The 140,477-nt window shown below is 50.6% G+C and overlaps 5 protein-coding genes across 8 annotated transcripts in view; 2 read left to right on the plus strand and 3 right to left on the minus strand.

The window, feature by feature from the left end:
• The window catches only part of Tchp (trichoplein keratin filament binding), a 12,487-nt gene extending 7,849 nt beyond the window's left edge, over window positions 1-4,638 (plus strand). Inside the window, exons 9-13 of the mRNA XM_051161716.1 lie at window positions 1-86; window positions 1,150-1,231; window positions 2,514-2,699; window positions 3,380-3,523; window positions 4,514-4,638. The exon at window positions 1-86 is cut by the window's left edge and continues 87 nt beyond it. Of these exons, the coding sequence (XP_051017673.1) occupies window positions 1-86; window positions 1,150-1,231; window positions 2,514-2,699; window positions 3,380-3,523; window positions 4,514-4,546 (531 nt within the window). The 3' untranslated portion in view covers window positions 4,547-4,638. The remainder of the gene's footprint in view (window positions 87-1,149; window positions 1,232-2,513; window positions 2,700-3,379; window positions 3,524-4,513) is intronic.
• Window positions 4,639-12,539: 7,901 nt separating this feature from the next.
• On the minus strand, window positions 12,540-61,000 carry Git2 (GIT ArfGAP 2). 4 transcript variants are annotated; one of them, XM_051161717.1, is made up of 20 exons: window positions 60,836-61,000; window positions 57,533-57,666; window positions 55,417-55,529; window positions 54,816-54,921; window positions 53,049-53,135; window positions 52,813-52,943; window positions 49,969-50,063; window positions 38,140-38,185; window positions 37,117-37,168; window positions 34,105-34,177; window positions 33,783-33,880; window positions 32,629-32,744; window positions 27,950-28,088; window positions 26,156-26,305; window positions 21,549-21,797; window positions 19,643-19,732; window positions 16,242-16,324; window positions 15,552-15,740; window positions 13,782-13,845; window positions 12,540-13,113 (listed from the first exon to the last, which is right to left on the minus strand). In XM_051161717.1, the coding sequence occupies exons 1-20, from the start codon at window positions 60,885-60,887 to the stop codon at window positions 12,901-12,903; spliced, it is 2,280 nt and encodes a 759-aa protein (XP_051017674.1). In that variant the 5' UTR covers window positions 60,888-61,000; the 3' UTR covers window positions 12,540-12,900. The 4 variants fall into 4 exon arrangements, with proteins under 4 accessions (XP_051017674.1, XP_051017676.1, XP_051017675.1 ...); XM_051161719.1 differs by lacking the exon at window positions 26,156-26,305 and having other exon boundaries at window positions 37,117-37,165; XM_051161718.1 differs by lacking the exon at window positions 19,643-19,732.
• A 1,740-nt stretch (window positions 61,001-62,740) lies between these two features.
• Ankrd13a (ankyrin repeat domain 13A) lies at window positions 62,741-94,130 on the plus strand. The gene is made up of 15 exons (XM_051161721.1): window positions 62,741-63,006; window positions 73,723-73,855; window positions 74,898-75,022; window positions 77,544-77,589; window positions 79,422-79,565; window positions 80,401-80,590; window positions 84,455-84,521; window positions 85,609-85,690; window positions 87,229-87,290; window positions 88,006-88,136; window positions 88,523-88,680; window positions 89,821-89,928; window positions 91,160-91,320; window positions 92,766-92,833; window positions 93,407-94,130. The coding sequence occupies exons 1-15, from the start codon at window positions 62,911-62,913 to the stop codon at window positions 93,600-93,602; spliced, it is 1,767 nt and encodes a 588-aa protein (XP_051017678.1). The 5' UTR covers window positions 62,741-62,910; the 3' UTR covers window positions 93,603-94,130.
• A 4,266-nt stretch (window positions 94,131-98,396) lies between these two features.
• Window positions 98,397-100,398, minus strand: C19H12orf76 (chromosome 19 C12orf76 homolog). Its single transcript, XM_051162159.1, has 2 exons — window positions 100,266-100,398; window positions 98,397-98,771 (listed from the first exon to the last, which is right to left on the minus strand). Exons 1-2 carry the CDS (start codon window positions 100,396-100,398, stop codon window positions 98,686-98,688), a joined length of 219 nt encoding a protein of 72 aa, XP_051018116.1. The 3' UTR covers window positions 98,397-98,685.
• Window positions 100,399-107,670: 7,272 nt separating this feature from the next.
• LOC127203169 (NADH dehydrogenase [ubiquinone] 1 alpha subcomplex subunit 6-like) lies at window positions 107,671-108,133 on the minus strand. Its single transcript, XM_051161968.1, has one exon. The coding sequence runs from the start codon at window positions 108,116-108,118 to the stop codon at window positions 107,735-107,737; it is 384 nt and encodes a 127-aa protein (XP_051017925.1). The 5' UTR covers window positions 108,119-108,133; the 3' UTR covers window positions 107,671-107,734.
• Between the last annotated feature and the right edge of the window lie 32,344 nt (window positions 108,134-140,477).

Raw genomic sequence — 140,477 nt, forward strand, 5'->3', positions numbered from 1 at the left:
GCTGACGCAGCCTGGATGAAGCAGGTCATCGAGCAGCAGCTGCAGCTGGAAAAGGCTCGGGAGGCTGAGCTGCAGCTGCTCCTGAGGTGAGGGCACAGCTGCTGGGCAGGAGGCTCCTGGTCTCTCCTCCAGGTCCTTGAGATGCCCTCAGGTCTGGGTGGAATGTCCGTTGTCATCACTTGCTTGGGGCAGTGACCAAATGTTAGTCAAGGCGGGAATCATGGGCCAGAGTAATGATGTGGTCATGGAGAGTCTTGAAACTGTGCAAGTGTTTAATGCTGCTCGGCTCTGGATTTAACACATGCCTGAAGACAGTGCCGCCATGTTGCCTTGGCTGGTCTCTACTTCCCCAGTGATCTCTTGAATGCCCAGGGCTGGGACTGCTGGCCTGTGTGCCCAGCTTTGGGGCCTAAAACTCCAGCCCGTAGATAGAAATAGTCAAAAGATAGGCAGTGTGCACTGACGTCCAGACTCCATGACTGGACCGTGACGTTCAGCCAGGTGGAGGTGCATGGCTCATGGAGACCCTTCAGGTGAGCCAGTAGCCATCCTGGGAGCTTGGCGATTGGACTTGGGCGTAGGTAGTGTCCTCCCATCTCTGGTCCTGATGGTTTTATTACCTCGGTGCTAAATGGATGCAGTGTTTTATTTATTTTTCTTCTTCAAGGCAGGGTTCTCTGTGTACTCCTGGCTGTCCTGGACTCACTTTGTAGACCAGGCTGGCCTCAGACTCACAGAGATCCACCTGCCTCTGCCTCCCAAGTGCTGGGATTAAAGGTGTGTGCCACCAAGCCTGGCTTTTTTTTTTAAAGGAGATGCAGGGTTTTTTGTTTTTTTGTTTTTGTTTTTTTTTCCTGAGACAGGGTCTCTCTGTGTAGCCTTGGCTGTCCTGGACTCACTTCGTAGACCAGGCTGGCCTCAGACTCACAGAGATCCGCCTGCCTCTGCCTCCTGAGTGCTGGGATTAAAGGTGTGCGCCACCACGCCCGGCCGGAGATGTAGTATTAAATAATGACCTAAAATGCCACAGAAGTGCTGTCTTACCTGTCGTCTCTGCAACGCTGGTGTGGACGCTTGTGCCTAAAGCTTGGCAGCTGTGTGTGCCTCTGCTGGCTTAGAGCCTCTGTCGTCCCCTTTGTGTTTGTCCAGGGAGGAGGCCAAGGAGGTGTGGGAAAAGAGAGAAGCCGAGTGGGCTCGAGAGCAGAGTGCGCGCGACAGACTGATGAGTGAGGTAATCCCAGCCGCCAGGGCCTTGGACAGCAGCCGTTGGTCCCACGGGGATGTGGGCAGCCCCAGCACCTGCTCTGAGAATACCTCTGCTCTGGTTTTCTTAAGTAGCATTTAAGTCACTATGTAAGTACCGCAAGCTTACTAGAAAGGACATTCAGATGTATAGAAAGGACGAGAAGGCGGTCTCCAGAGCCTTCGCGTCCACCGCCTCTTGCATTTGTCTCGTGCAGCTCAGTGCATGGCTTCTCAACTGCATGTGTTTTCCTCCACTGTGCTGTTTGGTTCCGAGTGTTTTCTCAGCACCGCATCAGCAGCATTGCAGGACTGCAGTGTGAGGGTGCAGGAGACCTAGCTGGCAAGCGTGTGTTGCCCTCACACTGAGCTGTGCAGAAGTGGGCTGGTCTGACGAGCTCTGCATCTACACATCGGCTTCGGTCGGCTGGTTGGCTGGTTGGCGCTCACTTTTGTAAATCATACCCTCGGCTTTCCATCCTCCACACTTCAGTTCCCCCTGCATGTGTTCCCCTCCTTACAGCGCAGGTGTTGGCATGTCTGGTTGGCTTCTTGGGTCCTGGGCTGGGGTTGGGACATCACGTGGCTCTGGGTCAAGGTTCAGGTTCCAAACAACAGCAGGTGCCTGCTCCTTGCCGCAGTAGAGGATGCGTGACTGCACCCCACTAACTGCGGGGCTGGCCATGCTGGGCTGAGCCTACCGCGTTTCTCTGAAGCTCCTCTGCACCTGTGTCCAGGGCTCCCCAGTGTTTTGGTAGGGGTCTCCATTACTGTGATAAAACACACGAGCTAAAGCAACACAAGAAGAAGGGGCTTGTTTCAGCTTACAACTCTGAGGTCACAGGCTGTTACTGAGGGAAGTCAGGGCAGAAACGGAAGCAGAAGCTGCTTACTGGCTTCTTCCTGTGACTGGCTTAGCTTGCTTTCTTATACAGCGTAGGGCCACCTGCCTGCCCAAGGGTGGTGGTGCCCTGGTGTGCTGGGCCCGTCCATAGTAACCATTAACCAAGAAAAGTCACTAGTGACTTGCCTGCAGGCCAACCTTAGGGAGGCATTTTCTCAACTGAGAGTCCTCTTCCCAGATGACTGTACTATGTGGAGAGGTAGGACAGACAACAATCACAACACCAGGAGCCAGACAGTGGGCATGGGTGGCCTGCCTGTGTATTGTGACCGGATGGGCTGGGCGGGGACAGATGCGCTGCAGCCAGTGTGAGGCTTAGAGCACGAGTCTTAGACTGAATGCAAACCTTCTTTCTCCCTTTGGCCAGGTCCTGTCAGGGAGGCAGCAGCAGATACAAGCGAAGATTGAGCAGAACCGGCGGGCACAAGAGGAGACCCTGAAACGCAGGGAAAAGCTCATCCAGAGTCTGGAGGAGGCGAGGCAGTCAGCTCAGCGTGCAAAGGAGGAGAGCGAGGAGCTCAAGGCAGCCAGGAGGCAGGAGCTGGCAGCCCAGGTGGGGGCCGAGGGCAAGCGCAGCCTCTGTAGGACAGGCCCCCGGCACCTTAGAAGACTATGTACACGCATGTGTGTGTGAATGTGGGCTCCTGTACTTGCATGCAGTGCCCGAGAAGGCCAGTGGGAGGCACTGGATCTCCTGGAGCTAAGCACAGGCAGGGGAAAATAGCTCACCTACTGCTGCTGGGAACTGAACTTGGCTTCTCTGGAAGAGCAGTTTGTCTTTCTTTCCTTCTTTCTCTCTTTTCTTTTTTTCTTTTTTTGGTTTTTGGAGACAGGGTTTCTGTGTAGCCTTAGCTATCCTAGACTCAAGTTGTAGACCAGGCTGGCCTCAAACTCAAGAGCGATCCGCCTGCATCTGCCTCCCGAGAGCTGGCGTTAAAGGCATGTGTCACCATGCCTGGCTCAGTTTGTCTTTCTAACCACTGAGTCAGGGCTCTGGTTTCTTAGTCTCTGTGGGGACCAGGCTAATGTTACTTTTCTTCTTTCTATCCCATGTTCTCCAAACACATGGCTGTAATCGGAGCTTTCACGAAATCCACAGCACCACCTGCGTGGCCTTTTCTGGTCCTCAGGGTCCCATCCTGGCGGCTGGCACCTGCCATCAGCCTCCCTGCTTGGAGGGCAGGGCTGTGCCCTATGGGCCTTGTCTCTGGTGACTTTGTTCTTGGCATTCAGGTTGCAGAACGCCAGCTCCAGGCATGGGAGGCTGCACGGCAGGTAGAGGAGGAGGCGGCGGCGGCCAAGCAGGCAGAACAGCTCTCAGACGCTCTGCTGCAGCAGGAGGCGAAGACCATGGCTGAGGAGGGCTACCGGCCCAAGGTAGGCACCTGCCAGGGGACAGGGCGCCACGGCCCCATGCTGAGCTCCTCCTCGTCTCCTCCCTGTGTGTGTGTCTGTATGTCCTGACCGGCTACAGCCTCAGTGCAAAGGCTGCGTCCTTGACTGGACCTCAGATGGTCCAGTGTAGTTCTGTTCCGGTTCCTGCTCCTTCATCTTTGCACGGCCCATGAGTTTGACTATCGATCGTGTACCTGTCTGCCCTGTTGGGGACAAAGTGCAATCTGGAGGAGCTATGGCCATAGCTGGTGACAGACAGCGGGGTCAGGCCCAACTGCCCAGTGAAGTCAGGTGACCACGAGCCTGCTTACCTGTTTCCCTTTTCCTCTGCTCCTCACCTCTCTCTGTGCATCTTTCTGTAGTACGTAGGTCCCTGTTGTGAGGGACCTGCTGACTAGGCTCTCTCTCTGGAGCTAGGGCCACCTGGGCCCCAGCATTCTGAGGGTGCGTGTGGCAGAGAAAGAGTGGACTGTTCCACTGTCAGAGAAGTAGGTCCCCGGGTGGGACAAGACAGAGCGGGTCTTCCATCTGCTGTGGACCTTCAAAGCCCTGCAAGTCAGAGGGCTCTAAACACAAGGAGCAGCGTTTCCTTTCTTTCTTTCTTTGGTGTTTTGAGACAAGGGTTCTCTGTGTAGCTGTGGCTGCCCTAGACTCACTTTGTAGACCAGGCTGGCCTCGAACTTACAGCGATCTGCCTGCTTCTGCTTTCTGAATGCCAGGATTAAGGGCATGTGCCACCACGCCCGGTAGGAGCAGCATTTTCAAAGTCACCTGGGTGTGCATCAGTGTGTCAGGATTAGGGCCTGACGGAGCACACATGAGTGTCTCAGGCCAGTCATAAAGGGCCTTGTTTGTGGCTCAGGGCAAGGTTCTCTCAGCTCTAAGTGAAAACTCACTTGTATGTGCCTAACAAAAGGGAAGGTCAGTGCCCCAGAATGCTCACCTGATATGTGGTATGCTTTCTTTTCTCAGCCTTATGGACACCCCAAAATTGCCTGGGACTGACACTGAGTGCAGAGAAGCAAGCTGACTTGATACAACTCCAGACAATTGTACAATGATCGTCCTGGCCAAGACTTGGCACTGCTGGGTAGCTCAGCCATGCCTGTGCAGGCACATCATGGTCCCGCTCCTGTCATGATGTCATGGGTTTGCGGAGCCTGGCGAGAGCCTTCCCTGCTCTCCCAGAGGGCGCACAGCACTTCAGAAGTAGAGTTTAGAGATGCACTAAGAACAAGTCACAGTCTGACAGGATATGAAGGTTCCTCTCGTCTCACTGTAGTTTTCAGCTCTAGGGAGGATCAGCCAGAGAGAGGAGGGGACCTTTCAGAAGCTACTCTGTTGGAGACGACTCGTAGGTCTTGGTGTAGTTATTTCAGGCTATTAGCTAAGGAGCCTCAAGGACCACATGGTGTGTATTCTGGAAAGATAGTGACAAAGGAGCATTCTGCAAATATTGTGAGAACCCCTCCCATAGGTGCTGGGGTGGTGCTCAGTTTAGGGTGCTTACTGTGTGGTCCTCGTCCAGTTAATACCACCTAGAAGGTTCCACAGGACATGTGAGCCCACCCATACCACCCCTCAAGGTCCTGGAGGGTCCTCAAGGTCACTTGGCTGGCTGGCCTGATAGAGGCAGGGGCTAGGGGCACGACTAGGGACCTCCTGAGTCTGGGGGAGGCCTGTGTGCAGCCCTGTGTGAATTAAGTGCCCAGAGAACCATGTGACCCTGGAGAAATGGAATGAGACTTGGAGTCACAGGTGAGCCCATGTCTCCACTGTTTACCCATCTGACCCAGCTCCTGCTAAGCAGCTAAGGTTCCTGTAGCCACAACTGTAGTTTTACGGCTTGTGTTTTTCCACATGCCTCCTCTGGGGCTTGTTTCCATCGTTGTATTCAAGATTCCATACCTCAGCGAACTCTAGCTGGTTCCAAGGCATCTTCTCTGGTTATAGGAAGCCATAGTTAAAAATGCCTGGGCTGCATCACGTCCCTTGTCCCTTCCACATGGAGCCTGTCCTGTCTGTTCATTTTACCCGTGGTTCTGTGGCCCCTGAGCTGTGTTCATCATGCACTTGTACTTACTTGCCCTTTTCAAATGCTCAGTAATTGTGAAGTAAAAACTCTATTTCATGTCACCTTAGCTGACACTGCTGCTTGGTATTGCTGCGGGTAGGCGCTGGGTAGGCTGCTGGGTAGTGTGCTGGGCAGGGCGCTGGGTAGGTTGCTGGGCGCTGGGTAGGCTGCTGGGCGTTGGGCTGGGCGCTGGGCAGGGCGCTGGGCGCTGGGTAGGAGTTGGACACTAGACTCAGGCATGGATGCACAAACTTCATGGCACAAGACTGAGACCACAGTGTAACAGGAACTCAACAGCCCTGTTTCCTTATGGACAGCGTCTTCCTGCTATCTGGGCTTTAGGGAGTGGTCTGTGCGTGAACTCAGCCATCACTCTCAGGACTGTTGTGATGCTTTTGAAAAACATGGAGCAGTTCTTCATGACCTGGGTTCAGCCGTGTGGAGTCAACACCTCATCTTTGAGCAAGGGCACCTTTATGCTCACCAGGACACAGTCACGTGCTTCCTTGACCACTTCGGTGCCTCTGCTGTCCCTCCATGCAGTGACTGTACACGCTCGTTCCTTTACTCACTTCTCTCTGGCTCCACCTTCTTCTGTTGAGACTGGCATCTCTAAAGCTCTCTGCGTGACTCCAGATGATGTCCACATCTGCCGCCTTCAGAGTGCGGGAGGGCACAAGGCTGCCTGCGCACCACCGCCCCACGGCGCTCATCTTTAGACTAGCACACCTCGCCTGCAGCTCCCTGTGCGTGCTTCTAAATGCCCGGCCCTGTTTCCCCATCACTGTAGGCAAGGCATCTGTGAGAGTCCCCACGCTGGGCCACGCTGTCACTGATGCCACCTGACTTGTGTTGTGACTCCCAAGACCTCACCGAGCACCTGGACCTAACTGGCCACACCACTGTTTTGGCTTCCAGCTCACATTTCTGAACCTCTTTGGGCTGTTGGTAGAAATCAGGGGCCAGTATGATGGCATAGTGGTTAGAGGCATTGGTTGCTAAGTCTGGTGAGTTCAATCTTTGGTAGAAGGAGAGAACACACACACACACACACACACACGTGTGCCCCCCCCCCCCACATGCACACACACTCAGATGCAGAAGTGAGCATCTCTGAGGACTGCACTGACACTGCCCTCTTCCAGTTGTCACCTCAGGAGTGCAGCCTGAGGCTCAGGCCTTGACACCTCCCAGGTCTTTAGGGTGACGTGAGGCAGGCCTCTGGCTTTCAGTAGCTTCCACCTTGGTACTGCAGCCTGGCTCCTGCTTCCACCCCTGACCACGGAGCCTGGGTCCCATGCTCAGCAGATGACACTATCAGACACCAACCCGGAGTCCCCGGGCCTCTCCCACCCATCACTATTGTCCAGGTGTTGTGGACTTCCTTTCCTCATGCTGTAGTCAGGCCTGTTAACAGACTCAAGCCTGCAGAGCAAGTCACCAGCCCACAGTTGCCCCCCCAGAAACCCCCCCTGGAACACCATCCGGCATCCTGGCCCAGCCTGGGACAAGGACATAGCTCCCAGTGAATGCCCACTCACTACGGTGCCCAGCACAGGGGCTGTGCCATACTTGCTCAGACAGCACAAAGCTTCCAAACCAAGTTCCAGAGAAACAGTGCTGCCTGGATAGGCTAAAAAGCTTCTTGAAAGCAGCAATTACGGAATTGCAGTGTTAAGGGAACAATCCGCCGGAAGGTGATTTCTAACAGAGTGAATGGTGTTTTTCATTCTGGCATGCGCCAGCCAGCCTGGTTTACATGGGCACCGGGGATGGACCCAGCCAGGGCTTCATAAGGTGTGGCAACACTCTACCAACTGAGCCATGTCCTCACCCAGGCCTTTTCATTCTGGGGATTTTTCTATACTTTTTCACACAGAGAGAACAGCAGTAGCCTTTGAGATGAAAGGAAATGTAATTTTAAAAATAAAACAGGGCTGATGAGATGGCTTAGCATCTCATGGAGCTTGTGGTGTAGTGTGACTGCCGAGTTCAATCTCTGGGACCCACAGAACTGATTCCTGCAAATTGTCTTCTTGGCTCCACATGCCTTACCCCCCGCCCCCCAATGCATAGACATTAAATTAAAATGTAAAGAAGGCCAATGCTAGAGATAGCTAAAGTCACAAGGTAAGTAGGAACCAAACCCTAGGTCCTACCGCCTGTCCTGCACGAGTGTGGGAGTCTCCTGTCCCTGTCTCTGAGCAGCAGGATGAGACTCCATGGGATAGCCATGATGACACTCGTCTCCGAAGGTCTCGTCACATGTTCACAGTGAAGACAGAAGTACAGGAGATGCACACAGGCTTTGTTCAGCTGCCCTGAAGTTAGGGGACAGAGGCCCGCAGAGCTCTGTAGAGCAAAGACTGCTTGGGTCCCTCACCTGGTGGCAGGCTCACAAGTGGCCACTCTATAATGGCCACTTCGTTCAGTGAGGGAAAGTACACAGCTCTCCTCGACTCAGTTTCCGGTTCCAGTCAGTGCCTACCACATGGCGGCCAGATGTCTCCTCGTGGGTCCATGTCTTCTGTCTGTGAAATGGGGATGGAAATCTAGGCTGCGGAAAACAGAGCTTGTGCCACGGACCGTCTCAGCCAGGTATAGGTCCTTGGGAACGGGAGTTCTCGAAGCGTCGGTGTACAGGGATTTTGGATCTGAGTGTCAGTTGCCGAATCCTTGTACATGGACGGTTCAAGAACTCCCGTGTCCAAGGATCTATACCCGACTGAGACGGTCCATGGCAGGGGGTGCCCCACATTGAGCCACAGAGACCTTTTGCAAGGTGGGTGTGAGGGGACTGCAGACCCAGGAGAGCATGGCGTAGTACCAGAGTGAGGTTCCAGGAAGGGGCATGAGGAAGAGAGAACAGAGAAAGGTAGGAAGATGGCTGCATACGGACAGGTACGCACTTCAAGAGGAAGGTCAGTTCTGAAATGTGCCTGTCTCTTAGGTGTTCTGGGAACAAGATGGAGCTTACAGATGAGGCTCAGAGAGAAGCCAAGGTTCAGTGAGTGTCGGTATGGGCTTTTGGAGGAGAGGCTGGCCAAGGTGGGCCTGAGAGATGGCAAGAGGGGAAGATGAATCCCAGGGGGAGGGTGCTGCGAAGAGGGCTTCCTGTAGGAAGAGCTCTGGAGTCCCAGGAAAGATATCTCATGTGGGAGACAAATTAGACTAAGTTCTGAGGGGTGGGAACAGTTTGGGGACTTGGGAAGAGACGGAACTGTGGTGGGTGTGGGATGGGAGCAAGAGCCAGATGTGCACAGGGGCTTTGGATGTGGGGAGCTGAGTTGATGTCATACTCACTGCCTGGTGACCTGCTTCCTGACTCTGCCTGTAGGTGGAAACAGGTGCAAGGACTTGTAGTCGGGCTGAAGGGAAGAGCTGTGTCAGAGGACTTGCTCCTGGCCTGCTGGGTCCCTCTGTGAGATGGTCTATGCTTAGCCTCTGATGGAGGACATGTTCGCACAGGGCTGAGCCAGTGGGCAAAGCTCAGCAGTCCTTTCTCTTGGCCTCATTGGACACCAGATAGTCCAGGGCCTGATGAGCTCAGCAGAGACCCTGTGGGGAAGCCACAGGCTTTAGCGCACCAGCGGATAGCTAAGAGCCATTTGTTTAAGCAGTCTTAATGGCACTCTCGCAGTGGCCTTGAGGCTTCCAGAAGTGTTGTCACTGGCTCCTCTACCACATCCTCAGTTACAGGAACAGTCAGATTCCTCACCTTCCCCAGGCTGGGTTGAGTCCTCGTGTGCTGGCTTCTTCTCCTGTCAAATGGAAACAACCCTTCCTCTGTGGGTTCCCGTGAAGATCGGAGCGGTCATTCATTTGGTGTATGTCTGCGGGTGTACGCATGCATGCCACAGTGCGTTTGCGGGTTAGAGAACAGTTCACAGAAGCGATTTTCTCTAACCATGTGGGCTCTGGCCATCAAACTCAGGCTATCAGGCCTGTAGGCAGGTGCTTTGCTGGCTACTCTGTATCACCAGCACTCTCTGAAGAGGTCACCCATGGACAGAGCTGAGCAGCGCACAGCAGTCAGTAGCAGCTGGAATTACGATGTTATGATGGGCTCAGCGGCTCTAGAGGGCTTCTTGGGAACCTGGCCCAGGAAGCATTCTGGGTGGGCGTGAGCTGTTCAGTCTGACCTGGGTCCTCTTTTGATAAGCTGGGCCACACAGTGTGTAACATTGTACTGTCTTCAGACTTCATTTGGAGAGGCCTGGAAATGGTCATTTTTGTCCCCTCCTCCTTCCATCTGCAAGTACCAAATCACTTTTTAAGACATGCTGGTGGGATGGGAGATGGCCCTCACAAGCCCTCTGCACACCTGTACAGTGGGCCTCCTTCTGAAAGAAAAACAGACTGCGGCCTTCAGCATGAACTAATTCTATTACCTGACTGCCTGTCTGGAGGGGAGAGGGCAATGCGTTGGGCTGGCTCAGGCTGACCTAAAAATGAAGGGCGAGTGTGCCAGGGTGAGATGGGTACAGGAGTGGGCATGACGGCACACGCCCAAAACTCCAGCTTCCAGGAAGCTGAGGCAGGAGGATGACAGCTCAAGGCATGCCTGAGCTGCATGGCACAGTGCCACAAGTACAAAACAGGCTGTGTACTAAACACGGGAAGGGAAGACTAAGGTGGGTGTCCCAAGAGATTGAGCCGGAAAACACCCCTCCCGAGAGACCCGCCCCACCAGCTGGAGGGAGGCACGTGATCGCAGACACTTAAAGAGACTATTTATTGCATAACTGCCAGGCACAAATTTCAGAACCATTTTAAATGAGGGGACAATAACTTCAGGAACAGGATGTTTAGTGACAATGACAAACAAGTACAGGAGAACAGTGACTGGGTTAATGACTGGTATGAAATGCATCTCATTTAGTCTATGCAGCATTTTGTTTTGTAAGAGCATGGGCTATATTCAACTAGGACAAGAAGGAAAGGAAAGTGGACTATAAAAGGCTCATGGGAGCAGCGGAGGACACGAGTGTGCTACTGTCCACCAGGGTTCTGCGATGAAGGTCACTGGAGTCAGGGTAGAACCCTACATTGTGCAATTATAGTCCCAATTGGGTGCAACACTGGACTTAAGTCTTTGGCAAGTTAGAACCACTGTGCTGAAGCCATGGTGCCTTCTGCTATTGGAACTTTGGACAAGGCCTGCTCATCAATTGTACCTTCATCTTCTTGGTCTCAGGAAGCAGGGTACACAGGCAGGAAGGGACAGAGCAGCCCGAATGGATGCAGAGCTGACATGTGTGAGGCAAGGGGACCCGCATGGAAGAACGGCCAAGACAAGCACTGAGACAAGATGCATCTGCTGTCAGCTCCTGCTGTCTCCTCGGCCTCCACCTGGGAGCTTCGGCGTGAGGGCGACACTGGACTGACTGGACTCGGTGTTCTTGAGCGCGTCTGGAAACGCTGCACTGGCCCTGCCCCTTGATTTTCTAGATAGACAGTATGCTCTGTGGCAGGTCCTTGGCCTTTTCGCTGAAAAGACACTCTTCCACATCTAATGAACAATTAATTGTCTTCTTAGAAGCTCCTAACCGAGGCCTGTTTTCCCTGGGGAACAGCTCAGGACTGGAACCAGTGCCCGCCAGGGAGGGTAGTTAAGTCCTTGAAGCAGGCAAAAAAGCTTGTGAAAAACAGTACCTGAGCTCAAAGTAGCAGGCTCCTTTCTAAAATGCACTCCGGGGCATCCTGCAGGTTGTGGCTTCTGGAGTGCGGATCCCACTTGACTGTGTGCTGCTGTTTCTAGGACAGAATGTGGCCAAGCTGCAACGGTGATGAGTCAGGCTCAGCGCACAGTGAGGTGACCTGTACTTTGATCACTCTCACATAACATAGGGGAAGAGGCTGATGGGGACTACACAGCGGCTGATCGCTGCCCTCCCTGGTTGGCTCAGAGGCTGCTTCTGGTGGCCAGCAACGCCAGCCTTCATGTTGAGGTTTAACGATCCCAGCAGAGGCTGAGGCAGCCAGAGGCCTCAGTGCACTTCCCATTTGTTTGGTGGGCATGTATGGATTTACTGCCCACATTTCTAACTAGAAAAAAATGGCATAAAATAACCCAAATTTCTTATATCTTGAAAAACCAAATGTCTAGCAACCTCAGGTCTACTTTTCCACAGCAACATGAGAGGGGCACGTGAGAGAGGAGCTGCTGTCCTTGCAGAAAGGGCGGACTCCCCAGCTGCCCTCTGTGCTCTGCTGTGTACCTGGCTGGCTGCATAGCCATACAATGCCTGCTCTCTCAGGTCAGGGCCTGAGCCCTACCCAGAACAAAACCAATGCAGAACGCTGGGACAGGGATGGACCAGAAAGAGCCGTGAGGGCTGTGAACACCAGTGCTGCCGTGGCCTGGCTGTCAGCCTCTGCCCTTGCAGAGCTTTGCAGAGCTGCAGCCAGCTGGAGCACAGTGGGAGCGTCTGCATTGCCATAGGGTCTGATCCTAAGTACCAGTGATGTGAGGGGAGAAACTGAGGCCACTTTGTCTTACCTGGGAAGACATCCATCCTTCCGGCAGGGATGTCAGCGCCCTGTGAGAGGTGTGCTTCTGAGCTCTGAGTGAACTGTCTGGTTTGGGGGAAGCGGGTCCCTGACACTGAAGACGATGTAGAGGGCGAATTCCTAACTGCTCTTTTGGACACTATGGAGACTTCAGCATGATGGCAAAGGCTTTATAGATAGAAAATCAAGATAAAAAATATTAAATAACACAACACTTAACATAATACAAAAGTTAGAAATGGATCATTTCCTTGTCCCTCCCAAGAGATGAGCTCTCTTTAGGAAGCAGCCAGGACCCTGCTCTCCACACACAGCTGGCGATACTGCAAACTCCAGGAGTGTGTGGCAGGGTGGAGAGCTAGCTAACTGCAGGATGTCTGGAGGGAACAAGCACTGCTGATTTTCTTTTTTTTTTTAAACCCAACTCTCTTATCTCTTAAGAAAATGTTTTACTAAAAATATCAATTATTGTTTTAGCCATGGATAAAGAGTTTTAAAGGATGGAAAAGTTTTAACAAAGTCTGAACAATTACTTTTAAACATATAGAATCATGACCTAAGCACTTGGTGACAACACAACAGAACAGAACTAAGCTGCAAACAGGCACAGATAAGGCAATGGTTAAATACAGTCAAAAATCTGTTAGAAAACATGCAAAAATAATACTGAGTTTTCTTTAAAAAGTTTTGAATCATTAAACATTTCTGTAGAAATCTGAAGAGTCCATGTGTGAACTGCAGCCTAGAAGGCAGGAGGACAGAGGCCTGCAGCTCAGTTGCTGTTCTCCTTGGTGGTGACCGTGACCAGCTGTTTGGCAGCCTTGGCGATGTCATAGGCGCACTGGATGACCTGCTGTGTGACAAGCTGCACGTCCGTGGGCAAGCTCGAGTCTCCTGGGAGGGCCTTTCTGCACTCTGACTGGAGCCGGTAGGCACTGGACGTCAGTAACCGGAGGGAAGACCTCACCGTGTCAGACTTGGGTTTCTAAAATAAAAAGTACAGCTGTTTGCTGTGGGCTGCAGGGTGGTCATCCAGCAGCAAGGAAGAAGCCTCCTCCTGAGAGCAGACCGAGGAGTTTCATAAAATCTGACTGTTTTCAGTTGGGTAATTTACGTATTTATTTTTATGTTTTTTTGAGACAGGGTTTCTCTTTCTGTATCCCTGGCTACCTTGGAATTCACTATGTAGACCAGGCTGGCCTTGAACTCAGAGCTCTGCCTGCCTCTGCCCTCCAAGTGCTGGGATTAAAGGCGTGCACCACCACACCCAGCCAGTTGGATATTTATACATTACAAGCTTTGTGACCTGAGGCCTAAGAGCACATGCTCTGTATTTGAGAGATTCCAGTAGTATACGCCATTTCTAGGTACTTTAATCATGCAGGTGATATACTGTAAACTTTACTGCTTTGCCTTGCAGCACCTGACTTAAATATCTATGTCTTATTAACACCGACACTCATGCACAGTGAAACATCTCAAAGACCTAAAAGACAACATACTTACAAACAGCATGCTACAGAACCATAAGGAAAGTTATAGGCTGGCTGTAAAGCTCAACAGTATGTCTGCCTAGTGCGCACAGGGCTCTGGCTTTACCCTAGTGTCCGCTCCTCACCTAGGATCAGAAAGCAATGCGTAGAAACCACTTACTTTGGGGAACAGGGCGGCCATCTCGGTCACGGCGGCATGTGTCCTCTCTGAGCAGGGGATGTAGCTGTGAGATAATGGGGAGGTCAGTAAAACAGCTCAGATGCCTTGGAGGGACAGACTCCTCAGAGGCCGGTCAGGTTCCATTTATATCCCACTAACGAAGGGCTAAGGCTGTGTCCCGCCCCATGTGCACACCTGACAGCACGCACATGGCTACAAAGCCGCTCCCCATCCTTTCACAAACGCCTTCACCCTGAGATCTGCAGACTAAGACCTGACGACAGAGATGAGGACAGCCACAGCGCATTAACGCCTCATTTCTACCTCCCAGATGTCTAAAAAGAGGAGCCAAGGCCCATAAAGATGAATCACGGACCCGAAAAAAAAAAAATCCCTGAAATTCCAGTTGGCACCATCAGGCACCGCTTGGCCGAGGAGCCCACACAGCTCCGTTCATCCAGATGCCCAAGAGCAACGGGGAGACTGTTCACATGCGTCTTTACAGCCTCTTTCCATGCAGGCATGACAGCTGACTTGTGACAAGAAAGGGAAGAGCCAAGACCCTGGCTTTATGCAGAATTCTTATTTTTAGCACCCGGACAGAGCAGCAGAAGGGGTGACTCACTGCAGCGTGCTGTGCCAGGTCTGCAGCCTGAGGACTGCCTGCTACAGGTTGTGTGCAAGGCTGCCCCTCTGCCTGGAGGGCATGGGCAAGGAAAGCATACTTGGAGGTACGTACTTTCTGCAATGAAGCACTGTCAAGTCGGCTGTAGGTTTGGCTGACAAAACTGTTTCTAAACATCGCAGACTCACAGCCTCAAGTTAACATTCGTTCCTTTTTTTTTTTAAACCATAAAACTGACTTCTGAATAAAGTCTATTTCTAATTTTATATCACTGTGGGGTGTGAGGGGGAGGATGGGGGAGGGTGGCCCGAGGCAAGACCATGAGCAAGTCAGGCTGTGGGAGTGCTGGGGACAGTGGGGACTTGCTGCCCTCAGGTAACTCCAAGGAAGCAGAAGGGGGGAGGCTGCTGCAGCGCCACATCCTACCTCCAAGTACAGAACACCAAACACTTAGTGACAGGCAAAGCCCCTGGGCCAACTCTACTTCCAAATCAGAAGCATAAGCCAATGGTTTTGAAACCTCATTTTCTCTTGGTCTCCAAAGAAAGGAGATCAAACCAGAAAAGGCACTGAATGGGTTTCTACATAAAAACAAAAAAACTTCCCAAACTGAAGCAAATCCACACTGCAATTTTGAAAGCCTGAACTGGCCGCAGGCACAGGTTTGTATTTCTGACACCCATCGATCTGCGTCAGCTGGAAGCTGCAGCAGCACTGAAGCGCTCGGAGCGGCCGGCAGACTGGAGCAGAGGCTCCTGCTTAGGACTTCCTCATCGCTCGCTCAGTGCTGAGGAAGTGTCGGGCACTCTGCTCTACGCCACATTTGCAGCTGTGTGTGCACAGGAGAGCCAGGCAGCTCTACAGAGGCCTCCCCCCAGGACACCTGTCTGGAGACCCTGTCCTGGAGAATCCTGGGAACCCAGTGGGCAGAAGATTCACCTGCCAGCTGTGAGGTGGCTGCTTGACCTGACCCCAGGGAAGCTGCTGTCTCCAGGACTCTGCAGTTTTATTTCTATATGCATTTATCTTCAGAATACTTTGTAACATGACGAAAGCAATAAAAACACCACAAAACCCCTAGCTCAAGGACACACGAGTGGTGCCTGCTGGCACAGGCAAATCCAAAACACAGCTACAGCCCACACCTGTCATGCTTGCTCTCCTGGGCTGCTCTTAGGAGCTCCTGGATGTTTTTGGTGATCTGTTCGGTCTTCCGGATGACATCTTCTGTGCTGGGGAGGGCGGGGCTGGGAACCAAGTGGGGTTCTGCTGTGTCTGGCAATGAGCCATCACCTGGCCACAGCATACTCCTGTGCCGTCCTTTCTGGTTTGACCTGTGGACAGTTAAGAATGGCAAGCACTCATTAGCTGTTTCTGCTTCTAGGACTCACATCTCTGGCCCTCGAGCAGGCTGCTTCTGTGGTTCCTTTTCTCCTGTTTAGCAGGGGGACTCACGAGCTCTACTCGGCAGGTGGTACCTACAGCCACACGAAGACCTTTTCATTTTGTCCTGGGCTGGAGGTTAGGGCTGCTGTAGACTGGGTGAAGAGGAGACAAGGAAATACAGGAGAAGGTGTGCTATCAGCAGCCATCCCCTGCAGGCTGACTGCTGGGGAAACAAGCTTGCACCATGGCTGATGTCGACCTGGCACAGCAGGTACCGCACAGGGCCAACAGCTCTGAGGCATAATGTGAGTGCAGAGGACACACAGTGTGTGACGCCAGACAGGTGAAACAGCTCAAGCCCTTCACGGTCTTTAGATACAGGGTGAGGGTGATGAGGCCTGCCCCGTCTGCACTAACAGCCAGCTCCCCACGCTCTCTGGTGCACATACACCATGTCATCTGGCTCGGTGTCACAGGCAGTATTGTCATAATCGCTCTCCGGTGTGCTGTTCTGCTTCTCCAGCCTGGAGGCCTAAAAAAGAGAAGAGCCATTAGTTACAAGCATCGTGGCCTTCCTCGGTCGTCCCGGGAGGCGCTCCTGCCAGGCTATGTCACCTTCATACACAGAGCTCACTTGGGACAGGAACCAGCCCTTTACCAGAGATCTAGTAAAAGATGAGTGGATAGTGGGTCCAAAGTGGCTCTTCCACTTTTGCAGCATTTCTTCTTAGTTCAACAGCAAGTTTTAAACAGACCTTGGCGCAAGCTAAGTCTGATACAGACACCACGCAGGCACACACGCACAGCCATCTCATGTAGTTATGAGAGGAAGACAGGTTTACAACGGAATGAGATGCAGTTAGTAGCACACTCTCCAGGACTTATCTGAATACAGACCTTCAGAGCTGGAAGCTAATTCAAATGATCTGGTTTAACAGCAGATGAGAAGGACCAAATAAGCTAGCGGCCCACCTCAGCAGAGGCCGCGGGAGGGGAGGAGGGTGTGCTCTCAAGCCCTCTGCAGATCCTGCACACTACACACGTGCGAAGCCTGGATGGCTCCTGCTAAGAACTCCTCGCTGGGATGGTTTTCATGTGTCCTCAAGAAAGCCAGCCATGTGCTGCCTATTAGCCAAATGGATTAGCCCAATACTTGTTTCCTAAAATATTTACCCCAGAAAATAGAGATTTGGTATAACCAGGCAGCTTAAACTAAGCTGTATCTTCAAAGTAGGAATCCCTAAAAACATCTCAGGGGAATGACAGCACCACTAAAGGGAGGGCCTGTCAGTGTGACAAGATGTGGCGAGGATGACGCCCTCTGGGAGAGGCCAGATTGGAGCATGTAAAGAAAACCGTTTCTCAGTGCTTAGCTTACTGTGTGGGACAATCCATCTAGACAGCAGCCTAATCCAATGCAAAATCTGATTACTAACTAGCTATTTTCCAGCTGTGTACCCTGCACTTAAGCCATGTTTTATCAACGCACACAGCCAGGTGACTGAACTGATGCAGGAGACTATAGCACAGGCTGGGACTACAAAGGCCCCCCTTAAGCACACTAGATGTGTAGGGTTATCCAGAAAAATGGCTGCTAGAGGAAGTTGGTTGGGGAAGTCTGTACGAGGCCCATCGCTTGGCCAGCTCTGAGGTAGGGTGCTTCTGTCTGTCTGCTGAGGCCCTTCACATTCCCTCCTGGACTTCCTCTTCCCCCACAATGGAAGGCAGTGGGGCTGGCCTCCTAAGATCTACTATGAGCCTTTTCTCCCACACCACTCATCTGGAAAAGGATGAAGTGTTGGCGTGGAGCCTTAGGAGGTCACCATGCTCAGTTCTTAAGTTCTTACTGACACTACGGCCCCACATTCAGTGCAGGGCAGTGAAAGCAGGGCCTGTGGGCCTGATCTCAGAACCTGCCCCTCCCGAGGACCTCTCTTACCATTTACAGAGAATGTTTGGCTAATCTTTACTTTAAAAATGTGTTTCAAACATAAATACACACACAAACTATGTCCTGAACTCACTTTGTAGACCAGGCTGGCCTAGAACTCACAGTGATCCTCCTGCCTCTGCCTCCCGAGTGCTGGGATTACAGGTGTGCGCCACCATGCCCAGTTTACAAGCTACATTTTAACCATGTTGGACAGTTCACTCAGAGCTGCCCCCATGTGGGGAATATCCAGAAGACAGTACTAATATTGTCCACATCTTATATTTTGGATTTTGAGACAGTCTTGCTATAGCCTGCCTTAAATTTGCAATCCTTCAGTCTCTTTGAATACCTTATCTCTGTAAGAGATGATTTTTGCTTTCCTGATGCCAAGATGATAGAATTGATTACATTACTCACAGTGATTGAAAAGGCAAGCTCTGTTTCAAAATCTCAGAACAGTGAGACAGACCCATTAACAGAGCTCAGGAAACACTGTTCAAGTGCGGGAGTCAACCCCCAAGGACAATTACTTACGTACTAAGTCCTCCTCCGTCGTCAAAAAAGCATACAGGATTTCAATGTAGCCAGCATTTAAGCTTATGAAAATTACCGTGAGCATGCAGAGCCAGGATTGTTAAAGTGCTGCTCTCAAGCTGTTAATAGAAAAGTTACCTTATAGCTGGTGTTGGTTCAGTTACATAACAACGTGCTGTTTCTCTGTACAAACCACAGAAACCTAAACTCACGGCAAAGCTGCCAGGGCCTCAGACGATCCTGGGTGACTTCACTGTGCACAAAACCATTCCATTTCAGCAAGTGGTCCTTTTCAAAACTACCAAAACACTACAATTCTAAAAATTACGGAATCTCATAGTGGATAAGAAGGGCCTTATTTGGCTCTCGTCAGCACAGTGTGGGGGGTTCACTGTTCCTTGACTAGAGCCCTGGGACAGAGCTCTGCGGCACACTCTCAGGACTGCTCACAAGTCCTGTGACTTCATTACTTCAAAAGGGCTGAAAGGAAACTCGGGCCTGGCTAGACAGGTGACCCTGGCAGTGGACAGGGCCCACAGCACACTGAGGGGGTGGGGTGGATACACAAAGGCTTGCTGGGGATGGTGGTCTCTAGCCCACCGTTCCCTTCCCTCTTGTCACCCTTGCTACTGACAGACTGCACTGGAATCGGAAGGGCAGGTGTCCAGCACCAGGCCCAACCCACAGGTTTCCTCAAGAGGAAACCATCATGCTCTTGGTGCACACAAAAGCATTTTCTTTTTACACGATGGTCCTTTCAGAACAGGGACCATGCCACCTAAGCCCTTTGCACCCTTCAGCGGCCTTTCTCTGGAGGGCCCGTCTGATCATGCTCTGCTCTCCAGAGAGGCTCACACAGCAGCAGAAGGGCTTGGCCAACCACTCCAAGTGGACACCTCACCTCTGCACTGCACCCGAGAGCAGCGCTTGTCAGATGTGCTGTGCTAACATAAAGTCACGGTTAAAAAAAGCTACGATACTTTTGTGCTAACCTAAATATAACACTTTTAACTTAATAACTGTAGCTAAATAAACAAAACAAAATACCCCACCCTGGAGGGATTTGCCCTGTTATATTTAACCAGCAGCCAGCTAAGTTTTCTGTTTGTCTAACAAGACAGTGTGCTTGAAATAAATGCGATAGGCTGATTGGTGAGCGTGGTTAAACAGGTGAGAAGAACAGTGGAGTTACACAGGACGGAGGCCAATCTCTCTCGGTGTGTCAGTGCATGTGCCTGCTGCTGCGAGGAACCGGGAGCAAAGTGCCACTGCATGCAGGACAGAGGGCAGTTAGCAAGGGCAAGGGCAGAAGGGCCAGCGCCCAAGCAAGAGTCCAGGAGCACTGCCCCTCCTGCAGGGCAGAGCATTCAGAGTGTACTTAACCCTTCGGGTGCTTTCGTCCCTGGACCAGGAAAGTGTGGAGGGGAAGGAAGGCAGAGACGAAGAGGAGGCCACAAGTGCACTCCTCCCAATCTGGAAGGGGAGAGAGAAACAAGCTTGGGAAAACACAAAACAAACAAATCCCACCTCCCACCTACAGCTGGCCACACAGCAGTTGCAAGAGTGAGCTTAGTGGCAGCTGTAACACAGCTCCTGGGCGGTCTGATCCCTGAGGAAGCAAGTGCCTGCTGGAGGCCACTCTGCACTGAAGAGGCCACTTCTCAGTAAGGGACAAGATACCACAGCTGTCACACTATGCTGGGCAGAGCTCTGTCAGAGCGGGCAGCACCTGCTGCACAGCCTGTAGCGTGGCTTGTTCTCCAGGTGAGCGGGACAGCTCGGCATCAGCGCTGCGGGTGAGTCTAAGTTGGTGCCCATGATCACCCTGGACTTCAGTACAGACACGGGGCAGCACAACAACCTCACCCCATTTCCTCTAAAACTAAGGACACTGTGTAAGCTACCAAGGTGAGGGTGCCCAAGTTTTGTTTTCAGTTATATAAAAACTAGACTCATTTTCACTTAGTTCAATGGCAAATATGGCCAATGGTCTTCAAGCATTCCGCCCAATGAAGGGAAGCTAAGACAAGGGGCTCCTGGTTACGTTCAATACTGCAGTTTTACCATCTTAAAGTCTGACAAAGTTAAAATTGGTTTAATTTATTAGATCTTATCATTTCACATTACTCTAAGAATTTTATTGGAATTCTTTATGTGCTTTGAAGAAATAATTTGGACACTCAAAAGGATAAATATTACACTCTGAAGAAAGACCTGCATAAGGCAGTTTATGCTTGCAGCATTCGGTGAAAAGACACCTGCATAATAAATCATCCAGAAGACAGCATGTTCAGTGTCTTAAGAGCTTGGCACCCCGGTGCGCGCACTATCGCAGTGACAACTTGCCCAGTGAACCTGCCACAGAGCACCACTTGGAACTGACACTGTTTGAGGGGAGATACAGTTTCTATTATTTATGGATTTCCTTCTTTCTTCTTAAAAGTTTTTTTTTTTTTTTTTTTTGAAGATAAGTTCTTATACAGTCCAGGCAATCCTCCTGCTTCAGCTTCCTGAGTGCTGCTATCATTGATGCTTATGCTGCATCTTTACAAGGGGACCAAGCCATGCTGACAGCCGACGCTGAGGTCAGTAGGCAGGATGCAGAAGCCTAGAGCTGCTCCGCTCTATGCATCATGTCCCAGGGCCCAAATGAACACCTTGGGTCCTAAGGGCTCCAGCTTACAGAGGGACATGCCTCTGCTTACTTCGTTGTGCTTTTTAAAAAAATTGTTCTGCCTGAAGGTGTATGTGTGCAATATAGATCCAGTGCCCTGGGAGGCCAGAGGTGTCAAATCCTCTAAAACTGGAGTTATAGTTGGTTGAGAGTGGGTCATGTGCCATGTGGGTGCTGGGAACTGAACCCATGTCCTCTGCAAAAGCAGCCAGTGTGTTTGACCACTGAGCCATGCCTCCAGCCTCAACCTCTGCCTACTTTGAAGACAAAGACGTTTCTGTCAGTCACCTTTACAACTGGCTTTTGTTTGTGGACCTCAGGAAAGAGGCTTTACATGAAGAACGCCAGCAGAGGCTGCCTGGGAAATACAGCCTGGAGAGAGAGGAGCAGAGGAAGAGCCAGAAGGCCCAACTAGCCAAAACCTTCCAGTCCACACGCCTGTGTGTTCCTGGTCACACTGGGAGCATTTGCAGACGTGTTCACTCAGCAAACACAAGGGGACCTCTCAGGGCCCAGTTTTGCAGAACAGAAGAAGCCCAGAGATCTACAGGGTCAGAAGAAGGGACGCATAGTCAGACTGCACGGTGGGGACAGGACGGACAGAGGGCTACTTACATGAGCAGGGAAGGGCTGAAGTCTTGTCTTGCTTTCTTCAGGGTGGCTGGCCTCTCCCATTGGGAGGTATGGTTTCTGACCTGATCCAGTCTCATACATGGACATAGGCCTACTGCCTCGGGCAGACGGTCGGCGCTTTAAGGAAGAGTGGCTGGAAGTGGCTGTGTGGTCAGAACCAGTCTGCACCTGATAGGCACTGGCTGTGGCCTGTTTCCTGAGGCTTGAATTCTCACTCTGCAGGGTCTGAAGCTGAAAGAAATGTTTGGCAGTGGGCCTGTGTTTTTGCACACTGAGCAGACAAAGCACATTCAAGGGCACCAACACAACATGACCTAGTGAGAGCATAAGGCTAGCTGGGCTGCGAGGGAAAGCCATGACAACTCCTCTGTGTGCAGTGACTCACTTTTTCCATCACACAGCCTCATGGGAAACTCAAGTCTAACTACCTAAGATGCTGTCGTGGGGTCAGAAACATTTGAGGACAAGCTACACTCTGGACCAGGCTAAGGCAGTTCAAAGAAGAGGTTCAGAGCATCAACCACAGTTCCTCCCACATGGGCCCTGAGCAGTTTGCAAATGGGAAAAGTAACAGGAGACACCGTGGAAGCAGCACAAAGATGGCCAGACTGCTGCGCAGAGCAAGAAAAAAATCAAGTTCAGCCCAGGAAGAATTTCAGTGCTGATTGCTCTCCCAAAAGCCAGCAAGAAAAATTAGGATAAAATATTTTTATTGCATAACACTCTTAATATTCCAAACAATTCAAGCATGTCTTTAAAAAAATAAGTGAGCCAAGCCATTGTAAGCTTGCTAACTTAGCATATGGCAAAAAGCTACTGGGCTGTCAGTACCTCCACATGAAGGGCTGCCACGCGGCACACTTGCTTCCCCTTCTCCCAGGGCTGGTGTATCTGGGCTTCTCTCATTTGGCTTTGCCACTCAAAAACCATGCAGTCGGTGATGGTGGCTTTAAATGGGCTAGGCTGCCTGGTGCCCCTCACTTTGGTCAGACACTGTCACCTGGAGGCTCTGAGCACGCCTTCCAGTTTTCCCATGTGAGCTACTTTACGGTTAAGAGACCAACAAGGAATTGTGGGGCTGGCAACTTAAATACAAGTAACTGTATCCACACTGCATCGGGTCCTTTGCCTCTGTGTGGCACCTTCCATGTATAAGTGGGTGTGCTGCCCACTCTTCGAAAGAACATACGTTCTGACTTCACTGCCCTCCAGCGCCAAGGCTAAGGTCAGTAAGCAACCATGTCTGCACCAGGGGGTCCTGACTTTCTGATAGCAAGCTCCTGCAGCGCTGGGAGTCAACTTCCAGTGCTTCTGTATAAAGCACCGATCTGTGGAAAGACGCCAGCAGTGGCAGGTCTTCCTCATTACTTAGCATCATTTCCAAGCAACTGTTAATGTGAAAGATCAGATATAAATCACACTACTTAGCCAACTCTCTTAACAACTTTATCTAGCTTTGAAATTAAATCAATACACTCGTTGCTATGTAAACAAAGCCCCCATCTCTGTATCAGCAGGGCCCACTTCTGCAGAAGCATGGCTTCCTTGCCTGTGTTTGCAGCCTCCTCTGCAAAGAGAGAGCCTCTAGAAATCCCTGCATTCCAGGACAGGCAAGAGTGCATGGCCTGTCAGGGTTATGAATGGGGAACTGGGTGGCCTCAGTGAAATGGCCATGGTCCAGAGGGTGCGGTGTGTAAGCCATGACATCCCTAAGTGCAGTGCTCATGTGTCTGCCTACGCTAAAAGCCCGCAGTGGCATTCAGAGTAGGCTGGGAAGTAAGACACTCCCTGAACACTGCTGCTGCCTCTGAAACATCCAGCCAGAATTTTGCCCAACTGCCTTCTGAGAGGAGCTCAAGTTCCTGGTTTCAATCGCTCCAGCCCCTCACACAGGGACCGTAGGTAATCTGGGGCCTCAGGCACAGAGGCACACGGGGCACCACAGCCTCACCCCTGGCACACCATGCCCCAGAACTGAAGCGGAGTCCAAATTATTCAGGTTGCTCCCAACTAGTTCTTAGTCCAAGAAGGCTTGGAACTTGTCAATCTTCTGTCTCGGTCTCCAAAGGGGCTGGGATTATAGGGGCTGTGTCAAACTAAAAGAAAATAATTACTCTGCATTTACAAAGAACTTGCCTTAAGATAAACTTTAATGATGTTTAAAGAACCAGGCTATACTCTATTTGAAAAAAGTATGGCAGAAAACAAAAGGTTACAGATGATTCAGTAGTTTCAGAAATCCAAAGCGTTTGTAAGAATTGAAGAGATAACCAGTGAACAATGGCCCCACTCCATGGTTACTTGTGTGCACATGTATGTGCCTGAGTGTGTGCACAGCACAGCACGTGTGTGGAGGCTGGAGGGGGCGGGGCGGGGTGGGGGTTGGTTACTTGTATGCATGTGTATGTGCCTGAGTGCGTGCACAGCACAGGACAGCACGTGTGTGGAGGCTGGAGGGGGCGGGGGGGGGGGGGGAGGGGGTTGGTTACTTGTGTGCATGTGTATGTGCCAGAGTGTGTGCAAAGCACAGCACAGCACAGCACGTGTGGAGGTCGGGAGTTGGTTACTTGTATGCACCTGTATGTGCCTGAGTGCGTGCACAGCACAGGACAGCACGTGTGTGGGGCCAGGGGGTTGGTTCTCTCCTACCCCTGGCTTTGGGGAACTGACCTCAGATCATCAGGCGCAAATGTCTAACCCACTAAGCCGTCTCCCCAGTCTTTGCTCTACGTTTCTCAGAGATAGTCAAAACACCTACTTTCAGAGATATGAGTTGTCTCTAGCAATTAAAACAAAAACAGAAACTTACTATGTGTGCATGTACTTGGTGCCTGAGTGTAGTGGTCAGGACAGTTGTGTGGCGTCTCCTGCCTTCACGTGGGTGCCGGGACTTGAACCCAGGCTGTCAGGCTCTACAGCAAATTCCTCTACCTGCTGAGCATCTCACCAGCCAACTTTTAGTTTTCTTTACTACTTCTTTGCACATGTGTGTGCACGTGTGAGTGCAGCACTGGGCATCTTGGCAGTCACGCTTTCCCTTCTGTACTGACGCGAGGTGTCTTGCTGAGCCCGGGGCTCACTATTCTGGCTAGTCTGGCTAATGGCTCGCTCTGGAAACTCCATTTCTGCTTCTGGTGCTTGGGTACTGAGGGTGGACCACTGTGCCCAACCAACCTGGTTTTGTACATGGGTTCTGGGGTCTGAACTTCAATCTTCTCACAGATCGCCTCTATGAACACTAAAAGGAGAGCTATGGATAAAAAAAGGCAATGCCTGGCAGACCAATTTACAAAGGCAGATTTCAGAAAAAAAAAAACCACCCAAGAAACTGCTAATTGTGGTGACCATATTGACTACCATGTCTGTGAGACCCTTCTCAGGAAAAGCGGAGGAAACCCAAGTCCTCTGCTATAGCGAAAAGCTCTTGGCCTCTTGGTCGCAGCTGCACGGCAGTGCTGAATCATCGGCAGGTGCTCTCACCCTCTGCAGTGCGCTATGGGAGCTGCTGACTTCAGAGGCCCTCAGCACCTCACTCTGAGCAGGCAGGAGCTCCAGTCTCTGGCATTCCTTTAGGAGATGCACCCTGTGACCAGGACTTACAATGGTTTCAGTTTAAATAGCACTCCTCAACAATAGCGTAAAAACACCAGCCCGTCTGCTGTGCTCCTCCTGGGACACATAAAGAGCTTGTCTCCCAAGAGAATCAGCGATGAGTGCTGCCTGCCCACTCCTGCAGGTGAGTCTCTGGAGCAGCAGCTCTCAACCTCCCTAGTGTGGCGGACCTGTTAGTACAGCTCATGTCCTGGTGACCCAACCACAACATCATTTCATAGCTGTGATTTGCTGCTGTTATGAGTCGTAATGTAAGTATCTGTGTCTCCCCACCCCCACCCCAAAGGCTGAGAAGCACTGCTCTAGGGCAATGGCTAGGACTGTGTCCAACATATGCTAGTACAGGCGGGGTGTGGGAGTCGGCTGAGGGCCAAGCCCTAGTGCAGTGAGCTGACGCTGCAGAGGGTTGCCAGGGAGGCAGTCAGAGTAAGCACCCACAGAGAGCACACTGCACGGTGCATGCTAGGACTGCGCGTGTGCTGGCAAGCGTGCGCTGCCTGCCCTGTATGCAGGTGCGGCTGGGAGGAGGGAGAAAGGAGGAGGGAAGATCTCATTCATGCCTTCCAGACCCCAGAAAGCTCGGGATGGGGAAAAGCTGCCTCACACAAATACTCGGCTGTTAGGTCTGTCCTGGGGGAGAATGCACTTTTACACACAAACCCAAGGCCTTGCGCTCATAGAGCACACACTGACTATATCCCCAGCCAAACACAAGGCCTGAGCTCAGGACCTTACGCATGCTAGGCAGATGCACTACCACTGAGCTGCAGTCCCTAACCCTGCTCTGGACGTGTTTCTGATCAGAGCATGTCATTCCAACACCCCCCACACTGCTTTCATGACAGCTCGGCCCCGGGGTTTCTAGGTCTGTTACAGTACATGTCTCCCTTCCCTCTGACCACAAGCATGGTGACTGGGACTCTCCTTCTGCTGTGGGATCAATTAGTCAGCCACCCTGGCATTTATTAACATGTTACCTTTTTCTGCATAATTCTCAGCTCGTCACTCAAGTTGTTATTCACCTTCATTAGCTGGTGTATCTTGGCCTCAGAAGCCACTAGGGCGCTTTTGACCTCCATAAATTCCTGCACAGTGACTGGTCCATCTGACAAATCTGAATCTAGGCTCTAAAAATAAACCGGGAAAATGTTCACAATCTGAGATGATGATGTCAAAGGCTAACAGCTAAAGAGTTTCCACGCCAGCTCAACTGAAAGTTAAACCACACGAAACGCAGGGCTGACAGCACTGCTGCAGCCTGCACCACACGGTCCTAAAGGAGCAGGCAGGGCTGCAGGCTGTACGCGCACTGGCTGTCTAAGGTCTGTCCTGACTTGCGTATATTTTCCTCGCTAACTTAAAAACCCTTCTTTTATGAATTCATTCATTCCACACTACTTATTGAGCATTAGGCAGTTTCCAGTGGGATGTATCAGAAGAGAGGACGGAGGCTGCCGCCATGGTGTTAACATCCCAGCAGCATGAGGGAGGAGCAGCTGCCACGTACACACAGCAGCACTGAAGGGGACGCTGTGGAAACAGGCCATGGAGCAGTGGGTGCAGAAGCCGGCCTGGCTGCATGTTAGGGGCGGGGTGAGCTCTGCGCAGTGCCTGAGGAGCCGAGGGCGTCCGTGAGAACGTGTCTGCAGGAGAAGGTTCCCAACAGCACCCGAGCCCAGCTGGAGGCTCCAAGGGGCAGGTGGGAGCCTTGTGAGTCAGTGCAAGGCCTATCCCTGAGGGTCTCACTGAGGGGACTGGCACCGGGCAGCCCGGGCAGGGTGTCCTCCTTCTGCCAATGTAAAGCAGCGAGTGCTGGCGCATGTGAGTCCTCTCCTGCTTCAATCTCCAGGCTTCCGAGTGGAGCTTCTTGTTTATCTCTCTAATGTCTGTGGAGCGACTCTCTGGGTCAGTCCTGGTGACTCAGCCCACGGTGGGGTGGAACCTTCCAGACCCCTTGGCCCTGTCATCTGTCACTGGGCCCCTCTGGCCCACGCCCTGAGGCAGCTGTGCACTGTCCTCAGGGCCTCAGTTCTCCTTTGTGGTGTCACGAACCTCTGGGCTGTGTGTTCTTACTTCTGACAGCCTTTTCCTGAGGCTGTTCCTTCTCTCTGCCCAGACTGTCCTGCTCCACCTCTGCACAGGCCTCAGGCCCACACACCCGAAGGCCCCGATTCAGAGCCTACTGCCCTGACACTCCAGAGTGTGATGCTCTCTCTTTGCACCTCCTAGCTCATCTGCACTTTACGGTGCACACCGCCTGTACAGTGTTTCCTGTCACCGCACCTCTTCCCCATCAGTGGCATCCTCAGGGAAGGAGCTAAGCCTCACTGGGGGGGATAACACGCAGAAAAGCTACTGTGCATAAGATTGAGTGCATAAAGCCTCTGGTCATGCCCCATAAACTGGGTCCTGACCCGACAGGGCTGAGCCTTCTTCACTTGTGCAGGGACCAAGGCCTTGTTTTAAGAGCGTTTACTTTATCTTTGCTTGGCCTGAGGTAGCAGGGAACCCACCTTCATCCCCTTTGCAGCACCTGCAAAGGGCTAAGCCTTGCAATTCTGCAGGAACATTTTATTTTTTTGCATGTGTGTGTGTGTGTGTGTGTGTGTGTGTGTGTATACGCACGTGCGCATGTGCGCTTTTCCTAGTGGTGCTGAGAACTGAACTCAGGGGCTTGTACATGTTTGGCAAACACTGCCATTCAGCTATGGCCCCGTGTGAGAACAAGTTTTAAATGCAACAGGTCTGTCCTGTGTGAGGTGCCTTCTCACCTTCTGCCGGCTTGCCTTGCTTGCTCTGGTCTCCACGTCTGTGTCTTCATCCGAGGCCACGCTGTCATAGTCTGGCTGGTCATTGTCCTGGCTCTCGGTACTGTGCTGGCTACTAACTGTTCTCAAAACGAGCTCCACACTGTCTGCTCACAGAAGAAGAAACAGACTATTTCACACTCAAAATACACCTTTTCCTTCTTAAAAAAACTAGGATGACCTTCTGGTTTAGCCACTTACAGGGCTGAAAGAAGACAGAAAGAGTGACGCTATTTCCACACCTGCAGAGGCTTACAGAAAACAGGCAGCCTGTCGGACAGCTGCACAGGAAGCCAAGTGTTCCTCACTCACCCGCCAAGCCTGCATAAGCTCCCAGAGCTGCCGACTGAGAAGGCAGGGGCCACGTTTGCACACATGGAGCACCCAGGTAAAGTGAGGCACTGGACTGTGACATGTTACAGGGGATGGCAAACTAAACAGAGAGCAGCTGCACAGTGACACTGGCCTTTAATCTCTACATTGGGGAGGAAGAAGCAGGCGGTTCCTAGAGTTTAGAGGCCAGCCTCATCAATATATTGAGCTCCAGGACAGCCAAGGCCACACAGAGACCATGCCTCAAAAACAAAACCCCAGAGAGGGCAGAGCCTAGAAACCAGGCGCAAAGAATATGAAGAGCAGGCCAGAAGACAGACAAGAGAAGACTGGGGGGCTGGAGAGATGCTCAGAGGTTAAGAGCACTGGCTGCTCTTCCAGAGGCCCAGAATTCAATTCCCAGCAACCATGTGGCACTCACAACCACCTATAATGTGATCTGGTGCCCTCTTCTGGCATGCAGGTGTACATGCAGGCAGAACACTGAATACAGTCTTAAAAAAAAAAAAAAAAAAAAGAGGAGACTGGAGCAAGCAGACACACACGTGTACATTATTGGTAGCCTCCATTCCACAGACGAGGAGCAGGGAGAGTTCACAAACCACCGAGGACTCAGTTTATTTGAGGCAACTCAAGTTATCTCCAATGTCCAATGCTGTTTTACCGATAGGTTCACCTGGACAGTAAATTCAGGTTTCTTAGGAAAGGTAGTGGAGCTGGGCATGGTGGCGCACGCCTTTAATCCCAGCACTGGGGAGGCAGAGGCAGGCGGATCACTGTGAGTTCGAGGCCAGCGTGGTCTACAGAGTCCAGGCCAGCCAGGGCTACACAGAGAAACCCTGTCTTGAATAACAAACAAACAAAGACACTGGACCTATTTTAACTTTTAAAACAAATCTTTAAAATACACCATCATGCCAATAGAGAGGTGACAAAGACTGCACACAGAGCCCGTAGACACTAATGAGGAATGGTGCAGACTATCCACCGCCTCTGTGACACGCTGGTCTGTTTCTCTCTGGTCATCTTTCTAAGCATACACGGTCTAGTTATTCTCAGAATACATTCCACAAACTTGTCACTGAGATTCTTGGAGGAGACAGAGGAGTTTAGTTCCTAAGAGCCACCGGTCATAGCATTTTCACAAACCAATCAACACGCAGCCTTGTTTTACGTGCTTCTGTTTAAGGACACCCTAAGTACTACAGGCCATGGACTCATGAGCACAACTTGAGGCCAGCGAGAGGACGCTCATCAAGCACGCACACCTTCCCCAGGAGCCGCTCCTCAGCCTCCTCGTGCTCAGGGACACTGCTCAGCGCCTTCCCCACTGTTCGTGAGCAGTGAAATCACCAACAGAACGTATGAGAACACGGACAGGCATGGCACGAAGCAGCCTATGAAAGGTCACTTACACAGCATGAAAACTGGACACAGTGCAGGGAGGTACCAGCCTCAACCTTGGCCAGGAGTGGGCTTTGTGCAAATACCCAGTCTGCTGGTGAGGAGCAGTTACACGTGCATATTCCTAAGTTGTCAGGTACGGTCTCCCATACATTATCTATATATATACACGTACCTTACAAACGGTAAGGCATACCAAACCTTTAAAGAATGTATTATTGGGCTGGAGAGATGGCTCAGAGGTTAAGAGCCCTGACTGCTCCTCCAGAGGTCCTGAGCTCAATTCCCAGCAACCACATGGTGGCTCACAGCCATCTATAGAGAAATCTAGCGCCCTCTTCTGGCCTGCAGGTGTACATGCAAGAAGAACACTGCATACATAATAAATAAATCTTTAAAAAACGTGCTGTTTTACTTTACACCACTGAGCACTTCTAGAAGCGAGCACCACTCATGTGACTGCCCCTCTAGAACTGACTGTTTTTGTACTTCTAGAAGCGAGCACCACTCATGTGACTGCCCCTCTAGAACTGACTGTTTTTGTACTTCTAGAAGCGAGCACCACTCATGTGACTGACTGCCCCTCTAGAACTGACTGTTTTTGTACTTCTAGAAGCGAGCACCACCCATGTGACTGCCCCTCTAGAACTGACTGTTTTTGTACTTCTAGAAGCGAGCACCACCCATGTGACTGCCCCTCTAGAACTGACTGTTTTTGTACTTCTAGAAGCGAGCACCACCCATGTGACTGCCCCTCTAGAACTGACTGTTTTTGTACTTCTAGAAGCGAGCACCACCCATGTGACTGCCCCTCTAGAACTGACTATTTTTGTACTTCTAGAAGCGAGCACCACCCATGTGACTGCCCCTCTAGAACTGACTGTTTTTGTACTTCTAGAAGCGAGCACCACCCATGTGACTGGCCCTCTAGAACTGACTGTTTTTGTACTTCTAGAAGCGAGCACCACCCATGTGACTGCCCCTCTAGAACTGACTGTTTTTGTACTTCTAGAAGCGAGCACCACCCATGTGACTGCCCCTCTAGAACTGACTGTTTTTGTACTTCTAGAAGCGAGCACCACCCATGTGACTGCCCCTCTAGAACTGACTGTTTTTGTACTTCTAGAAGCGAGCACCACCCATGTGACTGCCCCTCTAGAACTGACTGTTTTTGTACTTCTAGAAGCGAGCACCACCCATGTGACTGGCCCTCTAGAACTGACTGTTTTTGTACTTCTAGAAGCGAGCACCACCCATGTGACTGGCCCTCTAGAACTGACTGTTTTTGTACTTCTAGAAGCGAGCACCACCCATGTGACTGGCCCTCTAGAACTGACTGTTTTTGTACTTCTAGAAGCGAGCACCACCCATGTGACTGCCCCTCTAGAACTGACTGTTTAGTTCTTCCCAATGTTTCTGACATCATACACTAACGTGGAGCATCTGACAGTCTCTCTCTCAGGGCAGGAAGGTTTTGAGGTTCCAAAGTTATGCAAAGACAAGACTCTTTGGACTGCGCCTTCACAGACTGTCTTTTCTCTTGGTTGAATTAACAGAAGCAAATTCCTTAACTAGCAAGAGGAAACACAGAGTATTATAGGTTAATGATTCCTGCCTTTGAGGACTGTGATATTTATTGACCGGAACCTTAATTTTTTTCCTTCCTCTCTCCCCCAGCCCCCTTCCCCCTCACTCCTTCCCTCCCCCTTTCTCTAAGACACGGTTTCTCTCTGTAGCCTTGGCTGTCCTGGATGCATTTTGTAGACCCGCCTGCCTCTGCCCCTGAGTGCTGGGATTATGGGAGTGCACTGCCACGCCTGCTGGGGCCTTAATTTCTATGGTACAAATATCTTGTTCAAGTGCCTCACAGTAAAGGCATGGTTCCTGTATCTATAAAAAACAAGAACAAGGTTAGGGCCTGGCTATCTGGCCATGGAGGAAGTGGGCTCCTGTGTCTGGGACAGGGACTGTGTGAGCCTTCCCACAATGCTCAGTGTGCTTGTGGTCACCATGCTGCAGGCACTCGCGTTTACAGTGCTGAGTTCTAACCACTTAGAGGCCCAGGGGCCCTGGAAGTGAGGAGTGACAGCAGGAAGTACAACTGTAACCAGGGCCCTGGAAGTGAGGAGTGACAGCAGGAAGTACAACTGTAACCAGGGCCCTGGAAGTGAGGAGTGACAGCAGGAAGTACAACTGTAACCAGGGCCCTGGAAGTGAGGAGTGACAGCAGGAAGTACAACTGTAACCAGGGCCCTGGAAGTGAGGAGTGACAGCAGGAAGTACAACTGTAACCAGGGCCCTGGAAGTGAGGCGTGACAGCAAGAAGTACAACTGTAACCAGGGCCCTGGAAGTGAGGAGTGACAGCAGGAAGTACAACTGTAACCAGGGCCCTGGAAGTGAGGAGTGACAGCAGGAAGTACAACTGTAACCAGGGCCCTGGAAGTGAGGAGTGACAGCAGGAAGTACAACTGTAACCAGGGCCCTGGAAGTGAGGCGTGACAGCAGGAAGTACAACTGTAACCAGGGCCCTGGAAGTGAGGCGTGACAGCAGGAAGTACAACTGTAACCAGGGCCCTGGAAGTGAGGAGTGACAGCAGGAAGTACAACTGTAACCAGGGGCCTTCATTTCCTCATTTGTGTTCTCTGGAAACATAAGTCAGGCTTCTGGATTAATTTCAAGGTACCAATTTTATGGGGGAAAAGTCAGAAAGAGATAACCCTGAACAATACTTAGTATTTTTGAAGTACTCCTTATTCACCAGGGCTCCAATAGGTTCACTCCTGTCACCATGAATCAGCAATGAGACTCGGCAGGCATGGCTCTGTACGACTGCCCTGTCCCCTGAGGCTCTGCACTGAATTCCGTGACTCAGAAGGCCCCGGGTGCGCTCGCGCAGCTGGACACTTGCCTTTTGACCTGGAGAGAGGACTGCCCTGCTGTCTCCTCTTGGCGTCACTGAGGATGTCGATGACTAGCGTAGCAAACTCGTGGGCGTTAAACCGAGCTAATTTCTGTCTGCCCTAAGGGTGAGAAAATATGGGAAATATTCTCCAGTGTAAAGCTACAAGCATGCAGTGACAGCAGACGTATGCAAGGTCTCCCAGCTCACTCACATGAACTCACTCACCATCACTCTCTAGTTAACACTAATGTTTCCTGTGGCAGCAGCTTCAATCCACTTACGCCAGAGAACTTAACGTTTACATTTGCACAAGACACATTTGCTGCTATGAATGAAAATAAAATGATTCTGGCTGGATTGTAGCTCACTGCTGCAACGCTTGACAAGCAGGTGAGGCCCTGGGCTCAATCCTGATAGCAGCTGGATATAAAAACCCTGTTCCATTATCAATGATTTAATTCTGAAGTGAGTGAAAGTCAAACTGGAGAGAAATCTCCAAATTCAAAGATGAGGTTATAGGCTGGATGTGGCTCCTCTTACAGACTGCCATCAGTCAGACTTAGCCCTCTCCACATCCCCTCACTCCTGCCAGGCTGAGGCTCCTGAAATGTGCGAGCTCTACAGACAACATACTGGCCAGGATGACTTGCAGAGAGCCGCCTGCCGCTGCCTCCTGAGTGTGGGGTTAAAGGCGCACGCCGCCACCACCACACCCGGCTGCTGGAAACACCCTTAAACGAGGATGTACTTAAATTTGAGGTTTCTGATCATCGAGACAACAGGTCCCTCCCACTTCCTCCTCCCGACTTCCCTCACCCCATCTCTGTCATGGTCTTACTGTGCAGCCCAGGCTGGCTTCCAGCGTGAGGTCCTCCTGCCCCAGCTTCCTGAGCTCTGTGATCATTCAAGAAGCCAGCAAGCCGCCCACAACCTTGCCAGCAACATGAACCCGCCCTGCTCCCCTGCCAGCCTGGAGCGCCCTTTACCATCTTTTACTATTTCTTTTCACATCTGTATGCTGTCTGTACTTTTCTGTTCATATGTGCTTCTCTTGCCAATTCTCAAGCTGTCTGTTTATGGGTACACAGGATGCTAAGTACCATGCCACCAGTCACCCCCAAACACTAATAGTAACCTTCCACACCGAGCCACTTGCCTGGTTTCGTGTTGAGGAGTACTCAGGGTTGACTGGTAGGAAGGGGACGGCGGTTGTCTCGGTTACCAGGGTGCTGTGGTTTTGCGTGGCAAGCCAGACTAGCCGGAGGAAAAGAGCCAGAGACAAAATCTCACCACACCTGTGGGGCCACGGCTCCGCTGGGAGGCATGGCTCACACACTGCGAGGGACACCTGGGGAAGCACACTCAGAAGCCAAAATGTGCACAAGGACACGTCAACACATGGGTTACCAGGACAGTAGCCACTGGGCCACCGCCCACTGAGCGCAGAAGCTTAGTGGATAGGCTGCATGTTACGTCACCTGCATCAGTCTCTCGCCTGTCAACTTCATCGTACACGTCCATGGCAAGTTCTTCAAACAAATGATTACTTAGCTGAAAGGAAAAATATCAGGAACACAAGGACAGCAATTAACACTGGGAAGATGCCTGGGACTCATTCACCCTTTACCTCCACTGTCTCCCTCAAAGCTAGTGTCTACTGAGCACCCACCACTAGGCACTACAGCCAAGACCAATTCCCAGATGGTGCAGGCCCGCTAGGAGCAGCTGCCTCTCAGGCCTTGCTCTACAAGACAAGCTACTGCCACAGAGGAGCAAGAGGAACTCAGGAGAACCTGCTCAAAGACAAGTTTCCACTCTGCTCAAAGTCTGCTGTCCTGACAACTTTTATCTGCTCTACAAAAGGGAGGGATCCTAAATCCCTGGCAGGATAAAGAAGTGAAAATGCTCAGTGGGGCTGGCGATGAAGCTCAGTGGCAGAATGTCTGCCTGTGCTGGGCAAGGCTGAGAGTTAGACACCGTTGGGAGCACAGAAAAGCACTACCGTGCAAGCCTTCTCAGCAAGGTGCCTTTGCTGGCTTCCTATCAGGGGAAGCACCATGTGGCTCCTGACCGTACTGTGGGGTGCAGCTCACAGCACAATCACAATCACACAGACCAAGGCCCTGTCACAGCAGCGGGAACTAGGGGGACTATCAGGGTCTCTCCACTGAGACGAGCAGAAGCCCCAGCCAGGGGCTCTGGCTCTTCTGTCTCACGAGACTCATCCTGAAACTTCAGCAGCTGTGACTTCTTCCCTGACTGCCTTGAGCCCTGTGAGGACAGACGCTGAAGGTGTCACACTGCCCACTGCTCCTGACGTCCACACACAGAACATGGCATCTGGAGGGACATCCACTTGGCCGGACGAACCTGGAGGCCTTTATTCAGCAACTTAAAATACTGGCTACAGAGCCCTCAGATGAACACAAGAAACACTATGATACTGTGTGAAAAAAAGCAGGATATGAATTTCTGTTACTACAGTTTCCAGAAAGGGGGGGAAAATACAAATAGGAAATAAAAACTGAAGGAAATATGCCAACATGCTGATGTGAGCTCACAAAGAGCGAGGTGACAGAGAATGGTCCATCTCTGTTCTGTTTCTCTGGTGTTCTCACATTACATTTATTGTTTAAAATAAACCCTGCAAGCATGGTGCCAGGGAAGATGAGGTCTCGGAGCTCAAATAGGCTTGAGAACCATCCAGTTTCTACCTGCAAGGGTTTGGACTGCAAGCTGTTTTGCTGTCACTAAGGGCAACATGGCTACACTCCTGAGGGCTTGTAGACATGAAGTTGCTCTAGTCTCACCTCACAGGCAAGGAATTTGAGGCACAGATGTTATTAGCCTTAAGACCGTCAAAATGCTAACATTTAATAATTCAAGAATTATTAAATATTATTTATAACATAAATTTATTAACATATTAAACATAAAACATTGATTTTTGCTATATTTCTCTCAGTTTTTCACTAGGGAGGAAGAAGAAAGTATGAGACAGACACAGGAAGGGAGGAAAGAACAAAACGAAGAGGAAGCGAAGGATGAGGAGGAAGGAAGTGGAGATGAGTACTACACGGCCCTGGAAGATGAGCAGCCACCTGTGAGGAGTAAGATAATGAGAGACGAGTGCTGCACGGCCTGGCAGAGCAGCCACCTGTGAGGAGGACACCCTGAGGTGTTGACAGGGCAGAGACAGTGCCCTTTCCCCTAGCACTCCTTTTGGAGAGGAGGCTCTGTGCTTGCAGGGCTGAGGGTGACACACAGCCTAAAGACTTAAGATCATATTAAACTCTGCCCAAGGAATTTATTTAATGCTCACGCCATGTTAGGTATTACAGAAATAACCTCAGGTTTCATGTGGCATCCAGCCCAGCTGACATACAAAGGAGGAGTTTGTCTGTCTGTTATGTATAACAAAAGTTTGCTTACAGACTACCAGCAACTACAAGGAAAGCACACACTGTGGTGCTGCCTCGAAAGCTTGATGTCTTATCTGTCATACTGTATGGCCTCCTTAGTTTAAGAAAGCAGTAACACACACAAACACACAAACTGTATACAGAACACAGAGACACCAAATTGCATAAACACATTTATTTCACAGTACAGTTAAATGCTAGTGAAGATAAGCTCATTTTCTGTCCTACCCAGTGAGGGGCTCTGTGAAGAGGGCAGGAAGCTGAGGGACGGGAACGAGGCAAGACAGACATTCAGGCCAAAGTCCTGGAGCAGGGCTCGAAGGCAGTTACTTTTGGCTTCAGAGAGCTAATCTGCAGAGCCACCCCAGCAATGATGTACCCCTGACCAGAAGGGAAATAAGACGGTGCTGAAGGGTCCTTAAGGTGACGAAAAGAAGCAAAGGCTCTTGGCTCTGATCCAGGAGCACCAAGAACAGTGAGGAGTGAAATCTCACAAGGCAACCAAGAAGCTCCTGGGGAGGCTTCTGGGGAGGCTGACAGAGGGAAGACACTCTCCCAGGGCCTCGGGCAAGTACAGACAGATATTAATGAGAGCTTATGAGCCACAGGCCTGGGCAAACTCTCAACGCACATATGGGTCAGATCACCAGCTTTCAGAAGCATAAACCTAAAAGGCTTGCTGTGGAATGGTGCACCATGGCTCCAGCGGGTGAACACAGACTCCCTGCCCTGACAGCGCCAACTAGGAGCACTCCTCAGTATCCCATATGACTAATGTAAGGAACCCCAAGGAAGGGCACCCCATTCACTCCGGCACCCTGAGAGGTACGCAGAACTCTGGTGGAAAACAATCCTCTTCTATCACAGGCAAGGGCTGCGCTTCACTTAACACAACAGAGAAGAACGCGGGTTGTCTGAAATAGTCAGTGGGCTGGATATACGAAGGGGCTTTTGGTCTCTGTTGCTCCACAGAGCCAATGGCCTACTTCTAATCTAACAGTCATCTGATGCTGACCACAGGGACCGTCAGGGTTTCCACACTGGGGTGTACCAGAAACAGATACTCACAGATTGAAGTTTCTTCTTGGCAGCTTTTGCCAACTCAGACAAATCCAGGCTGCTAAGAAAATGCACAGACCATTAAGCAAGTAAATAGAAGCATTGTGTGAACTCTCTAGAAGATTGAGACACCCAAAGGATGAAATATTATGGTTTATGGACCCATTTGAGCCAAGCATTCTGTAGCTGAAGAGTCCTGGAAGAGACTGAAACAATTTGGCCAGCAACGCTGAGGAGAGAACACTGCCCCACAGCTGAGGCAGACAAGCTACCACTCTTCACCTCTAGGCCTGGGGTGTGGCTCAGTGGTGAAGTCTTTCGGCCACATCTTACACAAAGGAAAAAAGAAAAAGCAAGAAAAAGAAAGAAAGAAAGAAAGACAGACAGACAAACGGTAAGGGAAACTGAAAAGGCAGAAGACAGGGTCCCAGCTGGCAGTGGATTATATCACGGGCTCTAGCAGCGCTGGCCCAAGGACGCTTCGGGCGGTAGTCAGCTCTCCTTACAGGCCGCAGCAGCAGGCGAGGCCTTTCTGCTCAGCTCATGAACTAAGGATGGTTTGTATGTGTTTGAACGTTTTGGGTAGAGAAGACCTACAAGCTTGATTTCCCACACCCAGCCTGTTACTGTAAGAGCCGCTGACACCCTGAGCGGCTGGGACAGGCTCACAGCGCACAAACATTTCCTATCCAGACCGGGACAACAAAAAGTTTGCTAACCTATTTTAGGCAAAGAAAAAAAAAATCTCTTCCGACACAAAAATGCCGTGAATACGAGCTATAGGCACAAAATACCAGGACAAGGGCCAAAGTCCTGTCAGCACCACTGGCTGTAAGTCCTTATTGGTAGAGCTGCTATCTCTGCTCTTCCCAAGTCAAGTCCCACATGGTGGTTTACTTACAGCCGTCTGATTTCCAAAGTGTATAGCCATAAAAGAGAAAAATGTATGGGCTCTGTTACATACGAGACACAATACACGTAAACACTATAAACCAAGACAATACTGGGCACATAAACCAGAGTGGTCCTTACCTGTCTGCCATTTGAGGAATTATAAAGTGCTGTCCGTTTTTGTGATCTGAAACAGAAACCAAAGTTCTGTTTGTGTCAATATCGATACTGAGATATATAAAGGAGTGCAACCATTATTTTCTTAGTTTAGGTTTTCCAATTAGCCATTTTCTGTAATCACGTTTCACATGGGGAAGAGAAGATCTGAGACTGGCTACAAGGTCCCTGGAACCTGCTCACTACTGCTCACCCCAGGACAGCTGAGAGAAGACCGCTGAGGGAGCCAGGCTGGCTCACAGCAGCAGATGGTGAGCTTCACTGAGCCTGGGACAGGCATACAGCCAGGGCCAGAGCAGGTGTGCTTTGCGTGTAGCTCCAGAGGGACTCCACCTTGCCATCTGCCGAGTGACTCTGTCCTTAACGAGGCTCTAGAACACTGATTCACGTTCCAATGAACAACGCCTCCACAAGCACCTATGCAGGGTTTTGTGCAGACCCAGTTTCCCCTCCTAAGGCAGTGCCTGGGAGTGCAGCACACAGTGACCATGAGGCTCGCTTGGTAGGAAGCCGCTATGTCTTGAGTAGCTCTGCTGCTGTATATCCTGAACAAGTCGAGTGCGGTGGCCCACGCCTGCAGCCACAGCACAAGAAGCTAGAGCAGAAGGACTGAGTTACACAAGACCCTGTCTCCCCAAACAAACACTAAACCCACCCTCGTGTTCTCTGCACGGCAGTGTGTGAGTTGCAAAGCTGATCATGAGCTCCCCAAACTACACTCCTGGTTCTTGGGCGGCATCAAATGTGCTTTAATTTGCATCTCTGTAGTGGATAATGACGCTGAATGATGGGCTTGGGTTTTGTTGCTTTGTTTCTTGCCATTTATATGTTTTCTTCAGGTTTTTCTTTTTCTTTTTCATTTGCACTCCAGAGCACAGGAAGTGACCCCTAGCCTGGGAGATGGCTAAGCAGGAAAACCTGTCTGTGGAAGTCAGCTGTGGTAGCAACACCTGTACCCCAGCCCTTCTGCAGGGACATGGGAGGTGGAGACAGGAGACTGCCTGCCATGGGCCAGCTATGCTGCGGTACAGTGTAGGCGCAACACAGTGGAAAGAGAGAACTGACTTCAGAACATTGGCCCTGCCACACCAAACCCACACACGCCCTCACGCACGCCCTCACGCGCACACATGGGTATGGTACTGCATGCCTGCAATCCCAGCCCTCAGGAGGATGACCAAAGTTCAAGGTTGCCCTTGAACACAGCAAATTAGAGACCAGCCTAGGTTACATGAGATCCTGTTTCATCTCTTCCTTGAAAAAAATTTATGTGAATGCCTGTCTCCCCCGCATGTCTGTCTGCACAGCACATACCTGCCCTGTGCTCACAGAGGCCAAAAGAACAATGGCTCTCCTGGGACTGGAATTATACGCAGGCGGGAGCTAACACGTGGGTGCTGGGAACAGAACCTGGGTCCTCTCAACCGCTGAGCCATCCGTCCAGACGCCACCTTGTCTCAGACAGGGTTTCTCTGTGTAACCCTGGCTGTATGGGAACTCAAAGAGATCCTCCTCCCTCTGCTTCCCAAGTGCTGCGATTAAGGGCGTGTGCCACCACCTGATGAGAACCTGTTTTCAAATCTATGAAAAGGAAATGATCGCTCCTTAGCTCTGCACGGCTGCCCCTGCAGGCCTGTTGTACCCAGCACTGCCCAGGTGGAGGTGGAAAACATTCTCAATGCCCAGTCCGTATTTCCTTTTAAAGAATGTCCTGTGGCTTCTGAACACTCACTCGCTCCCAGCATCCGGCTTCTCATCATACTCTTGTTGTACTTCAGAGCCGAAACTTCGGCGTTTAAAGCTGGGCATGGTGGCGCACAGCTCTAGTCCAGGCCTGGAGGTGCTGAGCACGGAGGGCCGCATGGGTTGATGTCAGGTGAGTGTAAGACAGAGTGAGAGCAGCTCAAAAAGCCAGAGAGAGAAAAGGAGAGAGCCTGTGAGGACTTTAGTCTAAGACCACAAAAGCCCGTCCTTCGCTCACAGCTTAGGCTCTGTAACTACGTCTATGACCTAGGTTGCTTGGTAAGTTTTGGTGGACATCCGCTTCCCTGCATGTGGACTGCAGTTGTCCTGCACCCTCACGACTCACACTAAAGGAGATATGCCCTGGCTGTCCATTGTGTTCTGTAACCTTCCTATACTCATAGTTTTAGGAATTTTCTTGGAGGTTCCTTGGGGGTTTTCCGTATAGAAGTCATCTCATTAAGTGAAGGAAGTCTTACCTCTCCCTTACATCTGTTTGTTCTGCTGCCTCTGTGCCGAGAACTGGCACTGGCCTCGGGAGAGCAGCACACGCTGTCAGGACACGGCGCTTTTGGTTTCCTGGGGCAGCCGGTGTCCAGTTAAGCAAACTCCACCTGTTTGCTATTTTTTTTTCTCAATTTTGAATGGATGTTCTCTATCAGCTGAAAACTGTAATTTTTTGCCTTTTAGTTTATTAATGTCCTGAACTACATTAACTATTTTCTTTTTTAAAAAGATTTTTTATTTTATGTGTATGAGTGTTTTGCTTGAGAGTATATATGGGTACCATGTGTGTACTGGGTGCCCAAGGTCAGAAGATGGTGCCAGATCCCCTGAAACTGCAATTGCAGATGACTGTGAGCCAAACTGTGGGTGCTGGGAACTGAACCTGGGTTCTCTGAAAGGGCAGCAGGTATTCCTAACCACTGAGCCGTCTCTCCAGTCACATTAACTGACTGCCAGTTAGTTACATCCAGTGGCTATGCTGCATTTTCTTTTTATATACTGCTGGATTTATCATGTGCTGAGGATTTTATTTCTGCTCACTGACCCCCCCAGGCCTCCCTTCCTTCCTTTTGTTGGGTTTGAGAGCCCACTCGCCTGAATGGAGAAGTACTTCCTCTCTCCTACTTTCTCTCTGTAAGATATTTATTCTTAGTGCGTATGTGAGTCTTTTGCTTACACACACCTGTGAACCACTTACGTTCCTGGGGCCTGCGGAGGTCACAAGAGGAGGTAGACTCCTTTGAAATTTGAGTCACACAGGGTCGTGGACTGCCAGTGGGTGCTGGAGAGAACCCAGACCGTCCTGGAGAGCAGCCAGTGCTCGCCACCACCGAGCTGTCTCTCTAACCCCTCTTCCTATTTTTAAAAACAATTTATCTCATGTGCACTGATGTTTTGTGTGCATGTATGATCGTATGAGGGTGTTGTAGCCCCTAGAACTGGAGTTACAGACAGGTGTGAACTGCCATGTGGATGTTGGGAAGTGAACCCAGGTCCTTTGGAAGAGCAGCCAGTGTTTTTAACTGCCGAGCCATCTCTCCAGCCATGCTTCCTATTTTTTGAACCTGGCATTTTCTTTAATGAGATATGTTGAAGTACAAATTCAAATTCTTGAAAAACAGTTTTACAGTGCTGGGAACTCAGCACAGTGGTATAATGTTAGCCTCGCACACACGCAGCCTGGTGTCCAGGCTTGGTTCCCAGCACTGCTGAGGTGTTGGGGAGGGAATGTGTGTGAATATGAACACACACCTGGGACCACACACTTACAGCCTCATTTTCCTTGGGTAATTTTGGTAGTTTGTGGCTTTTAGAGAATTAGCACATTTTATCAAGCTGTCACATCCATGCGAGCAGCTGTGTTGTCTTCCCACTATCGTCTCTAGTGCCTGTGATCAAGCGAGAACCACGGCACCAAGTCACAGGCACAGCCCCTCCGGCTCACTAGCCATTAGCTGCCTGGCATCACCAAGATCCATCTTGTGTAGTTTTTCTTTACCAGCATGAATAGCCATCTTCATCGCCCACTTTCTTCATCTCAATGAGGAATCAGCCATGATAATATTAATTTCCCCAGCGTTTTGGTTTAACTGTCCGTGTGCTGGGCTTGCTGATTTACCCAGACTCTAGCCCTCAGTAGGGGAGACTGGTTTCAGAACCATTCTTTTCATAACCAAGTATTTAATGCTATAAAACTCCCTGTAAACTCTGTGCTAAGGACCCCACAACAGTCCCCTCCCCCCTGCTTTTGAGGCAGGGTCTCACTGTGTGGCTCTGGCTGCCTATGACACACTGTAGACTAGACTGGCTTTGAAGTCACAAGTAACCCAAGTGTGCTGCCAGGCCCAGCTAAGCCTGCACAGTTTCGTACTGTAGGCTCATTTTCACTTAGAGAAAATGCTTTTGAGCCAGGCATGGTAGTGCACACCTGTCATTCCAGCACTTGGGAGGCTGAGGAAGGGCTGTTCTGAGTTAGAGGTTAGCCTGGGCTACACCATGCTACTGTGTCAAAAACAGCTACTCAACTCCATATAGGAAATATATATATACTAATTTCCCTTGAGATTTTGAGACTCATGGATGACTTAAAAAATGTGTTGCTCAACTTTCAAGTGCTTGAATATTTTTTCTTTTTTTTTTTTTTTAAACCTTTATTATTTATACAGCATTTGGTCTGCATTTGAGCCAGCAGGCCAGAAAGATTTCATTACAGACGGTTATGAGGCACCATATGGTTGCTGGGAATTGAACTCAGGACTTTGGAAGAGGAAGCCAGAGCACTTAACCTCTGAGCCATCTCTCCAGCCCCAAATATTTTCATTTTTATAAGTTTCTAGCTTAATAATTCCATTATAGCCAGAGAATAAACTTTATAAGTTTAAATTCTTTTTTTTTGTCTTTGTTTTTTTTTTGTTTGGTTTTTTGTTGTTGTTGTTTGTTTTTTCCTTTTTTGAGACAGGGTTTCTCTGTGTAGCCTTGGCTGTCCTGGACTTTTGTAGGCCTCGAACTCACAGTGATCGCCTGCCTCTGCCTCCTGAGGGCTGGGATTAAAGGCGTGCGCCACCACGCCCAGCAGAAGTTTAACTTCTTTATAGAGTTGCTAAGGGTTTATCATCAGAATATGGCTTATCTTGCTAAAGGTGAACTTAGCAGTGTGTGCAGAGTGCAGTAAGAACCCGGGCTCTGACCTTCCTGTAAGTCCCACTGGCTCATTCACTTTGTCCATGTATGTATGTGGGTGCATGTGTGCCAAGTGCGCATCTGTAAGTCAGAGGGCAGCTTCAGGAGTCAGCTCTGTCCTTCCACCTGGAGCTCAGACTGTCAGGTGCCTCTGCTGGCCGGGCCATCCGCTTTCTGTGACCTGGAGTGCCCTTGACTGCGCACACACTTGGGCTCACAATCTTCTTGGCGTCACTGTTTCATGCCGCTCTGTCTTTGCTACTCTTTGTTCTAAGGTCCATGATCAATGCAGACAACATCTGGTTCACTCAAGGTTGGGGGACAGACACAGCCTGATGTCAGCACAGCCACACAGCCTCAGCATCTGCGTGGACACTCACTGGCACTGAAGCTGGTTTCTCGTACAGTGTGCAGTCAGCTTTTGTTCTCTAGCCCTTCCTGACAACACTTCTTTTAAACGGTCTGTTTTGATCATTAACAGTTAGTGCAAGTATGGTTGTGTTTGGATTTATGCCATTTTAAAACTTATTTTCTGTTTGAGCTTCATGCCTTCCCCCTTTTTTCTCTTTATATATCTTTTGGTTATTTGAGTACTGCTTAACACTTTGTTTTTGCTTTTTGTTTTATGAGACAGAGTTTCTCTGTGTAGCCTTGGCTGCCCTGGACTGGCTTTGTAGACCAGGCTGGCCTCGAACTCACAGCAATCCCACTGCCTCTGCCTCCTGAGTGCTGGGATTACAGGAACACACCAACCCATCCAGCCTCTTTTTTTTTTTTTTTTTTTTTTTAATTAATCTCTAGGCTTTTTTTTTTTTTTAAAGAGAGATGTATGCAGTGTCTGCCTGCATGTGTGCCTGCAGGCCGTAAGAGGGCACCGGATCTCATTATAAATGGTTGTGAGCTGCCATGTGGTTTCTGGGAATTGAACTCAAGATCTTTGAAAGAACAAATAGTGCTCTTAACCTCTGAGCCATCTCCCTAGCCGCAACCTCCAAGCTTTTCGACCATAAGCCTTTGCCTTTTCCTTCCAGTGGTTGTGCTAAGGGTTCCACTGCCCATGCTTCTCAATCCACTTAGCAGCGCTGCCTTCCCTCATCAAGCAGTGTGTCGGAATGCTGGCTTGTTTCATTAACTCTTTCCATTCCTGATGTGGCTTCCCTGTACAGAGTCTGTTGTACACCTGCACAACAGAGCCTTTGCTGTCAACTGCCATGGACATCTGCAGCCCAAGCTGCTCTGCTCCTGTGCACGTCTCACTGCTCTGCTCCCATGCACGTCTCACTGTTCTGCCCTGCTCTGCTCCCGTGCACGTCTCACTGCCCTGCTCTGCTCCCGTGCACGTCTCATTGCCCTGCTCTGCTCCCGTGCACGTCTCACTGTTCTGCTCTGCTCCCGTGCACGTCTCACTGTTCTGCTCTGCTCCCGTGCACGTCTCATTGCTCTGCTCTGCTCCCGTGCACATCTCACTGCTCTGCTCTGCTCTGCTCCCGTGCACGTCTCACTGCCCTGCTCTGCTCCCGTGCACGTCTCACTGTTCTGCTCTGCTCCCATGCACGTCTCATTGCCCTGCTCTGCTCCCGTGCATGTCTCACTGCTCTGCTCTGCTCCCGTGCACGTCTCATTGCTCTGCTCTGCTCCCGTGCACGTCTCATTGCCCTGCTCTGCTCCCGTGCACGTCTCACTGCTCTGCTCTGCTCCCGTGCACGTCTCATTGCTCTGCTCTGCTCCCGTGCACGTCTCACTGCCCTGCTCCTGTGCACGTCTCACTGCCCTGCTCCTGTGCACGTCTCACTGCTCTGCTCCCGTGCATGTCTCACTGCTCTGCTCCCGTGCATGTCTCACTGCTCTGCTCTGCTCCCGTGCACGTCTCACTGCCCTGCCCTGTTCCTGTGCATGTCTCACTGCTCTGCTCTGCTCCCATGCACATCTCACTGCCCTGCTCCTGTGCACGTCTCACTGCTCTGTTCTGCTCCCGTGCACGTCTCACTGCCCTGCCCTGCTCCCGTGCACATCTCACTGCTCTGCTCTGCTCCCGTGCACGTCTCACTGCCCTGCCTTGCTCTGCTCCTGTGCATGTCTCACTGCCCTGCTCCTGTGCACGTCTCACTGCCCTGCCCTGCTCTGCTCCTGTGCACATCTCACTGCTCTGCTCCCGTGCACATCTCACTGCTCTGCTCTGCTCCCATGCACGTCTCATTGCCCTGCTCTGCTCCCGTGCATGTCTCACTGCTCTGCTCTGCTCCCGTGCACGTCTCATTGCTCTGCTCTGCTCCCGTGCACGTCTCATTGCCCTGCTCTGCTCCCGTGCACGTCTCACTGCTCTGCTCTGCTCCCGTGCACGTCTCATTGCCCTGCTCCTGTGCACGTCTCATTGCCCTGCTCCTGTGCACGTCTCACTGCTCTGCTCTGCTCCCATGCACGTCTCATTGCCCTGCTCTGCTCCCGTGCATGTCTCACTGCTCTGCTCTGCTCCCGTGCACGTCTCATTGCTCTGCTCTGCTCCCGTGCACGTCTCATTGCCCTGCTCTGCTCCCGTGCACGTCTCATTGCTCTGCTCTGCTCCCGTGCACGTCTCACTGCTCTGCTCTGCTCCCGTGCACGTCTCACTGCCCTGCTCCTGTGCACGTCTCACTGCCCTGCTCCTGTGCACGTCTCACTGCCCTGCTCCTGTGCACGTCTCACTGCCCTGCTCCTGTGCACGTCTCACTGCTCTGCTCCCGTGCATGTCTCACTGCTCTGCTCTGCTCCCATGCACATCTCACTGCCCTGCTCCTGTGCACGTCTCACTGCTCTGTTCTGCTCCCGTGCACGTCTCACTGCCCTGCCCTGCTCCCGTGCACATCTCACTGCTCTGCTCTGCTCCCGTGCACGTCTCACTGCCCTGCCTTGCTCTGCTCCTGTGCATGTCTCACTGCCCTGCTCCTGTGCACGTCTCACTGCCCTGCCCTGCTCTGCTCCTGTGCACATCTCACTGCTCTGCTCCCGTGCACATCTCACTGCTCTGCTCTGCTCCTGTGCACGTCTCACTGCTCTGCTCTGCTCCCGTGCACGTCTCATTGCCCTGCTCCTGTGCACGTCTCATTGCCCTGCTCCTGTGCATGTCTCACTGCTCTGCTCTGCTCCAGTGCTCATCTCACAACCCTGCTCTCCAGCCCAACATTCTTTAACTCAGGCCCAGGCTGACCTGAAGAGCCGTTTCTAGGCCTGCTGTTAGAGCAATGAAGTCTCTTGTTTTTACTCATCTTGGCTTTAAGTTGCCCTCATGCTAAAGGCTTTATGAGAACCAGGCTTCATGAGCAGTCTTCTTTTGCTGTGTGGATGATAACATTTAACTTCCTCTCCTCTCAGTGACTTCTGAGGGGCACCAGGGTCCTTCAGATTTCTATATCAGAACTCTACAGCAAATATTCCAAAATATTTTTTAGTGAAAGTCTGAAACCTGTAATATTTCTAGTCCCGGGCATTTCAGGTAAAAGATATTCAAGTTTGATGTATAAGGTGCCGGCCTACATCCTTTTAAAATGCTCTCCCAATGTTAACCTTTTGTAATTTGATTTTGATGTGTCTCAAGTATACTTTTCTTTTGCATTCATTCTTTGGAGTTTCATAAATCTTCATGTCTTCTCACAAACCTAAGACGTTGGCAATATTTCCTTTGTGTGCGTGTTTAGGCCAGAAACTGACACAGTGTGCCTTCCCAAATCCCGAATCACTTTTCCTCCCTATCACTCTCATTTAAAAAAAAAAAAAAAAAAGCACCAATTTTGCCTGCTGCCTGCAGAGGGCAGAAGAGGCTTCGAATTCCTTAGACCGTGAGTTACAGGGGCTGTGAGCCACTCTGGGTGCTGAGAACCAAACCCAGAACCTCAGCAAGAACATCCAGTGCTGAGCCATCTCTCCAGCCCCTCCACCCTGACTAGCCTGGAACGAGCTCTGTAGACTAGGCTGTAGACTAGACTCAGAGATCTCAGCCCTCTGCTTCCAAGGGGTGAGATTTAAAGGCGTGAACCCCTTTAAAATATATTTATTTTTGAGATTATAATTACATTATTTCTCTTTTTTCCCCTCACAAGTGCTCTTATACATCCCTCTTTGCTTTCTCAAAATCATGGCCTCTTTTATCGCTGATTTTGTTATCGGCATCTGTGTATACCACCTATATAGTACTCTATTTTTTTGAGATGGGTCTCGTCTCTCACCAAAACCTGGGGCTTACTGACTGGTTAGACTAGTTGGCCAGCAAGCCCCAGTGACCCTAGTTTCTCTGCTTCCCCAGTGGGGGGACTTATAGGTATATGCCACATATCTGGTTTCTTACATGGGTACTAGAACCAAGCACAGGTCTTATGCTTGCAAAGAAAGTTCTTTATCAATGCAAAGCCCCACCTCTATCCTACTGGCATTTGCCCACAGGTCCCTGAGGAAAGCTGCTGTTGGCTCTTTCTCTTGTGCTGGAGTCTGAGCTCAGAGCTATCCACATGCCAGGTAACCACTCCACCGAGCTACATCAGTACCTAGCCATCTATTTTCAATGTACTTTTTAAGTATTTTTAGACCTATTAATTTAGATTTAAAATTTTTAGCTACTGTAATTTTTTCTCCCCCGCTCTGCCCTCGCCTCCCCCGCCCCTTTGGTTTTTTGCGATAAAGATTTTCTGTGTAGCCCTGGCTGTCCTAAAACTCACTTTTTAGACCACATTGGCCTCAAACTCACAGAGATTTGCCAGGTTCTACCTCCCAAGTGCCGGAACTAAAGGTGTGTGCCACCATTACCCTGCTATAATTTTCAATTCTATTATTTCTACTAGGTTCTTCTCTGTTTTATGTGTCTTTTGTCTTAAGAATGTCCACTGCTTTTCAGACTATTAGCTCGTTAAAATGTTTCTGACAACTCTAACAGGACCACTCCTGGGAGCTGGTTCTATTGCATGGGGTCACTGGGTCGTTCAGGTCTCTGGGTGGCTCATCCTCTTTACCAGCTGGTCCCATGTCAGCATCTGCTCCCTGCTTCCTCCTGCAGCCCTTGAGGGTCTAGTGGCTCTTCACACACTGAGTCACTGTGGATGGAATCCGGGATAGTCTAAACATTGTATCATGAGACTCTGGAAAGTGTTGTTGCTGTTTTTAGCAGGAAACAGAGCAGGTTGGGTACTAGAGAGAGAGCAGAAAAAGAAAAGCAATGCACATCCTTCCCTGTTAGTGGCCAGATGCTTAGGTACCTGCCATCATTGCTGCTGCCTGCCCATAACCTGGGATTAGAGAGAACAAAAAAATAAATTTTAAAAACTCAGGGAAACCATCTTCCTGTCTGTCTGCTTTAAGTCTTATTTCTTCCCATATCAGAAAGAAAAGGCTTCTTTGTACCTTCTCTGCAGCTCCAGATCACAGATGTCACCAGCTTCAAGTCTTGTTATTCTCAGCTAGCATTTACCTTTCAGAGCTGAGCATCTTGACTACAGATTTTAGTTCCATTCAGCAGAAGAGATGAGGTAGAGCATGCTTGCACTCCCTTGCCTCAGAACAGCTCTCAGTTCTGTTTGCACAACCGGGGTTAAGGAGCTATTGTGTGTGTGTGCATGTGGACACTGTGCATGAGATGGCTCAGCAGTAAAAGCACTTGCTAACACTTCTGACAACCTCAGTGTGATCCCCAGAAACCACATGGTATGACTCTGACACAGACACACACACACAGACACACACACACACACATGACCACAGTATAAAACATGTTTCTTTAAAGGGATTGGCACTCTCTTATGCACAGGGCTGAAGAGACAATGCTTTAGGCTTTATGCTCATCTGCTGTAATTATATAATTTATTCAGCTCTGCTGCTGCTCTGTGATAGCTGCCACACGCACAGCATCAGTGGGCATGGTACCTTTCAGTGAAATGCTATTTAATAAAACTGGTCACAGGCTGGACTGGGCTCAGACCATAGTTTCCTGACCCCTGTTCCAGATCACACACAAGCAGTTAAAGGCAGAAGTCACTCTGACCAACTGCCAGGAGTCAGACTATCAAGAGCTACTTTCAGTCCGTCTTTGTAGGTGGCGTAGTTCCTGAGTGACCATCTTTCCTTTATTACTATGGGATACTTAAGGATTTAAAAAAATATATTTACTTATTTATTAATTATGAATACAGGGCTCTGCCTGCATGTACACCTGCAGGCCAGAAGAGAGCATCAGATCACATTATAGATGGCTGTGAGCCACCATGTGGTTGCTGGGAATTGAACTCAGGGCCTTTGGAGGAGCAGCCAGTGCCCTTAACCTCTGAGCCATCTCTCCAGGCCCCTGCTTAAGGATTTTAAGACTTATGAGAGAGATAAAATTTAAATTTATTTAATGAGGTGAAAACAAAATGAATAAATGGCCAAAGCAAGAGGCTCCTCTACTAACTAAAGGTTGTCTTTACTCTTCTACTACAAGGTGGGTGATACACGGGAGGCTTGGAGGGAAGAAAGGAAAGGGGGAATGATGTAATTATATTATCTCAAAAACTAAAAACCACAAGTCATATAAAAACAGTTAAGAGTAGCTAAAGGCACAGCCAAGCCCGGGCCAGGCGGGGTGCACCGTGAGGGCCAGGCGGGGTGCACCGTGAGGGCCAGGCGGGGTGCACCGTGAGGGCCAGGCGGGGTGCACCGTGAGGGCCAGGCGGGGTGCACCGTGAGGCCAGATGTAAAGCACAGAACAAGGGCAGAACTACAAATCCCGCGGTGACGTCGTCCTTCTAAATATACATCCTTACTGACACCCTCTGGAGGATGTGCTGAAGCAGAGGAAGCCATAAAAATGCTGTCCTGACCTGTTTTTCCAGGTTAGAGGTGTAGCAAGGCTGCCGTCCTCTCACTCACCTGGTCTCCGGCCGCAGAGGTAGAAGGCCAGTCTGTCAGTCAGCTCATACTGTATTTCCACGAGGCGGTCGGCCAGCTCATGGTGGCCTCCTTGCCTACCAAGAGAACAAAGTACCATTGACACAGCTCGCAGGTCACGGCGGAGTCAGAAAGCACAAAGCTGTCCTCAGACACCTGAGCAGCTTATCCAACATGGCTGCCTGCAATCCCTGCACTGCTGACTGCCAGGATCACTCTCAGCCCAGCGCGCCCACCCAAAATACCCTCTTCTCTTTCCGAATGTGTAAGAGGGCATTTGGAGCACTTAAAGACTGATGAGAGGCATAAAGACTAACTTCATTTAACAAGGCAAGAAAATAAAATTAATAAATGGAAGAAGTTCTCAAAAGGTAACTAGAGTATTGCCAGGCACTACAGCCTCGGGAATCTAGGTCAGGAAGGACAGGGTGGCCCCAGGCGTCAACATTCTCAAGATGGCCTCTCTCCACACGCACACAGTCAGCGGCCTCGGGCCAGTCTAGAAATGAGAAATCACTTCAAGGCCTTCAAGGCAGCGCAGCCCAACGCAGGGCGCATCCCTGCAGCACGTAAGTGCGCTGTTACATGGAAAGACCACGGCCAGCAAAGTTCACTGCAGGTTCCAACGAGAAGGACAGAGTGCTGTGGACTCTGCTTATCTTCAAAGATCAAACCCAGCTTCGGCCAGTGTCTTTCTCCACGTAATACTCCCTGAACGACTAAACATATTTGACTCTTACAGACTCCCTGTTTTCTCAGTGGCAAACTGTGAGCTGATGGACACTGCGTTCCTCACACCACTCCCCGCCCTTGCTGTCTCCAGCCCCGTCTCCAGTGACGGGGACACTGTCCATCCCCACTTTCCACTCGTGATGATACGTTAGTTCCTCCCTCATAGGTCCATATCCGAGCCACTCCTCCATGACGACCTGAAGAAACCTCATGTTGAGCCACAATGAAGAAAGCTTACAGATGCCCGTTTTCTGTGTCAGTGTGTGTAGTTGTATATGAAGTGCATGTTTGCATGTATGTGGGCTCGTGTGTGTGTGTGTGTGTGTGTGTGTGTGTGTGTGTGTGTGTGTGTTGTGTGTAGACACACATGTAGATGGAGGTTCAAGGCTTACATCAGCAATCTTCCTTGACTGCTGATGAGGCAGGTCCTGACTACATGAGGACTTGATGGTACAGGTAGTCTTGCTAGTCAGCTGGCTACGGGGATCCTCCATCTCTGTCTTCTACATGGCATTATGTGAGTTCCGAGGATCTGAACTCTGACCTTCTTGCTTGCACAGCAAGTGCTCTAATCAGCAGGCCATCTCCACAGTCCATTACGTATGCTTTTTAAGATGCACTGTGTGTGTGGCAGTGAGTGAGTGTGTCTCATGTATGTGTGTGGCTCAGGAGACAACTTAGGGAGCAGGCTCTTGCCTTCCACCTTACTGAGGCAGGCCTCTGGTCTCTGCCATGCTGAGCACACAGGATAGCTGGCTCAGACACTGTGGCTCTCTCCTCTCATCTGGCTGTGGGTGCTGGGTTTACAGATGTGTGAACACCACACCTGGCTTTTCGTGTGGGCCTCTGGAAACCGCACTCAGGTGGTCAGGGCTGTGTAACAGGACTTTTACCAACTGAACCACAAGTGTCAGCAGTGCGTGGTGGTTCACACCTGTAATCATCAGCACAGGGGAGGGAGGGCAGCATAGACACAGAGACTGTGAACTCAAGGCCAGCCCTTTTCAGACCCTGCCTGAAAAAGGAAAACAAAAGAAAACCAAACACGGCTAACTGTCCATTTTGTCAACAATCGATACATAATCTTGCCTCAGTCCTTTCAGGCATTTGTTAATGATCTCATACAGAGAAGTAAATGCTAGGATCCTAAGACAGACATTTGTCACGTCCCGTTTCATGCTTGTGAAGCAGAGCATGATGCTTCCTAGCTATAAAATAACAGGAAAAAGAAGAGACGTCCGTCTTCTTCCTGCAGGCGTTAACAGGTTTATGGCGGCACTGAAGGCCTTCATGCTCCAGCATTTCAGCTGTAGGGGATGGCGGTGCGCCTGCAGCTCCATTACTCGGGCACACACAGGAAGAGGTTTGTGTGAATTCAGAAGCCCACGATCTGCCTGTCGTAGAACTACAGCAGGGAAAATGTAAAGACCCACTGAACACCTGAAGAGAGGGCTTTGTACCTCCTCCTCCTCAGGCCAGGCACTGGGCTTGTCCGTCAACGCGGGGCCAACTCTCCAGCACCCGTGCTGCTCCTACCCAGCTTCGTCCTCCGTATTATAGGCAGGCACACCACTCGGTGGCCACCTCCCCAGCCTTCTCTCTAATCCTTTTATTTAATTTTTAAGTTAATATTTATTTATTTTTATGTGTATAATGTTCTGCCTACATGTAAGTGCAGTGTGTGCGTGCCTGGTACCCTTAGAGGTCAGAAGAGGGTGTTGAATGCATGGAACTGGAGTTACAAATGAGGCGCCATGTGGTGCTAGGACCTGAGACATGAACCCCAGTTTTCTGCAAGAGCAGCTGGTGGCCTTGACCACTGAGTCAACTCTCTAGCCACCCAATTCTCAACATTTGATCCCCGACTAGTACGCTATGGCCTGCTGTTAAGACTGGATGTTAAGCACAGCAGTTTATGACTCTACAATCCCTGAGCTTGCCTGTGTCAGCTGCTATATACTTGAAACGTCTTTATCTACAAAATAATAGAACATAAATCCTTCAATGGGCCAAAGGCAAGCCGTACACAGTTTAGTCTCTTAGCAAGGGGTCATGGTCAGCACACAGAGCGCAGTAGGAACCTCAGCCCCTCACCTTGCATAGTCAACAGGTGTCTTCCCACTCGAGTCTTGCGTGCCTGGGTCAGCTCCATATACTGCTAACAATTCAGCCTGTAAAATCTGTCCTGCTTTGGAGGCGACATGGAGTGGAGTGCTTCCTTTCTCCTAAGAATTAATAATAAAAAGGAAAAAAGTGAAGTAAGTACACCCAGCCTATTCAGATACAGCTCAGTTTCACTCTAATATCTGAAGCAATTGACATTTCCGTACGGGATGAAAGAAGTTGGCTTGGGCTCCTAAAGACAACAGTCTCAGACAGGTCTCAAGATTCCCTGTTCTCACACTTGAATGGAGTTGCTGAAAAACAAACAGAAAAAGAGCAGTTGTAAAAGGTGTTAGGAGCAATGTATATGAAGCAGCTGGTAGCCGACTTCAATGCGCTCGCTCTACAGTGGTCACACATCTTCATTTGCCTCAGGAAGACGGAGGAGCCTCTGCTGTTACAACGGCTGCAGGCTGCAGGAGTCTGACACACTTTACGCACAAGGAGCTAGAACTGTGAGCTAGTCTGCCCAGTAAGAGGCACAACCATAACAGGAGCGAGAAGCACTTAAGGAGGAGGCTTTGCGGTTTGGTGGGTGGACTTCAAGGCCTACGGCTCTCTAGCTGTAAGATCTGAGAACTCTGTGCGCAGCAGAAGCTGGGCAGCACGGAGCCACACGCCAACAGGGTTACTGTGCGGATTCGATGATATAGGAAAGGACTCAACACTCAGATGCTGTTCACTAGTACTCGTTAGTTGCTGCCGAGCCTCGAGCCGCCCACCGTGTATGCTGTCCGCTGGCTTACACCACCCACTATCAATGTGCACTGATCACACCGTCACTAGGCTGCTATTGTGGGATCGAGGCCTGTGCTACACATTATCACAGAAAAGGTTCTAAACCCAACTGCTCTCAATCTGGAGCTGTCCTAATTGGCACCACAGGGTGCAGACCCACTGTGACCAGTCTTCTTAATTATATGTGTGTGTACACCTGTGCACACTGAGTACAGGAGCCCTCAGAGGCCAGATCCCCTGGAGCTGGAGTTACAGGTGGTTGTGAGTCTTGTGATATGGGTCATCTGCAGCAACAAAATCACTGATGCATCTCTCCAGTCCCAAGTCACTGTTGTCGCCTTCTTACTATTAACACACACACACACACACACACACACCCACACACACACACACACACACACACACACACAGTTTTACACAAGGATTCGCTATGCAGTCCTGGGGCCTGGAACTCACTATAGAGAGTTTTGAGTTCACAGTTGTCCGCCTGTCCCTGCCTCCTGAATGCCGGGGACTAAAGGTGTGCGCCACCGTACCTGGCTATATTTTTTATTTAGTAAAAGGAAAATTGTAATATATACACATACAAGTCTGTGTGTAGTTAGGACTCTGAACTGTGCGTATGCCCTGCTGAGTAAACATCTAGTTCAAAGCACTGCTCCAAAGCTCTAGCTGTGCCTCTTAAAACACCCACGGCCCACAGAGAAGAGCACTGCTCACAGCGCAGCTCCTGGTGTAATGGCTGCTGCTGTGCGCTGTACCTTCACTGGCACCCTCAAGGGCCTTCTCGCCTGCATGCAGAGCTGAAGCAGTTAGCCTCCACCCTCTGACACTCTTGTCTCGTGTAGAAACAAGCATCCTGAAAGCTCATTAGGTCCCCCAGAAACACTCCTTTGAAATTGCTGTTATTGCCAAGTGGAGAACTTATCAAAATATGTATGTGAAAACTGTACTGGAAAAGTACTCATTAATTAATTAAGTGAAAATAAGAGAAAAATATAGACATATATTTACCCCCTTCCTGTAACATGTTCAAGACGAGGAGTGAATGCCATTTAAGAGAAAAAGAGAAACTTTGATAAAAAGCTGTCAGTTATTTAAAGGTACTTAAGAGGTTGCTTCCTAGTACTATTTTCAAGGGAAGCAATCCACTGCATCTGCCAAGCTCCCCGAGGGACTATAAAACATGCACACACCTTACTGAGATCTTTGGCAGTCACACTGTCGTCATCACGGCAGGGCAATCGGTGGACAAATGCTAACATCTGATACTTGGCTCTGATGAATTCTGCTTTATTGGGGCTGGTTTGAAAACAAAAAAGACAGTTCACTTGCAGTTCTGACACAGTTCTCATTCTTTGTACTGTAAGATGAGAGAGTAAGATAACAAAGCTGGGGTACATTTCAGCAGTGCTGAAGGCCTGGTCTGAAAATACATCATGGAGCCCTACGCTGCAGCACTTTCTTCCTGTCAGGCACCTCGGGAGGAAGCAGCACAGTCCCGTGCTGTAGGTGACGCACTGCCAGGATGCTGCCGAGGCCAGACTGCGGGTCTGACTGCCACTAGTTTAGAGTGTCTTGGCTCCCATCTGATCACACCTAGTCACCAAGCCCTGACCTCTAACTGCAGAAATCAGGGACTTCAGATGGGTAACCAGCAAAGTGACAGCCCACCTGCCTCACTCTGCCTTTCTAGACAGCAAATGCCCCTTTGGAGGCCGATCAAAATAGCCACATTCCTTTCAACAGGGCCATTTGTTGCAAAGAAATACAAGCTGTTTACAACATTCCACTCACTGTACTTTATCCTGTGGATTAGCTTTCCGTCTTCCACTCATAACAGAGGCAGGGTCCAGCAAGGAGTGCTCCCATATAGAATTAGCACCGTTGTTGTACAAGGTCTCAACCATCTGAAACCAAACAGTGTGAAATGATATTTTATTTTCACAGATATTCAAAAAGAATCAGTGACAAAAATGGAAAAATAACGCTCTGTTAAAAACACCACCATGTCTGGGTACCATTCCATTACTGTTTCTGGTTGTACAGTGAGACCTCGCTACCACTTTCCTTGTAGGATAGCCAAAGCTGGCCTGACTGCACAGGAAAAGTAGCTTTAGGGTGGCATTTCCCTGCCTGAACAAATGCTACTATACCCATGTACACACTATTCACTTAATACTTTTCATTAAATTCACTTAAGAGTATTTTATTAATATATGTTAGTTTATACATACTTAAATAAAGTAATGCAATAAATAAGTATTTCAGTGTTAGCTCTCTCACGCGTCCCATTGTGGTTCACGTCCCACTCTTTGGAGTCTAATATCATAAGGTCAGCCCCGCATTTTCAATTACTCATCTCTGGACCATTTGTAAATTCTAAAATTACAAACAAAGACAGACCTGGGTGCAGCACACTCACCCTGTCCTGTGAGGCTGGGCCTTTGGAAACTTTTAAGTAGAACTCTTTCCGAGACAGGGTCTCTCTGTGTAGCCTTGGCTGTCCTGGACTCACTGTGTAGACCAGGCTGGCCTCAAACTCACAGCGACCCACCTGCCTCTGCCTCCCAAGTGCTGGCAAACCTGTCAGCGTCACTTCCCAGCAGGGCTCCTGGAAACGCCCTAAGCACCTAAGCACGGGGCCTCTCTTACCAGCAATCTTGGTTCATGGGAGTTTAGGGAGCATGGGGTGCAGCTGCTGCCAGTTTAGTGAGATGTGTGTTAAGACAAATACTGCAGAACACATGATTAATGCAGAACTGAGGACTGTGTACCCCAGACAGAAGTACTAGGAACATGACATCGGATCCCAAATAAGACAATGACACCGCCCCCCACAAATGTTATGCATGCAATCCACACATGTGCACATAGTATTGGCCTAACAGAAACCTCAGACACTGAAGCAACTTCTGAGGAATCTCAGCCTGTGCTTCCATCAAAGCAGGAAAAAAGTTCTGGAAATGTGAGCAGGTACTCAGGAACTGCGTGTCAATGAGAAGTTTCTCAGGAGTGGCTTTAGGGTCATTTATCAGTTTATAGGAAAGACAGACCTTTTAAAATAATTTCTGGGGGCTGCAGAGATGGGTTAGTATTCTACACCAAACCCTTGCTCTTGCAGAAGACCTGGGTTGGAACCCCAGCACCCACATGGTGGTTCACAACCATCTGTAACTCCAATTTCAGGAGATTTCACGCCCTCTTCTGGTCTTTGTTGGCACATACACACACACACACACACACACACACACAAATAAAAGAAATACATTTTTAAAAAATTAAAAAATAAAAATTCTTTCTGGCTGGGCAGTCACACTGTGCCCCTTTAATCTCAGCACTTGGGAGGCAGAGGCAGGCAGGTCTCTTTAAAGTTTCAGGCCAGCCTGGTCTACATAGTGAGTTCCAGGACAGCCAGGACTACATAGAGAAACTCTGTCTCAAAAACCAAAACAACACCAACACCAAAAAAGTTTCTGAAGTTGGGCATGACGGCATATACCTTTTTATCCCAGTACTTACGAAGCAGAGGCAGATGGATGTCTGTGGGTTCAAGGCCAGCTAAGGCTACAAGTGAGACTCTGTCTCAAACAAAACAAAACAAAAAACGACTTCTGATGATGATCTAGAAAGCCAGCAGTAAAAACTCATTAGGAAATTTAAACTCTGAGTGACAGAGTCTATTGATATATCTGTCTATACGTAACTGATTATGTTAGGTGAGCAAAGAGCAGGCAATGACTTCAGATGGGACAGTACTTTATGTATAGAAATGAGGGACAACACTTTACTCAACTACAACCCAAACATATCCTTCTGTAAGGTTTAAGGTGAATACTAGGAGGCATTATAGCTGCCAAAACAACAATCCCTAGAGCGCGAATCTCCCCTTAGAAGTCTTCCTACCATTTACCTGAAGCAGTGTCGGCGGCCACGGCGTGTGCTTAAGATGCCTTACTTGGGAGATATGGCGCCCTAGACTCCGATGAACACTGCAACACTCGTCACATATAAAAGTCCCCCTATTGACTGATGCCCAGGAAGGATCTGGAAAAAGAAGGACATCTCAGTGGTAAGGACACTAACTGGTTGCTATATACAGGGCGACTGACGTTTGGTTTGTAAGAAAAAACAGAACATGTTTTTGTTATTTCATATGCTCCTCAACATAAGCAGCTGATGCAGCAGCCTGATGCTCCTGCCCAGCTTGGCTGACTGACTGGGCATGCTGCTGGGCCTGGCAGCTCTTCACAAGCAGTTACCTTCCTGTGCAGGTTGCAGTCCCTGGTGGGAGACCTGCAACTGAGGGAGCAGGGGTGGGTCACTCCTCTGTTTTCTTGTAGGGCTGGGACTGGAGCGCTAGCCAAGTGCTCTACCACTGACCTCCACCTCCAGCAGGGTGATCATTTTGAGTCCACTTTTGTAAGTCATACGACTCTTATCACCTTGACAGTGAATTATCTGCGGAACAGTACCTCAGGTAAACGCTGAAGCGAAGTGACTGCTGCCCAGTGCAGGAAGTCAAGACCCCTATACTAACAGAAAGCCAGAAGAGATGCGCAGAAGCGCTTGCCTCCTGTATCTGGGGGCAACTCAGGGTGGCCTGGCCCGCTCAGGCAATGATACTATGGCAGCACTGGTTGTTTAATACCATCGACCCAGGCTGTCCTGCAGTGGACCTGAAGGAAGGAGCCTCACAGAAACAAAATGTAAAACAAAAAAACAACAGTATTTTTGGTTGGATACTTTGTTCCTTTGAAATTCCACAAAGCTTCACCAGACAACCTCTCATGCGAGGAATAGTATAGTTCACACTAAGTAGGTAGCATGGATGTAGGTGAGTCAAGCCAGCCTTAGGAGCCCAACTAAAATCAGTCTTTTCCCATTTCCTCAGACTCAGCGTGGGGCGACAACGCCTGGACTAAGGGTTATACTTTAAAATCCTTCAATGTCCACAAAAATCTCTAAAGTGCATGTATACCATCTTACCATTTTAAAGTTTATTTTAACTCTTTCAAGTCATATAATGAAAAGTTATAGGATTTCGATCAAAGACAAATTCTGGGAACCAGAGAGCACAGTGGTTAAGAGGTTGACCATGGAGACAAGTCCACAGTTTGAACCCCAACTCTGCCACCATTCCTTGTGCAGGAATTGGAGACATATGCTTTGCGTGTACTCACAGGAGACCCAATTGGAGTAGTGACATACGTCAGAGGGACAATGTAAAGAATAAAAATAAATAAAGCATCTGTCCTGGGAGCACATGAATGATGCATTTTAAATAAACTACTAGATTCATTAAAAACAAACAAGAAATCAGGGCTGAAGGCGTGGCTCTCCTCAGCACCACAAGGGTAAGTGCAGCAAGCTTAGCCGTAGGTGCCTGGGCACCACTCTAAGGAGCAAGGGCGGAAACACGAGGCTCTGCACATGGACACACGCTGCTTTCTGCAGCAAGATATTAGTATTAAGACTGGAAGTGTGGCTTTGCTTTTCATTAATTAGCCAGGAAAAGGATAGCAGAGTTTTAACATACATTAAACAATGGTCTCCATTAATCACTTAACCAACAGGGATCAGAATCCCACAGACAGAATACTGAGTAACACAAAAAATGAAACTTAAGCTTTTATAAACCAGGCTGGGAGAAGCCCTTCCAGTTTATCTGGCAGGACTTTTAAAATCAGGTTCAGTAAACACCACAAATGGACTTCAAAACTATCTGTGACCCCACCCATCTTTGGCAAATTTTTTTCCGGGAGCATCTTCTGAGAAGGCCTGAACATTAGGATTCCAAAGGAACGCTGATCCTTCACCTGAGCTGTGCACAAGAGGCAGCACAAATTCCTAGTTGCTCGTCGACCCTTCAAGGTAGCCTAATTATATTCAGAACAGGAAGGAAGTGACTCAAGTATTTCTAGATTTTGGCATTCAAGACAACTAATACGAAACAACAGAAAAGGTCCCGAAATGACACAATTGGACGAGACGATATTCTGGGTGGCAGAGAGAAGCAATCTGCCTTTGCCAGGTGCCATCCACCGGGGAGGGCTTCCCAGGAGGAAGTTTTAAGTAAAACACACATGAATCAACAGAAAACAGGCAAGAAAAGGAAGCGGAACAAACATTTTTAGAGAAAATGACAGTTTGTATAAACCTGGCTTACAGATAAAGCACCTCTTTTAAAACCATCCCTGCCTCTCACTGTCTTCCATCTAACTGTTAACCTGTAGTACTCAGAGCCGTGAAACAACCAGAAAGGGTTACCACAATACCACGCAGAATCAGTCTCTTGCTTCCAAATGACAAGGTGAAGAGGAAAAACAGCTGCAAACCGCCAGTGTTCAATGACTTGAGACCGTTTATTGAACACTGCTGTACCAGGAAAGCCATCTACTTCAAACTCGAAGCTAAAAGTCCAAGGACCAAAACAAGCGCCAAAAATCCCAATCAAGATCTGTCAGTTGGGTTCCAATTACTAAACCAGACCCAATCTCCAAATCCAAATACTATTTGCAGAAGAACGGTTTGGGCCGTCCGAAGACACCCCCCCCCCCCCCGAGTTTACACTGCCAGGGCAGGGTGTTTGTTTGGTACGACTCTGAAGCCACTACGAGGGTTCCGAACATACAAAAGAGAAGAGCCCTGGGGTGATGGGGGCGGGGGGGGGGGGGATAGCCGCTGACCACCGCGCGCTGCAGTGGCGAGAGCTTCCATCGGAAAAAACGAGGCAATCGAGGTTTGAGCAAGTGAAGTCACCGGTCCAAGGTCGTGCAGAGGCAAAATCTGGGGGTTTAACTTAGACCCTCAAACTTGAGACCCGACCTGGGGCTGTCTGTCCCCCCCTCCCGGGAGCGGCGGCCCGGACCTGGGCAGTTCTTCACGCGGGGCCCCTCGGGCAGCGCAGCCGGGCGGTCGCGCACCCGCGCGGGGCGGGAGACCGGGAAGGGGAAACACCTGCAGCCTCGGGCCGCCCGCGCCTGTGGCTCCTGTCACCGGCCTTCCGGGGCTGCCGAACCCTCCCCGTCCCGTCCGGCCCGCGGCCCCGCCGCCTCTGCGCTCGGCCGGGCGGCGGGAGGGAGGGGTCCCCGGGCCGCGCGGCGGACAGGCCCCGGACGGCCCGTGGGGTCGGCGTGGCCGGGGCCCCGGGGATGCCCCGCCAGGGGTCCCGGCCCCGAGAGCGCGGCGAGCGGGCCCCGCCGGCGGAACTCACCCGGCCCGCTGCAGTCGGCGCACACGTCGCTGCTCCGCAGCCGCTTCGACATGGCTCCCGCTTCACCTGCAGGGAACCCCGCGACGGCAGAGGCGGCGGCTGCGCTTCCGCTCTAACGGGTCCCCGGGCGGCGCTGGCGGCGCCTCTCCCCCTCAGCGCCTCACAGCCCCGGCGCACTACGCATGCGCGGGGAGGTGTCCCGCTGAGCCCGGTGGGTCATGTGACCGGAAAGGGCACGCTCTCTTATGGCCATCTTGAATGAGGGCAGAGGTCTGCCCCAGCATCCTTCGCCTTATCTCTAAATACCCTCGAAGTTGGGGTTTCCCCTTTTGGGAAGTGATTCTCTGTTCCAGGACTGGTTAGTGCCACAGAAAAAAAAAAAAAAAAAAAAAAAAGAAAAAAACCTTGTGACACGCACTCTATACGTATAATCTCCCGGAAGCAACCAACAGTTAAGTTCATTTAGTCGTTTCCAGAAGAGGCCTCAGAAGCACAGGTCATGATTATCTCTTGAATGTGATTGATAGTTCCCACGCATTCCTCCATGAAAGTTTCCAGGCGCCATCTTTATGTCACTGCGTCCTGTAGTAGCTTCAGTCTCCGAGGACTCCACACCCGTGGAGAATGGACTAAGGGCGGTCAGGATTCTTGACTGGCCCTTGCTTGCACTTCTCTGAAAAGCTGGACGTGTGTTTCTAAAGCCAAGAAGGAACAGAGGCTGCTTGCAGACTTCGTGGCAGTTGTACATATCTGGGCAGACACAACACTTGGTTCTTCGTTGTGTTAAGAAGAGATAGTGCCTAAAGTCACACCCTAAGGGATGAATTTTACTTTTGCATACTCTGGGCCAACCTGGATACTCTTTTTGTTGTTGTTTTGTCTTTCTTTCTTTTCGAGACAGGGTTTCTCTGTGTAGCCTTGACTGTCCTGGACTCGCTTTTTTAGACCAGGCTGGCCTCGAACTCACTACGATCCGCCTGCCTCTGCCTCCCGAATGCTGGGATTAAAGGCGTGCGCCGTCACCACCACCCGGCACCTGGATACTCTATTAGTCTGTTGGGCCACAGTCCTAAATCTGAATAGCTAGTGTAATGAGACCGATGGCAGGAAAAACCTTCACGGCAAATACTTTTAATTATAGCCGAGTTGGGAATTCAGAAAAAAAAAAAAAAAAAAAAGTGGTTTTCAACCGGGCGATTTTTCCTCTCAAGGGTACAGCTGCCCAAGTCTGGAGACAGTTTTGGTAGGAGTACTGATGGCATTGAATAGACAGCTCGCCCACCTAGAGAACGTCGGACAACTTCCATACAAAGAACCACCCCGTTCAAACATCCTAATGTTTAAAAGCCCACAGACACAGCTACCCGGTTATCACGAGGGTATCTGGTGCCACCTCTCCAGGGGCCAGTTCCTCCGTGAAAACCATTTCGTGTTGCCCACCTCCAAAATGGTTTCTGACCAATCATGGAAGGCAACTGAGGGAGGCATCAGCCCGATGGTTTGATCCAGGCCTCCGCTCTCATCCCCGGGCTGCAGAGCCAATGGAAGAGTCCCGGTTGTGGAGCGAACCACTGGAGGGGGCTGAGGCAGGGGGAGAGAGCCGGGGGGTGCGCACCGTGACTTTTGCGCGTGGGGATCCTGGGCTTCCCGAGGGTCTCTCTGCCCCACAGAACGCGGACTGTCGTGTGTCCCGGCGTGGGGGCGCGGCGGGGCGAGATGGAGCGGGGCTCGGTTCGGTCTCGGGGCCACGTCTCCCCCCGCGCCGCGCCGTGCGGTGGAACGTCCCGCGCACTTCCCTGTTCAGGGCGGTTCGGCCGGCAGCAGTCGGTTCTCGAGCTGTCAGCGCCGGCGCGAGCGCGCGGGGCGCGGGGTGGGCGCGGCCGAGCCGGTCCCCGAGCCGGTCCCCAGCCCGGCCCGCGACCCGGGGCCTCCCGCGCCTCCCGCTCCGGCCTCGGAGGTCCGCGCCGCCAACCGCGCCCCGTACTCTCCGGCTCGCTGCTCTCCTCCCCTCGCTCCCCGGCCAGCCGGGCGGGCCCCCGAGACCCCGGTCAGGCCCGGATCCCAGCTTCCTCGCCATGTCCTCGGGCCGCGACGCCAGCAGCCGCTTCCCGCTGCACCTCCTGGTCTGGAACAACGACTACCGGGAGCTGGAGAAGGAGCTGCGGGGCCAGGTGAGGTGCGCGGCGCGGAGTCCGGGACGGTCCTTCAGCTTTGCGATTCCCGCTAGGATCCACCGGGCTCTGACTGTAGACCGGTGCCGGGGGCGGGGGGTGGGGGGGCTTTTTGGCACATTTCCCACTTTCCAGGATCGCCAGGAACGAGTGCTTCTTATTCCACTCCACAGGGAAGGAAACTGAGACCCCAGAGCCTACTTGCCTTGCGCAAGGCCACAGGGCTAATGAGTACTGTTCTCGGGATCTTTTATCTCAGGTTGACTGGCTCCAGAATTCACCTTTAAACTTTATGGCCTCGAAGACGGAAGAGCAACACACACACACACACACACACACACACACACACACACACACACCCCTACACACACCTACCTACCTACCTTACTCCACCCGCCCTGGTGCTGGGGAAGGGTTTGGGTGGCTTCGGTGGCCGGGTTCTAACTCCCTTGTGACCTTGGGCAAAGCAATTATGTTCTGGGGCCCACCTTCCCTTACCGGTAGGATGAGGATGTGGGCCGTGAAAAGGGGAAAACCCCAGAACTTGTCTAAACTAATGGTTCTGGGGCTGGGCCTAGGAATCAGCATTTAACAAGCTCCTCAGGGCGGCTGATGTAAAGAGATTCTCACTGGCCTGAGGATCTCTGGGGCCCAGACTCCTTAGGCCCTCCCTGTTAGGAAGTGCTTTGGGTCTTTTGGTTTGCTTGTTTGTTTTTTGCTCTTGATTTGTTTTTCTTTTAAAAATCTACTGCCATTCCCCTAAATCAGTGGTTCTCAACTAGAGATGACAGCATTTTGGAAGTGCAAGGAGACATTCTGGGGTGGTTGTGATTTGAGAGATGGGTTCTCTTGGCACCCAGTTGGGTGGAAGCCTGTCCTGTAGTGTACAAGGCAGCCACTCACCCACAACAGCATTATCTGACTCCCAATGTCAGCAGTGCCCCGTGGTTGAGAATCTCTGCTATATATACATATGTATATATATGTTTATTTATTTATTTTAAGGGGGGGATCTTGAGACAGGATTTTGTTGTATAGCCCTGCCTTAACGTATAATTCACTATGTAGCCCAGGCTGGACTCTAACTTTGGAGGCAGCCTCCTGAATGCTGAGCCACCACCTGTACAGAGGGGCCTGGTGTTAATGGCACTGCACTGCAACAGTTGTAGTAGCATTGGCGCAAATAGAGATAAGGATTCGTAATTACTCTAAAATCCGTCGTAATTGGCACTGTTGGCTTCCTTTCTCTTACCCAGTGTATCACAGACCTGCTTGTCAAGGACTTAACATTGACTCTGCAACTGTGGAGGACCCCGGGTTCTTCCGGTTGGTAAACACTGGGCAAGCTCTGCATCGGACTGTTTGAGCAGTTCTGCTAAGTGTTGGTTTGCAGCTTGCCACGTGCACTGTAAGTTGTATAGGTACCCACAAGAACTCAGACGTCACTTTTTCAGTTGAGAAAGGATTCCTTGGCGGTGCGGTGGTGTAGGCCAGTAACCCAAGACACCCAGAAAGTTGAGGCAGGAAGATTGGAGTTGGAGGCTAGCCTGGGCAACTTGGTGAGGGTCTATCTGAAAATAAATAAGAAAGGGTGCAAGTGTAGGCTACCCCGTGGCACAGCACGTGTCTATTATGTGGGAGGCCCTGGGTTCCATCCTCAGCGTGGGGAGAATGCAGCCAGAACAAGGCTTTGTCAGAGCTGCTGTTCTTCATTAGATAACACAGCAACTGTTTAAGAGTTAAGGAGATGTGACACATGCCCCTATGGAGGATGATTCACAGCCAGCCGTCCAGCGTACCTGCCGACCTAACTCTTTGTATTAGACTCAGCTTCCCCTCTCTTCCCCTTCTCTAGAACTTTTTACCCTTAGGTCTTTCCCAAGCCCCATCCTGGCCATTTCAAAAGTAACCAAGGTGGCCCACACCCATCATGGGGCGGAGGCAGCAGAACTGCGAGTTCAAGGGTAGTAAGGGCAAGTTCGACTCTGTCGCAAATACAGAAAAATAAGAAAAATACAGGAAAGGAGTTGAGGTGTCTGGCTCAGGCCTAGGACACTTGTCTAGGCTCAGTCCTCAGCACTGTTTTGTTGTACACAGTGGTTCTCAACTTGTGTAATGTTTGATAGAAAGGGGCATTGTGATTACACCATGGGCTTTCAGGCCTGAGTTCTGGAAACAGCTTGCTCCTCACTGAAGAGGAAGAGCTGTCTGCAGAAGTAAGAGCCACCCACATCTTGCTTCATGATCTCAGCTGTGGGAAAGTCGCCATTTCCTGCAAACCGTGGTAAAGGTGTCCACGGATGTCTGTCTTTGACTTGTGTAGCCCAGGCTGGCCTCAAACCCTGTCAGTGACCGTCCTCCTCAGCCCCGCCCACCCTGCAGTCACAGGCTTGGCTGTGCTCAGGAATTCAAATTTTGCAATAGGTTTTGTGGGAGAAAACGTCGGGTCTTTAGCGCCCTTGACTCGAAGGCTGAGGAAGAATGCTCATACTTGCCGAGTCTCTGGCTTTCACGTCGCCCTAATTTAATACAATGGGTCATTTCATGGTGTTGCGCCTGTCTAGGGAGGAGACCTTGGCATGGGCATCTTGACTGTCATAGCCATGCGGTCCAACTTCAGCCTTGAAATGTGGCTATCGAAGTGGCAGGGACAGAGCAGCCATGTAGGGACTTCACCATTATGAAATTTTTCACCGTTTCAGGTAAGGGGCGTCTTGCACTTTCATTTTGTATGAGTCCCTACAAATTATATAACTGGTTTGGGAGTCAAGACCCTTACATGACACAGCAGGAAGTAGGTGTTTACCCAGATCCTCTGTTGATTATGAGCCAGCCACCTTCCTTTTTGACCAGGAGGCGGTTGGGTTTAACGGCCAGTGCCGATGCTAAGATGTGTGTTTCGCCGTGTGACTCGTCCTTTTTGAATTATAACCTGTGAAGAGGAATAGCCCAGAACTTAACTCTGTAGTCTAGGCTGGCCGTGAACTCACGGCGGTCCTCCCACCTCAGTCAGCCTTCCGAGTGCTGGAGTTAAAGATGTGAGCCATCATGCCTAGATTCTGCTAAACTATTTCCTTAGTGAAATGTTAATTTTGTTTTATATTTTAATCGTGCGCGCGTGTACGCAGGCATCTCATGCGTCCCTGGAATCTCTGGTTTGGCTCTTGGGCAGCTCTCTGCACTAGGTGTCTCATGCTCACTTCCCGTCGCAGCGATCTGGAGAGCAGCTTACCTGTGTGCTTAGCTTGTGCTTGAGCCATATTTGAAATCGGAGAGTTGCACACTGTCTGAATCCCAGCTCTTTCTTTCCTCCCCCTCCTCCCTCTTTCCCTCTCTCCTCATCCCTCCTCCCCTCTCTGGAGAGAAAGGCAAACATAGAAGAGAAATAAAAAGCAAAATTTTCTTCTTTTGCTTTCTTTTCTTGGTATGTGTATTTATTTGTGTGGAGTGTGTGTGTCTGTGGTTGAGCTTGCCAGTGAGAGTGCAGGGGAGTCCAGAGGTCAATGTTGGGGTGTCCTCAACAATTCCTCTACCTTACTTTTTGAGGCAAGGTTTATCACTGAACCCAGAACTCACACTTTGTGCTAGACTGGCTGGCCAATGAACCCTCAGGATGCTCCTGTCTCTAGGTCCCTAGTGTTGGGGTGACGTGTCTGCCATGCCTGGGCTTTACACGGGCACAGGGGATCTGACTTCAGGTCCTATAGCTAGCATTTTACATGCTAAGCCATCTTCCCAGGCCCTGCTTTGTGTGGGTTTTGTTGTTGTTGTTTGTTTTGTTTTTTTAGAGCAAGGTTTCGCTGTGTAGTCCCTGCTGCCCCCAGTCCCCCACGCACTGGGATTATAGGGTGTACCACTACCTTGGGCTAGGAATTAAGATCTTAAAACTAACCGGCCCAGGCTGGCCTCAGACCTGTCTTCTTAACCCCTGCTCACCATTCAGGGAGCTTGCCTCTGCTCCAGAGGCACTAAGGTCAGCAGTAGACTGAGCTTCTGGCCTGTGGTAAGTGGGTGAAGACGTGATACCCTGCAGCAGGACCAGGACTTCCGGAAGCTGCGATTTAGCTCTTTTACTCACGGTCCAGTTTTTCTACAGGAGCTGGGAGTTGGCTGCAGAATTAAGGACAGAGAGTCCCCCGTCACCTCGACAGTAAAAAACGCCATCAGCGTCGCTATGCCGCCGTCATCAAGTTTCTGCCGTCCACTCCTTCAGCCTTCCCGGCACATGAGTAGGGCTTACAGCTGGCACACGAGCATCTTATGTTGTCCCAGCACCTCTTGAAGCACAAAAGGGGTTGAGTTTATCCAGACCAAGATACTAAATTCTTGTCAGCGTTAAGTATCGCTGGTAGCCAGCGCTGGTGTAACTCGGCCAACTGTGAGAGTGTTTTGGGCCTCAGAAGAGTTCTCAGTAGAGCGCCTCTTAACCTGGAGTTCTTTAATGTTCACTGGGCCTTGGAAGTTGTGTTCCAGCAGTCCGTAGGCCTCACACCGATGCTGAGGAGTGAAGGCACACTTGCAGGGACAAAGACAAAGACAAAGACAAAGGCTTGTCCATGCAGCGCTGGCACTGGTGGAGGGTGGCAGACAGTACCTGAAGCCAGCTGCGGAAGCACAGCAGCCAGGAAGGGTAGAGAATGTTCTAGAAGCCCCAGCCCCTGGAGCCTGGCGGAAGCCTGTGGCAGGCAGGTGAGATCACTGAGCACACATTGTAGTCAATGCCCTTTGCCTGGAGGCTCTCTGGTGTTCCTCCTAGGTCATTAGGGACTCAAGCTCACAGAACTGCCTAGGGGATACCTTTCCTGTCTGACTTGAGGCAGAAGCCCGGGACAGTCTGAGGGCGGCTGAGGGGATCACCATGTGCTGAGAAGTCCCCGAAGCTGGAATTGGGGCCCAGGTTGTCTGCAGCTTGCTCTCACAGATCGCTGTTCGCCGCCTCTGGAGGATAGCGGGGTGATGAAGAAGACGTTTGTGGAAGAGAAGTGGCAAGCACAGGGGAGGTGTGCAGACTCTTATTCCTTGACTTCACTCGAGACCCAAAGGGGAAGAGGGACTTTTAATGTGATATAGCTCAGGGTTGAGTCAAAACAGCAAGGCTCAGAGTCTGTTGAATTCCAAGAGCTGTCTTCTCTGGGCTACTGTTAGAAGGCAGTAATGAAAGTGAGCCAGCCCCTCAGGAGGAGTGGCATGCCCTCAGGAGGAGTGGCATCCCCTCAGGAGGAGTGGCAGGCCCTCAGGAGGAGTGGCATCCCCTCAGGAGGCGTGGCAGGCCCTCAGGAGGAGTGGCATCCCCTCAGGAGGAGTGGCAGGCCCTCAGGAGGAGTGGCAGGCCCTCAGGAGGAGTGGCAGGCCCTCAGGAGGAGTGGCATCCCCTCAGGAGGAGTGGCGGCCCCTCAGGAGGAGTGGCAGGCCCTCAGGAGGAGTGGCATCCCCTCAGGAGGAGTGGCAGGCCCTCAGGAGGAGTGGCATCCCCTCAGGAGGAGTGGCATCCCCTCAGGAGGAGTGGCATCCCCTCAGGAGGAGTGGCAGGCCCTCAGGAGGAGTGGCATCCCCTCAGGAGGAGTGGCAGGCCCTCAGGAGGAGTGGCGGCCCCTCAGGAGGAACCGCACAGTGTGGGTGGGCTGAGAGGAGCCGAGTGTGGCATGAAGCCCTGTGCCAGGTGACACCTTCCTGGGAGAGCTGTGTGGTGGGCACCTTCACAGCTCCCATTTTGCAGGGAGTGAACCCAAGCTCAAGCGAATTGAAGCGGCTGGTCAAGCACTGAGGCAGTTTATAGATAGTAAAGTAGTTTTATGTATGAACATGCGCGGTTTTCCCGACATGTTTTTTGGTGCACAATTCGCTTATAGATGAGCCTGTGTGGTTTGGATGAATGAATGGTGTTTTGAGCACTCAGTTCCAAGCTAGTGATATCTGGGGACACGTTATGCACCTACAGGGTGCAGCCCTGTGGGAGGGAGTGCGTCACTAGGGGGCAGGCTTTGAGAGTGTGTAGGTTGCGCCCTTCTCTGGGCTTCCTGTTTGTCGCTGGGATGTGCTTCCTGCTCCGGCCACCATGACTGTCTGCCACAGAGGACTCTTTACCCTCAGCCAAATACTGTCTGCCACAGAGGACTCTTTACCCTCAGCCGAATAAACGCTTTCACTTCGCTCGCTGTGGTCACGGTATTTTTTTTTTCTCACAGCAGCAGAAAAGTAGCTAATACACTACCCATGGAACGTGACCCGCCCCACAGTGTTTAGTGTGTTCTCTGTCAATTCCAGACATTTCCACCACCCTGAAGAGAGCCCCGCCCATCCCTCCCTTTGCTGACATCTGGAGACTCCAACTTGGCAAACTCCACGTGTCCCCATGCCACTGTCTCTGTCATCAAACGGTGGCCTGGTCTGTTTGCCTCAACACAGCTACACTGGCAAAATCGGAAGCTTGGGTTTTGTTTTTAACCTGTTAATACTGAAAAAAAAATTTTTTTTAAAGCATTTAAATTACTTTTAAAATAATAAATAAAAAAGGAAACCATGTATTCTTAGCATCCACTTTCCCTTCTCCCCAGTCCCTTCAAGCCTAGGCAGCTAACATGCTCTGCTTTGGTAGACCTGTCTGGTCCGGAAAGCCCACATGAACAGACTCACGTAGCATGGCCTTTTGTGTCTAGCATGATGTTTTAGAGATGAATGTATGTTATGGCATGTATCTGTTCTTCTTTTTCATGACTAAATGGTCTTTTGCGTGGGTATGTGTATCCTCTTTTTGAAGAATGTCTAGTTTTCAGAGTGGACATACTTGTTTTGGTTTGTTTGTTTTGAGACAGGGTTTCTCTGTGTAGCCTTGGCTGTCCTGGACTCACTTTGTAGACCAGGCTGGCCTCGAACTCACAGAGATCCGCCTGCCTCCCAAGTGCCGGGACTAATTAGTTTTGGGGTGGATCCCTTGGGCTTTTCTGTGTACATGATCCTGTATTGTGTGAGTAGATAAGCTTTTATTTATTTCCATTTTATTTGTGTGTGCTCTTCTGCTTTCCTGTAGGCGTGTCTGCCATGTGAGAGCAGATGCGCAGAAAGGCCAGACCCCCCTGGACCTAGGGTTCTGTGTGGCTGTGAGCTGCCCTCTGTGTGTACTGGGAATCAAGCATGCCCTCCGTAGCAGCAGTAGCCTGAACCATAAACGCTGAGCCTTTCTAGCCCAGCTCACTGTATGTGGCTTCCAGGCCTGGCACTCAGGAGGCCAGGCTTGGGTGGGAAGTGTGTCTATGCACTGAGATGCGCCCTCAAAACCCACGTTTATTCTTGATTTGACCCAGCTCTTGGTTTGTTTTTGTTTTTGTTTTTTTTTTAAGATTTATTTATTTACTATTATGTATACAGTGTTCTGCCTGCATGTACACCTGCAGGCCAGAAGAGGGCATCAGATCACATTACAGATGGTTGTGAGCCACCATGTGGTTGCTGGGGATTGAACTCAGGATGTTTGGAAGAGCAGGTAGTGCGTTTAACCTCTGAGCCATCTCTCCAGCCCCCAGCTCTTGGTTTTAATAACAAAACAAGGGCTTTGTTCTCCGCAGCGTAGCAAGACAGCTGTTGGTGCAGTGGACACCTCGAGGGGCCTTCTGAAAGCTCCTTATCTTCCTCGTCCTCTTTATTCTCCCCTGATTTTCTTTTAGTTATTTTTCTTCCCCATTCTCCCCCCCCCCCCCAAGACAGAGTTTCTTGTCTGTCCTGGACTCACTTTGTAGACCAGGCTGGCCTCGAACTCATAGCTTGCCTCCGCCTCCCAAGTGCTGGGATTAAAGGCGTGCGCCACCACGCCCGGCCTCTCCCCTGATTTTCTAATCACCTTGTTGCTGGGACGAAGTAGGGGGTTTCTTCATGCCTTCCTCATTTCAAGTGTGGCGGGGAGGCAAGGTAAGCTGTGAGGAATTCTCAGCAGCCGTGCAAAATGTGACGCCGAATGTGTCTTTCTGCAGTTCAGAACAGAGGAGCACCAGCAACGTAGTGAACCGGGGTTGTTTTTTTTGTTTTTTTTTTTTTACATCATGTGTAAGAATTATTGTCCAGGAGGCTGAGTGTTGGTTGCAGCCTCAGTGGGTGCCTCTTTGTTTCTGTGTGTGGCCTGAGTAAACCGTTCCCTTCCTACCTACTTCCCTTCCTGCCTAGGGTAAATAGAGTAACCAATGTGAGGGCAGGCGCTCCTGTGTGGCTGGCAGCGTGCTGAGCCCGTGCCTCTCATAGACTGGACTTGAGTTCATAGTTTATGTGATGGAGGGAGGGAAAGTAATGAGGGTGCTAATTACCTCTTTACTGTTAAACTTCAACCGTGTTCCTAGTTCACATGTTCATAGGCTTGCTACTTTTAGGAAAATGGTTATTTAATGCAAGTTAGAGAGTAGGATGTCAGAAGCTAAGAAATATAATACTTAGACCCTATTTTTTTTTTTTTTTTTTTGGTTTTTCAAGACAGGGTTTCTCTGTGTAGCCTTGGCCATCCTGGACTCACTCTGTAGACCAGGCTGGCCTCGAACTCACAGCGATCTGCTTGCCTCCGCCTCCCAAGTGCTGGAATTAAAGGCGTGCGCCACCACTCCCAGCTGACGCCATTTTTTTTTTATAGTTTCAATCTCTTTGGTGCAGTGGACTAGCCATGAAGTCTGGTGAAGTCTTGGGAACATGGGAGGTGGTGTGGACCATATGTGGAGACGTGGTGGTTGGTCTTCCCTAGTCAAGGCTTTTCTTTCTGTCAATGCAACGTAATCTACAATCATCTGGATTCTAGGGATTATCTACAGTGGCTTGGCCAGTGGGCGTGTCTGTGAGAGATTATAGTAATTGGCTTAGTTCAGTGGGTGTGTCTGTGAGGGTTGTGGTAATTGGCTTAGTTCATGTGGGCGTGTCTGGTGAAGGATTGTGGTAATTGGCTTGGCCAGTGGGCATATCTGTGAGGGATTGTGGTATTGGCTTAGTTGATGTGGGAAGACTCAGCCCACTGTGAGTGGCACTATCCCCTGCAAAACGGAGTTCTGCGTATCAGGAGTAGAGAGCTCAGGCTGAGAGCTAGCAAGAGAGCATGCTGGTGCGTGCTTGTCTCTTTCTCTGCTCTTTACTGTGGGCATGACGTGACCAGCCGTCCCAAAGCAATGGCCTGTAGCCTAGAACCGTGAGCCAAATAAAGCCCCTCCCCCTGAATTGCTCTTTCTGTCAAGGTATTTGATCACAGCAACCTAGAGCACCACCCATGAGCAACCAGAGCCTGTGGCTAGGAAGTGGGAGATTCCCCAGAGAACTCGGTTCTTTTGCGTTGGCAGTGGACCCCTTGCTGACTGCTCTGTCCTGCAGGAGTCATAACTCGTCCCTGTCCAGCAAGGATGCCCCTCACTATGGTCACTGAGCAGCCTTTGTGTCAGATCTGCAGTGGAGGTCCCGGCCTCCAGGGTGCTGGGATTAGAGTTGTGCGCCACCCTGCTGGGTGAGAATTCTTGATTTTATTGTATGAATATTTGTGTGGGAAAAGCATAGTGTATCTGTGGGGTTCACTGCTGTTCTTAGCTTAAGACTCTCACAAGGACTCCTGGGACCTATCCCCTAGGGAAAAGAGAGTACTCTATTTTAGCACCTGGGATTGGCTCAGGGACCTCATGTTCAGCAAGCACACTGCTTCCCACTTCTTTTCCTCGATGACAGTTCCTGTCTTCATTGTGCAATAGCTGTGATATAAATTTAGCAGGATGGAAGGTTGCATAACTGTCAGATCGCTGCCATTAACCCTCAGTCACTTACTCACCTCCCTCGGTGGCCTGTGGAGCGCTTGTGTGGAGACTATGGCTCATGCCTAAACAACTGGCATCTCCGGGCAAAGCTGTGTCCTTGGAAGAGCATGCAGAACAACGCCAGGACATTGACACTTACGCCAGACTGTGCCACTTGCCTCTGGAGACCCCAGGGAGGGCTCTGAGAGCAAACCAGGAAAGAAGACCGCAGGCTTGGTGTGCCTGTTGGCTCTCACTCCTGGCCCGTGAGACCACAGCTGCTGCTGTGTGCTCCTTCTAGGCTGTGGGAATTCAGCACACATGAGAGAAAGGCTCTGTAGCAAGTCCGGCTCAAGAATGCAGGCTTAACCTGGCCCAGATGAATGTCTGGGCTTTCAGTGTTGACTGTAGGCCTGTCCTCCTGTTCTGGACCACAGGCCTGCCCTGTTCTGAGTGCTCGCTGAGCCTGAGAGGACCCCAGCATCTGTGGCACAGGCCGTTGCAGCAGGAAAGCTCCTGGCCTTTCTAGGCCTCGTTTGGATGGTGTTGGGGGCTTATGGTTTGCTCTGGAGGCCTCGAGGCCTGGAGTCTTGTTTGCTTATCAGGCTGCTAACTTTATAGGAAAAGAAATCCATTGTTTCAAAAATTAACTAAAACAAAAAAGGAAATTGAGCACTGTGATAATGCACCCCTGAAATCTCAGTGGCGGGTGAAGGCAGGAGGATCAGAGGAGCTCCAGGCCAGCCTGGACCACGTGAGAACCTATCTCACACAAAACCAAAACCCAGCCAATTCAGTGACCATGCCCTTTGTGTCTAGGCTCACGTGCTTGACCGGTGCTCATGGGCACAAATGCCCGTGGCATCTGTTGCTACTGTGTACTCATCGTGTGTTCTGGATTTCTGTGTTTCATTATTGCTGGACATGCGTTTTTATGCTTTCTACTCGGTGTATGACGCCAATGTTTGCTTCACAGAGTGCAGAGGCGCTGGACCCACGGGGCCGGACATTACTGCACCTTGCGGTTTCTTTGGGGCATTTGGAATCTGCTCGAGTCTTGCTGCGGCATAAAGCAGATGTGACCAAAGAAAACGGCCAGGGATGGACAGGCAAGTATCCTTATGTATGCCCCACACGTTCATTTCGGTATCTCTGGCTGAAAAGATGAGTCTTGGTGGTAATTTTCCTCTCAGTCTTTCTCAGGGCAAGGGGCAGGGATGACAAGATGAACCCTCAGTAGACAGTGACTCCTCTCCAGAATTGGCCCATCCCAAAGCCGCGACCAAGCCATTTTACCCTGGGGTATGGTGGTAGGGCCAGTGAGGCCAGCGGTGTAAGTGGAATCAAAGATAAGAGCACCCAAAGCAGCGTCTTCTGGTGAAATCTTGGGTGTTTGCTGTTTGTTCACCCTCTAGTGGTTATTAGTGGCTATTAGTTTCATGTGGACCAAGCAAGGACAGGTGCATGTGCAAGTCCCACCGGACAGAACCACGTGTAGTCTAAGGAGGTGTGGTGGGGCCGCTGAGCGAGCTGGTTTTCTTTTTTTAAATTTAACTTTATTTTGTGTGCATTGGTGTTGGGGTGTCAGATCCCTTGGAACCGGAATTACAGACAGTTGTGAGGAGCCTTGTGGGTGCTGGGAATTGAACCTGGGTCCTTTGGAAAAGCAGATAGTGCTCTTAACCACTGAGCTATCTCTCCAGCCCCCTGGTTTTCTTTAATGAGGGGATGAGTTAGCAATCAGAGGTCATGGCTGAGCCCCAGAAACTCCAACCTGAGTTCTTTGGCTCTGAGGCACATTCCGCTCCATGAGCTACACAGATGACTTCTCCCGTTGGAATTTGTCAGGGAACGTAAGGACAAAGGGAACATGAGGATGCAGGGGACGTGGGGACCAGGGGATGCGGGGGATGCAGGGATGCAGGGGATGCGGGATGCAGGGGTGTGGGGGTTCAGGGGATGTAGGGGTGAAGATGCAAGGGGCGTGGGGATGTGAGGATTCAGGAGACATGGGGGTGCAGGGGGTGTGGGGGTGTGGGGTATATGGGGGTACAGGGGATTCAGGGGTGTGGGAGTACAGTGGACATGGGGGTGCAGATGCAGGGGATGTGAGGATGCTTGGTGATGCAGTTTTGCCCTTTCGTTTTCTAGTTCTGCACGAAGCTGTGAGCACAGGCGATCCTGAGATGGTGTACACAGTCCTGCAACATCGAGACTACCACTACATGTCCATGGCCCTTGAAGGTGTGCCTGAGCTGCTACACAGGATTCTTGAGGTAGCCACAGACCGACCACGCCATACTCTAAGCCAAACACTGCGGGAATCTGGAGACAGCTCTGTGGCCTGTGTGTCTTCCTCACATCTTCAAAGTAGTGAATATAGTGCTGTGTTGCCAAATAGTGCCAACCTCTGCCTGTCTTGTCTGAGTGCAGGGCCTCTCACAAGTTATGCTTCTGGGGCAGGATGCATACCTTTCTCAGTGCCACTTTAAAATTCAGCCTTGAGGACAGTACATGTCAAACCCAATCTGCCTGGCGCCCTGTGTTCTTGGCAGAACCCGGTGCTAAAGGTGATCTTACCAAAATAGTGGTGGGCACACTGCTGTGCCGGCATTTCCATGGGTCTGTGCCACATCTCCTCGCCACTCTCATCACTCGTAGCCACTCGTGCTCTGTGGCTTCTGACCCATTTCCTTAGTTCACTCGCAGTTGTTGGCTTTGGGGACATTATCTACCCTGTGAATCACAGTGTGAGACGCCTTTCTTTAAAATCATTGGCTCCAGGGCTGCTGGCTTGTTTGGGATCACGGCTCTTTGCCATTTGAAGGGGCAGCCTCGGAGCACTGTGATGTGCCCACGGTGGCAGTGGAGGCTCCATTTCCTCGCTCTGGAGTCTCAGCTTATGCAAAACAGCCTCTTAGCGGTTAGCTAGTTAAGTCAAGTGGAGAGAGGGACGAACTTGGCTATAAAAAAGGCAATGGCCGGCCACCGCGTGCTCTTCAGAGCAGGTTGTACCAAGCTTAAGGGGAGTCTTGTGAAGATACTCATTTCCCACGTGAGCAAGTGAAACGTCCCATGAAGTGTGAAGCAGTTACCTGTGCTGTTTTAGAAACAGATGTCTGTTTACAGGTCTGCAGGGGTCCTGGAGCTCTGCTGCTTTCTCACCTGAGTTACTATAAGCGGGAGAAAGTCATTTGTGGGGTTTTCCCCTGAGGCAGCATCCATCTAGTTCAGGCTGGTCAGCCAGGATGCCCTCCTGCCTCTACCTCCCAAGGCTGGGGTCACAGGCGAGTCACCACACCTGCCCCATGCACTGCCGGCTTGGAATCCGGGCTTCCGGCGTGCTAGGCAACTGTGTACCCACTGAGCGACATCACCAGCCTTCAACTGTCTGTTTGACAAGGAAGAATTAAGATTCAATGTAAAGGATTTAAAAAAAACAAAAACAAACCAAACTACATTGATCCTTAGAAGTGGACTGCATTGATTTGTAGTGATTTGTAGTGATGCATCACAGTATAGACAAATCCACAAACCACTCTTTTTTGGCAGCAGAAGCTCTTGTTGATGGTGGCATGTTTGGGCGCTGTCTCCTTAGACCGTATGTTAGCATCCTTCCTTACCAGCTGTCACTTGGAGGTTGTCTTTGCCCCAGGTTGGTTTCCCTCAGGGGAGATTTCCCTCTGCCTAACTCAGGGACAGAAACCACTGGGAAGCTTTGTGGGTAATGGGAGAGTAAGGAGACAAGTCTATCTATGACCTCTCTGTCTGTCTGTCTGTCCATCTCTGTCTCTGTCTGTCTGTCTGTCTGTCCGTCTGTCCGTCCGTGTGTCTGCCTCCCTCCCCCCTTCCCCCCCCAAGAGTCTCACTGTGTAGCCCCAGATGTCCTGGAACTCACTCTGTAGACCAGGCTGGCCTCAAACTCAAGGATACCTTTGTCTCCCGAGTGTTGGGATTAAAGGCGTGCCGGCACATCTCATCTTTTGGATGGTCATTTGGCTTTGTTAATTAGCTCTTGAAGAGCCTTCTGTAAGAAATTAATCAGAGGGAAAAAAGAGAGAGAAAAAAATCCTAAACAAGGATGTTGCAATGGCATGGAATTTTAAAAGCCAAATTCTAAAAGGAACCTACGACACTCTTAAGCTGAGGGAAGATCCGCTCTCCGGGAAGTGATGCCGAGCCTCCTGTCTTCGTACTTAGAGCTGGCCAATAAACAGGAAGCACTTGCTAGCACACTAAGCCTTTACAGTCAAGTTCCCCACAGAAGAGGAGCCCCGATTCCTTCTCTGCACTTTGGACAGGCTGTTACCCACATCACATGGCAGCTTTAACTGTTAATGCCAGGAGCCTGACCACCCCATAAGGTTCCATTTCCAACCCAGTCACTTGTCTGGTAACTTTTTTCTTTTCTTTTTTAAAGTGACATTTGTTTTTTTGGAGTGCAGTGGTGCATGTATACCACAGCATTTATGTGGGCGTCAGAGGACACCTTGTGGGGGTTGGTTCTCTCTTTCCACCATGTGTGTCCCAACGAGCACACCTGGGTCATCAGGCCTGGCTGCTAACCCTTTGCCCACGGAACAGTCTAGCGGGCTCCTCCGCTAACTTGGCTGTCTAGAAGTGTATTCATCAGGGCAAAGTAACGAATCAAATATAAAATATTTGTTTTAGTGTATTCATACTTTCATTGCATTTTCTCCTCCCCCTTAACTGTTTAAGAAGCCACACGAAGCCTGCTATGCTTGTTTCACTGAGAGCACCATGCTCACCCGTTACAAACCTTTGTCTGCCCTCCAGGCCCCGGATTTCTATGTGCAGATGAAGTGGGAGTTCACCAGCTGGGGTGAGTGGCTGGAGGCTTGCCGTTTACTTGTTCCCAAACTTACATACCCGCCTCATAGGTTTATTTTCCTTTGTAAAAGCTGTGTGTGTGTGTCTCTGTGTGTCCGTGTTTGAGAGTTTGTGGGTGTGTTTTATTTACTTATTTTTTTTAAATATTTGTTTATTATTTATAGAGTATTCTGCCTGAATGCGTGCCTGCACACCAGCAGAGGGCACCAGATCTCATTATAGATGGTTGTGAGCCACCATGTAGTTGCTGGGAATTGAACTCAGGAAGAGCAGGCAGTGCTCTTAACCTCTGAGCCATCTCTCCAGCCCGTGTGTGTGTGTGTGTGTGTGTGTGTGTGTGTGTGCGCGCGCGCGTGTTTTAAATCCAAATGTGGTTGATGGCCTGCATCCCCATTTAGTCTCCTAACCTTTTTTTTTTTTTAGTGTTGGACTTTGGCCCTGAACGTGTATAAATATAGCACACAGACACTTTTGTCTCCTACTTGCATTGGGTATCCCTGACACCTACTTTGTTAGTGTGATTGCTTTTTATTACTTTTAGGGGTGAGTGGGGTTGGGTTGGTATAGCCCTGCCTGGCTCTCTACTTTGTGTAGCTCACAGTGGTCACACTCTTGCCAGTCAGCCTGCCCCCAGCCTCTGTGCTGGATTACAGGTGTGTGCCAACGCTTGCAGCTTCTTTAAGAAGTGGGGGCTCATTGTGGCCTCTGGATTCCTGGGCTGAAGTGACTTCTTGCCTTAGCTCCCCAAGTACCTGGGACTAGGCAGGTACCACTCCGCCTGTTTGCCCAGCCATCTTATCAGTCTTAAATGCCCACTTGTAATGTAGTCATTTTAATGACTTACTACAGCTTGTTACTTTTCTTATGTTGCTTAGCTTGATTCTTTCAAACTTGTTATCCTAGGGGAAATGAGACAACTAGTGGAATTGTTCTCTCTCTCTCTCTCTCTCTGTCTCTCTCTCTCTCTCTTTAATTCTAATTTTCTACAAGAATGCTTGTATGTCCCCCCAGAATATTCTGCAAGGTGGTTGATGATACATATTTTCATAGGTATCTGCTTTTTCCTTCTTGTAGATCAGTGAACTAACACTTCATTTTTATAGCTTTTTCATTTCACTCCAGTTTCCAGTTTTGATAAAAAGTGCATTTTGAATGGAGGTTGTAGTGTAGGAGCTGTGGCCATAGCTGCAGCAGACGTGTGAGTAAGAAGGGCCACACTTCTGAGCCCTGGCCAGTCAGTGCAGGCCCAAGAAGACCGATGGGAAATTTGTTCACTGTTTTCTCTGATGTGTTGCAATAAAAGGCTCATTCTTCTTCATTTTTAATTACATTTTAATGTTGGCAGTTGAGCCCCAGGCCTGATACATGCTAAGCATCTCCTGAAGCACTGATGTGCACCTCTAGCCTTCCTAGTTATCCATTGTTTGTGTCTGTGGTACCAGGATTGAACCAAGTGCATACAAGTGAGCTACCACTGGGATAAACTCCAGCCACTTAAAACACCTGCTTGGTTTAAAATGGTCTTACTAGGCTGTCGTGGCTGGCCTCAGATTTGCTATTAGGCCTAGGTTGGCCTCACCATGGACCTCCTTCCTTGGCCTCTGGAGTGCTCAGGGTGTAGGCCTGCGCCACCCTGCCCAGGGGCCATCTGTTTGTCAGGATGAGTTCCATGACAAGCATGGAGGGAGAAGTCCGGTTGTGTTTAACCAGTCCTGACTTTATTTTACCACGCTGCCCCATTTACTAATGTGAGAACATGAGTCCCCGGCCCACGCGCTCTGCTGAGCCCTGTGATGTTCTCAGTAACGCCCGTCTCTCCTGCAGTGCCCCTGGTTTCCAGAATATGCCCAAACGATGTCTGCCGCATTTGGAAGAGTGGTGCCAAGCTGCGCGTGGACGTCACCTTGCTGGGGTTTGAAAACATGAGCTGGATCAGAGGGAGACGAAGTTTCATATTTAAGGGTGGAGGTGAGTGATTCCCCTGTAGTAATCCCTGCAGGAGCTGAACGCCAGGCGCTTGGTTGCTGTTGTTGCTGAGGTGTGGTTTCACCGTGTTGCCCTGGCTGGCCTGGGACTCTCCTTGTAGACCAGGCTGGCCCCTGCATCCCCATGGCCAGCTGCACAGGACATTTTAACCATCACAGTGTACTTGTATTTTACGTTTCATCTGTTTGAGATCTTCGTGGTTGTTGCACTTAGTTTTTCAGCTCTTCCTGCCTCTTATGGTGACTGGCAAGTTCCCTTGCTCAATTCATTCATTGCTAACCCCGGTTGGCTGTCACATGTGAGCTAATTCACTTTCCCGCGCCTCCATCTGTGTCATCCTGTATTCCTCTCAGAAACAGGCATGCTCCTGCTGGTGAAGGCCTGGTGTAATCTGGCCCACCAGTGACGTCAGACCTGGTCATTACATTACTTCTGTAGAGTTTGTAAAGGTCATAGGTGAAATGTGTTCCTACTAAAGAAGGAAAGTTAATTTTAAAATCTCCAATTTGGGAAGATGCTCTGGGGTCTCCAATGAGCTGTAAAGAGCTGGCCAGACAAGCTCTGAGCAAGTCCTGTCAGTGATCAGTAGCCTTGGAGACAACGTGCTCAGTGCTGGAGTGCTTCCTGGGCTCTGGATTCAACCCTTCAGCACCTCAGAAAAAAAAAAAAAAAAAGGAAAAAGAGAAAGGCAACCCCATGCTCTGTAGGCTATCCAGCCGAGCGAGGAGTGTGCAAGGCAGCCTTGCTGACTGCAGCCTCCCTGCGGCGCCTCCTCACACTTGCTCACACTTGCTCACACTAGCACTCTTGTTGACAGACAACTGGGCAGAGCTGATGGAAGTCAACCACGACGACCGAGTTGTCACCACCGAGCACTTTGACCTTTCCCAAGAAATGGAGCGCCTCACCCTGGACCTGATGAAGCCGAAGAGCAGGGAGGTTCAGAGGCGGCTCACCAGCCCCGTCATCAACACCAACCTTGACACTAAAAATGTCGCCTTTGAAAGGTACGGACTAGACTGCACTTTGCACCTAGCCTGGGGGCGGCCTTCATTGACAGCGTGTTTGCCGGGCCTCTCTAACTCCTAGTACGGCATAATGCTGATGCTAATCAAATCTGAATCATAACTGATGTCCTGTGGGCGTCCTCTTTGTGGCATGGTGCCTAAGTCTTGTCTTTGTATGCTTCTGTGGGCCCTCTCTCATGGGGTCCCTGGATCTTGTTTTCGCTTTGGTAGTTTTGGATGCATAACGCTCCTTCATCCCCAATGTGGAACTTTGAGACTCTTGAAGCTAGAATTGACCAGAATTGTACAGACCCTAGGTGGTCAAATTTATACTTACTATAATGTACCGTAACTCCCTCGATGGAGTGTGATTCTGTAATGTATTGTAACCCCCTGCGGGGCCCAATAGTGTAGAAGGAGAGTGAAGGCAGCTCAGTTCTTTCCAGGTCGCAGAGGACTCCAGAGCTCTGTGCTGTGTTTAGTCCGCATGAGACACCCCCCCCCCCCCCCCCCCCCCCCCCCCCCCCCCCCCCCCCCCCCCCCCCCCCCCCCGTCTATCCCAACTACCTGTGGGGCACGCTGGGGGTGGGGGAGGAAGTGCTTTGAGCATGGAGGAAATAGAAGCTCACACATCTCTGCTGCGGAGCACAGTGAACCCAGGAGTCTGCAGCATCCCTTGTGGCTGCCTGTGAGTCAGCATCACCCAAGCTGACTGGACGCTGCCCATGGACCCAGGCATTCTTTTCTCGCCATGATATGCTGACTGAGCTCTTTAAAATGGCTCCCTTCCAGTTCACCAATATAAAATTGGTGAAAAAAACCTAGTGATGTCTCTTTAGTCAAGTCTAAAACACAATGCCCTTTTCTTTTCATTTAAATAAAGTGAGGAATGTAGACCTTTGTGACAGAGGCTACGCCATGCAGCCTGTGTCAGCCTGGGGGCCACTTCTGCTCTGGAAGTAGGAACTGCTCTTGAAGCAGGAAGCCCTCCTGCTGACCTCCTGGCTGGGGACACTGAGATTTAGGAACCGACTGTGGGGTCATGTGCAGGATCTCAGCTAGAGTCTCTCGGTTTCCGCATCTGCCTCTACAGGCAAGGAGCCCCCCTCAGAGGCTCCAGACTAGAGGAGGCCACTGTCCCTGCCACAGCCCACGGCAGGGATGAGAGCAGGATGAGTAACGGTGGCCGTGGGCAAGTGGCCTGACTCTCCGGTTTTTGTTTCCTTAGCCGGAAGGAAAACAACACGTGGGCTTCAGAGTGGTGCTCCTGGGATCCGGGACCCTGTGGTCCTCACTCCATGGTGGTCATGGGAGTTGCTAGGTCCATTGTTTGTGGTGAAGTAGAGCTTATCCGGGGCATGTGGCAATTCCTCCTGGCTTGGGTCCACTGAGTGCAGATGGGAAATTAGAATGTGTTCCGGGGCACCGAGGATGAAGGCACAGTGAGTGTCGGTGCGATCACAGGGTTTCCAGACAGCTCAAGCTGGCTTTCCTGAAGCTGACAGTGCACTGAAGCAAGAGTGCTTAGCAATAAACAGATGTGGCCACTCCTGAGGTTTGCTGATGCAGACGTGGGAGTGACATCCAACTGAGGCCCTCTGCGGCTCTTTGCCGCGTTGCAGCCGTTACTATTGTCCCTTCCCTGTGTCTGCACTAGGAAGTTGATGCTTACAAATCACTACCCTCCCTGATGAGTTTTGGCAGGTGGTATGTAACTGGTTATACTTTGGATTTTATTCTTTTCCTGAACGCTGTGCCATAGCAGAAGAAAATCCTGCCACTTGAGAGCTGCCTTTAAATTGTGTAATAATGATTCACAGTGGCCTCTGATGTGCTGGTGCAGGTGTGACGAGAAGGCAGGGCTGTGAGAGCAGGTGGGGACAGTTGAGCAATGTGGCAGGTCCACCTAGCACCGAGGCAGCAGGGGACAGTAGGCCTTGAATGAGCTGGTTAATTAAAAGCAGTGTCTTGGTTTTTACTTCCAGGTAGCAGCAAGGGCTGTGACCTGCTAGTTTGTTGGGCGTGGTCCCCAGCCACTGTTGTTTGAGCAGTGTAAGCTAGAGTAGCCAGCGTCTGCCATAGCCCTCTAGTGCTCTGTCTCCTGCTGGGTGGGTTATGTGACACAAAATGAAACCACCTCAGAGGAAAATTAACACCCATGCGTCTTCCTTTTTTTTTTTCTCGATACATGGTTTCTCTGTGTACCCTTGGCTGTCCTGGACTCACTTTGTCAACCAAGCTGGTCTCAAACTCAATGAGAAACCCTGATTGAAAACAAAAAACAATCGGGCGTTGTGGCACACGCCTTAATCCCAGCACTTGGGAGGCAGAGGCTGGTAGATTGTTGTGAGTTCGAGATCTACCTGCCTCTGCCTCCCAAGTGCTGGGATTAAAAGTGTGCTCCACCACAGCCAAGTACGTCTTCCTTTTATGATGGGTTAAAACACACATGTAAACTCACTGTGTCCCCTGATGTGATGTACCAAATTCCATGAGAAAGGAAAACAGAAACATAAACTTTTAAAGCTGTGCTTTGGGGGTTGGAAAGATGACTCAGTCCAGAGGTCCTGAGTTCAATTCCTAGCAACCACATGGTGACTCACAACCATTTAATGAGATTCTGGTCTTCGAGTGTATATGTAGGCAGAGCACTGTATACATAATAATAAATAAATCCTTAAAAAAAAAAGCTGTGACTTGGCTAAGCTGCCACCTTGCTCTGAGCTACCTATGTGGCGTCTACTGCACTCAGGGCAGACAGAGTAAAGGGTAGACTGTTGACAGCCCCACACAGTGCCAGGCAAGGCTAGGATGTAATATCTCAGACAGAGTGGGACTGGATGGGTTCTTCACTGAGGGATCCACTTCCCAGGGCAGCCTGCTCTGAAAATCAGCCACACCCAGGCCTGGTGGGAGGCTGTAACTCTCCCTCACAAGTCTGGCTCACAGGTGATTGCACCCCGGGATACCTCAGAAATCACCCATATACTGGAATCAGTGGCTGGGCCAAAAAGCCACTTTTCATCTCTTTGCCTTCTGCTGTACCTGACCTGATAAACATGTGATTCTCCGGTTATTTGAAGTTTTAAGGCCTTTCCTAGCCTCTCAACACTAGAATGGCTCCTTCTCCACCTGCCTTTCTCCACCAGGTGGGAGCTCCATGCTTCATTGTACTGAGAGTTCCTGGATGGTGGTGGAGGCTCCGGTGCCCCTGCCTGTGGTAGGTGGAGGCTCAGTGCCCCTGCCTGCGGTAGGTGGAGGCTCGGTGCCCCTGTCTGCGGTAGGTGGAGGCTCGGTGCTCCTGCCTGCGGTAGGTGGAGGCCCCGCTGCCCCCGCCTGCGGTAGGTGGAGGCTCGGTGCCCCTGCCTGTGGTAGGTGGAGGCCCCGCTGCCCCCGCCTGCGGTAGGTGGAGGCTCGGTGCCCCTGCCTGTGGTAGGTGGAGGCTCGGTGCCCCTGCCTGTGGTAGGTGGAGGCCCCGCTGCCCCTGCCTGCGGTAGATGACCCAGATAAGTGCTGTGTTCTAGGTACCTCCTTGTAGCAAGATCTTGGGCACCGATCATCTTCACTCACTTCTCTAGGACAGCTGCCCAACAAATCCCATGACCTTTGTCCCCTGTGCTGGCAGTTCCTATAAAGAAGCCAAGAGGAAGCTTCCTTTGCTTGGAGTGATGCAAATTGATTGATAACTGTGGGAGGGGGTGGGGATGTCTAAGCCATCTGCCGCTGTAGCATCCTTCTGTGGACAATGGGACTATCATTTCCCAGTGTCCTTCCCTAACGTCAGTGGGGGGCTGTGAGGGCAGCCGGGGGAGGTCTGAATGGTATGCTGTACATGTGGAAATTTGTGGTGTTCACTTTTATCAGAACTAAATCCGGATTCTGGGGCTGGAGGACAGATAAAGCAGAAGTTGTTAATGGTTACGAAGCAAAGGTAAAAGGAAACTCTTAAACTAAGATTTCATATAGCTCTTTAGCTTCTTCTATGCGAATGAGGAGTCTGTTTGTTTCCGGGCCTGAGTCAGAAGGAAGGTCCCCGGGGAACACGTGCTAATGGGTCTCCTACTTGATGGTTTGTCTTATTGATTTTTCAGAAAGTGGGATCGCATGCCCTGAGCAGGTCCATAGCTTTCCTAAAGAGCAATGGCTGCTGAGAAATGAGGGACTCATTCTTTTGATTCTATTTTTTTTCCATTAAATTTATCTCTATTAAGAAGACATCATGTAGTAAGCAGCTTCTTTGACTCTATTAAAGTTTAGTTTGTTTCTTTAGCTGACTCTCAGCCTCAGTTTTTAAAGAACCATTCCTGCCACTTACGTGCCCAGACACACTGCTATAATGATGGGCTGCCCTGCCTGTCTGTCATCTGGTATTTTATCAGTTGGCAAGCTGTTTGCAGGCCTTTCCTCAGTGTACAGCAAGGACAGAGGGAGCTGGGAGCTGTAGGGTCCTTTGCTGGCCTCTGAGTGAGGGAAAAAAGAAACCCATCATGCTTTCAAGATGCATTTAGAAACAGCTGCTGTGATTCAGTGTTTTCTGCAGCTGTCAGCACCCAACCAATCCAGACCCCTCAGGCAGCCCTGACCTCAAAGTACTCCCCTCAGTGTAGTGTTCCCTCTCGTAGCACAGTGCTCCCTCTTTTTTCTTTTGTCAGTAAGAAGGTTTTCTCTGATCTCCCTGGTCAAGAGAACCTGGGTCCCTCTAAGCTAGCACTGTTAGGGGTTAGTGGTTAGCGGAGCATCACCCATCCCAGGAGTCAGGCTTGGGTGCAAGAACATCCCAGCAGGACACCTGCTAAGCCCCTTTAGCTGTGAGAAGGGCGAGCAGGAAGAAGCCAGACACCTGCTGCGTGCATCCCCAGGCAGGAGCTGACGCTATGGAGGGGCCTGGGGGCTGTTGACCAGTTCTCACCCTTATTTTCCTAGATTTGCTTGATTTTGCTTCAGCATTCTTGGTCTTGCTCTGCTTGTTGGCTTTTGGTTCCCTGTGTCACTGTTGTCTTTTATACACGTCTCTCAAGGTTTACACAGTGAACAATGTGAGTGTGATAACCAAAATTCGCACAGAGCACCTGACTGAGGAGGAAAAGAAGAGATATAAAGGTGAGTGCAACCACCAGCCCTTTCCCCTGCTGATTGGTTGGTTGGTTGGTTGGTTGGTTGGTGTTGGTTGGTTGGTTGGTATTGGTTGGTTGGTTGGTGTTGGTTGGTGTTGGTTGGTTGGTTGGTTGGTGTTGGTTGGTTGATTGGTTGGTGTTGGTTGGTTGGTTGGTGTTGGTTGGTTGATTGGTTGGTGTTGGTTGGTTGGTTGGTTGGTTGGTATTGGTTGGTGTTGATTGGTTGGTTGGTTGGTGTTGGTTGGTTGATTGGTTGGTTGGTATTGGTTGGTTGGTTGGTGTTGGTTGGTATTGGTTGGTTGGTTGATTGGTTGGTGTTGGTTGGTGTTGGTTGGTTGGTTGGTTGGTGTTGGTTGGTTGATTGGTTGGTGTTGGTTGGTTGATTGGTTGGTTGGTATTGGTTGGTTGGTGTTGGTTGGTTGATTGGTTGGTGTTGGTTGGTTGATTGGTGTTGGTGTTGGTTGGTTGGTTGGTTGATCATGTAGCCCGTGGTTCTCCCTCTCCTTCCCCCTTTGCCCCTTTCTTCCCGGGTCCTCCCGTTGTGGTGCCCCCCCCTCCCCTTCTTTTCCTTGTTTCCTTCATGACTGCAATTGGCTATTCTATGAGTCATAATGTAAATATGTGTTTTCTGAGGTCTTAGGCAAGCCCTGTGAAAGAGTCACTTGACACCCAAAAGGGTCATGACCCACAAGTTGAGAACCGCTGGTATAGACAGCGCTGTTTAGTTTAGGGTAAATGTGTTTGGAGATGCAAATCTTAACTTTTCTTTGTAAGAATTTCCTTAGTTTGACTTATTTATGGTTGGTTTTAGTTGTAATTAAAACTATTCATGAAGGCTTAGTTCAGTTATTACAGTAATTGTTGGGGTTTGCAACAACAGCAGCTGCAGTGTGAGGGCGAAGACACTGGAGAGTGTTAGCTCTGCCGTAAGAGTGACTTTACCTCTAGTGCAGGGATGAGATTTTCATGGAACTTGGGCTTTGGGCCGAATCACTGTGGATATGTAGTTACTCTATCCTGGGTTTGCTAGCTCTGTGGCCTTGTGAAGTTGCCCATGCTGTAGGCCTCATTTTCCTGTGTAGTAAATCAGAGGTGGTGCTGGGCCATTCTAACAGTCACTGAGAGAACTTGAGGAGTTGCCGCATGCAAACATTTAGAAGTGCAGGCAGTTCTGGCTGGTTGCCAGTTACCGTGGCTCCCAGTGGGTGGGTGGGCAGTGAGTGACCAAGGTGGGAAGGCAATCCCGAGCCGCTCGCTTGCTCCTGAGCCAGGTGCTGCAGCTGTCTGCTTGAGTTCTTGTCTTTGGTTTTTTTCCTTTTCCTCCTTGATCTGTGCTCACCGCATGCAACTGGGCTTCTTGCTGACGGTGCTTGCATTCCTTGGCAGGTCCCTCCAGGTTAAAGCTCCTCTCAGCTTCCTGGGTGGTTTTATCTCCTGTCTACAAATGGCATGTCCTGTAGGTAGCTGGGGCCGGGCTGGGAGCAGCTGTGAGGGGATTGATTCTGTTCACCTTCCCTCCTCTAGAGGACCGGAACCCACTGGAGTCCCTGCTGGGAACTGTGGAACATCATTTTGGTGCTCAAGGGGTGAGTTGATGACGGGGTGGTCAGTGGAAGATAATGAAAAGGTTGGCCTCGCCTGTGTGTGATGGCAGCTACCGGGGTCTGAGTGGGTCACTCAACTGGGAGAGGCTGACAGAGCTTCCGAGATGGACTACTGATACTCTTTTGGGGGAGAATTAGATGAATGAGTTTGAAAAATCAAGACTTTGGAGGAAGGGTAGGTCCTAGAGTCAGGCTCTCTCTTGTGGATGATGAACAAGGACCGTCTCTGAGTGTGGCGCTTAAGACAGGCTGGCGTAGCGGGTCGGTGGTGGCGCACGCTTTTAATCCCAGCCCTCGGGAGGCAGAGGCAAGTGGATCGTTGTGAGTTCGAGGGAGGCCAGCCTGGTCTACAAAGGGAGTCCAGGACAGCCAAGGCTACACAGAGAAACCCTGTCTCGAAAAACAAAACAAAAAACAAACAAAGACAGACAGGCTGCCGTCATACAGCAGGGCCCCTCACAAGCATCTTCTTAACCCCCAACTAACCACGTGCTTGGTACAATAAACGTGACCAAGGGTCAGAAGTCTCCAAATCCCGCGCTCACTCTGTCTTCGGTACCAGGACAGAAAGACGAGGGGAGGCACAGACTGTTAGACCTGCTTGCTCCAAGCAGTAGCCTAACTTTCAGTGAAACCCATAGTAGGACTGCACTTTAAAGTCGGGCAGTCCTGACGCTCCTGGGTTGTGGCTCAGCAGGACCTCACAACGGAGTGTGCCACCGTAAACAACCCCACGGCCATCACACCTGATGAGTACTTTGATGAAGACTTCGATCTGAAAGACAGGGACATTGGAAGGCCAAAAGAGCTGACGATTAGAACACAGAAGTAAGTGAGGTGTGGCGGCAGTGTCACTGGTCACGCCTTGTCCCTTTTCGGTAAAGAAATGCTGCAGTTCTTACCCTGACAGAAACCAGCAGTAAATGGCTCTTGCTTTGCCTTTGTAGTACAGAATAGAGATAGAAAAGCGTGTGTGTGTGTGTGTGTGTGTGTGTGTGTGTGTGTGTGTGTGTGTGTTTATTGCCAATAAAGCTATCAGATGGAATGCAGTCCCTTAGGCCGCAGTGCAGGCTTTTCCCCTCCGCTGTCAGATTTCAGGGGACCTGAGGAGGCATGGGGTTCTTTGTGGAGGGTGGTGTGTCTAGCCAGCTAATAGTGCCCTGCCCCTCCCCCCCAGGAGAGGCGCTGCAGCCCTCACCCTGTCACCCCTGCAGGTTTAAAGCGACGCTGTGGATGTGTGAGGAGTTCCCGCTCTCGCTCGTGCAGCAGGTGATTCCGATCATTGACCTCATGGCGAGGACCAGCGCTCACTTTGCAAGATTGAGGGATTTCATCAAATTGGACTTCCCTCCTGGGTTCCCTGTCAAGATAGGTACGGTCATGCAGGTTCTGTCTGTGAGGGTGCCCGGCCCGCGTCAGGAAAATGGAGCCAATTAAGGAGAAATTAGCGGCAGGTGTGGTGGCGCACGCTTGTAATCCCAGCACTTAGAGACAGGCAGGCAAACTCTGTGGATTCGAGGCTAGCCAGGGCTGCATAGAGACCTGTCCCCAAAAACAAGAAGTTAGTACACGGGATGGCCAGAATTGCCCTCTGGCTTCACTGGATTTGAAGACTTGGCGTGATGTTTGATTCCTTTTGATATCAAAAAGATCTCCAGCCAGTAGTTCTGTCAGCCTGGTCTACATAGTGAGTTCCAGACAGAGCAGAGCTGCATTATGAGGCCCTTGCTCAAGAAACAGAGCAAGTCTCCTCCACCCCCCACAAGCAAAGAATATGAATTCTCGTTTTAATGTAGTATCTTCAGTGTAAGCAAAACTTCACATTGGACTTGTTTGTTTTCTATTTTTCAAGACAGGGTTTCTCTGTGTAGCCATGGCTGTCCTGGACTCACTTTGTAGACCAGGCTGGCCTCGAACTCACAGCGATCCGCCTGCCTCTGCCTCCCGAGTGCTGGGATTAAAGGTGTGTGCCACCACCACCTGGCCAAATTGGATAATTTTATTTTGAGCTTTTTGGATTACTTTTTAATATTTTGTTAATACTCTGATAATTCCGCGTGTGTGCGTGTGCGTGTGCGTGTGTGCGTGTGCGTGTGTGCGTGTGTGTGCGTGCGTGTGTGCGTGTGTGCGTGCGTGCGTGCGTGCGTGTGTGTGTGTGTGTGTGTGTGATCATGCTCATAGCCCAGCCCTCCCCTAACCCACTTTAGACCACCTGTCATCCTAGACAGTTACTGAATGAAGGCGTTTGACACTGAGATCCTGGAATGCAGACACGGTTCTGGTGCTGGACTAGTATAGACAACGCTGTTGTGGATTTTGGATGGTTGATGTTCATGGCATCTGACTCCTGTCTTGATCACTTCCTTCACTTGTGTCTGCCTCAGTCGTGGGGTGCGTGGGTGTGGGGTGCTGCTGTGATAACTGAACCTGGTGCTGACCAACCATGCTCTGCAGAGTGTTAGTAAAGGACCAGTGTTCTCAGTGAGACCTACTAATGAACGTCTCATTTCAGAAATCCCCTTGTTCCATGTTTTAAACGCACGGATCACGTTTGGAAATGTCAACGGTTGTAGCACTGCTGAAGAGAGTCCAAGTGCGGAAGGGACCCAGGCCAATGCAGGTACGGACCTAACGGGAGGGACCCAGGCCAGTGCAGGTACGGACCTAACGGGAGGGACCCAGGCCAGTGCAGGTACGGACCTAACGGGAGGGACCCAGGCCGGGGCAGGTGCAGACCTAATGGGAGGGACCCAGGCCGGTGCAGGTGCGGACCTAACGGGAGGGACCCAGGCCGGTGCAGGTGCGGACCTAACGGGAGGGACCCAGGCCGGTGCAGGTGCAGACCTAACGGGAGGGACCCAGGCCGGTGCAGGTGCAGACCTAACGGGAGGGACCCAGGCTGGGGCAGGTGCAGACCTTAAAAGTGACAAGAACTGAACACCAGGGGAAGAAGGCTATGTTCCGACCGCGTTTTCAGGCCGCTCAGTTGGCCCCGTTAGTGAGAATAATCTTCCTACTTTACGGCCACTGTGGTTCCTGCGTTGTACTTACATGCTAGTTTTCACCAAGAAAAATCAAAGAACAAAGAAAAATGGGACTCTGCTGAATTTTACCATCATAGAAAGTCTTCCTTCAATAGCAGATTGATTGTTAGTACTTTCATCTTTGGTTTCTTTTTTTTTTACATTTCATTATTTGATCTTATTTATTTGTAGACTGGGGCTGAGCCAAGAGCTTTACTTGCTAGGCGAGCTCTGCACAGCTCACTGCACCCTCAGCCCTTGGGTTTTACTGGCTTCACTCTTTTTTTTTTTTTCCTGAGGCAGGGTTTCTCTGTGTGACCTTGGCTGGCCTCAACTCACTTTGCAGTCCAGGCTGGCCTCGAACTTACAGCGATCCGCCTGCCTCTGCCTCCTGAGTGCTGGGATTATAGGCGTGCGCCACAGCGCTTTTTAATTTGAAGTGTTCTCGAGCTGAGTGCAGTGACTCCACCCGTGGTCACCACATGTGTAGGCTGAGGCGTGAGGGTCTGCTGAGTCCTTGAGTTTGAGATCAGTGTGAGCAATAATACAGTAAGATTCCCCATGTCAGGGGGGAAAAGACAGTCAAGGAGACAACCTCCGCTCCCACCCCAACACACACACACACACACACACACACACACACACACACACACACACGGAAGGCACACAGTAGTCTGAGGCAAGAGGATTATGTGTTCCTTAGCGTCAGCCTGGGATACGTTTTGAGTTTTAGGCCAGATTGAGTTAAATGGACACTCTTTCAAAAAACAAGAAAAAAACCAAAACTCAAAAGAATCATCTGAATTGACTATAACGAATGTGTTTCAGCTTCCGAGGTCACACACTTCGAGGTTGATCAGTCTGTGTTTGAAATCCCGGAATCTTACCATGTTCAGAACAATGGCAGAAGCGTGCACCTGCAAGATGAAGACTATGAAATAATGCAGTTTGCCATCCAGCAGAGCCTGCTGGAGTCCAGCCGCAGCCAGGTGGGCGGGGCCCGGTGGGCGGGGCCGGGCAGGTGGGGCCTGGTGGGCGGGGCCGGGAGGGTTGTCAGCGGAGGGCAAAGACTTGTATGTCCCGTGTTCATGTATGTTCATGTATGTCCAGTGTTCATGTATGTTCATGTATGTTCAGTGTTCATGTATGTTCAGAAGACTTGTATGTCCAGTGTTCATGCGGGTCATTTCAGAGCTGGCTGCCTGGGAGAGCCATTACATCACCCAGCTGGCATCGTTCATAAGGAGTCTTCAGACAGACTCCTTAGCGGAGGTCACCCCTGTAGCCATGGTGTAGCTTCGTAGCCTTCTAGCACTGAAGTGCTGCGCTTGTGAAGTAGCCATGTGGGCTTTCATCCCAGCTCCCAAGACAACAGTCGCGGTGGAATGCGCTTGAGGAGTCTCCTTAATGCTTTCGGCATCTCAAGCAAAATCAGAACTAAGAAAGAACATGGAGGGTGCGTGCTTGCCTCTCCAGACCCCGGCTGCTTGAATGTCCAGTGTGTGGGCTCTGCTGTCCACTGCTCCTGGCTTTACCATGCGGACAAAGAAAACGGCACCGACTGACTGTCGGCACTGTTTTTATTCCTTCTCTCCCTTTGGTCTCCTGTGGCCTGGGATGGAAAGGTGTCCTGGGAACAGTGTCCTGGGTTTTTGCTGTCCCTTTGTTGCCTCAGGGTTTCTTTTCTCCCACTGTCCATCCAGTAGGGATTTGCAGAGCATGCTGGGAATTCTTGGGTGAAACTAGAACCCGTGAGGTGTGAGCACAGTGTCCCTGCACTGTCGGGCCCCTTGCCGTCTTCACTACCCCACGACCTGTGCCTGGTGCCTGCGGAGGCCCGAGTGGTGTTGGAAGCCCTGGAGCTAGAGTTCTAGATGGTTGTGAGCTGCCGTGTGGGTGCTGGGTACTGAACCTGGGTCCTGGGAAGGCAGCCAGTGCTCTGAGCCACCTCTCCAGCTCTCTCTTTTTTGGGGGTGGGGGCTGGGGGGTGGCGGATAGGGTTATTTAGTCTTTTGGCAGCTGGATTGCTGCTTCTGGGAAGCTCTTTGTAGAAGATCCAGCCCCTGGACACAGCTCTCAGCCCTTCCTCTCCCTGTGCAAATGAGCTTAGCTTTGCTTTCCTAATAGCTATAAAAACCTTGACAACTCTTAAGTTGTGACACGGGCAGTAGCCAGTGTCCAGGGCACCGGAGGCCACAGAGTGTCTCAGTTTGTCCCTAAAGCATGGCTTGCCTCAGTTGCTTGAATGCTGTCCTAGGTTAGTGGTTCATGCTAGACTGGAACTGTGTAGGGTCTGAGGAGTTGGTGGCCCTGATGCCCTGTGCCACACAGCACTGTCAGTGACAAACTGTGAACACTGCGTATTTTGTTCTCACACTACATTTCATTTCCCTGTCTTTTTGGTGACTGTTTCTTCTACGGGTGTTTTTGTCAGGAACTTTCTGAACCAGCGTCAAATGGAGGGATCGGCCATACACACAGCTATGAGGCCCAGTATGAGAGGTAATGGCGTGCTTTTGTCAAACCTGGGTTGTCCTGGGGAACTTGATGCGTGGCCATCTGTGTGGCTAGACTGAGTAGAAGTTCTAAGGGGCTCTCTGGCTGCTTCTCTTGTGGTCAGTCATTAACCCAGCTCTGACCTGATGAGGGCACTGTGTGCTGGGCTCCCAGGTTAGGGCTGCTTGTAGCAATGCTTTGGGTAAATGTTTTCTGACTGGCTCATCTTCTGAGAATGTGTGAGTGCAGACCTGTCTGGGCAAGGATCTGCATCGTGTTGAAGATGGTGGGGAAGAGCTACGGAAACAGCTGGAAACCCCTTTAATGGAAACCTCAGTCGTTCAGCCTTTGCCTGTATGTTAGGCATGCGTGAGCGCTACAGGTCAAAACCTCAGTTTGCTTTCAAACAGACGAAGGTCTGTTCATGGCCTGGTCACAGGCACAGAACCTCCGCCTCCGCAGGGTAGGCAGCATCATGTATCGGGAGTGTTGGGGACAGTGTGCTCTCAGCCTCCATAAGAAGGAGCTGCTGCCACCGTCCCCAGGACAGGAACGACTCTCTCCCATCCTCTGCCCTAGGGCTATCCAGGAGAGCCTCCTGACCAACTTGGAAGGTCCATGCCCCGGTGCCCTCAGTGAGCCGAGCTGTTTCGATACTGACCTGCAGCTGGCCATGGAGCTGTCTGCCAAAGAGCTGGCGGAACAGGAGCTGAGGCTCCAGGAGGAAGAGGCTGAACTCCAGCAAGTCTTACAGCTGTCACTCACAGAGAAATAGACAGTGCTGTCCAGCGCTGCACAAAGCAGAGGCTCTGGGCCGCACAGAGTGCTGCGTCGGTGAGACCCGAGGGCAAAGGGCCTGCACTGCCGCAGACGGCAGCTGCTCTTTCCTTATGTAGAGGTGCAGGACCAGGGACTCCCCATCTCCACGCTGAGGGGAGGGGAGCATCGTCACCTTCCATTAGCTGTCCTGGCTTGCAGGTCACATTTTTACTACCAGCTTTAGACAGAAACGCCAAGCCCTGCAGGCTAGTAGATGCATCATAGCCACAAGTGATCGCGAGCATCACTGCCGTCAGGGTGCTTTTCCACGGGAGAGCTGCAGCCTTGGTAGAGTGGGCAAGAGCTTGAGCCCCTCCTTCCTTTTCACCAAAGAGACGGGGTGTGCTGACCCCCTCATCTCCCCTTCCTGTGGGGTCCCCACAGTATTGCCATTACTCCTCCCGTCCCCACCTTCCTCCAGGCCTTTCGCCCCAGCTAAGAGGATATGTACAGGATCTATTTTAGATTATAGCTAACTATTTGCATCAAACTATACAGATGACCACGGATGTCGCCTTAGCCTTAAAAATTACTAATAGTTTTAAGCTGCCTCACTCTACGCACCGAGGACCTGATTTGAATCCGTAAGGGCAGCTCCCTCCAGGCGGAACCGAAGGCAGCTAATCCTGTCCTTGGAGGAGCAGCTAGGGGAATCCATGGCTGGTTCTCAGAGCAGGCAAGCTGGCCAGCCCGCGGGAACAGCGGAGAGCCTAGCACCACGTCCCTGCTCCCTCGAAGGATACCCAGCCTGGAGAGCCGGCTGTATGGCCTTAGAGAGGACAGGACACACTTGAAACCAGAAAGGCGCTAACACGGACTGGAGGCTCTTCATCCAAAAGGGAAAAGTGAGGACTCCACGTTGCTTTTTAGAGTTCAAATCAACATCTTTCTGGATAAATATATTTTTTAACAGAATCTTTTTATTATTTTTAAAAGATATAAAGCTGACTACTCCCATCAGTAGCAATACAAGGTTATACATTTTAACCACTTTCTCAGGCCTTCTTTGGATACCTTTAGTAGTTAACTATTTTGTCTAATCCCCCCCCCCCTGTAAATACCTACTGCATAACGGACTGACCCTGGGGAGTGCAGCCAAGGGCCCCTTGCACCTCTCATCTGTGCAGGCATTCACCCCACAGGTTGTGCTGATCACGTAGCGAACAGCACCTTCCTCTGTCTGTTTCCTGTTAGGCTTCCTTTGGGAATTGGAAGAGAACCAATCCACCGTTCCCAGGAATGTCTGTTTGATAACAGTGTTGCCAGTAAAATGTTCTTAGACATAAAGAATTGTGACTTTGTTTTTGTGTTTTGGAGACAGGGTTTCTATGTGTAACAGCCCTGGCTGTCCTGGACTCCCATTGTAGACCAGCCTGCCTCTGCCTGAGTGCTGGGATTAAAGGCGTGGGCCACCACGCCCAGCTAAGAATTGTGATCTTAATTCCTCATAGCCACCTGCCTTTTTCTGTCATGGTCCGACCAAAACTCTTTCCTGCACATAAGTCATCACATCACAAATGTGGGCATCACATTTGTTTCCTACTCGGCTTGGTGGTCTGTTCACATTGTTTGCCAGGAGCAAACACTGGCGAGAATGACTGCGGTCTGTCCGCACTGACTCACTAAGGGGATCCCAGGCGGCTCCCGTGTCTGCGCCCATTGCTCTGTGTTCCTCAAGTCGGACTGGGTCCCCAGGAAGTCACGTGAAAAGGGACTTAAAAAGCACTGCATCTACGTGTTGAGCTTTTCCCATGTGTTCTTTCTTAAATCGCAAATAAATACACTTCCTTAGAGGGTGCTCACAGTTCTGCCCGCCTGAGCCCTGCCTCGTCTGCAGTGTGTCTTCCAGTGACTTCCTGCTCACGGTGCCTGGCACCACCACCCCAGGCCTCCTGCCCAGGGCACGGTCAGCACTTCATCCAGTTCTGGGCCACTTGGATCCTCTCCGAGTGCCTCCTGGAAGTGGGGTACCCTCTAGAAGAAAAGGCAGACCAACACCCACACTGCTGATGGATCGAACAGACTCACTCCTCAACGGCACAGTGCTGGGGTTGGGGTGGGGTGGTGGTGGCTATTTTCAAGGCATTCTGGTGAAAGTCTGGGCCTTAAAACAGGCGGTGGCTGAGTAATGATGTCAGGATTCTAGAAGTGGGGCTTGGTGCTCTCGGGATCCGAGAAGAGCAGCTCCCTTGGGGGTGAGCAGTACTTGAGCCACAAGAACATTGTGCGCATCCCCTTTGAAGGTTCATGGGTGTGCCATGGATTACTTAATGAGTTAGCTGACACTGGGGCGTTCTGCCCGGAAGCACTGCTGTGCCCAGCCTGTTCCAGTCTTGTCACACGGCATGAAGAAGTGTGAGGGGAAAGCTGGCCTGAGTAACGACAGGAACGTGTTAGCAGCAGCTTGGGCTCAGGCTGCTCCTGACCGGCGGCCAGTGAGTGATGGAGGCCCAAGTGCTGCCTATACCAGTGTAGAAATAGCTGTGGGTTTAAGACCGAAGTCCAAGCCGGGCGTGGTGGCACACACCTTTAATCCCAGCATTCAGGGAGGCAGAGGCAGGTGGATCGCTGTGAGTTTGAGGTCAGCCTGGTTTACAAAGTGAGTCCAGGACAGCCAAAGCTACTCAGAGAAACCCTGTCTTTAAAAAAAACAAAAACAAAACCGACTTTAGTCCAGGTAGAAACCATGTGACTGCTTACTGCGCCAGACCCCAAGCAGCACCAGGAGACAAATTCAATGTAAAGAGACATGTGTTTCACCTGTAATCCCAGCACTTGGGAGGCAGATCCCAGAGTTCAAGGCCAGCCTGGTCTACAGAGCCTGTTCCAGGACAGCCAAGGATACATGGAGAAACCGTCTCTGGGGAAAAAAAAAAAAAAAATTAAAGAAAGAAAAGGAAAAAGGTGTTTGCAAACAGCACCTGTGTTTGGTCTGTCACCTGTTCAGCTGCTACACAGGTAATATCGGGGGACAGCTTGGCTGAGTCTGATGACCTTCACTCCTTGCATTGAAAAAGGGTCCATCTGTAGCCCTGGCTGGCCAGGAGCTCCTCAGAGGCACCCACTTCTGCCTTGGAGTGCTGGGATTAAAGGTGTGCACTACCACCAGGCCTGGCAATTTCTGTTTTTTTTTAATTTACTTTTTATCACGGGAGTGTCTGAGGAGGAAGCGTGTGCACATGAGTGTGCCGCCCTCAGGCAGGGGCCCCTAGAGCTGGAGTTACAGGTGGGTGTGGCATGCCTCATGTAGGTGCTGGAATCAAACTCGGGCCCTCTGGAAGAGCAGTGCATGCTCTTAACAGCTGAGTCATCTCTCCAGATGACTTGGAACCTCTTGGAAGGGCGGCCTGTGACAATGTCTCCTACATTTCAGCATGCCCTGTCACTGCGACTTCAGGGTGCTGGCACTGCTGTGCTGAGAACAGAAACACAGGCCTGCTCTCCACCCCCCACCCTGCCGGCCTGAGCATCTGTGACTTAAGCCTTACTACTCCATGTAACGTGCTTAAATCCCACTGCACAGGCCAGACACACACACACACACACACACACAACCTTATGTTGACATTTTCTTTCTTCCTTTTTATATTCAATTTTTCTTTTTTTTTAAATTAATTTATTCTTGTTACATCTCAATGTTTATCCCATCCCTTGTATCCTCCCATTCCTCCCTCTCCCCCCCCCCCCCATTCAATTTTTCTTAAAGGATTTTGTGTACATGAGTGTTTGCCTTTGTGGAGGTCTGAGCACCAGATGTGTACTTGGTGCCCACGAGTGGTCAGAAGGCATCAGACCCTCTGAACTAGAGTTCCAGGTAGGTGGAGGTCACCATGTGGGTGCTGGGAACCAAGCCTGGGTTCTCTACAAAAGCAACAAACCAAGTGAACCATCCAGACAGCACACCCTGCACTAAGCACTTGGGAAGATAATGAGGAATAAAACAGCGGACTGGATTCCTCTTTAATTGACATTTTAATGGCTCAGTGTTACCAGGTTGCAGATGAGACCCCAACAGTTACAGTGCTTCTTATCAGTTAATTCACATCAGTGCAGGTTGTTAAACAAAACAAGGACAGTGCTATGCAGAGGGGGAAATACACGCATTACAACTTTATAACAAAATTAATTCTAGCAGCTTTAAAATAAATAACCACTCTCTAACAGTGGAAGTATCAACAGGGAAAATCTGGTTCAGCAGCAGCACATGAAAGCTCAGAGTCTTGTCAACACAGCAGGCTGCACATGATCCAGCCTTCTATACCAGGGAGAAAAGGTTCCCATCTGGGAGGCCACGGCCGAGAGGGACATCGATGTGTCTGACTCAGGTGGAGCTGTTCCTCTGACAGACAAGTCCAGTCCAACCCAGAGCCTCCCCGGCTGAGGGGGCACACGACTACAGACCTAGGATGCAACTGTGGCTCAGCGCCAATGCAGCAAGGAATGATGGGCAAGCACCCCACAATCAGCACCGGCTTTGGGGCCAGGGTATTGTAGGGGGCAATTCAGTAGAGCGAAAATGTGGTGTTTGCTTTTCTTTTTACTTACATTCCTGTGTGGAGGTCAGAGAACAACCCATGGAGTCGGTTCTCCCCTCCTAGCAGGTGAGTTTCAAGAATCAAAGCCAGGCTTCACCTGCTGAGCCCTCCTGCTGCCCCCGTGTGTGACTGACGCACTGTGACAGAATGGTTGGCCGCTCGCTACGCTGTCTTCTTACAACTTCAAGCATTAGTGATTATTAGTGATTATTCCTCTTGGTGGCTCTTCTGGACACCTTGCAGTGGACGAGTCTTCACAGGGAACCTTGGAGCTTCAGGCTTCACTTTTAACCAGTACAGCCAAACAAAAACAAACACTACGCCACCGACTCAGGAGCAATGACTGATGTTGGGGAAACAGCCACTGCCAGACACTTTTCTAAACCCTGTAGCATTTTCCACCCGCTCGGATCAAAGGTCACTTCCCAGAAACACTGATTTCATGTCTCCACGCAACACAACTTATCCTGTCCCAGAAACTTGCAGGACGTTCCTATGTGGCTATCACCGACGACGAACGGGCTTGTAGACACAAAATGCCATAAGGATGACGGTCACCAGCAGGATGCTAAAAATGGTTCCCATCAACACTGCAAAAGGAAAACAGGTTACCTCGAGGCGGCTCCACTAAAAGTCAGTGTGTTTCCAACTGCTACTGCACCGACGGTGTTTACTGCACTGGGTACCAGGAACCAGCCATAGACAGGCACTTACTCCAGTCACCCCACAGATACGGGAAGGTAAGTGAGTGTGCGTCCCGGGAGGAACCGCAATACAGTATGAGAGGGTGGGCAACAGCGGGCGGGGTGGGCAGGCTAGGGCAGTCCCAGGGGTCAGCAAAGCAAGGGCCTTGAGGCCAGAACGAGCCCAGCGAGCAGAAAAGCATCATGGGAACCATGCTGAGAAGCAGCTGGCAAAGGGTTGTGTATGCGTGTGGCGCAGGCATGTGGGTGGACAAGTATATACCCTGTGCACACGTATGCGGGGCCAACACGGGACGTCAGGTACTAAGTATAAAGAAAGGCCTTTGGAAGGCTGCAGGCAAAGACTGATCTAATTAGCTGGGAAAACAGATCCTCTAGCTCTGTTCCGAGAAGAAGCATCTCCTCCTTATGGGAGATGACAGGATCAGGGAGCCCTACTTCATCTTTAAAACTTTAAGACATGCCAAACAAGCCAGTCTGGTGCTAGCTGAACCCGGACAAGGACCTCATCGCCAAAGCAGCAATAACTTCACAACCCTGCTTTCAAACAAACAAACAAACAAACCCTTTTGTTTTTGTTTGTCTAAGGTGTCAGGAGTATCCAGGCTGACAAAACCAGCTCTCAAGGATTAGGCTGGAGACCCGTGAGAACTTAGTGGGACGTTAGACAGATACAAAGTTAGTGGTCAAGCCACGGGAGAAGCCAAGCAGATTGAAAGACAATTCAGAAACGATACCACGCGGCCGCGCACTTCACAGAGACGCAGATGTACTAATGAGGAGAGAAGGGACGGCTGAAGCAGGACAGATTCACTCTGAGGGTTGCCCAGCTAAACACCGGGGCTCCTTTCGAGGTCACGCACTCCCGTTTGTATTTAGGTGTACGTAACAGATATTTCCCCCAGAGTTGTTTCAAGCCCCCAACAAATCCCAGATTCAAGTATTGGCATTGACCACTTCCTACCGGAATATCCCTGAGCTCTGGGCTTCATTTTCCTTTTCTGTAAAAGAGAGTTGAAAGCCCTACGTTTCTCACAGCTTACACCGAGGCCCAGAAAGAATACATGTAAACAGCGCTGGGCACAACAGCTGGCATGCAGGAAACGCCATCACTGAGAACGGGCCTATTTAAAAGGAAGAGGGGTGCTGGGTGAGCCCTGCCGCCTAGCCTGGGTACACAGAGCGAGGCCGCAGCGCAGGAACTCAGGCCTCCAGCTTCCAGCAGGTGCGGCCAGCACACACACGGAGCCGGCGCTGGCTCCCAAGGTTGAAGCTGGGAGCTGACGGCAAGAAGACCTGCTTCGCGAGGACCGCGGGGCCAGGCAGCTCCCGCCCCCCGCGCCCCGGTCTGGCTGCTAGCGCGCGCCCCGCCCCGCTCACCCAGGTTCTGCCCACGCAGCACCGCGTAGGGGCGGCTCCGCTCCGGCGGCGTCCCGGGGCTCGGGGCCTCGGCCCGCCCCAGCAGGAGGCTGCCGAGCGCAGCGCACAGGCGCAGCCATCCCGCACGCAGCATCTCCCGAGCCTGCACCGCACGGACGGTGCGGACGCCGCTTCCGCCTCAAGCCCCGCCCTTAAACGCACCCTTTCCGCGGACGTCCCGCTCCGCTCGCGTGGTTGCCGTGGAAACTAGACGCGGCTGGCGGAGGAGGGGCAGGGGACCGGACGCGGTTCTGCCAATGCCAAATGGTCCGGGCTTAAAACTCCACCCCGGCCACCTTCCGCGGGGACCAGCGTTCCGCCCAGAACGTTCCGCTGTGGCAAGCGCTCGCGGCAACCTTCCTTGTGGAAGGCTTTGCTTTACAAACCCATGCATTTTCGTTTTAAATCGCCACCGTAGTCCCCCCTAACCCTAACCCTAACCCTAACCCTGAGAAACAGACACCGTATTCCCATTTTACACACGCCCTCTCAAGGATCCCGTATCCTGAACATCTTTTTCTAAAATTGAAGCCTCTCCCTCTCTCAAAACAAACTCACCCTACCCAACCGCATTAAACCTATCACCATTTGACAAATGTAACGCTTATTTTCCTATTTAAGTAAACAACAAAAACAAAAATACAAAAATGCAGCTGAGCAATGGTGACCCACGACTTAAATCCCAGCACCCAGGAGGCACATCTCTGTGAGTTTGAGGCCAAGAAGAAGAAACGCCAAGATGGCTGTAAACGCAATTTTCACGGAAAGATCGGCCGTGACTGGTACAAACACCCCCTTTTCTGGCTGCATAAGCAGGCTGATCAGCTCACTGGGAGACACTCCCCTGTGTGCGCCTTCCTGGGTGTCCCAGGATTAGGTGTAGTAAAACGCTTTTCTCCGTGGCCTTTTGTGTTTGTGCATCCATGCCTGCTTTTGATATTCTCGTTCATAGAGTGGGCTGAGCCAGTAACATGCAGAAGAGGCCAAGCCAGTGGAAGCTGAGTGTCCACAGAAGCAGGAGACTCTCAGGGCAGAGGTTAGAGAGGCGGGCAGAGCACCAGCTGCGCTGCAGGGAAGCACTATCAGGATTCCTGTTACCCACGTTAAGCTGGAGTGGGCAGAGTGGCCCACCTGTGTCCTGGAACTCTGCTCCAGAGAAGACAGGGTCAGAACAAGCTGACTTATGAGCTCTGGGTTCAACTGAGATCTCCTGCCTCGATATATAAGGCACCTTCATACCTTCAGCGTCCATAGAGGCCAGAAGCTGGCATTGGGTACTCTGGTACTGGAGTTACAGATGTTTGCTAGTCACCATGTAGATGCTGGGAACTGAACCTGGGTCCTCTGGAAGAGCAGCCGGTGCTCTTAGCCACTGAGCCATCTCTCCAGCACCGTGTGTGTGTGTGTGTGTGTGTGTGTGTGTGTGTGTGTGTGTGTGTGTGTGTGTGTGTGTGTGTGTGTGTGTGTGTGTGTGTGTGTGTGTGTGTGTGTGTGTGTGTGTGTGTGTGTGTGTGTGTGTGCTATATAAGTGCAGTGTCTGTGGAGGCCACTAGAGGCGCTCGTGTGTGTGCTCTGTATAAGTGCAGTGCCTGTGGAGGCCACTAGAGGCGCTGTATATCTTCTAGAAGCTAGAGTTACAAGGGGTCTTGACATATCTTCTGAGATCCTTCTCCACCCCCTAAAACCACTGTCCTTTATACTAACTGATTTTTTAAAGTAGACTATAAATATAGTATAGAAATCACTCTTGTCAATTTGAAATTCAAAAGTACGATGGTGGTGGACACAGACTCTGCTCCCTTTCCTTTGAGTCTTCCTACCCAGGATGTTCACACAGTCTTGCCCCAAGAGCATACATACCATCCAGTGGCCAATTAGCATCTTCAGTCTCTTTGGCTGCAATGACAGGTTCAGGACCTGAGTTAGACCAATGAATTATAGGCAGCTCTCTGTCCATCCAGGCTCTTGAGGAAAGTGATCATTTTTTTTTTTTTTTTTTACTACTATTACTGCTACTGCTACTGCTACTACTGAGTGTCTCTCCAACAGTCCTGTCCTGGAACTCACTATGTAAACCAGGCTAGCCTCAAATTCATAGAGTTCTACCTGCCTCTGCCTCCTGAGTGCTGGGATTAAAGGCATGTACCACCCTTAAATAACTCTTTTTGTGGTTTGTAGTAATCTTTTTTTTTTTTTTTAAGATTTATTTCTTTATTAAGTATACAGTGTTTTGCCTGCATGTGCCTCTGCAGGCCAGAAGAAGGCACCAAATTTCATCATAGATGGCAGTGAGCCACCATGTGGTTGCTGGGAATTGAACTCAGGACCTTTGGAAGAGCAGGTGGTGCCCTTAACCTCTGAGCCATCTCTCCAGCCCCGTAGCAATCTTTTAAAACTACCAGACCACAGCTGGGTGGTGGTAACTCACACCTTTAGTGCCAGAACTCAGAAGGCAGAGGCAGGCAGATCTCTTTGAGTTCGAGGCCAGCCTGGTCTATACCATGAGCTCCAGGACAGCCAGGGCTACATGGAGGAGCCCTGTCTTGAAAATCCAAGCCAAACAAACAGAGCCCCCAAACCTACCAGGACACACACACGAATCCAGTCACAGAACAGCCACGTTCTGTGGCCACTCGTCTTGACATTGATCACCAAGAAAAGACAAAGCAATGCCTGCCCCTCCCCAGACACACAAACGAGGAGGCCAGGGTAGCAACAAACAAGCCAAAAAGCAGGAAGAGGACAGCTGCGACTGATGTGAGAAGGCGGCAGATTTCTTCAAAAGTTGACACAGTGGACAAACCCTGTGCTGTATTAAGAAGAAAACAAAAGGGCTGGAGTGATGGCTCAGTGGTTAAGAGCACTGACTGCTCTTCCAGAGGTCCCGAGTTCAATTCCCAGCACCCACATGGTGGCTCACAGCCATCTATAATGTGATCTCATGTCTTCTTCTGGTCTGCAGGGGTATAAGCAGGCAAAGCACTGTATACATAAATAAATAAATATTAAAAAAGAAAGAAAGAAAGAAAACAAAGCTTATAAAAGACACTGCGCTGATCCGAAGTCACAGACTGTCACCTCGCTTGAGCTCTCCATCCTTTGTGGCACAGGTGCCTAGACACGTGACCCTTCAGCAAGCTAGCACTACCACCTCACTATCCTGGAGTGACCTTGGCCATGAACTCACCGACGGCAGGTGCATCCTTTCTGCCGCTCGGGCCCAGTTCTCCAGGGATGCAGCAGGACTGGTTTTCAAATTCTTCCTCAGCAGGCACAGCTCGAGTCCTGACGTTGGTTCTAGGAAAGAAACGCACAGAACCCCTCAATCTGCAGTTTTTTTCCATGCTAATAATAGCTCAAGTGTTATGCCAGGGAAATTTGAGTTTTGTTTTTTTGTCTTGTTTTGTTTTGTTTTCGTTTCTCTTCGTGTGCCTTGGTGTTTTGCCAGCATGTGTGAGGGGCTTGGGTGCCCTAGAACAAGAGTTACAGTTGTGAGCTGTTGTGTGGGTGCTGGGAATGGAACCTAGGTCCTTTGGGAGAGCCGGCAGCACTTTTAGCCCCTGGGCCATTTCTCCAGCGCCCAAAACAAGAGGTTTCTAACCTCCCTTAACCATCAAGCTTTATCACACATCCTTAACCAAGTCGGGGTTTTATCTAATTATAACAGATTAAGAGGGTAAGTTCTGGAGAATTTCTCCGAATGGTATAATCTTGGTAAAACCCTTAACCCTTGACAGTGCTTTATTTTTTTTTCCCATACGAAGATTAAATCACCACTTTATTTTAGATCCGACTAACGATGGTATCACAGGGTCATTTACATTTGCTCGAGATTTTATTTCTACTTTATGTGTATGAGTGTTTTGCTTGAATGTATGTCTGTGCATTGCATTTGTGTGGTGTCCTCAGAGGGCATCCAGCTCCCTGGGACCGGAGTTACAGATGGTTGTGAGCCACCCTGTGGGTGCTGGGAATGAAACCGGATAGATCCTCTGGAACGGCAGCCGGTTCTCATAACCGCTGAGCCATCCGGGGTGGTTTGAAAGAGTATGGCCCCCATAGGCTCGTGTTTGAATGTTTCCTCTCCAGCTGGTGGTCGGGTATGACCTGGTTGGAGGTGTGTCACTGGGGTTGGGCTTTGAGGTCTCGAAAGCCCAAGCCAGGCCCTCTCTTGGCTCTCTTCCTTCTGACTGTCGGTCGGGATGTAAGCTCTCTGCTTCTTCTTCAGTGGCAAGCATGCCACCATACTCTCTACTTAGTGATGGTCATGGACTGAACCTCTGAAACTCTAAGCAAGACCCCCACCCCTCCATCCTCCCCCCCCCCCGCAATTAAATACTTTGGTTTTAAAGTTGCCTTGGTCATGGTGTCTCCTTACAGCGACACAACAGTGACTGAAACACCACCTCTCCGACCCACAAGGATATATCCGTAAGGATCCGGGCTGGCAAGCAGGACTGCTAGTGCCTTCCTCTCTTAAATCCCCTCTGAGCCTCCTGTCTACTGGGATCTTCACCACTTTGTTGTCAACTTCCAAGCTGTTGTAACTTGTTCAAGCCCTACAGCCCCTCCCGTGAGGCCTAGGTTAGTTCCCAGCATAACTGTGGTTCCTCAGTCAATACCTGCTGTTGCCTTTAGCAAATCAGAAGTCATTTTTTTCTCCAAGTCTCCATTTTGATCGTAAGGCAAAATTAAGTTCCGGCTCTCTCAGGCTCTGCCTGCCTGGGAGCTTGAACAGCATTTTACTCACAGTTCCGGCCTTGTTGAACATTCTGCTTGAATTAATCATTCATGTTCCACTTAAACAAAACCACAATGCCCTGCTGCTATGTTCCTTTCTCTCAGAATGGTGGGGAACTGAAGTGCCCCCAAGCCTATGTCCTAGCCAATCAGATTGAAACACTTTGTCTAGTCACCTGGACATTGTGCTCAGAACAGAATCAATCATTCTTGTGTTTAGCTAATCAAAATGACGTGACCCTGCTCCCTCCCCTTGCCCGGTACCCCACACCCCACACTACTTCCTACCTAATTATCTGGCTGTTACCTGGTTACAGTTTTCCAGTAAGAAGCCTGCTCCTGAGTCCACTGTGCCCCTGGCCGTGGTCCGTCTTGGGGTGTGGCCTGCTAATAAACCATCAACATCTCACTGAGATTGGTGTGGCAGTTCTTGAGTGTGATCCTGCGCCTCTGGTAACTCATCAAATAGTATATAGCACAGCTTGATTTCCACCCTTTAGACAAGGGGTGCGTTCCTTCTCCAACCTAAAACAGCTTACACGTTGTCTTCTTGAGTGAGAGTATTGGTGTGTAGCCCAGGCTAGTGTCAATTTTCCCGTCTCAGCCTTCTGTATGCTACAGTCACAGCTGTGTACCACTAGGCATCTCTCTCTCTCTCTCTCTCTTTCTCTCTCTCTCTGTGTCTGTCTCTCTGTCTCTCTGTCTGTCTCTGTCTGTGTCTCTCTCTCTGTCTGTGTCTCTCTCTCTCTCTCTCTCTCTCTCTCTCACACACACACACACACACACACACACACACACACACACACAGAGAGAGAGAGAGAGAGAGAAAGAGAGAGAGAGAGAGAGATGTTTAATCAGAATCAAATTTAAACTTTTTATCTAAAAATACCTAGTCAGAAATAGTGCTGGCATGTTTTACATTTCAAAATGGGGGAAAAGCCTTTTTTAATTCAACATGTTAATATTATACCCTTTAGCTTCTTCCTCATTAAAAAAAAAAAGTATTTAGAGTTGGGCCTGGTGACTCAGTTCCCCAGGGGGCCAACAGCTGACACAGGAGCTCAGGTTCAAGGTGTGCCACGTTCAAAGCCATGCTGGGAACTTGGTGAGACGTTGCTCAAAATTTATTTTTTAAGGGGAGAAGGTTGCGAGAGCTGGGGATATGCCATGGTGGTACAATATTTTTCTCCCCCAACATGTATGAGGTCCCAAGTTCAATCCCCAGTACAAAAACAAAAATCAAAACAATATAAACCAAGCAGAGGGTGTGTCATTTTTACCTTACCTAGCTCATTTGAATAAATACAGAATAATAACATGTCCAGGCTCTAAGTTTTGAAGTGTGTTGTTACAGGACACACTAAGGCACATGACATGAGCCTGTCTACAGAGCATTATGACGGCAGCACTGTGCTGTGCAGGTGCACCATGAATTGTCCCTGACGGTCTGTCACCGCTGTGACAGTGCACATCTGGGTCTCTAATCGAAATGTCCCCGGCTGGGTGCTCCACACCCACACCCACACTCTCAGGTTAACAACGCCCAGACTTCTCTGAGATGACAAACTTTGGAGGTGCATTTGCAGTTTTGTGGGTGCAGCATTCTTAAATAGATGGGCTCTACTTCACAAAATGCATTTTCTTCCCCTGTAGTCACTATTCCCACCGCATTTCTGTACTGATTTTTAAATATTTCTTTGAACACTTGATTTTTTTATTCTCTCAAATTGGTTTTCTTAAGTATTTTTCTAAATTTGGAAAAATTATACATTTTTTTTCCTTTTTTTTTAAGATTGTTATGTGCATTGGCGTTTTACTGCTTGGACATCTATGAGAGTGCCAGATCTCCTGGAACTGGAGGTACAGTTGTGAGCTGCCATGTAGGCCCTTTGGAAGAGCAACCAGTGCTTTTTAAACACTGAGCAAACTCTTGAGCCCCAAACTATCCCTTTTTAAGGTCTTAGAGTTCTTTTTATTTTCTTATGTATAAAGACGAGCATGTTCCCTCTTGATGGGTCGTCAAGAATAATCCATTCAAGGAAGGTCGCTTAGTCCAAATTAAAACCTATGTCCTAAATCAGACTTGGTGGTGCACACCTTTAGTCCCAGCTCTCGGGAGGCAGAGGCAGGAGGATCCCTGTGAGTTCAAGTTCATCCTGGTTTACAAAGAGAGTTCCAAGACAGCCAAAGGTGTTACACAGAGAAACCCTGTCTCGGAAAACAAAGACAACACTATGCCCTTCTTGGACAGACTGAGACACTGCTGCACGTGTTCTGCCTGTATTTTGAGGTTAGATCACGGCACTGATCAGATGGGGACCATGGGTGGACTCCAGTAGAGATGCTGGTGACCCATCTTCCCTTCAGATGGCACACGAGGGAAAGGAACCACACATTTCTTTCTTTTTTTTTTTTTTTAGATTTATTTATTTATCACATATATACAGTGTTTTTGCCTGCATGTACACCACAAGAGGGCACCAGATCACATTATAGATGGCTGTGAGCCACCATGTGGTTGCTGGGAATTGAACTCAGGACCCCTGGAAGAGCTGTTAGTTCTCTTAACCTCTGAGCTATCTCTCCAGCCCCGAACCACACATTTCTTTTTCTTTTATCATAAAGCCACCATCAGTGAGTTTATTACTACTCTAATTAAATATTAACATGCACCTTCCCGTTGGGTGACCTCATGGGTCATGGCCAATATAGAACTTGGACAGCAAATCCTTTGGCCTTGGTGTTTCTGTTTCATGGAAGAACCGCATAATGTGTGTCTTCTGCTTCCGTATCTCAATGGTTTCCTGGAGCTCCATCTTCCCCTTAATGACCAGGAGATCAACCACCCTGGGGTCTGTGACGTGGGCATTCTTCATGAACGTCTCTCGGACTTTATCCCGTCCCTGCTTTACGGTGATATCCAGCTGGAATGAGTGCACAGTGTTCGGCACCTCCCGATACCAAGCTCGGTAGAGCTCGCGCACCCTCCGCTTGGCCTCGGGCAGGTCGCGACTGAAAATGGGCTTCACCGAGGTACTGGGGGCAGCAGCCCCGCGAAGGCCGCTGGCCGCCATCTTTCCAAGGAAGTCCCGCCCCCTAGGCGCGCGCACGCGCCGTGGCACGAGTAGGCGGACACGAGCCACACATTTCTTAATGTCACTTTTGTGTATACCGGTAGTTCTCAACCTGTGGGTCACAGCTCCTTTGGGGATTGACCTTTCACTTTCACTGGGGTCATATATCAGATATTCACATTGTGATTCATAACAGTAGAAGCAGCAACAAAAATTTTATGTTTGGAAAAAAAATTTTTATGGTTGGGGTGAATACCTGTGGTGGGTTATTTGCTTCCATTGTGAACCCCGAAATTGTGAACTGTAAAACCCTGTATCTGGCTGGGCGTGGTGGGGTACGCCTTTAATCCCAGCACTCAGGAGGCAGAGGCAGGTGGATCGCTGTGAATTCGAGGCCAGTCTGGTCTATAAAGTGAGTCCAGGACAGCCAAGGCTACACAGAGAAACCCTGTCTCAAAAAACCTGAAAAACAAAACAAAACAAAACAAAACTCTGTGGAGGATGTCTTGAGTGGATGTAACAACTGTCAATAAAGCACGGTTTAGCCAATCAGCTGGGAGAAGGGCAGGAAGTGGAGAGTGGGACTTCCTGGAGAGGGGGCAGAGCCACAATTTGACAGTTGACAGGTAGCAGGAGAAGCGGCCCGAGGATCAGACTGGCAAGTGCTTGGGATATATGTATGTTATGAGGTTTAGAGTAGTTTGTTTTAATTTACGAGTAGACTAGAATCAGTTTAGATTCTGCCCGTCATAGTGCTGGCAGCCTTAAAGTAGGTTTCAGACTCTGTGTCAGTTATTGGGACCAATAGGCCAAACCAATACAATTTATTGCAACAAATTGGTGCCCAGTATTTAGTGTATCCACACCCTTGAAAAAAGGATACTTTGTTATAGTTTGGTGGGGGGAATAAACGGCTATGGTTCCCCTCCATCACACTAGGGCAGAAGGCTCCTTCATTCCTTTGGCCTTTTCTTGCCTTTTGTTGTTCAGGGAGAAAGGCAGAAAGCTGAGAGATGCCAGGCTAAGTTACCAACAATGAGAGGGGAAGAAGGAACCAAACTCTTTTTCGTAGAGTTGATAACGCTGAAATTCAAAACTTATTAGCTGCAAGGTGTTTATCAGCTCTCTCTGGAAAGGGTCCACCTATGGGAATTAGCAATAACTAAATACAAAATGATGGTGGACAGGGCTTCCCTTACTGAAGCCTAAATTGGTGCAACTGACCCAAGACTTAGATTTTTTTTTTTTTTTTTGTTACTCTTCAATATTACTTGAGATTTTTGTAGATTTTGACTGGAATTGACATGAAATATTTGTGCAAGACCGGTGGTGGCACACACCATTAATCTTAACACAATGGAGAAAAAGGCAGGTGGATCTCTGTGAGTTCTTAGACCAGCCTGGTCTCCGCAGGGTGTGACCCCCCCTGCTGATAAGTTACTTGCAAAAACAGCCTAGGATTTAAACCTACAAAATTTTCCTTAACAGACAAGCAAAGTGCATGCTTCTCACATCGAAAAGCCTTTGTATGCTGAGTTGAGGTGTCATTGCTCTGGCAGCAGGCTTATCCCTCTAAACATGAGCTACTTTCACGGGGGATGGGAGGGGGACAGGTGATGGTCACATCAGATGCAAAACGACTCCGAGAACTTACAGGCGACAAAGTACATGTCAGCCTAGTTAGGTCCCAAAAACTCAAAGGCTAAAATTCATACACTTAAAAGGATAACCTTAATGCCTTTTCTTTTGCTCAGGGCAACTGGCTTGTCTCTAAAACGGGATACTTTTTCTCGGGAGACAGGTAGCGAGTGGCCTGGTCTATCCATCAGGCGCCATAGAGCCTAGAGAAGGCATTTAGTTTAAAAGGTGGAAGTTTCCACCCCCTATGGAGAGAAGAGGTGAGATAAAAACACCCGCAACAAATGTAAAAACCCAGGTACAAGACGCCTAGGGTATGTATAAACTCTAAAATGGGGGTTTATGTAAATGTAAAAACCCAGGTACAAGATGCCTAGGGTATGCATAAACTCTAAAATAGGAGTTTGTGTAAGTGTGAAAACCCAGGCACAAGGGGCCTACGGTATGCATAAGTTTATTTAAGGCTTAATGCCTCTTCTTTTGCTCAGGGCAACCAGTTTGTCTCTAAAATGGGACACATTTTCTCAGGAGACAGGTAGCAGCCTAGCCTAGCCATCAGGTGCCATAGAGCCTGGAGAAGGACATTTAGAACTATACAATCTTGTTTTGATTTCAATTAAATAATGATTGTGTGTTCTTTGGCAGTGGTAATATACTTCCTCTTTGAAAGAGGTCAAAATAAAACAGCCTGGATGTGAAAGAGAATTTTTAATTAGCATTAAAGCAACCAGAACAGCAGAGCTAACTCATAAGTGCAGGTCGGCAGGTATGCTAGCCCAAGGCCCCAGATGATAAGTCACAAAGAATGTGGAGCTAGGAGACAAAGCCTATTGAGTGTTCCAGGGACCAGCTGGCCTTAAAAGATAGGGAGGATACACAAGGACAAATTCCTGAGAGAAACAGGTACCGGACATGGTCGAGTGAGTAATGATCAAAGACCCCTCATCCAATCTTATGGTGTTTGCTTAATCCCGCCTTGAGGCCCGCACACAATGTTCCAGGTTTGAGTTTAACCAGATGTGTTGTTAGCTCAGATAAACATCTACCCTCAGGTTCCGAGAAAAACAAGAGCCAAGGACTGTTCCCGTGTGATTAAGTCTGACCTTACCCCAGATCTGCCTACACAATTTGCTGATGTTCAAATGTTTGAAACAACCAATTGTGTGTGGCCGTGCCAAAACTTCCCGCTCCCCCCTCCCCGACCCTTGTCCATATAAACCCTAAGCCCCTGGGCTTCTGGGTCGACCCCTCTGTCTCCTGCGTGAGATACGTGTCGACCCGGAGCTCCGCCAATAAACTGCCTCATGTGTTTACAGCAAGACGGTCGTTTGTGTGTCTTTGGGTGCGCGCCTTCCCGAGGCTTGAGTGAGGGTCTCCCTTCGGGGGTCTTTCAGATGAAAGGGAGACTGCTAACTTAAGTCAGTCTATACGGACATAAATTCAAACTACAGAACCAGCCTCGATTGTTCTGTGCATCCTGCACACCTCGTGCATTTATAGTTTTAGAGCTCTATAATGCTTGGGAGAAATTATATAATTTCAGAACAAAAGTACCAGGCACTGATGCTGGCTCAGACCCGACAGGATGCGTCCTCCAGCAGGCGGAGACGCTGACGTCCCGCGTCCCTCCCTCCAGCAGGCGGAGACGCTGACGTCCCGCGTCCCTCCCTCCAGCAGGCGGAGACGCTGACGTCCCGCGTCCCTCCCTCCAGCAGGCGGAGATGCTGACGTCCCGCGTCCCTCCCTCCAGCAGGCGGAGACGCTGACGTCCCGCGTCCCTCCCTCCAGCAGGCGGAGACGCTGACGTCCCGCGTCCCTCCCTCCAGCAGGCGGAGACGCTGACGTCCCGCGTCCCTCCCTTCAGCAGGCGGAGACGCTGACGTCCCGCGTCCCTCCCTCCAGCAGGCGGAGACGCTGACGTCCCGCGTCCCTCATGTCCCAGCCACAAGAGCTTCGCTTGCTGTTCGTCATCAGGACAGAGCAGCTCCCAGGACAGCTTCAAAGAAAGCTCCGGATTCCAAGTTGTCCAGCATTTCACACTGTCCCACACAGAACTTTTATTAAGCTTGAATTTCTCAATATTTAGAGACTGGACCACAAATTCTATCTCTAGCTTGTTTAACCATTTTCCCAGTTTTATTTGGGCCCCTACGTGGGTATTATTTGTCCCAAATCAGCCTGAAGAAGCCTTAAAAAGAGAACACCATCCCATTTCCCTTAAAGGGGGGGTTGGGTAAGGTTTTGGGCTATGGATATTTATTTTAATTGGGAATTGGATATGTTATTAATGGTCTTATTCAGAGAGAGAATGAAGTTGGACTCAGGGATTTTTTTTCTCTGAGAATATAGAAATATATAGGAATGATAGGACAAAAGGTGGATTCTTGAATCTACTCCTCAACTTAAGGCCTTGATTGTTACCCACAAGGCTATTTTTAAATCATTGGTATATATTGATATAAGTTTAATTCATTGTACTATTCAATTTTATCACAAGAATATAAGTCATAGGTTCAATAGACAGATAAGGTAAAATATTTAGATAAGGTCTTCAAAAACCTCAGAGACCTACAGAATATGGCTTTTAAAGAATTTTTTTATTGTTTTGAGGATTCTTTGAAAATGAGACAGGTTGACTCCTGGCAACACCCAGCCTGCCTCAAAGAAGGTAATGAGCATCGGGGAACTTCCTTATGGAGATGGCTTCAGATGTGGCAAACCAGCCACTGAGCAAAAATGTCCTTGTTTTCTGCCACAGACAGAATTCTGCCTGAAATGGGCAAACTGAAATGGGTGCAGGTGGAGTTGATGGCCACACTCTGCCAAGACAGGGCAGGCAAGTCCTCAATAGTCCCTGCTTCACAAATATGCCTGCCAGATAAAGTGGGCCAGAAGGCTGAAGACGACGCTCCAACGTGTTAGAAAGTTTTGGGTGACTGTTCAGGCGGCGAGGCGTCTCTGTCACTTTTTTCATTTTGAAAGCTGCTAACCTGCACTTCCTATTTACTCAGCTAATTAATTTTATTCCTCCTCAAGTCTCTGATGGGGTTGAAGACAGCGAAACATTGTGAGTACAGCATGAACATAGCGACTGTCTTGTGGTTCTTGTCTCTGTAGTGTATATGATGTAATAATGTAAATGTATAGGTAAAGGGCTTTTATTTATTATTAGACTAAAAGGGGGAATTGTGGAGGAATGTCCTGAGTGGATGTAGCAACTGTACACATAGTGCTGCTTAGCCAGTCAGCTGGGCAGAAGGGCAGGAAGCGAAAGGTGGGACTTCCTGGAGAGGGGGCGTAGCCACGATTTGACAGTTGGGAGGAAGTGGGAGAGAAGCAGCCCGAGGATCAGACTGGCAAGTGCTTGGGATATATGTATGTATGAGGTCTAGAGCAGTTTGTTTTAACTTATGAGTAGACTAGAATCAGTTTAGATTCTGCCCGTCATAGTGCTGGCAGCCTTAAAGTAGGTTTCAGACTCTGTGTCAGTTATTGGGACCCAATAGGCTGAACCGATACAATGTATTGCCACAAAACCCTGTTTCCTGTCTGGTGTGGTTGAGCCCTAACACACACCTTTAATCCAGGAATTTTCTGTTTATTGTAAACAGGTGGTCATGGTGTGGCTCAGACCTAGCACATACCTTTAACCCAAGAGCTTTCTGTAAACAGGATTAAATAAAGTTAACCCTAGATCAAGAGGCAGAGGGGGGAAAAACCCAGCTGATAGAGAATAAAGAGAAAGGAAGGGCGTTGAATTGACAAGTCCTTAAGACATTGTGGAGAAGGAGAAGGGGCTTTTTCCTTCTGGGACATGAGGTTTCTCTACCTCTCTGAGCTAGCAGGCTTTCACCCCAGCATCTGGCTCCTGCGTCTTTATTGGTAAAATTGAACACTTGGGGTTTTCTTTAAAAAACAGCACCAGATCCCTGCTATTAGGGACAGCTGTAAATATAGCGACAAGGGGCAGTGCCCTGAAGATTTTGGTTTCTTATGATGGAAAAGGGCCTGGATGGCATTCAAGCAGTGTCCTGTAAGGGGTCACAGGATCTGATTCTGGCCTGGTCCCTCAAAGAGAGGTCACTCGGTGCCTCCTCTGCAGAATCTGAGGGGAGGCAGGCTGTGAAAATAGGTTTTAGTGATGGCCGTGAGCAGGAAACTGCAGCCACTGCCTGTTCTCAGCCAGGCCTTTGTCCAGATGTGTAGACAGGGGCTCAGTCGCCAGCTGACATAGGTACAACCCCATGGTCTAAGACCATGAGACGCCAACTCATGGGCACATGGCCCCGTGAAGTAGCACTAACTGCTCACCCGGGCTTGTTCATTATTAAGGCAGCCCTGCAGTGGCGGTGGCTTGGGACTATCCTAGGCTTAGAACCCTCATCATGTGAGGTTGTTGGTTGTCAGTGGGACTCTGACAGAGCCCAGGGGATGGGGGTCACATGTCTGGATCGCTGGCGATCTGCTTCTTGCCTTAACCCTTCCACACTATCACACCTTCTACTGAGGAGGAGGGTCACCCTGAGGGATGCTGCAATATTTGAGGCCAGGAATGGAAACCTAGGAAGTGGAGACCGTGAGCTCTTCCCTGGGCTCAGGCACCTTTTCAGAGCTTCCTTTTCCTAAAGAACCCTGGGTCGGGGCTGGAGAGATGGCTCAGTGGTTAAGAGCACTGACTGCTCTTCCAGAGGTCATGAGTTCAATTCCCAGCAACCACATGGTGGCTCACAACCATCTATAATGTGATCTGATGTGCATTGTATACATAATAAATAAATAAATCTTTAAAAGAACCCTGGGTCTGGTAGGACATGTGGAGCAGGGACACAATCCCCTAGTTCAGAGTCTTAAGATACCAAAAATAGGACTCTGGAAAGTTTGCCACCAGGGAGCAAACTCCATGCTGACCACAGTCTGTCAGTCATCTTTGTGTTGACCCTGACCAAACCACTTAAACCTCTCTACCTTTCAGTTGCCTAAACTCTGCAGTTGAGGCTCCATGCCCCGCCCTGCTCTGCACACATCTTGGGACTGCAGTGGATCACAGGAAATTACATGTTTCCTGAGCCCAACACCTCCCACCAAAGGACAGAGTGGACTTACCTCTCATGACATGCCAGAGCCATGTCTGATTCCAACCACTACCCAAGTGTATATATTTAATGTAAATGTCTGCTCTATTTTTCATGCATAGTTAATATTAAATATAAACACTTACCACCAGCTGCTAGAAAACCCTTTTAGTAGCATAAACACATCTTAGGACATCTACACAGAGGTAAGACTTCATGGAATACAGGGCAGCCCCTTCATGACCCACAGTCACTCCCCCTGAGCCAGGCCCCAAACTGGGTTGTAACTGGACACAACGGCCCACTTGCCACCTGTCCTTTGTGTCACTGTTGCTCTAGGGCTTTGGTGACTGAAGTCAGTTTGTTCTTCCCCCTGGAAGGCATCATGGCAGCACTATGACCCAATATGACAGAATGAGTCAGAGAGGGTATGCCGGACTCTCATGAGGACAGACAGGAAAGACAGGCTATTTAAGGACAGCTCAGGGACAGAGTTGAATTAGTTGGGTTCTCCTCAGTTCTGTTCAATTCCTGCAGTCAGTGCAGCTGAGTTTGTGGCAGTTTTTCCAAGCAGGATAATTCAGTCAAAAGCCAAGAGAAGCCAGTCTGAGTCAGTCACCTTGGAGAGGCGTTTGAGCCAGAACAGCTGAGTTGAGCCAGCCAGCCAGAGTTCAGAAAGAGGTGGAAAGGGTGAACCTAATCGGCAGTTAAGTCTCAGAGGCTGAAAACATTCTAGGCCTAGGTTAGCAGACAGAGACTGGAAGCTGAAGCCTTCAAGGTCTGGGCTTACAGAAGAGGAGATTGTAGTGAGGTTAGAAGCTTCCAGGCCTAGGCCCAGGGAACCGTTCTGAGCTCAGCTTGGGTAAGGCTCTCACCTCATCCACTCATCAGAGGAATTAAAGACATTTACAAGATACAAAGTTCCTGTGGCACAGGAGGCCTAAGTTCTGGAGATCTGATTCGCTGCTGGCTTTGGGCAGAATGACACGACTGTCTACTGGGACTGGCTGAGAACTGATCTTAGGAGCTTGTGCTACACACAGAGGGAATTCTGGGAGCTGGCGAGGCTGTCGATTGGATGAATAGGGTTAAGTCATTTCACAGAGTAGATGTACACATGAAACTATAAATTTAGTCAATTTTATTCAAATAGAGATAATACATTTAAAATTAAGACTTTTTTTTTCTAGTTCAAAAGTTTAAATCATTTTAGGAAAACTGTAGCACAAAAACATGAACTGAGGATTGGTGTGTTTTGTATCTGATGTCCCCGCCCATCAGGCACCCCAAGTGCTCTACCTGGCTGAAGCCACAAAAGACCCTCTCAGGCCATCAGCTGGGCAACCCTCAGGAGGAGTGACTCGTGGGTCCATCACAAGTGGCCAACACTTCTCCTTCTCTTGCCATAGTTAATACAGGCACAGAAAAGGCATAAAATTTTATGACTTATGAATAATGTTGATGACCTGTCAATTTTCTATTTCATGATACAAAGGATGACTGTGGAATATGGTCCTCGTTAGGTAAATTTGTTTCCATGTCACATGTGTCATGCTATATAAAAGAAAACCTTCTAAAGGAAAAGGCTCACACGGGACGTTTGTGGTGCCACTGTGTCTTTATCTTAGAGACCTCTGAGCGTTCTACCTGCCACGGACTCTCAGTCCATCCTGTGTACCTGTAACAAAAGACCAGAGACTGGGTCTCATTTCTTAGCTCTTGATTCTGGAAAAGTCTGATATTAAGGGGCTGGCATGACCAGTCTAGCCCACATTGTCATCCTGAGGTGCCTCCAGGCAAGATGGAGCAGGCTCTCAATCTGCCCTCATGTCAACCCATATGCCCTCACTTTCCCAGTGAGGAACCCATACCCACAACACCCATTCGCGACTGTGGCACCGTCAGAGAGAATCCTCTGGAAACACCCCGTACATATCTCGGATCGATGCACTGTGAATTGTGATTCCAACACTTTCAGAGAGGCAGCCACCCTGCAGAGGGAACTGGGACGCTTCCCTGAGTGACAGCTCCAGATTCAGACCAGTGTGAGGAGGAGCCAGTCACAGAACGCCCAAACACGGTCCCTGTTGTACTTGCTGCAGAAGCCTGTCTCGTGAGGTGTCCATTGTAGTAACAATTTTGGAATTTGTATCCGTTTTTAAAATACAGCAATATTGTAAGAATATGCTTTTGTTTTCATCCCAGACGTGGGGGTTATGGGGCTGCTTCAGATTGATTGCAGCAGCTCACTATGGTTTGCCTCGTGCTCCAGCAGAGGCGTGGTTTTGCCAGCTGTAGATAAGTTTCTGCGACCGCATGATGTTTGAAATTCTGAGGACTCTGCAGAGGGTATATAAATGCTACAGCCTGAGAGGCAGGGTGGACTGTTGGCTGCAGTGTGTTAAGTAGTTGTGCACAGAGAACAAACAACAACAAGAAGAAATTAGGTTTCCTGACAGTCAAGGTCAAACACGCCCCCAAGGAGCTCGGTGCCCCTCATCAGCAGGAAGTGTTCTAATGATAACGTTGCCCCTTTCCTGGCCCCTGACTTTATTCAGGCATCTCTTTCCTTTCCTCTCTTTTTTCTGTCTTATATCTAGTATTAGGGGGATGAAAGGGAACAAAGGGATGGAGCAGGGGGAAAGAAGAACCCACAAAGTAGCAAAACATCAGTTACAAGTGGTGCCCAGAGTGGTACCCAGAGTGAGGCTGGGCAGGATGGGAAATTTGAGAAATGACAGGGGATGAAGGAATGAATATTTCATTTCAAGATGCCAACAAAAAGAATTTACTGCCGCTGCTACCCTGGGCTATGCCCCCACTTTGCTCCCAGAGGGAATTTTCTCTTTTTTCTTCTTCCTGCGTTCTGTTTCAAAAGAAGCATTGGGAGGGCGCTTTTGCCTACCCTTGGCCTTGCTCTTTCCCCACTTCCCTGCCTTCTCTCCTTACCTTCTCCCCAACCCCAGAAATAAAAGTTAAAAAAAAAAAAAAAAAAAAAAAAAAAAAAAAAAAGGAAAGAAAGATTGGGAGACTGGCTGAGCAATTTGGAAAAATTGGTCTTGGAAATAGAAACACTTGGGAAGCGAGGAGCACCACAAGAAAGAGAAAAGGCTCAGTTCTGTAGACTGAGCGAGAGAGCTGGGGGGCGGGGTGCCGGCGGGGGGGGGCGTTTCTCACAGGAGGAAAGAGGGACAGAAACTGTGGCAGAGGGTGGCTGGATCAGAGAAAAGCTGAAAAGGCAGGAAGATGGTTTGATGACACAGCCTGTTTCAAGACAAAAGGTTGCTCTCAAACCTACCGCTCTGCCAGAGTTAGAGGAGGGGTGGACCTTGGTGTATGAAAAAAAGAATTCCAAATGTAAAAAGGTTGTTAGACCGTTAAAGGTGCAGGCAGTGCCTATGGAGTGTGTGTAAGGGATTTGACAGATATTGGTTCTAACGTACTGTGCTAATATCATAGCTAGAGGTCTCCAATATCAAAACTCCCGGTGCTTTAATTGTGAGGAATTGGTAATTTGCAACAAATTTTTGAACAAAGACTCTCTGGGGGCAATTGGTTTTCTAAATATAAGCCATAAATAAGGCCTAGGTTTCCAGGGCTGTGCAGGCAATTTGGTAAGGACTGCCATTGGACCAATGAGTGTAGGTACAAAAGAGATATCCAAGGCCAATTTCTTGCGATTGGGAACTGGGGAGGGGGGGCGGCCTGGCTTGAGGCCCCACAGCAAACAGCATGAGCTGTCTCAGACAAGAGCCGCTGAGAGTGGCCAGGTGACAGAAAAGAGCTGTGATTAAACCAACTTATATACTATAAAGATGTGTCAGTATCAGAACGAAGACAGCAAAATTTTGCACTGGGGATGCAGAGCCGCTTGTATCTCCACAGGAAATGAAAAGCTGCGAATACCATCAAAGCTGATGAAGATTAGAACTGAGCAGGAGAGGTCTCTTGAAAACTTTGGCCTCTGACCTGAAAACGCATCTAGTTCATAGCGTTATGCCCAAGTCTCGAGACCCCCGTAGACAGCCAGAGACCAGCCAGATGCAATTCACACAGGGCCTTTTTTTATAGAGCAAACTCCAGAGCAAGGACCTTCCGTTTCCCCAGAAACTGAGGAAGGTGGCGCCCCTCCTCCTTAAAGTACAGGGTTTATATAAGGTGCAGAGGAGGGGAGGGGGGAGGCAGAACAGGGGGGCCTTGAGCCAAGCTGCAGGGGGACTTGTTTTTTCTCATCTGTTGTAACATTCTGTGTTCTTCACCTCCTGAGTTGGCTTCCAAGTGTGGGGGTAGGGGGGTGGGGGGGCTTTCTCTACAAGATGGCTTTTGTTTAGCTCTCACAATAGAAAATGTCTCAGTTTATAATTTCCTGCTAAACACAATTAATGGCCTAAAACAGTAATAGGAAATGTGATGACAATTTTCAAAGTTTAGTTTCTTTAAAAGCACAGCAGTAAATCCATGCGGTGGTGGCGCACGCCTTTAATCCCAGCGCCCGCCCGGGAGGCAGAAGCAAGTCAATCTCTGAGTTTGAGGCCAGCCTGGTCTACATAGTGAGTCTAGGACAGCCAAGGCTACACAGAGAAACCTTGTCTAGAAAAACCAACAACCGTGCCGGGCGTGGTGGCGCATGCCTTTAATCCCAGCACTCGGGAGGCAGAGGCAGGCAGATCACTGTGAGTTTGAGGCCAGCCTGGTCTACAAAGTGAGTCTAGGACAGCCAAAACTATCACAGAGAAACCTTGTCTCGAAAAAAAAAAAAAAAAAAAAAACCAACAACCAACCAAACAAAAAACACAGCAATAAACTGTGCATGGTGCCCCATGCCTTTAATCTCAGCACTCAGGAAGCAGAGGCAGGAGGATCTCTTGTGAGTTCGAGGCCAGCCTGGTCTACATAGTGAGTCCAGGACAGCAAGGGCTATCACACAGAGAAACCCTGTCTTGAAAAACAAAACCAAACCAAACAAAGAAAAAACACAGCAATATTGTAAGAATATCTTTTTATTTTAATCCCAAGTGTGGGGATATAGGGCAGCTTTGCAGCAGCTGACTATGATTTGCCTCATGCTCCCAGCAGAGGCATGTTTTTTCCAGCTGCAGACAGTTTCTGCGACTGTGTGGTATTTGGAATTCTGGGGACTTTTCAGAGAATATATAAATGCTAGGGCTGAGGGCGGGACTGGAAGGAAAGGAGGGAGGAGGCTGGCATCAGGCTGTAAAGTGACTAAATAAATAAATGGAGAAAAAAATGCTAAGGCGCCAAGAGGCAGGGTAGGTTGTTAGTTACTGTTGGTAGTGATTTGCTAAGTAGTCATGCACAATGAAGAAATAACAGGAAGAAAAAAGATACCCTGACCGCAAAGGTCAAACTTTCCCCCAAGGAGCTGATGCCCCTAACCAGCAGGAAGTGGTCTATCATTAATGCCACCCCACCCCCACCCCCCCGATGTTATTCAGGGATCTCTTTCTTTTTCTCTCTATCCTTTTTCTCTCATATGTCTTATTAGGGGGTTGAAAGGAAGAAAGAAAAGGGGTGGAGAAGGAAGAAAGGAGGACCCACAAAGTAGCAAAGTGCTGGTGACAGTCCACGAGGTGGCACCTGCACCTAACGGCAGCACGGGAACATGTGCAGGGGTCAAGCCAGGGCCCAGGGCGGAGGCCAAGGAAGAGTCTTCCCTCCAGAGCACAGCTCTTAAACCTGAGAGGCCAGAGAGATCCCAGAGACAGACAGGAGGACTCTCTTGTCTGGAAATGGAAAACTTGAAGGAACAGATTTATAGGCTATGCATAAAGCATTTAGTGGCCCAGGCAGGGCACAGCTAATGCTCGGAGAGAGGGGGCGTTTTAAAGGCTGTCGTGGAAAGGTGCGTGTTTTATCAGCTGCTGGTGCCCAGAAGGGCGTGAGTGGAAATTTGAAGCTCACTTCTTCTCACCAGGGGCAGCTGCTCAGAGCATCACTTACCTGTTCCCAGAACAACCTGAGCACAACGGCACTCACTGGAGAAAGTCTGGGTGCGCAGCGCTCCTCTGTCTAGGAGATTAGGGAACTAGAGCATCCACACAGAGTTCTGTGAGAGCATGGGGCTTTACTGCTTTAGGCCAGACACCTAGGCAGGGGCACGCAGGCTCACAGGGTTAGCATTTCTTTCCCAGGCAGCCCAGGTCCACAGCTCAGCTGCCTGGCACGTGAGTGGTGTCCACTGTCTGGCTCTCAGTGCCCCGCCCCCACCCTGCAGTGGCTTCTCAGGGTGAGGGCAGGAGGACACCCAGGCACTGTCCCCAAGGCTGCTGCGTCCTGCAGGAGCTGCTCAGCCAGCAGCTGGCCCTCTGCTGGGCTCACTGCTCCTGGATGGTGCTGACAGCTCTGGGGCTGGGGCAGAGAAGAAGGGCCCAGTCTTGCTCTAGCTCAGGGCCCTGGGGGAAGGGAGCTGATCTCCTCCACTCGCCAAGGCTGAGAGAGAAGATCTGCAGTCGCCCTGGCCTCTCACTCCAGTGGTGTGTGTGTGTGTGTGTGTGTGTGTGTGTGTGTGTGCGCGCGCACGTGTGTGCGTGCACAGCACGTTCTGTGCCCACCACTTCTCTGCTCACACATTGCAAATATTTGTCCCAACCACGGGCCACGCGTTGTAAAGCCCAGTGACAAGCAGGTGAAAGAGAAGGTAGAAGCCAGTTCTTTATAGCAAACTTCCAAACTATCCGTTAAATATCCTGGTCACCCTTTGTCCTCCTGGCCTGCCCAGGCTCTAGGATACAAGGACCAGTAAAAAAGAGCTAGCTGCCCTGTGCATGTGTGTGGACCCCAGCTATCCTTGGGTGGTTGTGACCCGGCACTGCCCCTGTTCCAGTTCATAGGGCATCTCCAGGATCCAGTGACATTGCGTGGTTTTTCAGTCTAGACACCACGCCATGACCCAGCACCTTGGATTCCTTTCTGGGTTCCTGATTCTAAAGCCCCCCTCCCCCACATTGGTGAGTCCACCTCACAACCCAGTGTGCTGTTTACTGACCCTATCGTCTCTGGCAGAGGTGAGAGAGTTTGTAGGTTTGCACTGTGCATGCCCAGGTGTGTCCAAAACCCTTGGCATAAAGAAAACTGCATTCAGAGTCCTGGGAGAACTTGGGAAGGGACCACTGAGCAAGCAAACACCCCTGCCAGTGGGGCAGCAGACAATCAGAGAGGAGTTCCGGTTCAATAGGGGTGGCAGCTCTGCGTTTAAGCTGCTCTGATCAGTGATCTTCCCCGCCCAAGGCAGGGGCTCTGTAACAAAGCTCTGAAGACAGCTCTAAGCAGAGTTCCAGACCCCATCCGTGAGCCCTGCAGTGTACTTCCATCCAGAGTCACACAACTCCACCCAAGGGTTTCTGCCACTTCAGAGGAAGGAGGAGGCTCATCCCTACCCAGGCTGGCGCCCAGTGTCCTCTAGGAAGAAAGGCAGGGCACCCTGGGTTTCTCTGGCACACATGGGACAAAGGTCTAGGGGTGAAAATGGGAGATTCCTCTGCTCACACATGGATGAGGAAATTCTGTCTCTTGCCATCTCCTGAGACTGGGTCTTAGAGTTACTGCGGATGACCAGACGTGCTAGCGCCCGTTGCCACAGGCTTTCCTGCTGTCCCCTCTGCCTGCCCAGGCTTTTGTGCTTCCTCTCCAGCATAAGCATCGCAGGGCAGCTGGGGGGAGGGAGGCCCGTGCTAGGGGCCTTGAAAGCTGCTGCATCCCGTGTCTGGAAGCAAGCATGCTGTCCTGCCCTCTCCTTCCCTCCCACAGCCCCACCCAGCCCAACTGCAGCCTCCCTGCCCTCAGCCCGACTCCCTGCTCAATCTGCTCCTAGTAAGGCCTGCATCACAGGACCCACACTGGCCACACCTGCCCTGAGCTTGCCAGCTCTACCCCACCCCCACCCCCGCCGCAGGGAAGGACCAAGACACTTGGCATCTCAGGGCCTCAGGCACAGCACCGTGTCCCAATGTCCCTTCTACCTGGCAGTGGCACCTGACCCCTTCTGTGCACTCTCTGAGTTCTCCAATTCACATCATAGTGACCCACTCCCTGGCCAGCCTACTGTTGTCCCCTCCCTCAGGCCCAGCCTCGCACCAGCACGTTATCCATAAAACATGACAGAACTGCTTCCAGTCATAACAGCAGCCCTTTCCTTCATATAAAATGGCGGCTTGGATGGCGCCCACAGCCCTCCCCGTTCCCTCAGCAGTTAAGGTTCATTATAGTACAGTCTTCAAGACTCAGCTTAAAAGTCAGCTTGCTCCAACAGGGCTCCTGTGCATCTCTCTGTCGTTCTGAGCCTGTCCTGCTTTTCAAAACTGTGTGAACGTGGATTGTAGCTAAGGGCCGTTTGTCCCGCCAAGTGGCAGGAGTCCCCCTCCCCTTTCAACAATCTCTTTAACTGGGAGTGGCCTAAACGTACCAGCTAGAAGTCAGAGTCTAGCACCATGGATTAAGTAGCAATGAGACCTAGCCATGTTGTGTGAAAAAAGGCCGACTTTCAACACGAAAACACAAGATAAAGGGGAAGGGGTGGAGAAAGGCACATGTTTTGCTCACACAAATCAAAAGTAGGCCAAGCAGTTGCAAACCCATCAAACAAAGCAGCCGTCACAGTGAGGAAAACGATTGTGGACAGACGGGGTTCACCTTTAGCTCAGTAGGCCAGTCCTCAAAGTCATTCGGTCCCCAGTATCCACAACCCTGGGCTCCCTGATGTGAGAGTCTCATATTGTAGGAGGCAAAGCCAGGTCCAGAAATGGACAAAATCTGTACTACAGCTAGAGACTGGGCCATTCCCTCTTACTGGTAAGTGCAGAAGGCAGTCAGGAGAACCTTGCGACAGGCAAAGCCCCACCTGTCACCTGCCTCCCATCAGCAATGACAACCCTGCAGCGAGCATCAAGAGCACACGAAACATCCCCTGGAAACGCCCATGGCGTCAGCGCTGCCCTGGCCAGCACATCCCAGCACGTCTGTGAAAGCAACGCAGACACAGAAAACATATTCTCAGCTCTAAATGCACCTAGCCAGACAGCAGGAAAGCCCACACGCACTGTGAGATTCAACAGGACGTGAAAATTATGGAATCAAAACAAACTAAGTTTGAAAGCGTCATGTGAAATATGGAGCAGGCCAACTCACATGGCGGGAGCCCAGAGCAGAGCCTGGCATGCGCACAGCAGGAAAGGATTGAAAGACACAAAACCCAAACCAGCCTCAGCCACTGGAAACTGGATCAAGAGACAGAGGGGGAAGCCGCAGTGCCTTCCTGACCCAGCCTTGAAAGTTCCTCTGTGTCCTTGGCCATATTCTACTGACCTCTCAAGCCATGGAGGACGATGGCAACTGGGTGTCACTTAGAGGGGTGAGTACCTGGAAATATCTGGGGCATCACCTTCTTCTATTTCCCAGGATGCTGGCTGAATGCCAGCCGCCATGCTGGCACTGGCCACCCACCAACTCAGCGAGTCACGTGAGCCCATCCATGCCCACTGGCTTCCTTCTTTCTCTCCAAAACGCTTTCCACCTAAACCTCGAGTGCTGTCCCCAACACAGTGCATCTGACACACTTTGAGACGCTGCCTGTGTTGGTGCCGGTGCCCACAGGCATGCCGTCCTCTACGGTAGACACACACGTAGCTGATGAGCACTTGAAATGACGCTGGGTGGCTGAGGAACTGATCTGTAGTTGACTCTTTGTAAAGTCCGGGCACACAGGCCCCATGGAGCCTTGAGCTCCTCCATGGCGGTGCCCTTATGCTCAAGCCCAGCTTCCTGATAATGACGACAACTCTCATCGTGGCCGGGACCCCTCCCACCACCTGTCCCAGCCATTACACTGGTTTGCTAGGAGTCTGTGGAAACCAGGGCCCTAGCTTCCCGGACCTCTGCTAGAACATTCTTCCCACACAACCCTCACTGGTTTTTGAAATCTCATGATTTGATTTCCAAACCAGGGTTCCCTTCTGGGCTCTGTGAGGGGGTCTTCAGACTTGGATATTGCTGAGCAACAAGAGGGTAGGGGCACCAGACTGGCCCGAGGGGACACAGGGACAAACCCCGTCAGTCACTATCACCCACTCACAACCTCAGCTTTCATATCTGTAAAATGGGGATAAAAACACCAGCCTCTTCCTTGGGAGATGACTCGCCTTGCAAATTATATACACAAACCAAAAGAGTGAGTGGACACAGAGCTGGGCAGGCAGAGGTTCGCCTGGGCCAGGTGCTGCCATGGCAGCCCCACCATGGGAGAATCGAAGGCTTCACTTTGAGTTACAACGAGGGTGGAGCCAAGTCCACTCACAACAGAGGAAGGAAAGGGAGGGCCAGACAGAGCCAAGACATCCCCGAAGCCATCTGTGCGGAAGCTCTGGGCCCTGTGGCGTTACAGGCTCTCTGGAGTCAGCATGTGCGGCGTCTGCGTGCCTGGTGGTGGGTGGTGGCGTGGGGCAGGCACTGGCAAAGGTGGCTACCTAAGCCAGGGACATCATTTCTTCTTCCTGTTGGGCCCTAAGACTTGCCAAGCACCCCTGGGTGAATCAGAGACCGAGGCGAGTGTCTCTGAGGTAAACTCCAGATGGGGCTGAGGCGCAGGTGCACCAAGCACACGCCAGAAGCAGAAGGTGATGGTAAGTATAGGCCGTGTGTGCCCCCTCCGTGTGGGCTTGAGTGGTGTACAGGACCTACAGTCTCAGAGTGATGGGACCAAGGGGAAGAGGGTAGGGGTGCTCAGGCACCAGGCTAAGCCACCGCCAGAAGTGTCCCGCCAGAAGTGTCCTGGGGGAAGACAGGAGGGTTCCTCGTGGGGGCGGTTCCTGGCTGCAGGCCAGCGTCACTTCATGCCCTGGGCACCCCTCTGATGCCATGCACAGGCTGACTCTAGGGGCTGTGCCTGCAATGTCTGCTGCCGGAAGTGCTAAATGTGGAAGAGCAGTGGCTCTGTGACCCTCTCAGCTGCTGGGCCAGCGAGACTGACTGCACTCCCTCCCCCAGGCATAAGGTATGTCCCTTGCCTGGCAGCTGTGTCCTCTCTCCTGAACCAAATAGATCTGGGGCTGGGACCAAATATCTCTCTCCCTTGAGCTTGGGTGACTGACTTCATCCCCTGGGAGCCTCATTTTCCTGTGGAACAATGTCGGGGGGGGGTGGCCGGGGGGGGGAGGCACAAGGCTACTCTGGAGGCGCTTCCAGGATTGGATATGTGAACCAGCAAAGCACTTGCAGCCACTGAGGGAAGCGTTCCTCCACCTGTGTGCGACCCACCCTCATTCAGCCCAGGGAGACCACTGCCCGGCCCACCCTAATTCCAGTCTTCCTGCATGCTTCCACTTGGGTCGGGAAAGTGAAACAGCTTCTAAGACCTTAGCTGTGTCACCACCTCTCTCTCTGGACTCTAGCATCCCATCTGTGCACTCTACTCTACTGTCCCAGGCTGGGGGAGGACAGTGACTCATATAGTTATGGAGTAGGTATGGGTGGGGTAGGGTGGTGCTTTTTGGTGGCATAGATGCCTTTGAGTCACCTATCTTCAGGTACGTACCCCTCACCTACACTCCTCTAAAAACCTCCCAGTAAATCTATTGGTTTACTAAGCTAGGCTCCGGTGGGGTTATTTCTCTGACAAGTGTCAAGAGTGACTGTCGTCTGAGTCAAGCAAGTGCCCTCTTGGTACATCCAGCGGTGGCCCGGCTGCAGGAGGCCATCCTGGCTAGGCTGTTTCACATCCTCCAACTGCTCCATGCCAACCACCAACTCTGCACGCACCCACATGGCCTGGTGGAGGAGCTATATGTACACAGGCCTGAGGAGAACAAACGGGGGGGGGGGGGGGGGGGGGGGGGGCGGGGGCTCCATCTATGTGGCTTCAGGAAAGCCCTCATCCCGGCTGGGTAAGGCTAGTTTCTAGGTGCAGCCGGTTGGAGGAGGAGAGCCCACCCCCCACAGTCTCCTCCTGGAAAGGACTTTGAGAGACAAGCCTGCCATCGACTCCCCACACACCCCTCTCTCAGGTAGCTGTGTGTCTGTTTCACCATATCATCCGGCAACTACCACACAGCACACCCTGGCTTGCCGACTCCTATGGGTGCAATCTTCCTTCTAAGTGCAAATGTTTGCCCCTGGAAGGCCTGCCGAGTGCTGACACAGTTTTAGCTGCCTGTGTTATGCAGACATGATCATAAACTGGCCACCAGCATAAAGTCCACCGGGGGCCTCCGCAACCCTGACAGTCAGGGCCGGCCAACAGTCCTGTCCAATGACCGAGCTGGTGGCTTGTTTTGTTTTTGATGACTGTGGGTCATTTCAACAGTGTAAACAAACTTCATGTCATGGACAGCATCCCATCAAGGGTGTCTTTCACTGGCTGGCTATGGCTTTCCGTTAGGTTTCTAACTCAGCTGCTTCATACGTGTGTGGCTCACCATGCCTCCTTCAACTAATGTGTTTTCTTGATAGTGACAGTGGGACTCTGGCCAGTGTTGGTGTCACCAATACAAACAGTGACCTTCAGTCATCTTATTGGTTTGCTGTTACATTTAGAGTTAGCTGTGTTGTGTCCCGGTTGTGACTCTGTATAGTGTGTAGATTGTGTGTGTGTGTGTGTGTGTGTGTGTGTGTGTAGAGACAGACAGAGAGAGAGAGAGGGAGATCCATACTTGCTCTATGAGTCCTGTGTCAACCCAAACTTGTGTTCCCCCACTGCGGTACTCAAAGTCACAGCCCCCTGGGTCACTAAGCATAAGGTTTCCCCTCCTGGCTCCTCCCTCAGGCAGCTTCTGAAGGAGGCCATCCCTGGAGACCACCCTCTGCTGTCAACTCTGCCTGTCTCTGTCTGTCTCTGAGCACCTGTGCTCCCTTTGGGGAGACCGTATGTCCTGAGCAGGCGCTGTCTGCCACCCAGCAGAGTTCCCCTTATGGACAGCTCTGAGGCCGTTGTTGCTGTCTGCATCCGTGAGTGTGCGCTTGGCCTAGCTAGCATCAAGGGCCGGACTCATGCTCATCTTTGTGGATTTTAGTTTTAGCTCTCACAGACAGGCCCAGCCAGGAGATCGTGTGTTGCACTTTTGTATTTCCTAAGCCTCGGGCGCCTGAGCCCCCGCCTCCCCCGGCTCCATTGGTAGATTTCAACCATAGGGACAAGTTGCCAAGCTCTGAACTGTGCAGGTCCAGCGGCCACTCCGGAGCCAAAGGGCGTTTCTCCCTCCCTCTCAAACCTTTCCTCCCAAACCACATATGTTTCCTGAGGTCAGGGTGTCCCCGGGAATCGTGTCCCCCAACACAAAATGACTCCGTTTCTAGCCCTGGTCCCGAAGTGTGGCTCTGACACCACCACCCAGGCAGAATAAGTGTGCAAGGGCCACAAGCTGAGGGCAAAGCCAACCACAAGACATCCTTATGTCCAACACCAGCAACAGTTCGAGACTCGCTCGTCCACCTGGCCTTCACACTTGCACTTCACTGCTAAGTGTCATGACAAACTGTATGTGCAGCTTCTGTCCCCACACAGCTCCACCAACCAGGTGGGATGGCAAAGGAAAAGGGCCGCCACCACCCAGGGAAACGTCCCTGGTTCCTAAAGATCGCCACCACCCAGGGAAACATCCCTGGTTTCTAAAGACCGCCACCACCCGGGGAAAATGTCCTTGGTTTCTAAAGACCACCACCACCTGGGGAAAACATGCCTGGTTTCTAAAGACCACCACCACCCAGGGAAACGTCTTCAGTTTCTTTTTCTTTTTTTTTCTTTTTGGTTTTTAGAGACAAGTTCTCTCTGTGTTAGCCTTGGCTGTCCTGGAGTCACTTTGTAGACCAGGCTGGCCTCGAACTCACAGCGATCCACCTGCCTCTGCCTCCCGAGTGCTGGGATTACAGGCGTGCGCCACCATGCCCAGCTCGTCTTCAGTTTCTAAAGACCGCTGCTCATGGGTCAATAACTGAACTGGATGGTGAGCCACCTCTGAGTGGTCCCCACCCCCACCCCCACTCCCCACACAGAACGCAGGGATGGTGAGCCACCTCTGAGTGGTCCCCACCCCCACTCCCCACACAGAACGCAGCTTTGCTCACACAAGACAAACGAACTCGTGACTGTTCAAGCATGAGAAAGGAAGGTTTGAGAACGTGGGATGCGTGTACCATGTGCAGAGCGTGGGGACCGGGGCTGCTGGTTAACCCTGTGACCTAAGTCCCTTGTCTTTTTTTTTTTCCCTGCCTCCACCTCCTGGGAGAGACCATCTGTAATCATGAGACATCAAGTCTGCCTTCATTCCTGTGACTGTCCCCTTCACACTGCAGACAGCCCACAGCAATGCCAGAATCCTGTCTCTTCAGCTTGTCAGCTCAAGGGCTCTTTTGCCAGCACCCATTGGTGCTTCCACCCTGGTCCTGTCCACATGCCCCAAGCCTTGCAGCTGGAGGAGGCATCCGATAGAATCCTAACCCACCTTTATATCACAGTGCTTGGGCCAAGCTTCCCTTTGCAGTGAGACGCCCCCCTCAGTGATAAGACACATGCCACATGGGGGTCTAGTGGGGACTTAGAAGGAGGGGTCTGCACAGTTACAGCAACCTCACTTTGGTTCTCTCCACAGAGGCCAAGTAGTTCTCTTTGGAAGACAACTAACTAGCTGCCAGGCCCTCGCGTTCCTCGGGTGAGCAATCCGTCTGCCGTCACAGACACTGGTTATTACACAGCGCTCCGCAAGCCACAAGGAGCGGTGAGAGAAGCAAGAAGCAAGAGGTCTTGGGCAAGGCCTGAGCATCCTAGGAGAAGGGAGGCGGGCAGTGCATCCCAGGTACAGAGATAAGCTCAGGCCCGGGGGGAAGAGGAGCCCAGCTATGGTCCTGTCTGACTTAGCACGAAATGGCTTCAGAATGTATCCGAAGGCCTTCCCGAGGAATCCAGTCAAGCAATTTGCTTATGCAAATGTGTGTACAAAAATAGGGCAATTCTGGACTTGAGGGTAATTTTGGATTTGGGAATTTGGAAAGACCGCACAACTGAAAAATGTCCCACAGTCAACTTACCTCCCAGGAGCGAGATTGTCATAGTGAGACTGCCCCAGCACGTCCCCCATCTCCAGGACAGCTGCCCAGAGGCACTTAAAGGGGGTTTGCTGTGACAAAATGCTAGGAAGAACTACATGACCAAGCGCCCCAGTGCAGAGACGGCTGCCCAGGGCCTTCCGCGGAGGAGACTGGCTCAGAGCGAGAACTGGGAGGAGAGGGGGGAGGGGGGGTCACACTAGTTAGCTAGACTAGTCTGGCCCCTCACCCGCGATCAGCCACAGCTGTCTACACAGCGATTGTTTTTGCGCTCACCCGAGAGAGAACAAGCAAGACACGCGTGTCCTGAGTGAGCTGAGGACTACATAGTGCAGACATCTGATCTGAAGGAGATGGAGTTACTTCCTGCTCCATTCCCTCTCCAGCTATCGTGACATGTAGGACTCTTTGCTGTGTGGGAGGTGGGAAGAGGCAAAGACCAGGACTCACTCAGGCCTCTTGTCTCTAGACCCAGACTGGAAGACGTAAGACAGACCCAGGTTCAGGACAAACTCGGGAGACCACAGAACGAGGTATCCACAGGACTGGGGTATGGATCGCTTTCTGTTTTCCACCTGCTTCTATAAGCCAGCTGCTAGCTGGCCTTTGGGTGGGCTCCACTGCGCACCTTTAAATTAGACAGTGTGACACAATTGCCCCAGGGTAGCTGCAGTCATTCTACATTGGGCTCCAGTGCATGGTGCGGTCATCAGTGGTAGCGGCTGGTCCTGTGGTCTCTTGTGTGGTCCAGACAACATCACACTGGCATTGTCTCGGGAATGACTTCATTCCTAATCCAGGATCATACTTGTTAGGATTCTGCTTCAGCCCCCCTACCCTAACCCTGATGCTGTCAGCCCTCTCCACCCCCCCTCCTCTCCGTCCCCTCTTATCTCTTCCCCCCTACCTACTCTACTCTGTTATTTCCTCTATCTCTGGGGTACCCTTCTCCCCTTTCCTTCTCCCCGCCCCCCCCATGCTCACTTACTAAACCTCATATAATATAATATCTGTTGCCTGGCATCTTATTACTTTATTATATTTTCTTTTTATTAATCATAACATTGGTGCCCGTGACTCAGACACTAAACCTAGAGGTCCATTCTGCTGTCTTCACAGTGGAATCCCATCTCCTTTCACTGTCTGTAACAAATTTCTCTAAGCACTCTATTTCCAGCTGCCTCAGACTGGCCTAGCCACTTGCCCCAGGGCACCTGTGAAGCCTTCTGGACCAGCTTTCAAGACTGCTGCTGAGGTAAACAGATGCTCTCTTTGTCTCTGGTCCCCAGCCCCAGCCCTAATTTTGGCTCCTAGAGCACTCAGGCACTTGGCTTCCCGTCCCTACTGCCTGCGCACATGAATGGTCTAGTATCTAAGCCCAGCCAGGTACAAAAGAAGACGATGTCACTGGTTCAGAGACAGTTGGGGAAAGAGGTCACACCGCATGGGGTGCGCTCAGGGTGGCCAGATGGCGCCTGCTACCGCTACTCTTTGCTTCATGGCCAGCTTGTGCATCTGTGCTGTTCCAAAGCAACCCCTGACTATTTCTGGGGTGCTTGAGGGCTGCCTGTTCTCTTCCAGAAATGACAGTGAGTGAGCCTGAGAGCCTCTCGGACAGACAGGTTTGACAACAGCCATCCTTTCCTGGTCACAGCTGAGGAGCTGGACTGATGGGAAAATACAGAGATCAGAGACCATCCATCCACCCGTCCCCCACTGCACAGCGAAGGCGTCCACATCTGTGACCCTCCCTGCCCCAGAGGACTGTCAGTGTCTGCCCACATGGGAAAATGGAATGGGGTGACAGACGGGGAGTTCCGAAGCCCCATGAGAGCTGGCGGAAATGACGGCACTGTTACCAGCTTCCAGGAGGTAAATTTTTTTTTCCAGGGGAAGGATGGTCATATAGAACTTTGGGAAAGGGGGAGTGATATCCAGGGTGGGCAAAGGTCATTGGCTGAGCGGCTAAGGTACTGAGATAACTCGTTAGCATGGGGAGGCAATCCTGCATTCCCAGGTGCTTGCTTGTGGGGAGAAAGGGGGTTTGGACCTGTCATTCCCCTGAGGACTACTTGATGTTCCTGGGGTAGAAGGTGTGGGGACTTGGTCTTCCCAAGTCAGGCCGAGAAGAGGGGGTCCTCCATTTCGCCCAGCTCACGGCCTTCCGGTCATGAAGGACTGCAACCTTAGTAGTGGGGGAGATGAGCGGGGTCTGACATGGGCCCTCGCTGAGGACTACAGACACGAGGGGAAATTGATAGCGCCCTGGGTTAAACTGCGTGGACTAGCACAGCCCACAGAGCGGCAGAGCCCTGAGTTCTCTCCTCCACCCCACCCTGCTCTTGGACCGCATGGCCACCTCATCAGCGCTATTGCTCCTAAGATTCAGATGATCACTTGGCAGCAGTGAAGACTCAGAAAGGGCCAGTCCACGTGCGCGCGGGCTTCCTCTGCCCTACCCTTTCCTCCTCTTAGATTGAAGTCCCCACTCCTAGTTCCTTTCTCACATTTATGACTCTCATCGTGAAGGATCTGGTCCACCCAGACACTTGACATCCTGGGAATGCAGTGAGCTCAGTGTCTCTGCGGAGCCCCTCAGACTCCTGCCACGCAGCGTCCTGGTTTCTGACACCAGGCTACAACACTGAGTAGGAGCACCCCTTCACAGCCAGGCAGCGGTTCTTCATGGGGACAGGGGCATGACAGCTGGGAGGTGTCAGCATCTATGTAAAGGTTCTGGAGAAGCGCCTGAGGCACTGGGTGCTCTGGGTATGAGCGTGTTCCGCCTTCCACATGGGAAGGCGGTTCTGTAATGTGCTTCTCCGCAGCCTCCTATGCGGGACACAAAGGATGGGCGGAGCCAGGAAGAGGGAGCCGGAGAGTGTGATGAAAGAGCCAGGTGGCTGCTTTGTCTACGGCCAGGCTGGAAAGATCAAGATCTTAGGAAAATTCATGAAGTGAATGCATGTCCTGAGAAATCCTCCTCCAGCGTAGGGACTCGTTTCTAGCTACAGCGACAGGCAGGCAAGCTGGGTGGGGATAGCAGAGGGGCAGCGCATCACTACTGGGGAGACGTGAAACACCAACCTATGGTTAAGTGGAGGCTTCAGGATGGCCCCTGTGGAGGGTAGGCATGAAGGCACACTGCATGGCTCCCCCCAGGATCGCCAGGCCTCCTACTCCCCAGAGACTCAGGTACTTAAGACTCAGCTTTTTCAGGGTCCTTAAGAACGCCCTTTCCTCTGCTTCAGGGTCGCTGCCAGCACTACCCCTGAAGCCTACCTAGTGGGAAGCCCAGGCGACCTCACTGATGTGAGGAGAGCCGCGTGCTTCCCACACACAACCTCCTTAGCTGAGGACACTAGGACTCAGGCGGTTGCTGGCTGTGAGTAGCGAGCGGGATATCTGAGGAGCCTTCTGGAACTGCAGAGTCTCCTGGCCAGCCTCCACCTCCCCAGTCACTGCATCTCTCCTGGCACACCGCACCATCGGTCCTGCTGCAAACTCCTATAATGAGATCAGGACACCTGAGCCGTCCATGGCCCGCATCCCTGGCACTCACAGCCATCCAGCTGCGTGACCTCTCCTCTCTGTAAAATAAGGTTCCGGCTAGTTAGATTGGCCATGTTCAGTGGACAATTTGGGGTATTAATATTGCGTTTGATTCTTCTGTATTTAACGTCCCTCCTGTGTCTGTTCTATATTGAGTTTAAATTTCTGGGAGGCGAACCTCAGGCCCAGGGAGCCACTCCTCTGGGGTCTACCCAAAAAGTTACATTTTCAGTTTCCACATAGAAAACGGACTAGCTTCTCAACATTGTTCCTGAGTGTAGATCTGAAGGGAAGCCCGCCCACTTTTTCTTCCCAGGACAGGACATTGTTGGGGCCACCTCAGCAACCAACACCGCAGGAAAGCTGAATTCCAGCCCTAACATAGCCGGATAGACTTGTCGGAACCTGACACTACTAAGAGCGGTTTAGACTCCGAGACCTTCGGAAAAGAGAGATAGGGGATGTCAGACTGGGACGCCCATGGGTTGGGTGAGGACAGAACCCCTGCTTTGGGGTGCTGCCAGGACTGCCCTAGAGGGACACCGCCAACCAATAGTAGGTAGGCGACATTTGATGGCAGAGGGATGTGTCAATGGCAGGGCCTGTATGGTTCAGAAGACACCTAGAGTGCGGTGCCGATGGCTGTGGAGGGACCTTCACAGAGGAGCTGGTGCTCTGCCCCTGGCTGTGCAGGGCAGAGGCAGGAGGAGCGTTCCCGAGGGAGTTCAGGTGCTCAGGAGGCAGCAGGAAGGAGCATCTTCAGAGCAGGTGCAGACGCTGCCAGGTCTTGCCAGGCTTCTCACATGAAGTGTCTGTCAGGTCAGTAGAGACCACACAGATTCATGACAGCTTCCTTCACGGCCAGGAAACCACCAGACACGGAACTACTTTGTCCCCAGTAACCAACATTAACAGTGCACAGAAGGCTGCTCAGCGAAGCCAGGCAAAGTCACTGTGGTGGAGCCACGGGACAGCTTTTAGAAGGCTTGAGTTTTGAGTCACAGAGGAGCCAAGGACACCAGTGGTCCCTCAGGTGGCTCACCCTTGCAACTGATGAGGAAAATTCTTAGGGGGGGCTGGAGTAGACTCTTCTCTCCTTTAAGTTTTGTCCTTTTGAGGGGGAAAAAAGCCCTAACTTTTGGTGCAGGACTGCAATGCAAAGGCAGGAGTCTGGATCTGTTCCAAGCCATTCTTTTGGCCAAGCGCTCCTTTGGGGAGAGACCTACTCCCCCTTCACAGCCTCTGTGGGGTGAGGAAATCTGGGAAAAAGAGTGAGGGTATCCACAGCATCACTGTGGACTCTGGCTGATGTTCTATGACCCGGGGAGCCAAGCACATTCCTTCTACCTGGTCCTTGAGATCTGTGTGACTCTGGGCAAGTCACCTCATGGACTGTCCAATACATAATGTCCCTCAGGGCTGATGCAGGGGCCACAGGGATGACAGCAGCTCCTCCTGGGGATCTTCACAATACCATGGCCACGTGAACCCTGAACCTAGCAAATGGCCACCGGAGTTTTCTGGCTAGAGGCAACAACCTCACACATCTGGCTCTCCCCAGACCTGTAGTAGTGGCTGCTCAGGCGTAGCCAGGAAGCACCGGTCATTTTTCCTCAGGGTTCATGTGCACTCAATCTATTAAGCTTTATACTCTAAGAAGGATAGATGAGCAGAGGGGCATTCCAGTAAATAAGCCAGGAGCCATCTGAGAAGGGAACGGGTGGTCCCTCGCCCATGCCCCGTGGCTTCTGACTGAGACCTGAGCACAGGCCAACAGGCCGTTGTGTTGCCTTTTCTCTGCCCCTTGAGTGGCTTAATTTGCACCACATGGTAGGTGCCTCTTCCCACTCTGGCTCTGGTTCAGCTGGCCCCCGAGGCAGCTGAGGGACACAAGAAGAAAAGGACACCTGGCTGGGGAGGGGCGCTGATGCTTCCCTGGACACCAGCACAGTTATCTTGATTGTGCTGTCTAAGCTCTTGGCTCAATGGCACAAGATACAAAGATGCTAAGACATTCAAAACAGGATAACCCAGAAAGCTGCCGCAGTGCCCGCGAGAGGTTCTGCTTCCTTGTCATGGGAATCGGGGACAGGCCAGGATGCAGCCACCCAGAGAATCCTATGTGTACCCCAGCTCAAGGTTTACTGGGCCCCTCTCAGCAGTGAGCGCCTTTGGCACAGTGACAGCCGAGTCCCGGTGAGGCAGGATGTGAGCAGGACGGTGTGCGCCCTGAGTGGCACAGCTGCTGCCAGTTCTCAGCCTCGTCTGTGTCAGCCTGACCCTGAGAGCCTGCAGACAGTCCCCGAGCCGTCCAGCCCCAGCCCAGCAGCTCCTCTCAGCTCCTTCATCATAAGGCTCCTCCAGGTTTGGCCAGTTCAGGCAGATCTAATTATTTATGCAACTGTCCACGTGGGCAGTTGGTCGGAATGTCCGGAGTTCCGAGCCAGTTGGGCACCAAACACACCACTGGTCATTCAGCGTGGCCCGTGCTAGAGGGAGGAGGGGACCAGGCCCCTGTCTTCTGCAGGAGGGGGGGGGGCTTCATTCTCTTGTCAGGTTTGAGGTGAAGAGCACAGACTGAGCGCTGTTCTGTTCGTTTTCTGGGGAAAGCCTCCTCCTTCAGGAAGCCCTCAGTGGTAGAGGGCCACCACTGAGGGCCAGGAGAATTGGGGAGGGGGAGTGAAGGCTTCTTGGGTTTTTTTCCACGCAGGCAATGGCATGCAGGTGCTAAGGGTTGAGGGGATCTCTTTCCTGAGAGAACCCACCATGTCTTCAGGACTGCTTGGATAAGTGCTTCTGGGAGAGTGGCTTTATCTACATTTCCTGCCCAGCCCCACCGCTAAGTCACAAGAGGAAGCCAGTGTCTAGGAGCCTGTGACAGACTCTAATGTGGCTAAGAGAGTCGGAGGCTGAGGCCTTGGAGAGAAACAGGCCCTGGCTCCCTGTAGCCCATCCTTTCCCAGCTGAGAGTGGTGCACCTGCGATGGTGACCCAGCTTTGGCAGCTGCGGAGGAACCTTCTTCCCTTATGCCTGACACATGTGACATGAAGCCACCTCTTCCACCCAAAAATATATAAGGCCAAGAAATTATCTTCGTTTCCAGAACTGAAGGCTCTCTATCTCTTCCCGCCCCTGCCCCCATCCCTAACCCCGCCCCCTGCTTCAGGGCCCCTAAGCAGGATGCTCTAACCCTCCTCTCATAGCACTCTTCTTGGGGATGACTAGTTCTGTCTCCTGTGCATCAAGCCTATGTTTTCCTCCTTAGTTGGTTTCTCAGTCCCCATACTGGGTTGGAAAAGCAAAGCTCTGTCCTTTGCCTTCTCTGGAGACCACTGCCATGGTAGGCTCTCTTCACTCTTCTGGATATGGACAGCGAAACCCTCTAGGTACCGCTCGTGGCATGCTTCCCGCTGCGTTTGTGAGAACCAAGCAGGCCGCCCTGGGAATTCATATCTCCGTCACGGAGCCGGTACCAGAGAGACAGAGGTCCTTTTCCAGATATACATGGCTTTGATTTCAGGCCATCGGGCACCCCCGGAAGTCGCCATCTCCTTCTCACAATGTCATGCCAGCTTTCCACACTTTCCCCCCCCCCCCCCGCCCCGCCACCGCCCTGCCCTCCCGACGGAAACAAGACGCCTTTCTGCATGGCTTTTTGAACACTTTAAAGACACCACGATATAAAGTCAGCTTATGGCTTTGATTCAAGTGGCTTCCACAGGCAGTGTTACTACCGAGAGTCAGCTTTCCCTTGCATCTAGTAACTGTGCAGCTATTTCCTCTGAATTCAAACCTTCTCTCCTAGAGGGAGAAGAACGAACAGTTCATAAGATTCAGGAAGTGAATGACGCCCAGGCTCCTGCATATGACCACAACAAACTCATTGGTTCACAAAGCTACACTTGGGTGGAATTCGCACACGTGACTCCATTATGGTCTCTGCGGAATTCAGTTTTTCCGCTGACTCAAGAGCAATAGGCGCTGGAGAAATGGCTCAGTGGTTAGGAGTACGTGTTGCTCGTGTTGCTCTCTTCCTATTTTTCACTCCTTGGTTGATTTTGTTTTTCAAAAAATCCCCATGCCAAGTTGGAAAAGCAAAGTTGTGCCCTGCCCTGGAGTTACTGCCTTCTCTCGAGGATACGCGGGTCCAGTTGTCAGCATCCATGCTCACAACTGCCTGTATCTCCCTCCAGCTGGCCTCTGAGGGCACACGCTACGCACAGTGGCCTACACTTACACAGAAATATAGATGTGATGTGAATTTTAAAAATAGTAGCGTCTCTCCTGTGGGCCATACTTAAAAACAAGTGGTCTGTGTGTGTGGTGGTGGGGGGCGGGGTGCACTTTTGCCTCATTCTCATGTGTTGAACTCACGGTCCGTAAATTTCACATGTTAAAGCTGTATAGTAGTTGGGTGGATTTTCATACACGCATGGCCTCTACAGTTAGCAATCTTTGAGAATTTCACCAACTTAATAACCCACCTCCTAGGCTTAGAAGTCCCATCTCCCCTTCCTTTGAATTTTCCTATTATACCATTTTATGCAAATAGGATTTAAAGCTTTGGGGGGGGTCAGTGAGTGTGGTTGTGGGTGTGAGCATGCCACAGCAAGCAAGCACGTGAATGCTTGAAGGCCAAAGGATGAGTGCCAGATAGTTCCTTCTCTCCTCCCACCGTTCTTTGGGGTTTGAGGCAGGGTTTCTCTTGTCTCTGCCTCGCAGTGTGCTCTAGGCCCAGCTGGCTCAAAGGCTTGCGGCTGACTCTGCAGTCTCCGTATCTCACCATAAAGACTGCTGAGCAAGACTCAGCGGGTTTTCTGAGTGATTTCTGGGGGTTGGGCTCAGGTCATCAGTGTTGCCAGCAAGCGCTTTGATGAACCGAGCCATATTCCCAACGATGAGGGACCCATGTCCAGAAGGTATGGCTCACAGAAGAATGGCACCATGTTGTACAGATAAGTCTTCCACATACTGGCTGGTAAAGCTTGGAGGGGTTTTTGCTCTGGGACATAATTTTGGGTGATTTCACGTCTGTGAAGGTCCATGTGCCAGCTTTTATATGAACACGTAGTGATCTAACTTCTGTGGGGGTGGGGGGCAGCAGACGCGGGCAGTGGGGTTCCTAGAAAACTGATTATTCTCTGTCTGGCTTTCTGAGGTATATTTTCAAACTTGTGTCAAGTTTTCTTTTGTATGTAGCCCACCCAGCCAGCCTGGCCTCCAGCTCACAGCTCTTCCCTGTCTCCGTGCCCTAAGTATTCTTTGATCTTGTTTAACTTCCCAGCACTGAGGACTGGCCCCAGGGCCTGGTGCTTCCTAGGTGTCTAATTACTGAACTACATCTCCAACTCCTGACTCTTGAGGAGTGGGTGCCCTTCAACTTCAGTCATCCTGTGTGAGGTACAGGCCCACACCCTTGGACATAAACATCCTACTGTCGTGACAAATTTTGACGGTTAACTTGCTGTGTTTGGGATTACTGTGGAAACATGCATCAAGCCATGCCTGTGAGGGGCCGTCAACATCAGGGCTGCTGTGGTACCCATTCCACACATGGACTGGGGGTGGGGATGGGGCCCAGACTGAATCAAAAGGAGAAAGCCAGCTGAGCACAAGCACCCATGGCCTTGCTTCTTGACTGTGGATGTGATGTGACTAGCCACCGTGCCTTCCTGCCATGACAGACAGTATCCCCTAGAACTGTGAGGCAGAAAAATAACCAATGCAATGCCCATTTTGTTAAAAAAAAGGGGGGGGGCTATTAAATGAATGGCTTTGCCATCCTTGCTGAAGCCAGCTTGAATGCACATCTATCCTCAGGCTGGCATCACTCAAAATGGGCAAGTGTGAGCTTGCTATTTTCTTTGTTAACATTTGCCTCCTATGCATGAGTTTCTGTGACAGATGTTGCTAGCTGGCTGGGGCCTCCTTGTTTGATCTGGATGGAAACTGTGGGTGGGCAAGAGAAGTGAGGGGCAGCAGAGAGCTGGGAGCAGCAGCTCTGATGTGTGTGTGTGTGTGTGTGTTGTGTGTATGTGCTCTGTAAGGGTTGCTGTGCTCCTTGGAGCCTTGGGTAGGCTCAGGCAAGCAAGCTTCCCCATGCTAGTTAGTTTTAACTATTAACCTGGAGTAAGCCAGGAATCAATAATGTAGAGCAGGTTGGCCTGAGGGCATGTTTGTGAGGTATTGTCTTGTTAATGGACAATCCTTAATGTGAGAAGACCAAGCCCATTGTAGGTGGCACTACTCCCTAGGCTTCTGCTCCTGAACTAAGAAGAATGCCAGCTAAGCAGGCAGGCAGGCAGCATGGTGCGTTCAGCTCTCTGCTGTTCACTGGGGTGAGTTTGATGCTGTAAGCTGATTGCTTCTCCTCAGTGATAGATTATGACCAGGGAGCTTGAACAAATCCTGTTTCTTCCCACCGTTGCTCTTGGTCAGGATGTTTTATCACAGCAACAGAAAGGAAACTAGGACACCTCGCAAGACGGGCTTACCCAGCTCTAGAGAGCAGCCAGAGTTACAGCTCCCAGCATCAGGGCCCGAGACTCTTGGCCCTTGAATCTTGACAGCTCTCCGCCTCTTTTCCAGTGGCCTAGGCCTGATTTTCTTACACGGTTCTTGGGGACTTCTGCCCCTTTTCAGCCTCAGTTGTCTACCCCCGGCTGCCTCCTGTTCATCCTTTTCCTGCCCTGATAGGAAACCGCTAAAGCGGTCAGCTACCCTTACCTGCTGTGTTGCAACCGGCTGTTTTCTAGGGGTGGCGAGGCTGCCCAGTTGATCCCATGGGATGGAGAACTGTGCATCCTGGGAACAATGACCAACACCCAGAACGCAACAAAGCCTCAGATGCAAGGGTCCAGCAAAGCAGAAGGGGACGGGGAGGTGGGGGGAGGGGAGTGAGGAGGTGGGGGCAGAGCATATGTGAGAAGATGCAGCCACAGCAAATGAAGTTCAGAGAGGAAAGAAAGGCCACACAGCCTTTTGTGGAGTGGGGGGTGACCCTGAGCTTGGGAGTCTGCCCTGGAGACTCTGGGTCAGCTGTTTTCTG

This window comes from Acomys russatus, chromosome 19 (genome assembly GCF_903995435.1).
Source record: "Acomys russatus chromosome 19, mAcoRus1.1, whole genome shotgun sequence".
Classification (NCBI taxonomy): domain Eukaryota; kingdom Metazoa; phylum Chordata; class Mammalia; order Rodentia; family Muridae; genus Acomys; species Acomys russatus.

Coding starts and splice junctions, on each gene's coding strand:
- Git2 (XM_051161717.1), bottom strand. CDS start 60,887: ATGTCGAAGCGGCTGCGGAGCAGCGACGTGTGCGCCGACTGCAGCGGG. Junction 28,089..32,628: donor CTCTCCAGGTCAAAAGGCAA/GTGTCCAGCTGC, acceptor GTGAGCAGACAG/TGTGGAGCTCGTTTTGAGAA. Junction 15,741..16,241: donor ACCGAGCCAGATGACATGGT/GTATGTGCACCA, acceptor AACTGTCCACAG/GTCAAACCAGAAAGGACGGC.
- Ankrd13a (XM_051161721.1), top strand. CDS start 62,911: ATGTCCTCGGGCCGCGACGCCAGCAGCCGCTTCCCGCTGCACCTCCTG. Junction 75,023..77,543: donor TGCTACACAGGATTCTTGAG/GTAGCCACAGAC, acceptor TCTGCCCTCCAG/GCCCCGGATTTCTATGTGCA. Junction 84,522..85,608: donor TTAATGGTTACGAAGCAAAG/GTAAAAGGAAAC, acceptor ACGTCTCTCAAG/GTTTACACAGTGAACAATGT.
- C19H12orf76 (XM_051162159.1), bottom strand. CDS start 100,398: ATGCTGCGTGCGGGATGGCTGCGCCTGTGCGCTGCGCTCGGCAGCCTC. Junction 98,772..100,265: donor GCTGCGTGGGCAGAACCTGG/GTGAGCGGGGCG, acceptor TTCCTTTTGCAG/TGTTGATGGGAACCATTTTT.
- LOC127203169 (XM_051161968.1), bottom strand. CDS start 108,118: ATGGCGGCCAGCGGCCTTCGCGGGGCTGCTGCCCCCAGTACCTCGGTG.